Source organism: Hibiscus syriacus, unplaced genomic scaffold (assembly GCF_006381635.1).
Source record: "Hibiscus syriacus cultivar Baekdansim isolate YM2019G1 unplaced genomic scaffold, ASM638163v2 tig00111402_pilon, whole genome shotgun sequence".
NCBI classification, from domain to species: domain Eukaryota; kingdom Viridiplantae; phylum Streptophyta; class Magnoliopsida; order Malvales; family Malvaceae; genus Hibiscus; species Hibiscus syriacus.
The window spans coordinates 3,333,258-3,477,436 of NW_024063082.1; the positions used below are offsets into that span (position 1 = coordinate 3,333,258).

The window sequence follows — 144,179 nt, forward strand, 5'->3', positions numbered from 1 at the left end:
TCAGCTTCAGTTGTAGATAGTTCCACAACAGATTGAACAGTAGACTTCCAACAAATAGGACCTCTACCAAGAGTAAAAACTTACCCTTTCGTAGATCTTCTATTATCCAAGTCACCTGCATAGTCTGAATCCACATATCCTACAACCAAAGGATTATCTCGTTGACTACCAAAAACAATTCCATGTCCCACAGTACCCTTTAAGTACCGAAAGATCAACTTGACTGCTTCCCAATGTTGCTTACCAGGTTTAGACATGTACTTACAAACTTGACTAACAGCATGAGCTAAATCAGGACGAGTACATACCATTGCATACATCAAGCAGCCAACAGCATTAGAATACGGAACCTTTGCCATATCTTCAGCTTCCTTATCCGTCTTAGGGCACTGTTCTGATGAGAGCTTAAAGTGGTTAGCCAATGGAGTGCTAACTGGTTTTGCGCTGCTCATCGCAAACCTTTCTAGCATTTTTTTAACATAACCCCGTTGAGATAGTCACAGTTTCCTTGAGTCTCTGTCCCTGCAAATTTCCATTCCAAGAATTTTCTTTGCAGCACCTAAATCTTTCATATCAAATTCTTGACTCAATAAAGTTTTCAAACTGATAACATCCTCCATGTTCTTCGCAGCAATCAACATATCATCAACATACAGTAATAGAAAAATAAAAGAACCATCATCAAGGCTCTTAACATAGACACAACAATCATACTCACATCGGTTGTAGCCAATCTTGATTATATAGGAGTCAAACCGTTTATACCACTGTCTCGGAGACTGTTTCAACCCGTACAAAGATTTCTTCAATCTGCAAACTAAATGCTCATTTCCAGGTTGAGTGAAACCTTCAGGTTGCCGCATGTAGATCTGCTCCACTAAATCACCATGCCAAAAAGCAGTTTTAACATCCATCTGCTCTAAATGCAAATCCCAACTGGCCACCAATGCAAGTACTGCTCGGATTGAAGTGTGTCTGACCACAGGAGAAAAGATTTCATCATAATCAACTCCTTTCTGCTGTGAAAAACCCTTTGCTACCAAACGAGCCTTGAACTTCTCCCCCTCTTTTTCTGTTACTGCTGGTTTCTTCTTAAACACCCATTTGCAACCAATCGGCTTTTTACCCTCAGGAAGGGGAACCAACTCCCATGTACGATTGTGAATCAAAGACTCAATCTCCTCAACCATGGCTGCCATCCACTTGTCGTTTTCCTGACTAGTAACAGCATCATGAAAAGTAACCAGATCATCACTGCTAACAATAAGTGCAAAAGAGACCAAGTCTTCAAAACCCAATCTACTCGGAGGCTTTATATTCATCCGTCTCACCCTGTCTCTGGCGAGACTATAATCCTGCAAATCATCCGTAGTGGAACCACCAGAAGTCGGTTGAGACGTTTCTGGTTTCTCAACTGGAAACTGTTCGAAATCTACCACTGTCGTGTCTTTCTTCTGTTGCAACATGGATTGTTCATCAAAAACAACATCTCTACTGATCACAATTTTCTTCGCAACTGGATCCCAGAACTTGAATCCTTTGACACATTTCTTGTAACCCAGAAAAATACACTCATTCGATTTTGCATCAAGTTTGGATCTCTCATCAGCAGGTACATGCACATAAGCAGGACAACCAAAAATCCGTAAGTTATCAAAACTAACATCATGACCAGTCCATACCTCTTCTGCAACTTTCCCAGCCAATGATGCCCTTGGCTATCTGTTGATAAGATAACGCGCCATGTTAACAGCCTCAGCCCAGAAGTGTTTGGGAAGCCCCGCATTCAACCGCAAACATCTGGCTCTTTCATTCAACGACTTGTTCATCCGTTCCGCAACACCATTCTGTTGTGGTGTCTTGCGCACTGTAAAATGTCTATTAATCCCGTTGTCCTTACAAAAGTGTAAGAACTGTGAATCTGTGTACTCCGTACCATTGTCAGACCGCAAACACTTGATTTTTCGTCCTGTTTGGTTTTCTACCTCTCTTTTCCACAGCTTGAACTTCTCAAAAACTTCAGATTTCTGTTTCAAAAAATACACCCAAACTTTCCGTGAAAAATCATCAATAAAAGTAATATAATACCTAGATCCACCCAAAGACGATGTCGTGGAAGGCCCCCATACATCAGAATGCACATAATCAAGAATCCCTTGAGTTGTATGCTTCGCAGTCTTGAAATGGACTTTAGTATGTTTACCAAGAACACAATACTTGCAAAAATCGAGCTTACAGCTTTTGACACCATGCAACAGATTTCTTTTGTGTAATTCTGTCATACCACGTTCACTAAGATGAGCAAGACGCATATGCCACAGTTTTGTAGTATCATCACAGGATTCAACAGAATGAACTCCACCTGCAACGGTACTCCCTAACAATCTATAAATATTTCCTGCAGTCATCTTTCCTTTCATCATAGTCAAAGCACCTTTAACAATCCGAATGGTTTCTCTATCCTCATCAGCCTTAGGGATAAAACCATTCTTGTGCAAAGTGCCCAAAGAAATCAAATTCTTCTTCAAATCTGGGATATGTCGAACACCACTCAACGTCCGAACAGAGCCATCATACATCTTAATTCTGACATCACCAATACCAACAATATTGCAACATCGATCATCACCCAAATAAACAGAGCCAGAATTAACCGACCTGTATGTCGAAAACCATTTCCTATTTGGCATGATGTGATAAGAACATCCAGAATCAAGAATCCACGCATCCATCAATTGAGTCGTTGAAATAGAAAGCATATCACTCTCACTGCAATCAGAATTGTCATCCTCGACCACGTTCACAGACTTGGATGAAACATCACGCTTCTCATCAGTCTGCTTTTTCAACTTCGGACAGTCTCGCTTCATATGTCCCGCCTTCTTGCAATTGTAACAGTGAATTGTCTTTTTATCCCTAGATTTGGATCTGGAATTCCGCTTGCCAGACCCTGCCTTCTCTGGCTTCCGTCCACGGTCTCGATTACCATTGACATATAAGCTATCGGCTTGAGAGTTTTCCCCTGCATTCTGCTTTCGCTGGTTGTGAGCCAACAAGGCTGCAGTAATCTCCTCAACGTTGATAGTCTCTTTCCCATATGTAAGAGTAGTCACCATGTGTTCGTAAGAGGGAGGCAACGAACACAACAAAATCATCGCTCTGTCTTCATCCTCAATTTTTACATCAAGCCGAGCCAAATCAAAAACGATTTGATTGAAGACATTCACGTGTTGCGCCAAATCATGATCATCTTGCATCTTCAGCCCATACAGCCGCTGCTTTAGATACAGTTTTGTCGTTAAGGATTTGAACATAAACTGACTTTCCAACTTCCTCCAAATTTCGTCTGGAGACGATAGATGCATGACGTGATACATAACCTCGTCCGCCAAGCATAATCGTATGGTTCCTGCCGCTCGTTGTTGCAATTCTTCCCAATCTTCCTCCTCCATCGACGTCGGCTTTGTAGGTCGCAAAGCCTTCAGGATCCCCTGCTGCGCCAACAGATCCTTCACCCTCGTTTGCCATAATCCGAAGTTACCCAAACCATCGAATTTTGCAACTTCGAATTTTGCTCCTGACATCTGATACCAATTGTTGATAAATCGGGCAAAGTAAACGAAAGAATACAAGAATTTTAACGAGGTTCGGCAATGTGCTTACGTCCTCAGTGCCTAGGCGGCGCTAGAAAATTTTATTCAATGATAATAGGTTTAGGTTACATCTCTATTTATAATAGAAAACACTGGTATATAATTACAAAATTAACCCTATACCGTACCGTGGGGGCACATCCCCCGCACCCCAACCCACATAATCGTAACCCCCTCTACAAGACTTTCTTTGTAAGGACAGTTGATGTTTGCTGCGTTCGCTTCGCTCACTCCGCTCCATCCCCTGTCCTCTTTACCGGTATATTTATGAGTCATACCTTACAAGTACTCTCCCCCACAGACTTCCGACGTCACTAAAAAACTTTGCACTCCAAATTGAAAGTGGAACATCCTTAAGAGAGACCCAGACTTTAGTATGAACTCTGTTCTCGTAACCTTCCAAGAATTCTAACTCATTAAACCATAACCGAATCCATTCTTCTCTTTTTGACCATCATGCCCAACGATAAAAGTCATTATTAAATTGGATGATCAACAACAAATCATGCCAAATACTAACTTTCACATCTAGACCTTCAGCTCTAAAAGTCGTTTGGATAAAACTATCGTTATACTTATTTTTGCTTTTGCCAACCAAACAGAATTCTCTCCACTTCAATTCCTTCTTAGGGATAGAGAGGATCTTGTTAGCACCATCCGTTAATGAAGAAGATCCAGCTCCACTGTCATCAGTAACATTAACGTGAACAACAACTTCTGAACCTCTATATATACCTTCCTGAAAACAGTCGAAAATCCCACAAGACTTGCCCCCAGCATCCTTCACTCCTTCAATCACTTCTTTGAACGACCTAGCATCCCTAATAGATGGATTCCAAACCTTTTTAACATTGTTGTTAGAATCTGCCCTCAACCTTTTGCTACCAGGCGGTTTATCATGGAACACTATGATCTTGAAACCGTCCATGACCCTACCATCTGCTGTAAGAACAGCTCTATTTGCTTCCGATCTGCTACGGAACCTTACAAACACAAACGTTGAACCAAACGATTGTCTTTTTCGATTTCTATATGCAATGAACACGTCCAAAACATCACCATAGGCCTGAAACGTTGTCTTGAGAGTGGGGACGTGAATCCTCTTACTAACATTGTGAACGAATACCGTGAAACCAGTGACAACTTCACATTCTTATAATAGATTATACCAAAAAATTAAATTAAATTTATGAAAAATGATAAAAATACATAACGGAAATTATTTATACTAAAAATATTTAATAAGGTTTAGCGATTTTTTTTATTATAAACTATGCAATCACATGTTAAGACAGAAATTTGCTGCCACTATTGTCCTTACTCAAAGAGACACCAAACAGAAATCTAAGAGACCGATTCAATCTGTAGTAAAATCCAATTGAGTCACAACGCCAATCTGCTAGCATCAATGTCCTCGCTCAAAGAGACATCAAACACCCTTTAGAATGTAGCATTTTTTTTATCAGTGATAAGTTATTTTATTATTAATAATATAACCACAATAATGATGAGATACAAAGAACGAGAATTAAGCCTGAAATAAGACCCGATTCGATCAAACTCCTCATCGACAACACATTATGCTTAGAAGAACGACAATTACAAAAACACAAGAAGAAAAATAACATGGTGAAAAACGGATGCCTAACTTTAAACGGAGGCATTGTCTATAATCGTCAACACGGCCCCAAAAATAAAGTAATTGAAATATCGCAGGTATTGCTTGTAGTCAGATCATTTTGATCTCTAGTACCAGACATCGTTGTGCCAACAGTACATTTTTATATCGGCAAGGAAGAAAACAACGCACAACATCCACAGACTGAGACAACTCACGGTTTAAAAAGCAACATCGCTAGGAACCAAAATATACACACTTTAAGAATTCACCGTGATCAGGAAACAAGTTTCAAATCATAGTCCTAACAAAAAACTACAGCAGAAACAAAAAAATCTGATTCAAAAGGTTTAATTCATCAATTCAAATTGACATGCTCTATAGCCTTTTGCAAAAGCAAACGTGACTTCCGAAGGCCAAACTCGACACCACGTAATCTCATCGATTAGGAATCACTCAATTCCCTAACGTAAAATCCAAGTCCCACCCCAATTTCCAATAGAAAAACTTATGAAACCGTCGTAGCTTTGTGAGCCTCCTCACGTGATAGATATCCCTTAAAATAGCCTCCACCCGAAACAGATACCATCAAGATTAGAGAGAATTCAGACACTCCCTTACACACATTCCAATACCTAAAGCTTAAGAATGACTTTGAATTAATTCCACTAACACTAAGCAAAATTAAGATAATAACAATCACCAAAATATCCTCCAGCAGTAGACAAACCTTATATCATGTGCTTGCAAATTGAGTCTGACCGAGCAATCTGGAAAACCATATAAGCATCTATTATGCATACATAACTATGCTACGACGACTCTTAATGACGTTCAAAACACACACCCGTAAGTGACACTTACTAAATAATCATCTATCATACTCTATAGAATCCAAAAACAAAACCACCTAAATCCATAAAAGAACACATTCTATATCAAGCATAATACCTATATAAATCATAGACTTGTAATAAAACCGTAAAGTAAATCAGAAAAGCTGTAGGTGAAATGCCTCATGTTTTCATAGAATTACAAAACACAAAACTAAAATAATTCAAATACCTTTCAATTTATCCAAGTTCATTTAGACTATATATTCAATGGCATTCTCTTCATTTTCAATAACCCTTAAACCTACTCACTTACCAATTTCTAAAGCTTTCCTAGCCTCCTTCAATTCAACATCACCTCCTTTAGAAAGTAGCACTACCTAGAATGAAAACAAATTCCATTCAAGTAATGCCCCCTCCATAATACCAACTACATACATCATCACACCACCAAAAGATTAACTATTGTTGTCGTGCTCAACATTGGAAATTGCCTCTGAATTTCAACCTGATTCAGCATATGGGACTAACTTTCCCTTATTTATCTCCCCTGCAGAGCCCCAAACCATTCTAAACGACTCAAACTTCACCTAAAACGAAGGCACCACCTGGTCACCAAATCACGAAGTATGCAAGTAACTCCACAATAACCGCTGAAATGTAGTTCATTACTCAAACTTGTAGTAAAATCCATAAATCAAACTCATCATACACCCAGCAAGTCCCCACCTCTACAATAGGAGATTTCACATCACATATAATTAACAAAATTCTCTTCATAATACAAAATAAATAAACCATTCAATTAAAAGACTCGATGATAAATTTTCCTTCTTATAATTCGTGCGCTAATTATTGGGAAATAAAGAAATTTCAATAGAAAAACTTCATTTAGAAGTCAAAATCCCAAGCAAAAACACAGAACTATTAATTCATTACCTAATAGTTGGTTGGAGTAGAATCAAAGAAAATCCATTTTTTCTCTTCAAGGGCAATAAGGTCCAAAACAACGGGAATAACATAATACGTAAGAAATCAAAGGGAATATCATTCCCATCCTAAACCCAAAAACACGCGATTGTTGGTAATATTATATTACTCCTTGGTGGAAATCCTTTCAATTCAAACATAAGTATTAGATTCTAGAAAAGTTATTTCCTTCCGTAATTATCTTTTTCGCGGTCCAAACGACCCCTAACTTCACGTTAGACGACTGTTATGTCAACCAACTATGTTTTATTGGTTTTCTCTTTAAAAAATTGAATTAATTTTCTTAACTTGTCTAATTTTACTTTTTAAAATATTAGTAGCATTTTTACATCTAACGATAATTCGAAAAAAAATAGTTACGTTATTTCTCTATAATTATTATCTGATTCGCACCTGTATGATTAAAAACAGTAATCATGTTTTTATATAAAAAAATGTAATTAATGTATAATATTTTAGTTCGATAGAAATAATATATTAAATGTAAAAGAAAAAAATGAAAATAATTATTTAGTGATGTTTATAAGCATCGGTCGACATTACAAAGAACATCAAGTTCACACACAGTTCGTATCTGTAATCTTCCACAAGGGGCATAGTAAAGAAGAAAGAAATAAATTGTACGGTCGTCCAAAACTACATTTGAAATCATACTTTTTTGGCATTTGATTACTACAGATGAAACACCATGATCATGGTGGTGGCCTTCTTGGATTTGGCACATAACCGTAGCGTCGGGGGTAGTGGTATGGCGGCGGATGAGGCGGTGACCTCATAGGAGGGGCAGGGCTTTGCCACCTGCCAAAATTAAATGTAGGTGGTGGGGGTGCTCTTCGTCGAGGACCAAGCACCCTGGCCGAAACCACATGAAACTTATGAGAAAAGAAATGGGAAGAAAGAGCATCGAAGGAGGAGCTTTGCAGACTCGTCGTCAATGGCGGCAGAATATGAAATGAATAGTCCAAAAATGAGGAACAAAAGGAGAAAACATGTAGCATTCATGGTGGTAGTGGCTCAAAGGGCTAAAACTATATCAGACTACTGAGACTGAAAATATGAGAACAAATTTATACATGTAATTTGTGAAGCCAGCTGGTTCTAGGTGTGCTCCAAGTCAATGTCCATGGAAACTTCAACGAAAATGAGTTTCTTTGTTCCCCAAGTTATATCCTCTTTATCCATGTCCTAAAGTCGATTAGGAACACGAACCCAATGACCCCGATGGTAAAGGAATTATTGTTATTTCTTGAGGTCTCGAATTCGAACATCAAGAATATTATGGGTACGAGCGTTTAATGTCAAAAGATTGAGAGTTATCTTTAAACAAATACTACCTTATACTTACCTCAGATTTTAAAAAAATAATAATAATATAGTGAATTTTAAAAAAATAGTCAATTAGAAAGATAATGTAAACATATTCCAAATAAATTAACTAATTGAGTTTTAGGTTCAAACACACACACACACGAAGAGCAGTTTAATATATTAATATTTTTATAAATTGATTATTATAATTTTATTTATCTTATAAATAAATTTTTTAGTTAAATCTTATATTTATCACATATGGATATCATTGTAATATTACTTTTTAATATATATTTTTTATCAAATAAATATGTAAGTAATGAGAATTAAATGTATAATTATATCAATTTTTCATTGATTTGATGACATCATTTATATAATTAAGTGGTCTTATTCAAAAAATTAAAAGATTGATGGTCAAATTAGAATTTCCATAAAACTAAATGGTTATCCATGAATATTACCCAAAAATATTCCAAATTAATTAAGGGTAAACTATGTTTTTCATTGCTCAACTTTACCTAAATTCATATTTTTATCACTAGATTATAAAAATTTTAATTTTGATTAGTGAACTTTTAAATTTTTGTGGTTTGATCACTCTAATGATAACTTATCATATATTTTTAATTTAACGTTTGAGTGATCAAAATAAGAGTAATGTGAAAATTGAGTGATCAAATTAAAAAAAGAACAAAGTTTAATGATAAAAACAAAAACATATGCAAAATTGAATGATTAAAAAGTATATTTTACCCATTCATTAAATAAGAGAGTTTTAGGTGAAAATATATATTGATTTTTTGTTTTTGTTTTATAGTTCATATTAGAGTTTATGATTATCCTTCTCAACAATATCATTTAAAATGTTCCAATACAAACTCTCTCCTATCTAATCATTCAATGGTCTCAATAATAAAAGGGAATGGTATTCTTCTTAAAGGACTCGAATCTTAACATATACATATGCAAGTTGAGTATGTGTTGTCAAAGAATTAAAAAAATCTAAATAGATATTATCTTTTAATCATTTCAAACTATCCAAAAATATTATTAAATTTTTTTATGTCATAATAAATGTTTAGGGATTTTTAAAGTCTGAAGAAAAATAATCATATTTTCTATTCACTGCTCCATATCATTATTTAAATCCCTAGGGTAAATTATAAATTTTGAAAAACATAGATAATATTATGAATATATTTATTTAATTTTAAAAAATAATTCTACCATATATACTCAATTTAAAAGAATTTATATTTAAAAGTGAAAAACTCCAAAGATTAATGGGTGTGTTTTTGGGCTTTGGATGGATTAATGTTCAAGTATTTTGAGGATGCGGATCATGTTTTGTGTCACTGTAGAATATGTATGGCGAAGGGTGATCTGAGGTGAGCTGAGAGGTTGGGTGAGTTTGTTTATGAGGATTGAGTTGGACACAGCCTAGGTTCATTAGTTATGTTTGGTCGTACGAATTAATGCCATCTGATTTGCTGTTTATTGTTGGGTTTAGTGTGCTTTTGGATCCTGATTATGTGCAAAGAGAGGACTTAGTGATTCGATGTAACAAAGTAGCTCAAGAGTTTGTCAATGCCAATGTCCCAACTGCAGGTTCTATTTCCTTATTCACTAACACTCCATTGGTGTGGCTTTGGCCTAATGATAACATGGCGGTTGCAGGCTCTTGTTGCATAACTAGCTGCTATTTATGAATTTGAGATTAGGTTACAAAGATTTGGTACGTCTGTCGAGAGCAGCATGCTTGGCTGCATTAAGCCATAGTGCTTTCATTGGTGTAGCTGTATTCATGGAGCCTCCTCTGGAGCTGGCTGCTATTCTGTAAAAGGACCTACTTCTACTTGAGATTAGTTAGCTTCTAGTTCTTTTTTGTATCAGCAAACAATATTTGGTAATTATTATGAACATTTTTAAAATTATTATATCAGTGCAGAATAAATAGCAATAACAAAGTTTTGAATATAAAGTTAAAAAACAACAACAATAACTTGATTAACTTCAGCAATCTTATACGGAACATTTAAGAAGATAGATACAAAGAAAGGAATTAAACAGTGAGTCGACCATCAAACGATATATATAATGTACGTTGATGATGACGATACGATGGTGGTTAATACAAATTACGCACAGGGCGGCGGAGGAGGTGGATGATTGTTAGGAGGAGGAGCCAATTGATGAACAATAAAATTGCTTTTAGGTGGTGGTGGCGGCGGCCGTCGACGCCAACGCCGTGGATGGATCGCCCTTGCAGACACCGCATGGAACTCGTGAGACAAATAGCGGGAAGAGATGTCGTCGGAAGTGGAGGTTTGAACAGCTTTAGTCTCCATGTCTATGGCGTGAGAATTTGAAATTAATAATCCAAAAATAAAGAGGGAAATCATCCGCCATGGAATTGTATTCATGGTGCCTATAACTTGTGGGATTTTTCTTTTCTTTTTCAATCTTTAAAGGAGAGGAAAAAGAAAGGGCTAATTTTATATGCTGGAACTTGTGCGAGACAGCTGGTGGTTGGTAGGTGTGTTCCAAGTCAACGAATGAAAAGTCTTTAACTACTAGGTAAAATCAATTTTAATATTACATTTGACTTAAAAGTTATTTCATTTAATTTATAAATTATTTTTAAAAGTGTCTTTTAATAAACTTATAACTCAATTTATAATATTTATATTTTTTTTCTATATCGATTAATCGATTATATATATGTGGAAAGAAAACAGCATAGGGATACATTTTTTCCTTTGTCCGACCTTCTTTAAAGTCAATGAAATAACATTTTTCAAAATTAGTAGGGTTTTAGTTTCAAAATATATTTCCGTAAAGACCAGTAGATGTTCATACTGTGTAGTAAGTACTAAGCAAATGAGAGTTAAATAGGTCAAAATTTTCAACTTATAATTTTATGTGAATTTATATATATATAGAAAATGAATATTGAATTTGTATTTAAAAGGTTAAAATAGAGAATTGTAAATCTTAGATTCAATCGTTATTGTTGTCAATGATAAATGGTGACTCATGACTAAAGGTTGATAAATGGTGACTCATGACTAAAGGTTTTGATTGTATTTTAGGGTTGATGGAGATTTGCTTTTTAAAGGTAAAAATGAATGAAAGAATTCATGTTAAATTGATATTTTATCTAAATTTTAGAGATAAAATTAAAAATATATATTTTATTAATGTGTAATAGATTATCGAAGTAACAAGAATTAATGATTCAATAATTAAATTGTAATAAAATTAATAATGTAAGTGAACGAAATAATTTTTCTTTTTAAATTCAATGATTAAAATAAGACAACGGAAACAAAAGTGACTTCCAAGATAATTTACCCAGAAAAATTTCATAAAAAATCTGAATCACGATCTAACCCTCTTAAGTTAATAATTAGACATTTTACATGAATAAAACATCGAATATGAATATATGATCCACATATTATGTACAGGAGGATCTTTAAAATCATACGGAAACCAAAATTATTTTGTAATCAAGTAGAAAGAGACAGGACGATCCAAATCAAACATTTATTTCCAATGATTAAAAAGTATGCTACGGACATGGTCCTTGCGCCGGCGATGACGGCGGTGGAACCGGTGCGAGCATGGTTTTATGCTGACGAGGCATAGGTGGAGGTGGTGGCGATAATTCTACGACCTTGTGAAGCCATATCTGCAGGGAAGATGAAGCAGAAGGAACCCTTCGTGCTACGCTGAAACCAACCTGTGAAAGAAGCAATCCATGGATCAAAACCAAAGTAAGCCAGCGTTGAATATTGCAATTAATTTTCTGTTTCGTCATCTTGTTGAGAGCAGTTGTGTTGGATCAAAGCTCTATGCTCATTTATATGTGTGTGTATATATATATATTAATTGGGAGGAAATTTCTGTATGATTCATCAGATTGTAGAACTTGTCAACCTGTGTTTTTGCCATTGAATAGAAGAAAAAGATTGTATTGGAAAGGTTTAATTTGCTTTGTAATTTATTCCTTATCGTGTTAATTTTCTATATAATCTCGTGGGAAGAACATTGAGGATGACATGTAAGAGAAAACATGTTATTTAAAATATAAATATATTTGGGATAAATAGCATTATGGCTCTTTCTTCCCTTGCCGTACATTATGACTTTCAAGTCTTGGATTTAATCAATGTTTATTTTTTCGTATATATTTTTTAGAATGAATTTTACTTTAATATATCACTTAATTTCATTGGATAATATATCTTAAACAGCACAAACAAATTGACTTTAGTGGTTAAAAGACTCATTATTTTCCCTAGAGGTCACGGGTTCGGACACCGACAAGGTATGAGCGTTCATAATTATTTGATTAACGATTTATTTGATGAAATAAATAAATTTAGATTTTATATGCAAGTATCAACTTGTAAAATTTATTTAATTTTTTTCATTTTAAAAAATAATATATATTCAGAACTCTTCCATCAACAATATTATACAACTTGAGTGCTTCTATGAAGATTGGACTTATGCTATAATGCTAGGGTGTAAATTAGCTGCTCAGAGTTCAATTTGTGAAGGGAAAAAAGTACTCCCAATACTCTTGCATCAAATACATATCGTTTCTACAGTGTCAAGATAATAAATTACAATCATCCATGAAAGTTTTTTTTTTTTTTGGAAGTTACATCCATCCATGGAAGTTAAGCACATAAAATCAAGCCCTTTGAACCAGAAACATCCAAGGAGAATTTCATTGTACATACAAATGGAAAAAAATTAATGAAGAAAATGTATTATACAAGCTCCTTGCCCTAAAAACTATTTGAGAACTTGGAGATTCATGATGGCTTCAGCCCCCTTAACGCCGCAGCAAAAATCTAAACATATAAACATTGAGCAGTCACACGTTAGATGGTGCTATCTGAAGTTCAAATTGTTCCATTTGTTCAAATAGACAGGTTAAAAAAACTATGTTACTTGGACTGGGGTATGAGTGTCAGACATGTCCAACATGAGTATATTCAAAATGGAAAAAGAAAAAACCCAAGTTTTTTTATGTATAGAGTGGAGTAACATATTTTAACAGTTAAAAGTCAGAAATCTGATCGAAGCAAATGACTGCTTACCTTAGATGGGGCACCGGTGTCCTGTTTCAGACGCGCAGTAGGTTGACTGCGACTACTGCTTCCCTCTTCCTCAACATCGTCACTTTGCTTTGAGGCTGCATTTGCTTCTATGGATCCTTCCTTCAAGTTACCATTGGGTATTCTATAGTCGTCTATAAATATTGTCTGTGTTTCAGTTGATGTCGAATCATGTGTATTATTTGGTATGGTATTTGTACGAATATTTTGGTCCTTTGAAAACTGTATAGCGGCTGCACGTGCACCAGCTATTGCTGCACTGAGACTAGATGATTTCTTGATGGAAGATGCTTTTGAATTCAGAACGGATGCAGCAATTGATCCTGGCTTCAAGGAGAAAGGATCTCTCGGATTTGGCAACTGAAATTTTACTGGTGCGGGACTATCAACTGGGACAAGGCCTCTAACAGCAGCCTCATATATCTGTTACAAATATTTTGATCAATATCAATTCAAAGCAAATTGAGAGAGAGTGACATAAGGATAACTTCTTGCATGCCGTTACCTTTTTTTCCAGATTATAAACACGTTGGAAGCCCCGCATCTCGAATGGGACCAACAATTTCTACAAAAGAAAAATAAACCACAATACAATATCTAATTGAAAAGAAATGGATTAAAGAACAAATAGAATAGCAACTATCCATGTAAGTAAAACCTTTGGTTGTTCACAAAGCCAGCAAAAATCGGTTTGTCCTTCTAGCCTAACCTGGGAGCATGAAGAAGAAAAAAGAGAAGGAACAAAAATCAGTGAATCGGAATCATTGCATATTATGTTGAGTACCGAATAACATAAGAGTGAGAAAAGTTGCCCACCCCTTCAGGTAGGGCCTCCCATTGAACTAGTTCTTCACATGTCAAACAGCCAACCACTTCGACACACCCTATGCCAATACAATAATTAATCTAGATTAGAAAAAAGAATAAGAAAATGTGGCCATTCGGAATTTCAGTAATCTTTCTACATTTCAAAAACCAAACCCATAAAATCATTTTATCAATTTATGATGTATTAATCTGAGGAAATAATGCAAAAAGAAAACAAGCAATAAAGTAACATAAATATCAAAAGAGATCAAATGAGTATAAAAAGGACTAACCTAGCAGTCTAGAAACAGGGTAGTGTTCTGGAAATTTAATATCGGTAATTCCATTCACTGCATGAATTTCCCTATAGAAATCCTCCATTGCTTTGATTGTAGATTCATCTGGGACTTTACTGGCAGCATGTATCCAAAGGCGGCCTGGAACGATAATACACTATTTTACTTAAGAGGCAGCTTCATTTGGCAGAACATGAAAGAAAAGGCATACTAGCTAAAAATGCATCGAAACTATCATTTATCTAAAACAATATAGACATTCCCAATTTGGGGCTAATGCAATAACATTGAATCACAAAATATCTTGCTGGAGTCTTATAGAAATATTTCTCCAATCGGAACAGTCCGGTTCAACCAGGCATGAAAAAGCTTATTGCTATGAAAGCCTGAATATCTAATTATATTAAACTAAAGAAAATCAAAGTTGATTTATTACCCCTTTTAATTCACTGCCTCAGTGTCTCTTCCCAGTTTCATGTTATGGAGCCAATATCAACTTTAATTAGAAGTATCCCAAAAATGGAACATATGAACAAGTCAAAATAATCAAAATATATTGAAAGTCAGTAATTCTTTCTCAAGACCGTCATTATTGTGAGATTGAAAACATTCTGAAACTTAGAAAATAAAAAATTTGGACCTTCTTCTACTCCTAACAAGCATGATTTATATAAAAAGCAACAGAAAATAAATATAAGAACACCAAATTAAGTTACAATACAAAGCAGCATAAACAGTCGATAACACCAGAACTTTTCTTCATTGTTGAGTAAAGACTAGATATCAACCAACCCCATGACTTTAAATCCTATAAGAACTTATCATGGAGAAAATTATAACCACAAAGAGCATAAATTTGGTACTTTACCAAAATTTTACTAACATATTTTAGTTTTTTTCTCGAAAATAAAAGAACCCCATAAATATAACCCAATAATAAAATATGGGTATTCGGTTTATGCATCAATTTGAAAGCTTGATTTAAAAGCGGGTACCTTTAATTGGAGCAGGCCAAGATCTTCCTTCAATACGTTTGATCCCATAAACTAACAAAGAAGCCCATGGCTGATGCATCGTTAAACATGGATTCGTGTAGTTCCCCTCCTTTCTCGGCCCTCCTTTTCTCATTTTATTTTTATTTTCCTCTTTAGTACCGTTTGGTTGGTGAGAAACGCTGGTAAAATATGGGTTTCGGCAATAGGATGGAGGAGGAACTAGGGTGTTGTTTCTTATGAAGAAATATGTCACGTGACATTAGGGATTGCACGTGCAATTACATTGGGACATGCATGATTATATAGTCGAGACTAATATGACTTCCCTAAAATAAATTAATATATTCTATTATGCATGACTTGAGAATTAAATCCAGTGTAATGTCCGGATTAAATCCTATTAAAAAATCACTAGATCAAATCGAAAGTTTAGTATATTATTAACAAAAAATAATATTTAAGTTAAATTTTTAATAAAATCAAATTCATTTATATTATAAAAATATATTAATTATAATATAAATTTTAAAATAATATAAAAAAGTTTAACATTAATTATAGTATAATATATTAATTTTATATATATTATTTATATTTTATATTATAAAATTAAAAGATGAGATTTTTGTGTGTTTAAATATATTGTTTTACATATGTATTTAACTAATAAATATATTGATTTTGCCTGAGTTCTTTTTATTTAAGTGATTACAGTGTAGTATATATTAAGAATTTTTTAAATTTATTGATAATGTACACCCATCTTATAAATTAAGTGCTATAATTCAGAATTTCTAGGGAAAATGATCTTTCCTTTCATTACACTCCACATGATATATACAAATTATATTTTTGACATATATATTTTCATTAATCATTAAGTCAATCCAAGAGTTTAACTTCTTTTAATCTAAAATTTTTCCATTTATATTGTACTATTCATTTTAAACATTAATTTTATTTGAATTGAACTGACATTAGTTTATTAAAACTCAAATAAAAAACCGAACGATCCAACTCATTAGTAAACCTAGGTAGGACAGAACATTTGTGTGGGGCACATGGAATAGGTCTGTCATAGTAAAACGAAGAAGATCAAGATTCAATAACAATTTGTAAAAAAGACTGGTTGGTTCATGGAGGTTTAACCCCATGTGAAAAAGAAAGGGAAAAAGCACTGTTTTAACGGCATCAAAACACCGGATTCCGGTGAAAGCAAAGTAGCCGGAAGTTCTCTGGGTTTGGGGACCCTTGTCGTTAATATTTAAATTGACGACTCATTCATACTTTGGTTTTCACTGACAATTTCAAGCTCTTTTCATGTTAATCAACAATCTATTTAGCCATGTTCATCGCGATTCCGAAAATGAAATATTAACTTACTCAAAACTTGTTCTGCTGATAATCTCTTAAAAACATCTCTGCAAATCATCTTCCTCAACAAGTCCTTAACCTCACCCGAAACTGATCTGAAAACCCTACAAGGAAACCTTAAATTACCTCTCAAAACAGACTCAAAAATCATGACCCTCATGTCTCCCAACTCAAACATCGTCCAGATCCACGACGTCTCTGAATCCGAACACACCCTTCAACTCGTCCTCGACCTTTGTCAATCCTACACTCTTTACGACAAGATTTTACAGCCTCCACACTTGTCTGAACCCGAAGCTGCTTCGTACATTCAACAGCTTATGTCTGGTTTGGCTCATTGTCACAGGTTTGGGATCGTTCACAGAGATGTTAAACCCGACAATATTTTCTTTGACTTTAGAGGTAAATTAAAGATCGGGGATTTTGGTTCTGCAACATGGTTAGGAGAACTTGGAACGGTCGATGGATTGGTGGGGACACCTTATTAGGTTGCTCCTGAAATTGTAAGGGGGATCTTATAATGAGAAGGTTGATGTTTGGAGTGCTGGAGTGGTTTTGAACGTTATGTTGGCCGGTGTTCCGCCGTTTTATGGTGAGACGGCGGAGGATATTTTTGAGCGATTTTAATGTTAAAGCAAAATATTATTCTTTTTAAAGATTTCGAATTCAAGCAGTTGTAGTTACGAGATGTGTGCATATCAATAATTAAAAAATTCTGAACAAATACTTTTTAAATAAGTTATTCAAAATTAAAAAAAAATTACATATAAATATATTATAGATTATATTATAAAATATTAAAGATTACACTATGATATTTTATTTTGATTATTTTTTAAATAGGTGATTGAAAATAACAGTATTACTACCATAATTATCATTTATATTGTCTTGTTACTATATCTTACAGAAATTAGAAATATTATATAATCGGGAAAGGTATATAGTATCATAGTTTCTAATAAGGAAGATGTATGTAGTTTCATTATTTAAGGTTTGGCAATGTAATAACACCAAAAGTGCCATGTCACCTGTAACATCCTCAATACCGAGTTAGTGATTAAGTGTAAGATTTTAAAATTTCAGTGATCAAATTAAATAAATTGAAAAGTGAATGAATTAATTAAAAGATGTTGGTGTAGGATGAATTAATAAGTGAAGGAGAAGTAAAAGGGTCATTGAGCAAATAAAAGAATAAAATAATAATTTGGGATTCTTTTATAACCATGTGGAGCATGTGTGTTGGAAACAAAAGTTTCCAGAGATATTCTCATATTTATCTTCATCTTCTTTTCCCAAATGTGAAGCACCCAAGCCTAAGGTAAGTTTGATTTCTTTTGGTTAATCTTTCAAATTAAAGCATAGGTTTGATTCATGAAGCTTTAGGAAAGATGATAGAGATGAAAAAGATTATAGAAACTCAAAGATTGGTAAGTTATGAAGGATTAAAGATAGGAAGTGGATAAGTGAAATTTTGAATAAGGATGTATAAATGGATTTAGAAGTTGAATTTGACTTGTCATGGGTGTGAATAATAAGTTATAAGTGTTAGAATTAAGTTTGGATAACATGGAAAATTTGGTATCATTCTTAGCCTTAAGAATTTGGATGAAATATGTTATAGATTGAGTTTAGTAGCATAATAAGGATTTTATACATGAAAATTTGGATGAAGTATTGATGAATTTCGGGGGGGAGCTTATTTTGGACAGGTGCATCGATACACTATGAATGGGTACCGATGCACTAAGACCAATTTTAAAGGTGCATCGATGCATGCATTAAGGCAAACATTCGATGCATGAATATTTCAGAGTTATTTTGGGTATCGATGCACCCATAGTGCATCGGTACACTCCTAAAAGAAAAGCGAATTTTTGGTTCATTAAATTAGCCTAAGTTATTAATAGCAAGTTATAAGGTTTAGGCTTTTGATAATCGTCCCGAAAATTATGTTTATGTAGATGTCAAGCTTTAAGGAGTTCCGGAACAAGTGACAAGTAAGATCGATCGAGGAAAAGGCAAAGAGATATAGGTGAGTGCATATACATAGCATGAATATAATATTATATTCAGTTCTAGACTTGTGATAAGTCTAGATTCAATATTTTGATATATGATTACATTCCATATTATGATACATGACATGAATTCATATCATATGCATTATGTGACATGAATATGCAGGAAAAGTTATACGAGCTATGTGATAAAGGTATGGAAAATGACATGTCTATGTGATAAAGGTATGGAAATAATATGTCTACGCGATATAAACTATGTGAATTGTGAAAGCCCATGTTATGTAAATGAGACCTATAGGTATAGTTGGCATGCCAAGAGTAGAGGGTTTATGCAGTCCTTCGGGATAATTCTACATGGTCCTTCGGGACATATATGTATTCTTTGGAACATGTATGAGGTCTTTTGAGACACCTACTTGATCATTTGTATACGTATATGATTCTTAAGGAATTTCTATGTGGTCCTTATGGACAAATCTTATATGGTACTACAGTGCAATTCTACGCGGTCCTTCGGGACAAATTCTACGTAGCACTTCGGTGCAAATTTATACAAGCTGTGGTGACAACATTTGTGCACAACCTCACAGTACTCACATACCTCGGGTTCTCAGTATTGTATCATGGGCTAGTGAACTTATTATATGAATTCAAGATGGTTAATTGGATCAGGTTATAGGTAAGATACATGATTATGCAATTTACATGGTTGAATATATGATTTCATGATATTGCATTTCATTATGACATTTTCATTATAGTTTATTGTCATTATTATTATGCCTCACTAAATCTATGACTTAGCGTGAAGTGTTTTACACGTAGGTACCGAAAAGTAGAGAGATCCATCATAAACTCAGCAGAACAACTTATCTCCACTTGAAGGTCAGATCAGAAGTAGATTAGATAGTATGTCTTATTATGTGATAAATAGGTTGGCATGTAAACAAAGTCGGTAAATTAAGTATTTATGCTCTGATCGAGTTTTGTAATGTTTTAAACATATTTATGTAAATGTATAGTAATGAACGGTTAAATTTTTACAAGTTTTATGTACGTTTTACGAAAGTTACTGTAGCAGTGCATCGATACACAATTTGTATTCGATATTTTTATGCACTGTTCATGATATTGTTCATGGTACTGTTCATGGTACTATTCATACCGTATAGTATTGTTCATAAATATGTTTTTGCCTTAATTTTTTTTATAATGAAGCATAATTTTAATAGTATATTATTGTATTTTCTTAATATGAGTTCAAATGTTTTATTATTTTGTAAGAATAATATTTCAAAAAGTCAATGTGACATCTCGGACTCTTATCTAGATCGGGTACGTGTTGGGGTGTTACATCACCCCGCCCCCCACTAACCAACCCCTTTGTTAATTGCAATCTTAAAGATCTTTACTCATTTTCATTAGGTTTATGTCCCATTAATTAACTGTAAACTTCAATCACATTATATAATAATATTAATTATATATTTTTCAATCACAATTATTATTATTATTTTATTTAAATATCAATAAATTTATTATTTCAGGGTCATGTCCACTTCAAAGGTTTGTTTAGATTTCCCCAAACCTAAATGCATGATCTCTAGAGGCTTCTTCTTGTACGTTTCGAATTTTCTAGTTGTCGAAGAGTAGGAGATACTTATAATTATAGGCGAGTAAAATTCACCTTGACTCAAAAAGTTGATTTTTACAACTCGATTCGAAAAATTTTGACTCGAATTGACTTCAAGTTGTAATTTCTCGAAAAAATTTCAAATTCGAGTCAAGTTATAAAACAAAAATCATTTATATTTCTAATTAATTTAAAAAATGATATTATATTAAAAACTATATATTTCTTATTTTAAACTAGACCGTAGGCTAGGCTTGAATTACAAAGACTAAAAGTGCAAGATGTGTATAGTGAGATGTATAAATATGTATATATTATGCGGACACTCATTCATAGTACCTTATGGGTTCTTAATAGATATGTGCTCATTAGGATGCTTGTTGCTATTTTTTACAATGGTGTTTAATGGGTTTTGACGACAATTGGGGACATGTATTGGAGGGTTGAGTAACCACCACAAAGTTGATAGACTTGAGTCCAAAGTAGATTGAGGAAGTCGTCAAGTTGCAAAACAATTATAATGGTGATCAATTGAAAACATAATGAAGCACGATAGTATTCGTGACGACGACGCTAGGAAATTAAGGAGAAAAGATCTAGGTATAAAATGAATGATTTATAGATACAACTTGTGGGAATTAGATAAAAGTGTGTTAATGACGAGGTTGTCATTAGATCGAGTGGGGAGAGAACGTAGAGCTACAAAATGCAATAAGTGAAAATCATAGAAAATAGAGTTAATTGCATCATATGTCCCCAAACTACAATCCTTATATTAAATTGGTCTTTAAACTTTTGAATATTCCAATTTTATCACCAAACTATGAATCATTTCAAATTAGTCCTTAAACTTTTGAATATTTTAATTTCATTCTTAAACGACAACACTCTTTCTAAATTGGTCCCCAAACTTTTGAATATTCCAATTTCATCCCAAAATTCATCCAAATATATAATTATTTTCAACCATAGTTTAACCTAAAAATTATTTTTTTCAAACATATAATAAAATAAATTGACCTGACGATTTTATCAACAATGGATATGATTAGAATATACATATAGTTTGGGATGAAATTGGAATGTTCAAAAAGTTTGGAGTTCAATTTAGAATGAATGCCATATTTTTGGGATGAAATTGATATCTTCAAAAGTTTGAGGACTATTTTAGAATGATAATCGTAGTTTAGGGATAAAATTAAAATATTTAAAAGTTTAGAGACTAATCTAAGATAAAAAGCATACTTTGAGAACATGTAATGCAATTAACTCTAAAAAAATATCAACCCAAAAATATTGTGGTATCTTGATTTAATGTATTTAGATTCATATTATATTTATTGAGCTAACAAATGTATTTGGTAGTTGTGATTTTGTGTTTAGTATTGAAATTAATATTTCACTACTATAGTGGAAGAACTCAAGAATAAAAGTGGGAGTCTTTCATTCTTATCGATGATATTATAATTGTGTAATAGTTGGTAATATGGACCAAGTTTAGATAATATATCTATGAAGGACTGAGGGGACTTATAACATTCCAAACTACGGGTTAGTGACTAAATTGTAAAATTTTAGAATTTGGTGATTAAAGTGGAAAAGTTGAAGAGTTCAATGATTTATTGGAAAATATTTCCTGAGAGTTGTTAGTAATTATCAAATGAATTAAAGGGCAAAATGGTCATTTGACATAGAAATAGATAAGATAAGGATATATATGGGATAAGCTTGAGAGATTTCTCCAGAAATCTCTTTTCTTCTTCCTCTCCTCCCGTATCTCCAAGCTCAAAGGTGAGTATTCTATTTAGTTAATTTCTGGTTAAATTTAAGGTTGGGTTATGATTATTAGATGATAATTAAGCTTAGGGAAATCTTAATTTGTTCTAAAACAACAAGATGAAAGGTATATAAGAGATTTAAGAAAATGGATTTTTATAGGAATTTATGGAAAAGAGTTGATAAGTTGAATATGAAGCTAAATTTGACTTGTCATCATACTAATTAAGGAATATGAAGTGTTAGAATTGTATTTAGAACATATTGAAAATTGGGTATGATTCTTGAATTCTAGGTAGAGAAGTGGATTTTGAAGTTAAGGATGTATTGAATGAGTATTAATGAGTTCAAGTATGAGTATATGAGTTAAGTAGATCTAAATGAATGAAATAGGAAGTGTTTGAGCAGAAATGAGGTGATTTTCGTGCTCAAAATATAATTTCTGGTCATAGGGTATCGATACCCTATGAAGGGGTATCGTACCCCCTCTTGAACGAAAAATTACAGAATGTCAATATGGTATTGATACCCTATAGAGGGTATCGATACCCTCTATAGGGTATCGATACCCCCTGAAGATGAAAATTTTCATAATGTTATCTGGGTATCTATACCATAGACAAGGTATCTATATCATAGACAGGATATATATACCATAGGCAGGGTATCTATATCTCAGTTAGGGATGTATCGATACCTATTTTATACAAGAAATGAAATTGATATTTCCTTTAGTATAATAAATGGAAGCTTAGAGTATGCAATTGTATTACTGATATGTATAAATGTATAATTATGTAGATAGTGAACGTAACTTTGTTTCGCAACGATCGAGGGATTAGAAACGATCGAGAAATAGATAAGTTCTAGAATCGATTCAAATCAATCAAGGCTAAGGTGAGTGCAATTTAAATTGTACTTATGTGATTGATCAAACATTGGCTTGTGATGAGCCAATGATAGAGTTACTATGGTAAGAAGTAACTTATAAAATGTTATGTGATTACTATGTATGCATTAGTATATAAAAATGAATGTATGTTATTATATGTTACATGATTTACATACTTACGTGAAAATGCAACATATGATATATGTTTACACATACATGTGGTATGTGACAGAAGAGAAGGAACATGTGATTATGAGATCAATGATTACACGTACATGTGATACGTGACTGAAAAGAAAATATATGTGTTTATAAGAGAAATGATATGAATAAGTGATGTGAACTGTTATAAATGATAATGCCCATATTATATGATATGAGAGCTAGTGGTATAGTTGGCATGCCAAGAGTCGAGGGTTCTACGTGGTCCTTCGGAACGTATATGTATCCTTTGGAACATTTACAGGGTCTTTTGAGACATATTTGATCCATTGGAATATGTATATGGTTCTTAAGGAGTGGTCATTCGATACAAATATAGTACATAGGTCCTTCGGGACAAAATTTCATAGCCCCTAGTGGGACCTCATACGAGCTGTGGTGACAGCAATAGTGCACAACCTCAATGTACTCGAATACCTTGAGTTCTCAGTAATGTACATGGGCTTACAAAAAGGTATAAAAGTGTTTGCATTATTACATGTTATCATGCTATTATTATTTATATGGAATCATATGTGACATGATTGAATGAGTAGATGATATGTTCATATGGATATGAAATGCATTATTTTATGTATATGTTTTATATGCCTCACTAAGTTATCGACTTAGCGTGTGATTGTTTCACACGTAGGTTTGGAAAGCGAAAAGAGAAATAAAGAGGAACAAGATAGGTTAGTTCTCCTTACCGAAGATCAGATCAGAAATGTAGTTGGATTACATGTATTTTATTGTATAGAATTTAGTTGACATGTAATATAAAGGATTTGAATACAATATGCTCTGATAGAGTTTTATAATGTTTTAAATGTGTATATGTAAATGGAAATTTTATACGAATGAAAACTTAGATTTTATGCATCAATACACAATTTATATTCGAATTTTTTCACTGTTCACGATACTGTTCATTATTGTTCACGGTGTTGTATCGTATTTTACTGTTCACAAATACGTTTTTGACTTGAATTTTTATACTGAAACATAATTTGATAGAATATTGTGGTATTTTCTTAGAAAGAGTTCAAATGTTTTGATATTTTGTACGAATATCGTTTTTAAAAGTCAATGTGACATCTCGGACTCGTATTCGGGTCGGGTACGGGTTGGGGTGTTACATGACTTGAGTTGGACATGTTTAACATATCTGAATGTCCACATATCTGAATGCCCTCAAAGTGATCAGGTAAAAATGATCACTCCCACAAAATCAGATGAAAAAAAATTGGTGTCGGTGACAACAATAAATGATAAGTCCATGTTTTCACAGCAAACAGAAGAACCAGGTATTCTTAAGTCTAAGCCATCTGGCTTTCAAATGAATCAACAGTGTTTACAATTATAAAATTAAAAGGGTGATAGCAATGGAATTAAAAAAAGAGGAGTACGTTGAGAAAAGGAAAGTGTAAGGGTGGTCTTTTGGAAACTCGGGATCCTTGTGTACAAGGCCTAAGGTAGAGCTACAAAATCTTGAGGGTACAAACCCATGGGGCTGGATAAAAAATTGTCAAAAAATTCCATTTTTTGGGGTTCCTAAAGATCGCAAGGTAGAAGTAGCTTTGATGTACTTAATAGGTAAGGCTGAAATTTGGTTCAACGACTAAATCATGCAAAAACATCGTGTGCATTGGCACGAGTTTGAGATCAATCTTTGTCATCAATTCAATGAAAGGGCAAAAGCCTTTGAACCAAAATGGTTTGTCGAAGCTTGCAGATAGGCCAAACTCTATAAACTTTCGGTATAGTATAAAAACAGAAAACAAAATATAAATCTTAGAATCCCACCTTACCTAACTCAAGCAAATTTTTCCAAACCCTTACATTACCCAATTCCTCCAAAACCCCAATCAGGTTCCGCTAAACATAGACAATCTTGTGGAATACCGAAGGGTGAACCTATGTTTTAAGTTTGGGGACAAGTTCGCACCAAGACATCAATACAAAATTAGACATCTTAATTTGATGGAAGAAGAGGACCGTGAAGAATTTGACGAGGCTACACCAAAGGAATCAAATGAGACATTGGTTCAGGAAGAATAAAATTTGGAAATCTCCATGAATTCTCTTACTGGGAGCATTGGTCACAATACATTATGCATTCAAGGTTTGATTAAAAGGTCGACCACTCAACATTTTGATCAACAGTGCAAGTACACAGTTTCCTAACACTGAAGTGGGATAAAGCAGGAACTGAACTGGTCAACACACACCTTCTGGCCATTACAATAACCAACAAAGAGCAATTGTTCAGTTCAACCAAGTCTAATCAACTCTATTGGTCAATGTAGAGTCATTCTTTTAACCATGATTTCCGAGTCCTACGCCTAGCTAGTAGTGATATGGTGCTTGTGGTTGATTGGATACGCATGTTTAGTCTTATTTGGATGGACTTCAATGATATGACCCTCAGTTTCAAGAAATATGGGCAACAAATTGTCATACAAGAGCAACACAATTCCATGCTCCTTAACTCTAAGGATCCTGATTTGGTTGGCAAACTATATCTTTTGGCAGCAGAAAGGGTTGAATCTCAAATACCAATTGAGTTACAATCATTATTGGAGGAATACAATAATTAATATCTTCGAAGAACCCAAGAGATTGCCACCTCAGAGAACACATGACCACCCTATTAGTCTCAAACATGATGTTTCTCCAATTAATTTACGATCCTACCGTTTTGGTCACCATCAAAACGTCGAAGTGGAAAAGCAAATTAAGGAGATGTTATTAGCCTCAATTATTCAATCGAGCAAAAGCCTCCTTGGTTCGGTCCATCACTAATGAACGGTTTATATAACCATTATCTTAAAAATTTGTTCCTAATAAAATTTGTTATCAGCCTCAATGAACTTGGGGCATCACTAAGTGTATTTGTAATTGTCCCAACTCTTCAATCTATCACTACTTACACTAAATATCTGTTAGGTCACTATAAAACCTCTCGATCAAGATCGAGAGACAAAATACGACCTAAATAAAACCACATCACTCTCATTCATTTCCTCTCTACCTTTTCATGTAAACAAAATACGTAGAAATAATCCAATGATCGATCCATTTATACCTCTACTCTTAAATTAAAATGGGCAAACTGCTTACAACCATCACAATCTCAATAATATACAAATAAAGAATTCAATATTCAGAAAAGTAAAAAGTAGTATGTTATGATTGTTTAAAGATTAATTTTAAGTAAGTTATATTAAGTTAATGTCGGTATAATTTACATTTGAAAATAAATAATTTTAAAATTTTCATTTTCGATTAATATGTAAATTAAATTAGACTTAGATCTATAAAACTCGTCTTAACTCTTAAATCAGTAAAAGTTTGAACTAATCCTCTTTCAAAATAGGAGATTGATATTGTTGATGAATATGTTAAGATATGCATACACTTGGGAATAGGATCATGTGCCAACTGCGTGTGTAGTAATACACTATTTCTTTAAAAAAATTAAGATATTATTTAAAATGAAAAACAATATCATAACAATAAAATGGTAAAAAAATATTATTTAATTAATTATCATAATCAAAAATAACTAAAATAACATAAAAATAATTTTATAATTAAAAATTATCTTATTAATATCCCACTAAATTTATCAAAAATAAATAGACTGAAAAATAATGAACATCTATGAACTAAGGGACCAGCAACAAGACAATCTTGGATGATTTTTTTTTAAAAAAAAAATCCAAAAACAATACCAAATTTGTAAAAGAAAAATACAAAAACAATATTCGGAAATTATTATGACTTGCACTAAAAACGGAAAAAATAATGAAGCTAATATTACAATCTCATTTTGTCATGTGAATCAAAAGACGTTCGAGGTGGGACTCGAACCCACAATCTCCCGCTCCGGAGGCGAGCGCCTTATCCATTAGGCCACGCGAACACTTGACATGAACTAATTTTTATTTTTCCCATAGTTCATTAAGTGGGTGTTTGGTTCAAGTATTGTGGGATTCCCATAGGATGGGAATCTCACATTCCCATGTTTGGTTGGCCGGGAATCTCATTCCTGGTAATGTTTTATTACTAATAGTAGATTTTTTTGGGTATATTACCGGGAATGTCATTACCTCCCTTCCCTTAGGTATTGTAACATTACCGGCGTTTTGGACTAAAATGCCCTTAAATTTTTATTTTTTTCAAAAATATCATTCTTATGTCATTAAATAATAAAAATTCTACAAATGTTAAATTACAAATTTATCCTTAAATTATTTTAGATTTACAAAAAAATTCTATAATTAAAATTTTATATGAAGTTCATGGATTAAAATTTTTTTATCCTTTCATTAAACATTTTTTATATTTTTAATTTTGTAAAATAATTATATAAATATTATGAATTTAATTTTTTAAATAAAATATATAAATATTTTACAATTTGTAATATTATACAAATATATAATAAGGACAATTTGGTCAAATATACATTCTAATAATCTTTTATTCCTTTAACCAAACACGGTAATATTACATTCCTGCTAAACCAACCAAACACAAAATACAACTTTCTCAGTAATCCTATTCCCTGGTAATCTTTTATTCTCACTGGTAATCTTACATTCCGTGAACTAAACACACCCTAAGAGTATCTTTTAATAATTTTATCCCAATCAAGAAAATGATAATATGTATTACCATCATGTTCAATTAAAATGGAAATCAAATTTTTACTTTTTAAAAAATTGAACCTAATTATTAATTTTAGACATCCTAAAAATGAAAATTTTCATTTTTAATATGTATCATTATTTTATTAATTTAAATAAAACTATTAGAAATAATATATGAAATATTAATAAGAAAAGAAAATGAAATGAGAAAAAATCTACATTAATATCGTTGTTATTTTTTTAACGACTAATGATTGAAATAAAAATATAATATTCATAATAATTTTATAATTTATCTTATTATTTATTACCTATGCCACACAATTTTAAGGGGTCAAAAATAAAAGCTTTACAATATTGGATAGCCTTGTGCTTGCTACACAGTAACTATAGCTTTTCCGCATAATAATTTAATTATAAAAGAACGACGAAATAAAAAAGCTAGGGTTTAAAGAGCTTCGAATTCTGAGCTTTTCAATCGAAGATTCTACGGTTTATAATTTTGATACTTTCTGTTCAATTAAATCTTTCAAGGTAACAAAGAATCGTGAGCGAAAATGAGGATTATGATAAAAGGAGGTGTATGGAAGAACACGGAGGATGAGATATTGAAGGCGGCGGTTATGAAATATGGGAAGAACCAATGGGCTCGAATTTCTTCTTTGCTTGTTCGTAAATCTGCTAAGCAATGTAAAGCTCGCTGGTATGAGTGGCTCGATCCTTCCATTAAAAAGGTATTTTTTTTCTTTTCTTTTCCTTCTAAAGAATTTTAGTGTTTGTTCACCTGGATTTGTTTCCAATTGGAGTTTTACAATAAAAGATCGAATCAATTATAGGTATTTTAGCTTTTCAGTGTTTCGATTTATGAGTTGAAATTTTCCGTAGACACTATTATTATTAGGATTTTCTTCGGTTAGAGAAGTTAAGTTTCATTTAGATTGCTCTTTGATTTGATGCATTTGGTCAGAATAGCTAAGCTTAGTTTAAAGAAATATTCTTGTTGTTCCCTGGTTTTTTCTTTGCTGGTATGCAAACAGAAGCTAATGGTAAGTAAATAAACAAAAAAAAAATTGACTGAAAGCATCAAATGCTTAAAATGTGGTGTAATGCGCATTGGTTTATAATTTTATCATATAAAAATAAATTCACAAATTTCAACTCTTATTATTCATTTGCTTGTGTCAAATAAGCTTTTTACTTCTAAGAGCTTAAGAGGTGGTGAAAGTAAGAATTGACGGTGGTCTAATTATAGGGAATTGCAGCCATTTGTTACTCAAACTGCAAGTAGCTTTCTTGCTGAGAATTTATTGTTGTTTGTCTTTCTGTTGAATTATTAAGTTTAATTGAATTGTTTCTACTCGATTCCTTTTGATGAAGAAAACTAGTAGTAATAATTTTCATATTTATTTCTATAAAAGTAAGAGCTTTCAAGTGATCATTTGTGTTTTGGTGATGTATGTAGACTGAGTGGACTAGAGAAGAAGATGAGAAACTGCTTCATCTTGCTAAGCTCATGCCAACGCAATGGAGGACGATTGCCCCAATTGTTGGTCGGACACCTTCTCAGTGTCTTGAACGGTACGAGAAACTCCTTGATGCAGCTTGTGCTAGAGATGAAAATTATGAGCCAGGTGATGATCCCCGAAAATTGCGTCCCGGAGAGATTGACCCAAACCCTGAGTCAAAGCCTGCTCGTCCAGATCCTGTCGATATGGATGAGGATGAGAAGGAAATGCTTTCTGAAGCTCGTGCTCGATTAGCTAATACTAGGGGCAAGAAGGCGAAGAGGAAAGCCAGAGAGAAACAGCTTGAAGAGGCTAGGCGGCTTGCTTCTTTACAAAAAAGGAGGGAGCTTAAGGCTGCTGGAATTGATACAAGGCACCGAAAGAGGAAAAGGAAGGGAATTGACTATAATGCGGAAATTCCTTTTGAGAAGAGGCCTCCTCCGGGATTTTATGATGTTGCTGATGAAGATAGACCTATAGAGCAGCCTAAGTTCCCAACCACCATCGAAGAACTTGAGGGAAAAAGAAGAGTTGATATAGAAGCACAGTTAAGAAAGCAGGATATTGTGAAGAATAAAATTGCACAGAGGCAGGATACCCCATCAGCAGTATTGCAGGCCAACAAGCTGAATGATCCAGAAACAGTAAGGAAGAGATCAAAACTTATGCTACCATCACCTCAGATTTCTGATCATGAATTGGAGGAGATTGCAAAGATGGGATATGCGAGTGATCTTCTTGCAGGGAATGAGGAACTTGCTGAAGGGAGTGGTGCAACTCGTGCTCTTCTTGCAAATTATTCCCAGACACCACGTCCAGGAATGACACCTTTGCGGACCCCACAAAGAACACCTGTTGGAAAAGGTGATGCTATCATGATGGAAGCTGAAAATTTGGCTAGGCTGAGAGAGTCCCAGACGCCATTACTTGGCGGAGAAAACCCAGAGCTGCACCCTTCAGATTTCTCAGGGGTCACTCCTAAAACACAGATCCAAACACCAAATCCAATATTGACTCCTGCAGCAACTCCTGGAGCTGCAGGTCTTACTCCTAGAACTGGAATGACACCATCAAGGGATGGCTCTTCTTTTGGTTTGACTCCTAAAGGAACTCCCATGAGGGATGAGCTCCGCATAAATGAAGACATGGATCTATATGACTGTGCCAAACTTGAGCAGCGGAGACAGGCTGATCTAAGAAGGAACTTCAAAGCTGGACTTGGTAGTCTTCCACAGCCAAAAAATGAGTATCAAATAGTCATTCAACCACCCCCAGAAGATAACGAAGAACCAGAGGAGAAGATTGAAGAAGACATGTCTGATCGGATAGCTAGAGAAAGGGCCGAGGAAGAAGCACGGCAGCAAGCATTACTTAAGAAGAGATCAAAAGTGTTGCAGAGGGAGCTTCCGAGACCTCCTAGTACCTCTCTGGAACTAATTAGAGATTCTTTGATGAGAACTGATGGAGACAAAAGTTCTTTTGTTCCTCCTACTTCAATTGAGCAGGCGGATGAAATGATAAGAAAGGAGCTTCTGTCCTTGCTGGTACATGACAATGCTAAGTATCCACTTGATGAAAAGGCAAATAAAGTGAAGAAAAAAGCTGCCAAGCGTCCTGCAAATGGATCTATTCCCAATATTGAAGATTTTGAAGAAGAGGAAATGAAAGAGGTTTGCCATGTTTTTCACTGGTTATGTTGATGTCATTTCATGTTTTCATCAACTCATAGGTTATTATTAGCACCAATGGTTTCTTATCAATGAAAGAAAATTTCATTTTGGTGCCTGCTATAGAATTGTTCTGTTTGGTGATATAAAACATCTATCTCGAGTTTATTAATTAAGGATGCAAACAACCTAAAACCTCATACTATTAGTTGAAACTTGATTTTCATCTGGCTGCATCTTATAAATATTTTGGTGTCTGTAATTTTTGCAGTCTATATCTGTCATACTTCTTTCACCCCTAAGGTTAATTTGAATTACGTATGCTGAAAAACTACTACTTACACTTTCAGATTGAGGTCCCTCTCAGACTGTTCTTCAGATTTTTTTTCTTTCTTTTTGGGTCAAGATCTTCGACTTTTTAAATATCAGAGATGATATGTGAGCATAAATGAGCCCTGTTATGAACTCACCGACGACTTTATTTTTGTTGGCAGGCCAATTCCTTGATTAAGGAAGAGGCTGATGTTCTTTGTGTGGCAATGGGGCATGAAAATGAATCTCTTGATGATTTTGTGGAGGCACATAATACTTGCCTAAATGATCTCATGTACTTCCCTACTCGTAATGCTTATGGTCTATCAAGTGTTGCTGGAAATATGGAGAAACTTGCGGCCCTGCAGACTGAGTTTGAAAATGTGAAACAGAAGATGGATGCTGATAAGTCGAAGGCAGAAAGCATGGAGAAGAAGTACAACGTTCTCACACAGGGTTATGAGGTACATCATTAGATGCATGCTGATAAATTTCATTAATAATTTGTTTATACTTACATCATCTCGATTTTTATTGCAACTGTAGCATGTGAGTTATAGTTTCTATCATTCATTTTCTATTATTAGGTTTCATTTAGAAATTTCATACCACTTAGTAACATTAATGTAATCTTTTATACAGCATGTTTTCTTTGTGTAAGAACATGAAAACCTTTATGCCTTGATTTCTTTATACAGCATGTTTTCTTTATGTGTAAGAACATGAAAACCTTTATGCCTTGATATCTGTGTTTGGGAGTTTGCCTTTGGAATTATGTGGGTGTTGGATTGGGATAGGATGTGATTAAATCAAACAATTAGCATGTAAAGCTGTATCTGTATAAAGAGAAGTATCAGTTTCCATATTCATTTGATAGGTTGGAGTACTGAATATATACTTTATTAAAGTCATTTTAGTAGTTCATTTGAATTGTATGCACGCCATCTTTCTTGTTCTCATTCTGATGCTGACTAAGAATTAAATCATTTAACAACACACTTAATGGATGATAGTTGCTTCTGTCCAGATTATAGCAAATAAATTAGTGAACTCCAATCCAAAAACACAATATCATACTTTTAGTGATGGAACTTTGTTTGAAATTTCAATTCCTGTTGTGCTAAACAACCAAAATTTCAATGATCAGAAACGGGCAGCAACTCATTGGCGTCAGATTGAGTCAACCTATAAGCAGATGAATACTGCAGGAACAGAACTAGAGTGTTTTCAAGCTTTACAAAAGCAGGAGCAATTAGCAGCATCACACACAGGATAAATGGTCTCTGGGAGGAAGTCCAGAAGCAAAAGGAGCTCGAACAAACCTTACAAAGACGCTATGGGAATCTCATGGCCGAGTTAGAAAGGGTACAAAGTCTCATGAATGTATATAGAGCAGAAGCTGAAAAGCAAGAAGAGGCAGCTGAAAAGGATCGAGCACTTCAGTTGTCTGAGTCTGCGTCAAGCCAAGTTGATCTGCCAAGCTCAGGAATATCAGAGCCTGCACCATCCTCGGAGCATGTTGAATCTTCTCTTGATGGTCAACCAAGTGTGGAAGTTGATTCGAATGCTGATTCAGGGAAAGGACATGCTACTATGGATATGGAAACAGATGGAAGCAAGTCCGTAAATGTGCCTTCGGTTGTGAAAGACAAAGGCAATGATATCCCAAAGATGGACAATATGGTGACTAAGGTTGCTGTAAGTTCTGATGTTGCTACAGAATCTATAAATCCAGATTCAGTCCCTACCAAACAGGAAAGCATCCGAGAATCGCATGAAGCTGAAGGTTACACTGACCACACCGAGGTCGATAATTCTTGTGTCTTGGTTGGGGTTACTGCTGAAAAACAAACTGGGATGGAGGAATAGCTTTTCGAGCTCTGAACAAGTATCGATTTCATAGGACAATGAGAGACTAAAGTCATGAGACCCGTATATTCTTCTCTATTTTTCATAAATCACAACTACTACATGGATGATAGCCATGTTGTAGCCGGGCTTTTTATGTTGTATTTCTTTGCTCTTAGAAGGGACCTGAAAAAGAAATACCGGTAATGTGGATCATGTGATGATTACCTGGGAAAGGGTCTCTTTCTATATTTTTGGTGGAATCTTGAAGTATCATAGTTTCACATTCATGTTTATCTAGCTTCGTTTGAGTTTTTGACTTAAGGTCACCCCAAATCTCTTCTTTTCTTTTTAGCTAGATTTGATAAAATACATTTATATTTATTTATTTTATCCTATCATTTTTTAAATTTCTGAGAAGAGATTAGAAAGCAGTTCATATCCAATCGAGTCATAACCAATGTAGCCTGATGGCCACATAAGGGAGGAGTCAGAGTTTCACCACTTCGTCAAAAAAAATAAAGGTTTATTGATTTTATTACTTTTGTCGCCATTCAATTGGTATACCAAATTCGGTAGCAGCAGCCAGCCTTGTTATGACTGCTTACCCCTAAATCTAATTTCAAGAATACAACATTTACAATCCCACCATATTGGAAAAGTTTTGACTGCTTGACCCACCATTTTAGTCTTCATCATAAATAACCCTTCGTCCCTCCTTTGACCTTTCTTCTCAATCTCTCTGCGCACATAGTCTTCGTCAAACAATCCCCTTTCAGGTATGAATTTATATATATGTAGATATAATATGTGATTTATTACTGAAGAAACTACCTTCTTTCCAGAATGCAATTTTCGTGGCATGAATGATCGATCATGCATGCATGTTCTGACCATTACCATTCTAAGGTGCAGAAAGTATTCATAATGTTTTTTTCTGCCACAGTTTTCATATATAGATATATACACACACACACAAAGTTCATTATAAGACAGTATAGTTTCATACAGATCAGGTCCATAGTTCTGAATCACCATCTTCGTCGTGAATGCAGTTGTAATGTTGGTTTAGACGTGATTAATTTGATTATGTTTTGTTTAAAAGAAATGATATCATTTACTTTACCTATAGTTACAGTTATCATTTACTATATTACTTTTGTTTTAAATGAAGATTGTACGTGTAAAGAATTGAGTGAATCAGCAGGTAGTGTGGGGTTTGTTTGCTTTTCAGTCTGATGTTAATTTTTCGTTGGTTATAATGACTCAGCCATCCACATATGGATGTCTTTCTTTCGTTTACAGATAAATCATAAAAAAACAAAGAACTTGAATTCATCCCCTAATTAGGTGAAGAAATCAATTGCCAAACATCATGCAACTCCAAATTACTAGGAAAGCCGAAAGCAAACTATCTTCTTTCAAGGTTCCACCACTGAAAAAGATAAAAATGAGACTGGTCCGCTCATTCATGAATGTTTGTTGATTCTTTTCCCGAAACGAAACAACAAAGAAACAAACAAAAAGCCATAATTCCCTTCTCCTCCTTTTTTCTAATAATAAATTGTTAAAAAAGCCCGATAAAAAGGAATTTCACTCCTTGGTGTGTCTATATAAGTTCATGTTTCTCTTGTGATTCTCTTATAACCATTTTTTTCTTCTCATTTTTGTCGAAGGCTTTGGATGACAACAAGTGTAATTGGGTCAGTCACAAATTTTAAATTAATTAATTAATTTTTTGGGTTGCACATAATCTCTGCATACATGCATGCACAAATACTATAAAAATTAGGAAAAATTTCTAGGAGTATCCAAGTAGGGGTGCCTATATTTGCATGCAGGAAGTATAGTTAATTAAAAGTATGAAATTTTGTTCTTTGGTAAAGGTTATCATTTTTTTTGCAGAAAATAAGAAGCTGTTCAATTGTTTCTTTCAAGAAAATTTTCTGGAATTTTCAGTTTTCTGGGAAAAGGTGTTCGAAGGCAAAGAAGAAGTGGTTGAACTGGTAAAATATGGTTCTTTCTCTCTCTCTCTATCTCTGTGTAATATTGTTGAACGGTGTTTTTAGATTTCTTGAATTTTCTTTCTTTTTATTAATGGATGGATTTCTTGAATTTCCTTGAGATTAATTCAACATGTTGGCATGGTGTAAATTTCCATGTTAAATGGTTATGGAAGTGAAATATTAACAGTTGTAGGGGGGGAAAACAAATTTACTCTTGAATTGAGGGTAATCAGTGACATTCAGATTCTCATAATTTGGTTTGAATCTCTGATTTTTTAACTATGTTCCTGTTAACTCTAAATGTCTCACTCTAAAGGATGTTATTAAGGATCACTTTGCTTGGTCTAATTAACTGGAGTTATGAATATCAGATTGTTTTGGTTAATCTTCTTTATGGGGTAAATTTCAGCAACAATGGTGACCAGAACAGTCGATCTTCGATCTGATACTGTCACGAAACCTACCGAGGCAATGAGGGTTGCGATGGCAACTGCTGAAGTCGATGATGATGTCTTGGGTGCTGATCCGACTGCGGTCCAGTTAGAATCAGAGGTTGCAATGATCATGGGCAAAGAGGCTGGTTTATTCGTTCCATCAGGCACAATGGGCAACCTCATTAGTGTTCTTGTTCACTGTGATATAAGGGGAAGTGAGGTCATTCTTGGAGACAATTCTCATACCCATATTTATGAGAATGGTGGGATTTCAACCATTGGAGGTGTTCATCCAAGGCCGGTGAAGAACAGTGATGATGGAACTATGGACATCAATTCGATTGAAGCCGTCATAAGAGACCCAAGAGGAGATATTGTTTACCCGACTACGAGGCTGATTTGCTTGGAGAATTCACATGCAAAGTGAGATTTTGTTTCTTGTGAAGATACTATTTTTTATCCATTTTATTATTATTATTATTAATATTAATATTATTATTATCATTATTAATATTATTATTATTATTATTATTATTATTATTATTAGTATTTATTATTATTATTAATTATATATTATTATTATTATTATTATTTAACAAATAATTACAACTGGACCGGCCCAGTTACAAGCCAACTAGAACCGGTCCAGCCAACCAGAAACCCTAAAAGGTTTCAGCTAGGGTTTCTAAACCCTAGCCACACCCAGCCGCCTCTGATGGTTCCAGATCCCAGCCGCCGCCTCACTGCCAAGTGGTCCAATGGCCCACTGCCGACGCCTCCGCCGCTGCCACGTCCCGAATGGAGGATCTAGAAGATCAACGTCGGCCGTCCACACCAAGGCTACGGGGTGAGTCACCACTGGTAGTCCGGTGACTCACCGAAGCCCTCTCTTTGGACCGGTCCGATGACCGCACCGGTGGTGGCTATAAAAGCCACCACCCACCTGCGAAGAAAAAGAGAAGAGACAGAGACAGAGACAGAAACAGAAACCCAAAAAAAAAAACAGAGAAAGGAAAACAAACAAACTACCAACGATCTCAGTCAGCATCAACCACAGCAAGGAAAAAGAGAGAAGAAAGACAAAAGCTTACCCTGTCACCGGAGAGCCCCAACCGTCGCCGGATCTCACCAAAACTTCAAAAAGCCGAAGGTATTTTTTGTAGATTTGCTCTGATAGGGATTGTTTTAAGGGAAACAGTCATCGGAACCATCAATAAGATGGTCCGATCTATCTTTAGGAGTAAAAAATATTTTTTCCGGCCACCGGATGCGGTGGCCGGCGGCGAGGTCAACACCGGCGAACGGTTGTCGGCCGGTGTGCTTCTCTCAGTTTTAGAGAGAAGCGAGAGAATTCTGATTTCTCTCAGAGAAGAGAGAGAAAGGGAAGAAAGAAAATGAGGACTGGCCCTTCGGGCCAGCCGATTTTGGGCATTAAATAGCCCTTCCCAAACGACGTCGTTTTGGGGAGGGCTATTCGCGTAATTACGAAATAATTAAACCCCTTCCGCAGTCCTTCATAGTTGTAAATTTTATATTCTGGTCACTAAACTGAATTTATAAAAGTTTTAATTTAGTCTTCGAATTTTAACTTCTTTTATTTTAGTCCTTTTTATATATTAGGATAAATGACAAATTTAATCCTTTAATTTTAATAAATAATATTTTAATCCCTAGTTATATTTTAATTTATTTGAATCTAATATCCGAATTTTAGATGATTTTATTTTAATCACTAAATAAATAAAAATAAAAAAATAACATATTTAATCCCTATAGTTTTGATTAATTATAAATTAGATTTTTTAATTTTATTGTTACTGCAATTTAGTCATTTATTTTATATGTTTTAATTTATTTTATTGTTTTTAAATATATTGTTTAATAGAATTATTCTTTTATTATGTTAAATATTTTGATATATATCATAAATATATATATAATAAATATTAATTTTTAAACATTTATTTTTAATATCGAAGAAAAGGACAGTCTTAATACAACTGGATGTCCTATTCTGATGTTTTAAAATTAAACAATATTATTTAAATTATATTTATCAATATCAAAGAAAAGAGCTGTCTTAAGGCACCTAGAAGTTCTTTTTTGATATTTTTAAATAAATAAATATTTTTTATATAATTTTGAAATAATAGGATCATAAATTAAATATTTTTGAATTTTTAAATAATAGAGACAATTTATAATTAAAAAGTACCAATTTTGGGCGTTGTAGGGGTGCTAATCCTTCCCTAAACGTAACCGACCACGAATCCCTTTTTATTTTAAAAGAACGAATTTTTGGTTATAAAACGCAGATCAGTTCATCTTTTAAATATGGTTTTCTTAAAAACTATTTTAAAAGAAAATTTTTAGGTATTCGACCTACCTAATCTAAAAGGTCGATGGCGACTCACAAATTATTCTCAAAATTATTTATTAACATCAATTTCCCCGCCAATTTTAATATTTCGTGCCCGGACGAAAACCGGTTACGACAGCTTGGCGACTCTGCTGGGGACTGGTCAAACTTTTAAAATCAATTATAATTGTCTCTATTAATTAAAAATTAAAATTTATATATTTAATTTTTAATTCTCTCTTTTCAAAATTTTTATGTATTTATTATTTTATAATAATTATATGTTTTATTTGCAAGTATTTTATTTTATTAGTTTTTGTTATAGGTTTGAACATTTCTCCTCACACACAACACTTGCATTGCATTACATAAAGCTCTATAATTGAGTTGTCCCTTTTAAGTGGGAGTGAAAGCGACGTCTTCGTGAGAATTTATTCTCCGTGTCAGACCTAACAAGTAACTTTCGGGGTTCATATGCTCTCTGTCTTCGTGAGAATTTATTCTCCGTGTCAGGCATAGAGAAATGTATCCCCTCGAATTGAACTCGATTCACTTTAGTCTGTAATGGACTAGGATTGAGGGTTAGCAACCCAAGGGGGCACTAACAAGGACAATTCGGGTACCTTTACTCCTAGTTCTGAAACCTGCATATAAAAAAACCTTAGAAACTCTTCCAATCAGAAGTCATGCCGAAATTTTGTCCAAAATAGGTGTACACAGGAGAAATGAATTATGTCTTTCCTGTTAATTTATTTACATGTTTATTTAAATTATTTAGAAAAGCATGTTTAAATTAAATAAATGTTATTATCCTTTAAACTAACTTATTTTCTTTTTGTGTGTTCTTTATTTTTCTGTTTGCATAGCATCATACAGGATAAAAGACATTGATCCTTGTGTTAATAGTCTCATGGAAAACCTTCATCCATGGATAAAAGGGTTCAAGTCAAGTAATTCTAAACTCAGAAGTAAGACAGTGGGCTGAAGATTTACAAAGACAAGAAGGAGATAGTCTGCCAGATGATTATGTATCTGACTTAGCCAGTTATGCTTCAGTTTCACTAAAAAGAAATGATCTACAAGATTTGCGAGGTATTTGGGAAAGTTGGGATTCAAACAAAAAATTGCAGTTTTATCAGACTTACGGAGACATCCCATATTTGCTCTATGTTGAAGTTGATGATGAATTACTCAGAGCCCTAGTTCAATTCTGGAATCCAGGGTACAATTGCTTCACTTTCAATAAGGAGGACTTGGTCCCTACTATTGAAGAATATACAACTTTGTTACATCTTGAAGGTGCTTTGGAGAGTCGAATATATTCAAAGTCAATTAAAACTCAGCCCTTTCGAGTTAAATTAGCAAAGATTGCTGGGGTACGAGAAGAATGGGTAGCATCCCGTACAAAACAAAAAGGCGAAAGCGAAGGCATTGCTTGGACCAACATCAGAGAGCTTATTCAGAGTCATCCAGACGCTAAAGTACGATTCGATCTATTTGCTCTGGGTATATATGGTATGGTCATCTTTCCAAAAGCAGCATTGGGATATATTGAAGCTGCAGTAGTAGACTTGTTTGAACAACTGCCAAAGAAGATTAACCCTGTTTCTGCCATCCTAGCAGAGACCTTCAGATCGTTAAATGCTTGCAGAAGGCTAGGAGGTGGACGATTCTCAGGGTGTACCCAGTTGTTATATGTTTGGATCCGTAGTCATTTCTGGAGGACGGAAAAGGTTTCATACCGACGCTTCAATACGGATTACTCACCATTAAAAGAATTTCTAGAGCAGGAATGGCCGAAAGAAATTAAGAAAGAGATATGTGGATTAATGCCTTTCGAAATCTGCAAAGCAATGATGTTGTTTGGCGCGCCCCGTGGCAAATACAAAGGGAGTTCTGTTACAGATGTGGTGATTACAACTGGATAATGCTGCTCGGATTATGGGGAGGAATTGGATATGCTCCACTTCTGGTTATAAGACAATATGAAGGTCGTCAATTTGTACCTGTCACTGTTGGATTACAGTCATCTGAGTTCGCATTCCACAGCAAAAATTATAAAAGAAGCATCATGGAAGCCGTTACAGCTTGGAAAACAATTTTTTGTATTCGAGCTAAAGCAGCAAAGGAAATGCTAACTCCTGATTATGAAGAATGGAGATCCGTCAGAAAAAACGAAAATATTCCTCTACCAGATCAAAATGAGGATATTCCTATGGAAGATCGCATTAAGGTGGTTCCATCAGAGATTGAAATCTTGAGAGCTGAGTTTGAAGCAGAAAGAGATGGCTGGTCGAAAGAGTTAGAGCAAATGAAACAAGATAAAGCTATGTTGGGGGTTGACATTGACTTTCATTCATCACAATGTGCAATGTTGAGAAAAGATAAAGAAAAAGGTGAGGATGAATACAGAGCCTTACAGAAAGATTACCAGAAGTTATATAAATCTCGAAAGGCATCAGGACCCGGCCAATCGACGGTACAGATGACCAGAGAATTGAACATTGAGAAAAGACGAGTTGAAGATCTGAAAGGAAAGAATAGCCGTCTACTCAAAAGCCTGGAAAAAGGAAAGCAAAAAATGGAAGATTTCGAGGCTGACAGAAGAGAGCGAATTATAAAACACAAGGCTGAACACCGTGAGATCATGAATGAAATGCAAAGAGAAAGAGATCGAGCCAAAGATTTAGAAGAGATAAAGAATGACATCTTTGTTAAATTTGAAAGCGAGAAAAATATCATGTTCAAGGGATTTGAATCTGAAATGAACCAGTTGATTGCTGAACTTGAAGTCAGAGGCCAAAAGATGGAAGAATCTAATGTTGAAAAAGAAAAATGGGAGCTGGAAAAGAAAAATTTCAACACCAGACTTGAGGTAGAGCAGGAGGTGGCTAGCAATTGGATGCAAAGATGCAGAAACAAAGATGTTCAAATCCAGAAGCTTAATCAAAGAACGCAAGAAGCTCGAACAAAACTTGAAGAGGATTTGGATCAGTCTAGAAACAAAAACTCAGAGTTTAATGCTTACATTTTGCAACTGGAAGAATCATTGTTTCAAGAAAAGGTTCGTCTAGGACCTAATGATCTCAAAGAAAGTAATGAGGAAAATGCTTCACTGCGAAGACGCATTAGAGATCTTGAAAAAATTCTGCACAATTGTCAAGTCAGAATCACTGAGTTAGAGCAAACTCTTGAAGGAACAACTGAACGATGGCAAAAGTCAACTGAGTTCTATGTCGAAAGAAGTGAAGAAAGAAGCAATATGGTGTTCGAGGCCATGGTACAAATGAGCGAGGTTGCCAGATACGTTGGGGAACTAGCTGTTGAAGCCGAAATAATTGAGCATCACGTTGATCCAGTTTCCAAGTGTGGAAAGAAGGTGTCATGGTTAATGAAAGAAATTATAGAGCTTAATAGGAAAGCTATGCCTTATTTGTAGTTCTGAACTATTATAAAGAAACTTTTGTATGCCGATGAAAGTTGTTCTATGACAGTTAACCTTTTGGGATCAATGTTTTTTTTCATACATGCATTTTGCATACATTCATCATTCATTTCATAATTTCCGCTATGAATTATTATTTTATTTATTAAGTTAAAATTCATTAATTAAAATTTGAAAAAATAATATTAAAAGATTTTTTAATCGCAGTTACTCTGGCCAAAAGAGAAATATTACATCACTACGGTACTAGACAAGCCATTAAGAGAATTATGGAGGATAAAATACAGCGTATTGAGGAACAGCATCATAAAGAACAAGAAGAAATGAGAATGAAGTTGGAAAAAATTGAAGCCAGCATTGCAAATTCACAAGACAGTATGATGAAGAAGATAGAGGACATGTTTAAAAGGCAGGCTACCAGTGGAAAAATGCAAGAAAATCCTGTATCTTTTGATCAAGATCCTATGTATCCTCTAGGTTTTCCACCAGAATCAATTTATCACTCTGGTACTACCCCTATACAAATCAATGCTCGTACATCTGCATTACAAGAAGTCAAATCACATGAAGATCAACAAGTGGATCCGGCATCTTCAAGCAAAAATCCACTTATATCAGATGTGAAAATAGGGGATCTTAATACTGAGCATTTGATCCCAGATTTAAATGAGCTGAATGAGAAACAAAAAGTAAATGAAGAACTGACCAGACAGATCAAGAGCTTAGAAGAGCGAATGAAATCCGTGGAAATAACTGAATCATTCTATGGATTTGATGCTAGTGAGCTGAGTTTGGTTCCAGACTTAATCCTCCCTATCAAGTTCAAAGCTCCCGAATTTGATAAATATAACGGTACTACATGCCCTTCATCCCACATTACTATGTTTTGTCGAAGAATGGCAGGATATGTGAAAGACGAGAAATTGTTAATTCACTGCTTTCAGGATAGCTTGACAGGACCGGCTTTAAAATGGTATACTCAATTGACCAAAGCCAACATTAGATCCTGGAAAGATTTGGCTAAAGCATTTTTAGAGCAGTACCGCCATGTGACAGACATGGTCCCTGATAGATGGACTCTACAGAATTTGGAGAAAAAGAATAATGAAACATTCAGACAGTATGCCCAGAGATGGCGTGACACTGCGGCCCAAGTTCAACCACCTTTGTCAGAAAAAGAGGCCACAGTGATGTTTGTCCATACATTGAAGGCTCCTTATTTAAACCATCTAATGGGGAATGCAACAAGAAATTTTGCAGATTTGGTCATTTCTGGTGAATTAATTGAAAATGTATTGAAAAGTGGCAAGATTGAATCGAATGATGGGTCTAGTTCCAAAAGACCTACATACCGGAAAAAGGAGAATGAGGTCAACAATGCCAATTCTTACAGCAAAGATTCATCGAAAAGTGTTACAATAACCCAGCCAAGGGTTAAGAAAGAGGAAACAAACACTAATCGAGCAGAGTCCAGAGGATCTCGAAAGGAAAATGAAAGGTTGTCTTTTACACCTTTACCAGTACCATATGCAGAGATCTATGATTCGCTGTTAAAAGCAGATGTTATAAGGCCCTATCCTTTGGTTCCCATGCAACCACCATTCCCTCCTTGGTATGATACAAAGGCACACTGTATTTACCATGAAGGAATTACAGGACATTCTATTGAAAACTGTCTAGCTTTCAAAAGGGTGGTTCAAAATTTGATCAACACTGGGAAGTTGGAATTCAATACACCATCCGCATCAAGTCATCCATTGCCAAATCATGGAGATAAAAACGTGAATGCAATTCAGGAAGAGAACAGAAAGAAAGCAAAGACTGACATTTCTGAAATTAAATCTCCATTTGTTTGGATATTCCAACAGCTTTCTTTAGCCAGTATAATTCCACAACAATTCAGGCCAGAGCAGAGTGAAGGCAAGAATTATTGTGAATATCATCAGGAGAAAGGGCATAAAATCCAACTATGTCCTGAGTTTAGAAACTTGGTGCAAAAATTGATGAACAATAGAGAAATAGAATTCTTTGAAGAAGAACCCGGGAAAAAAGAAAATGATGTTTGCTCATCAGAGGATTCTAAACCAAATCAAAGAATAAATGATCCTGTGATCATTAATGTGAAATCATCCACGGTGATTCCGGCACCAATAAGGCCAAAAGTAGTTATTACCACTCCTCTACCATTTCCATACAAAGATACCCGCAGGGTACCTTGGAATTATACTACCAATGTTTCAATGGTAGGAGGATCTGTTTCTCTAGAAAAACAGAAGAGAAAAAACAAAGTCTGAGTACAACATCGGCATCTGAAGCAGTGAGCGAGGTCGGTTTCTTTACAAGAAGTGGGAGATGTTACTCTCCCGAAACATCCAATGCTTCAGAACAAGTGAAAGCAAAAGGAAAAGCTGTGGCAATACCTCAGAAGGTATTTGAAGATGAATCCCTTCCAGCATTCAATGAGCCTGTGACAGAAAAGCAAGCTCAAGAATTTTTGAAGTTTTTGAAACATAGTGAGTATAGTGTGGTTGAACAACTACACAAACAACAGGCGAGAATTTCTATTCTTGATCTTTTGATGAATTCAGAAGCGCATAGGAATGCTTTGATGAAAATCCTCAATCAGACATTTATCCCCGAAGATATATCCCTCAATAAACTTGACAGAATTGTGGGACATATAGCCGCCGACAATTACATAACCTTCACAGATGATGAAATACCAGAAGGCGGAATGGGGTCAGTAAAAGCTTTAAACATCACGACACATTGTCATGGTCATGTGTTGCCAGGAGTATTGATTGACAATGGGTCTGCTCTCAATTTGATGCCTCTAGTAACACTTCAAAGAATGCCTCTGGATCAATCACACATGAAGAGTTATCAGAATGTGGTACGAGCATTTGATGGTACTCAAAAAGAAGTGCTTGGGAAAATGGAAATACCGTTGTTAATCGGCCCAGTCGTGTACAATATTGATTTTGTGGTGATGGACATCCACCCCACATATAATTGTCTATTAGGGAGGCCATGGATTCATTCAGCAGGAGCCGTTCCTTCTTCATTACATCAGAAATTGAAATTTGTTGTTGATGGACAACTCATATGCGTCAGTGCTGAAGAAGAAATCATTGCGTCTGTAACAAGCGATGTTCCATATATCGACACCAATGATGAAGCTCTTGAATGCTCTTTTCGAGCTCTTGAATTTGTAAATACAACCTTTGTTGCAGAAGGAAGCAAAATTCCATATCCCAGACTGTCTGATTGCACCAAGATGACGGTACAACAAACTTTAGGCATCGGAGCTAAAGCTGGGAGAGGTCTAGGAAAGAATCTTCAAGGGATTTCAGTTCCTATCAGTATAAAGATGAAAAAAGACCGTTTTGGGCTGGGGTTTAAGCCAAATTTTCAGCAAAAGAACAAAGAGATGAAAAGAAGATGTGAAGACAGAAAGGCAAAATTGAAAGGAGGAGAAATCCTTTGGAAACACATGTCTTTCCCCCAGTTAAGGACAACATTCAGATCAGGGGGAACAATTAATGTGGAACAGCAACTTGTTGAAGCCTTTAAAGAAGAAAAGTTGATGAAAGACCAAGACATAGTTGAAGAAGCTATGAATGGATTATTTATCAACATGATCGCGAATAACAACAAGACTGGCAAGTATTTGGATATGATTCGACCATGCCTTCCTGGAGAAACACTCACCAATTGGATCGCTGAAGATCTTCCTATAGTTTTTAATATTAATGCAGAGTAATATTCAGAACTAATCTTTATGTTTAGCTCAAAAATATGAAAACCTTTTGTTATCTTGTAAAAAGAAATTATGTTAAATATAAGGAACTTTCTTTAAAATTTTCAGATGGCAATCATTCTTTACATTTTCTTACATCTTTACATTTATTTATTTTCATAAATTTACTATATTCTTTCGGAAATGTTCCGACTTAAATTTGCAGGTGTCACCGTGTTAATAGCATGTTTATTCCTAAATTTAATCCAGTGATAAATTTAGAGCAGCCTATATGTCTGGAAGAAATCAATGGTTGTGAAGATGAACTAGAATGTGATGTTCCTACTGAATTATTAAGATTGGTAGAAAAAGAAGACAAACAAATTCTACCCCACAAAGAAGAGGTTGAGACTATGAATTTGGGAACAGATGAAGAAATAAAAGAGGTGAAAATTGGTACCACTCTGACAGTCCAGATAAAGCAAGAATTGATAAATCTCCTTCAAGAGTTCAAAGATATCTTTGCATGGTCTTATCAAGATATGCCTGGTTTGAGCACAGATATAGTGATACACAAGCTTCCAATCAATCCAGAATATAAATCGATTCAACAAAAGCTCAGAAGAATGAGGCCAGAAATGTTGTTGCAAATCAAAGAAGAAGTGATGAAACAAATCAATGCAGGTTTTCTACAGGCATCTAAATACCCAGAATGGGTAGCCAACATTGTTCCCGTACCGAAGAAAAATGGGAAAGTTCGAATGTGCGTGGATTACAGAGATCTTAACAAAGCTAGTCCGAAAGACAGTTTTCCATTACCACACATAGACACATTGGTGGACAATACTGCAGGGCATGCATGGTTTTCATTTATGGATGGTTTTTCAGGATATAATCAGATAAAAATGAATCCTGAAGACATGGAGAAAACAACATTTATAACCATGTGGGGCACATTCTGTTATAAAGTGATGCCATTTGGATTGAAGAATGCAGGGGCAACATATCAAAGAGCCATGGTAACTTTGTTTCATGACATGATGCACAAAGAGATTGAAGTATATGTAGATGACATGATTGCCAAATCCAAAACGGAAGAAGAAGAACATATTCAAAATCTGAGGAAGCTTTTCCAGAGATTGAGGAAATATCAATTAAAGCTCAACCCCGCTAAATGCACTTTTGGGGTAACTTCCGGAAAACTTTTGGGATTTGTGGTCAGCAAAAAAGGAATCGAGATTGATCCAGATAAAGTAAAAGCAATTCAAGATCTTCCACCACCCAATACAAAAAAAGAAGTTCGAGGCTTTTTGGGGAGATTAAATTATATATCTCGGTTCATTTCTCAATTGACTGACAAATGTGATCCAGTGTTCAAATTACTTCGAAAGAACAATCCTGAAGTCTGGAATGAAGAATGTCAAGAAACTTTGGATATTATTAAGAAATATTTATCCAATGCCCCAATTTTAGTATCACCAATGCCTGATAGACCATTAATTCTCTACTTGACGGTCTTAGAAAATTCGATGGGATGTGTACTAGGACAGCATGATGAATCAGGAAAGAAAGAAAAAGCTATTTATTATCTGAGCAAGAAATTTACTGATTGTGAAGTTCGATATCCATCAATACAAAAATTATGTTGTGCTTTGGTGTGGACTACTCGAAGACTCAGACAATATATGTTATACCATACTACTTGGTTGATATCAAAACTTGATCCTTTAAAGTTCTTAATGGAATCACCAGCTTTGACAGGCAGAATGGCTAGATGGCAGATGTTATTATCTGAATTTGATATTGTATATGTCAACCAAAAAGCGATAAAAGGAAGTGTCATAGCTGATTTCCTGGCCAGTCGTGTATCAAATGATTATCAGCCTTTGAACTTCAATTTTCCTGATGAAGATTTGTTATGCGTATCCATGAATGAAGAAGTCAAAACAAATGATGAATTTGCATGTTGGAAGCTTTACTTTGACGGAGCATCTAATGCTTTGGGACGAGGAATTGGGGCAGTGTTAATTTCTCCAGAAAATGTTTATTATCCATTTACAAGTAGACTGGAGTTCTTTTGTACCAATAATATGGCGGAATATGAAGCTTGTGTCATGGGATTGAAAGCAGCTATCGAAAGAAAAATCAAATCTCTCAAGATATATAGAGATTCATCGTTAGTGGTGTATCAATTACGAGGAGAATGGGAAACGAAAGATCCCAAATTATTGGAATACCGAAATTTTACACTCGAATTAGTGAAAGAATTTGAGAGAGTTACCTTCAATTATCTCCCTCGAGAAGAAAATCAAATGGCAGATGCTTTGGCTACATTAGCTGCTATGTTTCAGGCAACTAAGAAGGTTGATATGATGCCAATCAAAATGCAAGTATATGAAATTCCTGCACATTGTTATAGTGTAGAAGAAGAGGTAGATGGTAAACCATGGTATCATGATATCCTGCAATATATCAAAAATCAAAGTTATCCACCAAATGCATCAGAAATTGATAAAAGAACCTTGAGAAGAATGGCTGCTGGATATTTTCTTGATGGAAAGATTATGTATAGAAGAAGCAGTGATCAAATGCTGTTGAGATGTTTAAATACCAGTGAAGCTCGAAATGTCATTGAAGAAGTACACAATGGAATATGTGGAACACATGCAAATGGTCTTTCTATGGCCAGAAAAATAATGAGATATGGATATTATTGGGCTACCATGTACACAAATTGCATTGATTATGCTAGGAAATGTCATAAATGCCAGATATATGCAGACAAGATTCATGTACCCCCATCTCCTCTACATGTAATGACAGCACCTTGGCCATTTTCTATGTGGGGAATAGATGTCATTGGGGCAATCACACCAAAAGCATCAAATGGACATTGCTTCATCCTTGTGGCAATTGATTATTTTACCAAATGGGTTGAAGCTGCTTCATACACTAATATTAAGAGGTCCACAGTCTGCAAGTTCATAAAGAAAGAGATAGTTTGCCGATATGGCCTACCAGAGAGGATCATTACAGATAATGCTCTGAACCTGAACAACAAAATGATGACCGAACTTTGTACACAGTTTAAGATCAAACATGCAAATTCAGTGGCATATCGTCCAAAGATGAATGGGGCAGTTGAAGCAGCAAATAAGAACATCAAGAGAATCATTACAAAGACTACTGAAACTTACAAAGATTGGCACGAGAAGTTACCTTTTGCTCTATATGCATACCGAACTACTGTTCGAACATCTACTGGGGCAACACCGTTTTCTTTAGTCTACGGGATGGAAGCAGTCTTACCAATTGAAGTTGAGATTCCATCGCTTCGAATATTGAGAGAAACAAAATTGGATGAATCTGAATGGATCCAAGCTAGAGTTGATCAATTGAACCTTATTGAGGAGAAAAGATTGAAAGCTATTTGCCATGGACAGATGTATCAAAAACGGATGATGAAGTCTCATGATAAGAAAGTACATCCAAGAGAATTCCAAGAGGGTGATCTAGTACTAAAAAAGATCTTGCCTATACATAAAGATTTCCGTGGGAAATGGATGCCTAATTGGGAAGGGCCATACGTTGTAAAAAAGGCCTTTTCCGGAGGAGCATTGATCTTGGCAGAAATGGATGGAAAAATTCTGAAAAATCCAATAAACTCAGATTCTATCAAGAAATATTATGCTTGAAGAAAAGAAAGAAAAAAAAGAAAGAAAGAAAGAAAGAAAAAAAAAGAAAAAAAAAAAAGAAAAAAAAGAAAAAAAGAGGGTCAAGGTGAAAACCCGCAAAGGGCATCTTGTAACCAAAGGAAGGATTTGAGTTGAAAACCTGAAAAGGCGGCTCAAATACAGGTTGATATTAGGCATCTGGCAATTGAACTCTCTTAAGATTTTAATAGTTTGGAAGAAGCTTCACATCTACAAGCATTTTGACAACGTTTGAGATCTTCCAGACAAAGGCTTACATCATTACTCTAAGTTGTGTCAACTTGATTAATTTAGAAATACTTATGCTTGTAATTTGTTGAGACATTTGAATTTTATTCTTATGATTGCCAGAACTTTGAATATAATTCTATCTAATTCAAGTTCAATTTATTTGAGATTCAATTTATTTTTGGAAATTCAATTTATTCTTTTCTATTGAATTAACATAATTTTGAAATAATTTAAAGATTTCTGAATATCACTTTATGTTAATACTTTTGAATACATGGAATACAAAGTAAGCAAATCATCACTAGCTTAAAGCCATGAACATCAAGATTGTTACAAGTGGTGCTACCGACAACGAGGTCGAATCCGCCAATTTTACTCATCAATTGCTCCAACCGATCACCATTCAGTTCTTGCACATCTGTTTTCAAGGATATACTAAAACAGTAGAAGATGATCTTTGCATTATTGATTCCAGCAAAAAGAAACAAGACATTGATATCACTGGGAAACATGTTTCTATACAGATCCTTATATATGGTTTTTAAGGAAACCTAGAAGCATTTCCACCTCATCAGGTTCAAGTGGAGTAACTTTATTCCTTCCAACCCATACTAGATTCCATTTTCAGCACTCATCAAGAACATACTTCTGGACACTCGAAGGTGGCTCATTGTCATAAGCTTCAGAAGCCTTACAGACCCTTTCTGTCAATTCGGCACTTCCTGAACATGTTTATAAACAATTCAACCTTTTATATGTGCTCAATAGCATCTTCTGGAAGTGTTCTTTGAGTTATCTGATCTGGTTGGACAGAACATAGCATCTTCTGGAAGTGTTCTTTGAGTTATCTGATCTGGTTGGACAGAACATAGCATCTTCTGGAAGTGTTCTTTGAGTTATCTGATCTGGTTGGACAGAACATAGCATCTTCTGGAAGTGTTCTTTGAGTTATCTGATCTGGTTGGATAGAACATAGCATCTTCTGGAGGTGTTCTTTGAGTTATCTGATCTTGTTGGACAGAACATAGCATCTTCTGGAAGTGTTCTTTGAGTTATCTGATCTGGTTGGACAGAACATAGCATCTTCTGGAAGTGTTGTTTGAGTTATCTGATCTGGTTGGACAGAACATAGCATCTTCTGGAAGTGTTCTTTGAGTTATCTGATCTGGTTGGACAGAACATAGCATCTTCTGGAGGTGTTCTTTGAGTTATCTGATCTTGTTGGACAGAACATAGCATCTTCTGGAAGTGTTCTTTGAGTTATCTGATCTGGTTGGACAGAACATAGCATCTTCTGGAAGTGTTCTTTGAGTTATCTGATCTGGTTGGACAGAACATAGCATCTTCTGGAAGTGTTCTTTGAGTTATCTGATCTGGTTAGACAGAATAGCATCTTCTGGAAGTGTTTCTTTGAGTTATCTGATCTGATTAGACAGAATAGCATCTTCTGGAAGTGTTCTTTGAGTTATCTGATCTGGTTTGGTAAGAACTACAGAACCAATCATTAGAATTAAAAGATGAACTACATGATCGTCTTCATTAAGAAGTTTCTTTTCAAGCTTCTTTTGCTTATTCCTTTCCCAAAAATCATAGCACGAGTTTCGCCTTTGCTTGTAACTGGGATTATCATATGATTGCTTCCCACCTTTTTCCGGAAGAAAGCTATTTGAAGTTTCAACTTCTGAGAATCACATTTTTGTCAAGAATAACATTTTATCAGAATCAGAATTCAGAATTTCTCGGTATTAGAAGAACTATTGATATATGTGAAATCATCCTGAAAGGTTACTTCATAATCAGATGAGTTGTTATCAGAATCAACATGTTGTCTGAATGCAAGCTTTTCAAAAGCCTATACTATTGAGTTTTATTCTCAAGAGGTTTTGTGATATTATATCTACATCTACATTTGTCAAAAATGATAGATTCTTTGATGTGAAGAAGACAGATATATTAGGTTTTTATAATTGAAGAAATACTCAATTCACCAATCTGAAATCAAATAACTCAACATTCATGCATCATATTTAGGCATTTGCAAAAATAGATGTATTTTCATTCATTTTCATTTATGTGGAATTTTTAACAGAAATTTCAAAGATTTTAGCAAAGATTTCAAATTCATTTGATGGATCAACAGTTCCAGAGAAGGTTCATAATGAGAAGAACTCATCTGAAGAAGGAAGAAGAAATTCATAATGAGAAGAATTTGTTCAACCTTTTACTTGAATCCGTCACTTGATGGATCAACTTTTCCAGAGAAAGTTCATAATGAGAAGAACTCATCTGAAGAAAGAAGAAGAAGTTCATAATGAGAAGAACTTGTTCAACTTTTTGCTTGAATTCATCACTTGATGGATCAACATTTCCAGAGAAAGTTCATAATGAGAAGAACTCATCTGAAGAAGGAAGAAGAAGTTCATAATGAGAAGAACTTGTTCAACTTTTTGCTTGAATTCATCACTTGATGGATCAACATTTCCAGAGAAAGTTCATAATGAGAAGAACTCATCTGAAGAAGGAAGAAGAAGTTCATAATGAGAAGAACTTGTTCAACCTTTTGCCTGAATCCATCATTTGGTGGATCATCTTTTCCAGAGAAAGTTCATAATGAGAAGAACTCATCTGAAGAAGGAAGAAGAAGTTCATAATGAGAAGAACTCATCTGAAGAAGGAAGAAGAAGTTCATAATGAGAAGAATTTGTTCAACCTTTTACCTGAACCCATCATTTGGTGGATCATCTTTTCCAGAGAAAGTTCATAATGAGAAGAACTCATCTGAAGAAGGAAGAAGAAGTTCATAATGAGAAGAACTTGTTCAACTTTTTGTTTAAATTCATCATTTGATGGATCAACATGGCCAGGTAAAGTTCATAATGAGAAGAACTCATCTGAAGAAGGAAGAGAAAGTTCATAATGAGAAGAACTCATCAAGAGCTTATTCAACCTTTTGAATGACTCTATCACAGAAAAGAGGTCATCATCATCCCCAGCAGAGAGTTCATAATAAGAAGAACTTATTTGGAGAGAGAGAAGAATTTACTCAATATCTCCATTATAATCAAAGTAAAGTCAAATGGATAAAAAATTTTATTATCTTTTCATCTTTGCCCTATTCTTGTTAACACAAGAATGAGCAAAGAGGGGCAGCTGAAGATACTATTTTTTATCCATTTATTATTATTATTATTAATATTAATATTATTATTATCATTATTAATATATTATTATTATTATTTATTATTATTATTAGTATTTATTATTATTATTAATATATTATTATTATTATTATTATTTAACAAATAATTACAACTGGACCGGCCCAGTTACAAGCCAACTAGAACCGGTCCAGCCAACCAGAAACCCTAAAAGGTTTCAGCTAGGGTTTCTAAACCCTAGCCACACCCAGCCGCCTCTGATGGTTCCAGATCCCAGCCGCCGCCTCACTGCCAAGTGGTCCAATGGCCCACTGCCGACGCCTCCGCCGCTGCCACGTCCCGAATGGAGGATCTAGAAGATCAACGTCGGCCGTCCACCCAAGGCTACGGGGTGAGTCACCACTGGTAGTCCGGTGACTCACCGAAGCCCTCTCTTTGGACCGGTCCGATGACCGCACCGGTGGTGGCTATAAAAGCCACCACCCACCTGCGAAGAAAAAGAGAAGAGACAGAGACAGACAGAAACAGAAACCCAAAAAAAAACAGAGAAGGAAAACAAACAAACTACCAACGATCTCAGTCAGCATCACAGCAAGGAAAAAGAGAGAAGAAAGACAAAAGCTTACCCTGTCACCGGAGAGCCCCAACCGTCGCCGGATCTCACCAAAACTTCAAAAAGCCGAAGGTATTTTTTGTAGATTTGCTCTGATAGGGATTGTTTTAAGGGAAACAGTCATCGGAACCATCAATAAGATGGTCCGATCTATCTTTAGGAGTAAAAAATATTTTTTCCGGCCACCGGATGCGGTGGCCGGCGGCGAGGTCAACACCGGCGAACGGTTGTCGGCCGGTGTGCTTCTCTCAGTTTTAGAGAGAAGCGAGAGAATTCTGATTTCTCTCAGAGAAGAGAGAGAAAGGGAAGAAAGAAAATGAGGACTGGCCCTTCGGGCCAGCCGATTTTGGGCATTAAATAGCCCTTCCCAAACGACGTCGTTTTGGGGAGGGCTATTCGCGTAATTACGAAATAATTAAACCCCTTCCGCAGTCCTTCATAGTTGTAAATTTTATATTCTGGTCACTAAACTGAATTTATAAAAGTTTTAATTTAGTCTTCGAATTTTAACTTCTTTTATTTTAGTCCTTTTTATATATTTAGGATAAATGACAAATTTAATCCTTTAATTTTAATAAATAATATTTTAATCCCTAGCTTATATTTTTAATTTATTTGAATCTAATATCCGAATTTTAGATGATTTTATTTTAATCACTAAATAAATAAAAATAAAAAAATAACATATTTAATCCCTATAGTTTTGATTAATTATAAATTAGATTTTTTAATTTTATTGTTACTGCAATTTAGTCATTTATTTTATATGTTTTAATTTATTTTATTGTTTTTAAATATATTGTTTTAATAGAATTATTCTTTTATTATATTGTTAAATATTTTGATATATATTCATAAATATATATATAATAAATATTAATTTTTAAACATTTATTTTTAATATCGAAGAAAAGGACAGTCTTAATACAACTGGATGTCCTATTCTGATGTTTTAAAATTAAACAATATTATTTAAATTAATATTTATCAATATCAAAGAAAAGAGCTGTCTTAAGGCACCTAGAAGTTCTTTTTTGATATTTTTAAATAAATAAATATTTTTTATATATAATTTTGAAATAATAGGATCATAAATTAAATATATTTTTGAATTTTTAAATAATAGAGACAATTTATAATTAAAAAGTACCAATTTTGGGCGTTGTAGGGGTGCTAATCCTTCCCTAAACGTAACCGACCACGAATCCCTTTTTATTATTAAAAAGAACGAATTTTTGGTTATAAAACGCAGATCAGTTCATCTTTTAAATATGGTTTTCTTAAAAACTATTTTAAAAGAAAATTTTTAGGTATTCGACCTACCTAATCTAAAAGGTCGATGGCGACTCACAAATTATTCTCAAAATTATTTATTAACATCAATTTCCCCGCCAATTTTAATATTTCGTGCCCGGACGAAAACCGGTTACGACATCTTGTTTATGAAATTCTTTTAAATTTGATTTGTTTGGACAATGATAAACATGAGCATTTAGGGGAATTCACCAGCCTCACATTGTCATACTTGAGATGTGTTACTCTGACTATTTTTTTTAAGTTCGACATCAGATATCTGTGTCCAATGCGAATCCAGGCGTAAGAATGGAGATATGACCCTCCGAGGTCTCTCCAAATACATTTGCAAGATACGACCACGTATCTGGATATGCATCAGAAATTGGTACTTTTAGAAAAGTTAAGACTCAAAGCAACATGAAAGGTGACTACTGCATTGGCACTAAATTAGAAGAATGAGGATATATATATATATATATATATATATATATATATATATATATATATATATATATATATATATATATATATATAGTAACCCTGTGTTTTTCCTTTACTCAATCCATGCAGCACCGGGGGGAGATGTTTGTCTGTGGAATACACAGACAAAGTTGGTGAGCTAGCTAAGAAGCATGGTTTGAAGCTTCATATTGATGGAGCTCGAATTTTCAATGCATCTGTGGTGAGTAACTCATTTTTATATTTGCAGTCTTACTCGGTGTCTGTTACAAATGTGTCCGATACAGGAATGTTCAATTTATTTTTCAAGTTATTTCATATATTTGGTGTAATATCCCAAAATTGGGGTTAGTGACTAAAATGGAATTTTAGTAAACTTTGTGCTCAATTTTGAAACAAGTTAAAAGTTCAAGGACTTAAATAGAAAAATTTCAATGTTATATTAAATGGTAATTGTGGAAATTTTGAAGGGTATAATAATAATTTCATAAGAAAGATTTTTATTTCTCTTTTATATAGGAGATGACACGTGGAAATGGAAGAAAGAAAATAGAAAAGTCTGGAGACTTTGGTTCAACCTTTTTCTTCTTCTCTTCTCGTAAGCTCCATGGCAAAGGTAAGTTAGTTCCAAGTTGATTAATTCTTTTGTTTTAAAGTTGGTTTTGATTCTTAGAGTGATGGAAAAGATTAAGGAAAGCTTAAGATGGATTAAAACTCAAAGATTATCAAGTTATGAGAGATTGAAAATAAAAGGTTTCAAATTGAAATCTTGGAAAAGAGTTAGTAATTGAAGTTGGAGGTTAAATTTGACTTGTCAGAGGGTTAGTTAAGAAGTTAGAGGTGATAGAATTGAATTAAGAACACATGGAAAATTTGATGAAATTCTTTTATTCAAGAATTATGGTGAACTATAAGGGATAGTGAAGTGTTATAATGTTATGAGAAGGTTTACATATGTATAGATAAGTTTTATGGTATAAGGAGGGGTTAATAAGTAGAATTTGACGACAAAGTAAGAATTTTCGGGCTCAAAATTGAATTTATGGGTTGTGTGCATCGATGCACTCTCAAATAAATGAACATCGAATGCAATTAGTGCATCGATGCATAAGGAATGCATCGATGCACCCCCTTAAAATGAAAACATCGAAGGTGATTTGTGTATCGATGCATGGGTAGTGCATCGATGCACATGTTAAAGAATGCATCGATATACTGTAGAATATATCGATGCACTTCAAGGAGAAAATAGAATTATACCTTTCTTTTGGTCTAAGAAATGATAGATTAGAATATATTAATTGGATATTGATATGTATCAATGTATGATTATATATATATCAAGCACGAACAAGTTTCGGAACGATTATCAAGTTAAGATTCGATCGAAAGAAAGGAAATCATAAAAGTGGATTGGAACTTAGTGAGGCCAAGGTGAGTAGGGATGGCAACTCAACCCGAATCCGACGGGTTCCGACCCGACCCGATCGGGTCGGATTTTTTTAAAAAAATTTCGGGTTCGGGTCGGGTCGGGTTTTTTTTAAATGTACTGTTCGGGTCGGGTCGGGTCGGGTTTAGGGTGAAAAAAATCTGACCCGACCCGAAAAATATATATAGTTTTATCCTATATATTTAGGGATAATTACAATAATGTCCCTCCATATATAATTTTTTTCAATTAAGTCACTGTTTTCATTGAATAAATTTTTTTTTATTATTATTTCGGGTCGGGTCGGGTCGGGTTTCTAAGTCATATATTCGGGTCGGGTCGGGTCTGGTGAAACCTTAATTTCATCGGGTCGGGTCACGGGTGAAAAACCCTTTCTTCTCGGGTCGGGTGGCCCAAAAACCCGACCCGACCCGACCCATTGCCATCCCTAAAGGTGAGTGCATATTAGTTAGTTTATGGTGCTAAATGGAAACAATACTTGCGACAAGTCTATTTCCTATATTAAAATGCATGAATATATAATTATACGTATATGAATGACATGAATTGTATGTATGCATGATTATATGTGTTAACATGCTTTTGAATGTAATGATATGAGAAGTATGTGCTATGTGATGTATATATATGAACATATGTGAAACTGAACTATGTGACTGCATGAGAAAGATATGAGCCATATGACATGATATATGTGAACGTGAGAAAACAAAGTATAAGATACGAGCTATGTGATCCTATGAGAATATGAAAAGAAGCTATGTGACTACATATATATGTGAAAGAATCTATGAGCTTATATGACATGTAATATGAAAGCTTATATGTGAAATGATATAAGTGAAAATGCCCATGTTATATGATACGAGAGCTATAGGTATAGTTGGCATGTCAAGAGTCGAGGGTCTACGCGGTCCTTCGGGACATACAGTGATCCTTCGGGATATTTCATAGTGGCCCTTCGGGACAAATTTCATAGCCCCTAGTGGGACCACATACGAGTTGTGGTGACAGCATAGTGCACAACCTCAATAGACTCACATATCTACAGTTCTCACATATGTACCTGGGCTAACAAAGAGATAACAATAAATATACATATATTACATGTAAATTATATGTTTTTGTGTGATATGAATTGTATTATATGATATATGATATGATATGTATATTGCTTGATTAATTGAATCATATGTGGCTTAAAAGAATGAATGTATGAGTATATGATTATAAGACATAAATGATAAGAATATGGATAGTGTAATAAGGTTAGTAATGGAAATAGTGTGAGATATGTATGTGTATATTACATTGTATGTAATGTTAAATTGTTTTGGTATGACATCATGAGATGATGTGTTCATGCATGTTTAAATAATTAGAGTTCTTTTATAAATGTAATGCCTCACTAAGTCATAGACTTAGCGTGTGAATGTTTCACATGTAGGTTACAGAAGTGAGAAGAGTAAAGAGCAATGTGGAGCAAGACAGGTCAGTTCTCCTTACCGAATGTCAGATCAGAAGAAAGGTGAATAATATGTATTTTATTATATAAAGTTCTAGTTGGCATGTATTCAAAATAATATATTGTATAAGCTCTGAATAGTTCTGTAAATATTTTGAATAAGTTATATGTTATAAAAAAATTTAAATTACTCGCTATTTTATACAAGTAAATATTTTGAAAAGTCAATGTGACACCTAGGACTCGGATACGGGTTGGGGGTGTTACATTTGGAGGATCCACGTATCTCCGTACCATTGTCCAAACAATGTTTAAACGCATACAAGAAAATGAAGAATCTGGGCAGCATGACTAGCCTTATATTGTTGTTGTATTCTCATGTTTAAATGTATACAGAAAACTATCATTTATCATGGTATCTAACTAAAGTATTAGTCTGTCAGGCACTCGGAGTTCCTGTAAACAGACTCGTACAAGCTGCAGATTCCGTCTCGGTATGCTCCTTATGTTATCATGGTTTGCTTATTTAAGCTTCTTCATCTTTTCAATGTTCTTATTAATTGTTGTTTCAGTTGTTATCCTATACTTCATCGTAATTTACAGTCGTTTTCCAAAATTACAACTTCAATCTGAATAGTGTTTGATCTTATAAATAATGGATTTAGATCTCCCCTCTGGCCCACTTCTTTTCATTGCATTTGTATGCTATAGGTATGTTTATCGAAAGGTTTGGGTGCTCCAGTTGGATCAGTCATTGTTGGATCCAAAAGCTTTATCAACAAGGTAAAATCTGAAATTTTGCAGCTAAAAACCTCTGCAACATATAAAAAATTGTCTTTGAACTGCATTTCCATCACCTTTTTCTTAAGCTAGAAGACGTCGAAAGACCTTAGGCGGTGGGACGAGCAGCTTGGTTTCATCTGTGCTGCTGCTTTTGTTGCTCTGAAAGAGAATATTGCAAAGCTTGAAGGTGATCACAAGAAGGCTAAGATGTTAGCAGGTAAATTATGGTTTAAGTATATGCTACTCTGATTCTTTATTTTACATAAAATATTCGTTTCCGACACCTATATCAGACATCAAATTAAATGCATCGACTTCATACTGGTTTTTATTGTTTCAGAGGGGCTATGGAAACGAATATCGTGAGTATGCTTGTTTTAGAATTTACAGAACAATGTTCTCTTTGGCTTTGCATTTCCGGATTTGAGGTTTTACATACTTGCAAACAACTCGGGTTTGGTTCAGTCGTGATTGAATCAAGCAAGTTGAGTTTCAAGTCTTGAATTTCAATTAGAATGCAAGTTCGAGCTTATCTTGGCTCGATTATATACCCCTAGTTGCGATTCGATCTATCAAGTGAAGTGTAAAATAAGTGTCCGCCCTATTTTTATTTACTTGTTGCTTCCTTGCTCACCAAGAAATAGTGGAAAACTGAATGAAAAATTGCATCAGAAAACTGCGGAGAATTTACTTTTACCAGCAGGTAAAAGCAAAACAAAAGTTTTTTACAATCACCTTTGCTTATATTCTTCATATTACTGTATTTCACCAGATACACTTTGACATAGTGGAGGAAACGAAAATCACAGCAGAGAAACTATACAAGAACTTAGAGGAACATGGTGTAGTTGTGATGCCAGAAGGCCCATACAGGTCAGCATGCTTATGTTGTTCCAAATCTTCGTTTTTCTTTTACGTATGCACGTCCAATATCTGAATAACGATCATAGACAGCACGAACTGATGCGGTTTCTTTCCATGTTATATTAAGGATGAGAATCGTCCTCCACCACCAAATATCAACAAGTGATGTGCAGTACACTTTGTCCTGCTTTCAGGTAATCAACATCGTCCCTGTTCCGAACCCGGCATATAAGGCTCGATTAGATTCCAAACATTTGCAACTACTTTTACCAAATATCGTCCTTGTTTCTTGCTTGTTGATCTATGTAATATTTTACTCATTATTCCTTGTTTGAATATTTTGCAGCAAGCATTCCATGGAGTGCAAGAAGAAAATGGCTACCAAGTCTGAAATTGGTACGAATCTTGAAAGATCAGTTCAGAGGCAGTGACCAAAAATCTCAGATAATATATGATTTTGACCAATTTTTTTTGGATTTGCGAAAATGACCAACAAAATCGCAATGCGATCTCTAATTCGCATTGCGATCTCCACTATCGTAAATTCGCGTTGCGATAGTTGGAAATCGCGTTGCGATAGTTGAAAATCGCACGATTTTTCATTTCGCGTTGCGATAGTCTACAGTTGTCGTTGCGATTTTCCAAATTCGTTGCGATAGTTAAAAAAAAGATTTTGTTTTTTAAGAATTTTCTCTAAAAAGATAGTATCCGCGCGGACGTGTCGAAGACACGTATTACCACGACCACGACCACGACCACTGCAGACTATCGCAACGCGAAATGGAAAATCGCAACGCGATTTTCAACTATCGCAACGCGATTTTCAACTATCGCAACGCGAAATGGAAAATCGTAACGCAAATTTCAACTATCGCAATGCGAAATGAAAAATCGCAACGCGATTTTCAACTATCGCAACGCGAAATGAAAAAACGCAACGCGATTTTCAACTATCGCAATGCGAAATGCAACGTGAATTTGCGATAGTGGAGATCGCAATGCGAATTAGAGATCGCATTGCGATTTTGTTGGTCATTTTCGTAAATCTAAAAAAAGTTGGTTAAAATCGTATATTATCTAGGATTTTTGGTCACTGAGGTTATTTTCTCTAAATAATATGTAGACCACATTAATATTAAGCCTTTAAGATTCCATCATTCTCTCTTCCTACCTATAAGCCGTGTTATTCCCTTGGCAAATAAAGTTTAGTTTTCTTTGTATGTTATTAAATTTTCTCTTCATCTTACACATAATATTCTACTTTAATAAAAATTGAAGAGAGCTCTTCAACTCTCAGAAAAGCCCTTCTTAAGGGCTAACCCTACAAGCCTTTAGGGGAGGGGTCATGAACAAAGAGGGATGTGGTACAAGATTGTGAACTTAGCTATTAAGTTCGGTGCTTTTAGCCTTTTGAAATTGAAATGAAAGTTTACGGGAAAAATATTTCTTCAAATTAGAAAAACATAAATGACCATGATTTATTTGATAAATATCTAAATTAATTAAAAATAAAATCTTGATTAGAGAAAGAATGTAAGTGGGAAACAGCCCTTGGGTTACTATCCACTGCATCTTCACTGCCAAACTTGTCCTACTTTTGGGAAAACGGTTTATTTACTATTTGTTAACCATTGGGTCTTCCACTTACTGAACCCTTCCCCGTATCTTTTCACCCAGGCAGATTTGCTGCGGTAGGGTTCTTGATATCAAATTTTCTTTAGTTTTTGGTTTCAGTTCATCTTGCCCGTCTCTTTCTTACTTTATCAATAATGTTCTAAAAATTCACGAGATGAAAATCTGGTCATTTCATCCCTTCAAACCCTATTTCCAGACCCCAGATTCTTACAGTCTTTCATCCATTTCTTTCCGGTAAGCCTCTTCAAACTGAAACAAGTCTAAAAAAGGAAAGAGAAAAGGCAACCTTTTTTTGGTTTCTCTCTCTTTCAATTTCTTGTTATCTTCGTAAGTTCTGTCGTGGAAGCCATGCAGAATCTTGCATTTCATCATTTCTTGAGCTATCGTAGTTTGTATACCTCAACTGAAAAAGCTTTGAAACTGTTCTTCTCTTTCTAATTATCCACCTTCAATTCATCCCGTTCAGTGTTTTCTTTTTCAATAAGAATATATATAGAAGACGAGTGAAACCCTAAAACAAAGATAACACCCATCAGCAAAATAATGGACTTGGTTTCCCCACAAAGCAATCCAAACAACTTTCCAAGCCCGATCTTGGGCTTAAACCTCGTAGCAAACAGCACCGAAACGCCTATTTCTACCACTGCATCGACCACCCGGAGTCGCTATGAGAACCAGAAGCGCAGGGATTGGAACACTTTTTGTCAATACCTGAGGAACCATAGGCCACCATTGTCGGTTTCAAAGTGTAGTGGTGCTCATGTTCTGAAGTTTCTTAGGTACCTCGATCAATTTGGGAAGATCAAGGTTCATAACCAGACATGTCCTTTCTTTGGTCTCCCCAACCCACCAGCTCCTTGCTCTTGTCCTCTTAGACAAGCCTGGGGTAGCCTCGATGCACTCATCGGTCGACTCCGAGATGCTTATGAGGAACATGGAGGTAAACCAGAAGGGAGCCCTTTTGGAGCCCGAGCAGCGAGGATCTTCTTAAGGGAAGTGAGGGATTTCCAGGCCAAAGCTAGAGGTGTTAGCTATGAGAAGAAAAGAAAGAGACCGATGCAAAAGGTGGAGCCACCACCACCATTAACTGCTGACGCCCCTGCTGCAAGTTAATAATTACACTCAACAAACTCGGACAATATATGTTGATTATATATTAGTGACAATTTTCACTATAAACATCTTTGTTAGTGAAAATTTTATGTACTTTTTTTTTCATGTTTGGAGTGTACTAAGTTAAGTAGGTACTCTTTCTTTTAGGGGAATTTTTTTCTCTATAGGGTTGATGCTAATGGAGAATTTCCCCCCTTTCTGCAGAAAGTAGTATATAAAATTGGAAGAAGAATAGGCCATAGGGTCATTCTGCAATCAACAGATGTTTTTATGGGTTTTATTTCCATAAGCTATTTCTGCTGTCTACTATGGTATTTCAATGGTTTATTTGATTAATCTTTTATAATATATAATGTGTATTGGCCAATGCCCATGATACTGGCAGATATTGATGTAATGATATCTATGTGGTTTGATATATAAACATAGCATTTCTCTAAATCCTCTCTTGCTGCCATTAATCAGGCATTTCCATATGCTTTAACTAAATAATAATATCTATAAAATTTATCCAATAAAAAAGTGTTTATGTTGAAAGACGGCATCGGGAAGAGGAGAATATAGGGTGACTATTTTATCGAGTAGAGATAAAATATTTTAAATTAATAGAGTTAATGAGTCTTGTATTATTATTTAAATTTTATTTGAGATTTTTCGAATCTAATGTGTATATAAAATTTGAGTTGAATATGGTTGAAATGTTTCAATTTAAACAAAATCCTTTTACTATATAATATATACATATATATATTTTCACATGTATAAGTAATATTTATAATGTTATTTAATAAATTAAATATTATATAAGTTTATCAAATATATTTATAATATTATTTTTAAAAGAAAGAATTTTGAAGAACAAATATTTATGAGTACAAAGGAAAACTGATTAGAATTATTAATTTGTAAAAAAGAAAATTAGAATCAAATGATCAAATTGAATAAAATATAAAGTTAAAATATTAAATTACAAGAAAAAGAAATTTGTTGCTTAAAAATTTGAAGTTACTTAGTTATTCTATAGTGTTAAAGGAACATACGATTCAAATTTGATTAAAAATAGATTTAAAACGAAAGAGAAATTAATGAAACGAGAAAATCATGTAAAATTTAAAGACTAAATATAAAAAAAAATCTCTTTTTTTCAATTTAGACTTTTTTTATCCTGCAAAAATTAAAGACAAAATAAAAGTCTAATTTCATTATATATTTTTTAAAGTTTTAACTTTTAATATATAGAGGTTCAAAGTTTTACATAATTTTAGGATTGTTTGATGAATGAAAATAGATGATTGAGATTAACGGTAAGAAATAAGAAGATTTTCATCAAAAAAAATAAGAAATTAATTTCATCTTTCTTTTTCCATAAACTCATATAAAACTAAAAATATTTTACTGTTTGCTAACTTTCTATACATACAAGTGTTTCCTAACACTCTCTGTATATATTGAGCGTGAGAATCTTAGCTATAATTATAAAGAAGTCATATTAATATGTATATGAGTTTCAATAAGCCATTTTTACGGGTTTTTTTGTGTTATAAAACATATATATTATTGGAAATGAACATACAGAGTCCTTACTGCACAGCACCGGCCAAAAATTGGTTCATAAAAACATATATGGATGCTCCCAATGGCAACATCGTATCAGTGTAGCACAGAACTTGGCAATGCCTTTTCAAACAATCTGGGGCTCATACCCATTTATTTTAGTTTTATTTATAAACCTACGCTTGCATTTGTTTTTTCTTGCAGATTTTGTTGAAATAACATGTTTGTATTACAATCTTGGTATATATTTGTAGGCTTTTTTCTACGTATTCTTACTTCTTATACCGAAACAAAAACGGCAAACAAAATGCATGCTTCCAGTTGCTTTTGCAGTGCATGAACGTTGTTCTTGAGCTATGATTGTTACATTTAATGGTGCCTACAAAAAGAATAAGAAAAAGAGTCTGCAAAGGCTACCTTGGACGCACAATCCCCTACTAAACAAAAGAACACGAGTGTCCGTACAACTAAATCCCCCGCAATCTACGGTGAATGGTGCATTGGTTGACACGTCAAGCCGCGTGGCCAATTAGACACCATGTGGGAAATGGAGCAGTAAGTTTGGGCTTGTGCACCGTGTTCCTCTTTCTCGGTTGTGGTCAAGCGGTTTGATCTCATCCGTCGGATGCTGCTGTCCGTACAACATAATTGTCGTTTCTAGTTTTTCTTCCTTTCCTTGCCTTCTTAGGGAGTCGCCTCGCCTACTTTTGCCATTTAGGGTGACACCTATTTCGTTTCTAGTATGGGAAAATGTTGGATTGGATTTTTCTCAAGTAACGCAAATATGAGATAATTTCTTCCTCAAGTAACATTAATTTGAATTTCATGTTGTAAATTTACATTTAGTAAATTTTATGATTATTCATTATATAATTAAAGAAATCTTAAGATTAGTAATTGGTAGCAGTGTGTATGAATAAATAATAATAGGATGTTGCATTCTTATCGACCATTCTAATGTCTCAAATTTAAGATTGACACTATGTTAACTTTGGCGAAAGAATAGTAGCATTAGTCTTCAATGTGAATATAATGTTCTTTTTGTAAATATAATTAAGGATAATTATGAATTAGATTAGATCAAAATTTTAGTTAATTTGATTCTAACTTAACTACTTAAGTAGTATACTTTTTCTATCAAATTCAATTAGAATGAAATTTAGAAAGGATTTATCCATCCCAAAAGGCCAAACTTGATATGATTTTTTAAAATTAAAGTTCGATTTCGATTGGATCTGAAACAAATTTTTTATTATTATTTGATAAAATAGAAAGATAATTGAAAAAATATAAAGAGATATATTATAATAATATTTTTTATATAATAGTTTGTTTTATTTTTTTCTCTTTATTTTATAATTTATAAATTTTGACACATTAATCATTTCTTAAGGAGTAAATGCAGCAGCCTACAATAGAAAATAAATAAATAAATCTTATAAAGTTAAAAAGGTTTCTCACCAATATCAAATATTCAGTTAGCATGAGCTTTGTTTACATGACATTGTATTGACGACGTTGAGTATGGATCGGTGTAAAACAGGAAACTAACTAAAGTATGGTTATCAATCTTCTTTGGCTCTAAAGAATGAAAGATGTGTATGCAGTGCTTGAAAGCAGGATGTGGATATTTACAGAAACCAAAAAACAAGAGGGGAAATGGGTTATACCGGACTTGATCTCATATCTGCATGACCGAAGAATTTTGATCATCAACGACGACTTTGAATCTCTTCGTTCAGGAGTTGAACCATCAGGTCCACATCCATTGGTGGTCTTTTGTCACTTAAAATACTACAAAGTGAAAGTAGTTCTTCAGAGTTGGCCTTCTTGAATAGGTCTCTGAGTAGAGTGTCAACTCCACCAAGCAAGCAGTTTTTCCCAACAGCTTCTGCATTTTGTTCCCCGGCTATTCTCTCCAAGTTCTCACCATTACCACGGGGCTGAAAATGTTGTAAAATCTGCACTCGAGGCCGTGAGTAAGGACGAGAATCCCAATACTCCGTGCAAACTCGATTTAGGTCTATTGCCTCAATTGCCTAGATTATATGTAAACCACATAAAAGATGAGTTTACTTCTTTTAGAGTAAAGCATTTACCATGAAATAAAGTTGTAAAGCCATAAAAAGACTACGAGGGGAGAAAACAGTGAAATAAACTAGTTGGCTTACTTTTACTAATCAAGTGGAAAGGAAACAGCTTTTGACTTCGATATTAAAAATCGTCAATATTCCAGACTGTACACATGAGATGGGATGACTTGTTTAATCTTTCTATAACAAAGATTCTAGAAACTAGTGAATAACTTCGAAAACCAAACTAGAATAGTGGTAGGGTTCGTGTAGATGAAATTGAACCAAACATGAACTCACCACAGAAAGAATCGCTAAAATATTATACCAAGTCATTTACCTGAACAATTTCTGGTGAAGAAAAACCAAACATCTCTAAGCCATCAAGGCTTCCAGGAGGCTGCAATGGTGGGAGGTTGGTCCTTCCCACTCTATGCTGCTTCGTGAGCTCATGATTCACTTTCTCCCTCACCATCTCCCAGCATCTGGAAGCCGAAACATGAATGAATACTTCAGAGGAAAAATTCTCCATAGAAACCTGAAATCCAATCAGCGGTTAAGCCAAGCATGCTTAAAAACCCGTATATTCCTGATAATTATTAGCTTATTTCGATGGTAATAAACACCAAATTTTATCTTAATGATCAAATAAAGGTAAAATGCATAGCTGCTTTTCTCTTCAAACATAATCAGATTAACATCGCAGACATAATTTAATGTTTAGCGACAGAGATAAATCTATCCATATCTACTATGAATTTTTTTAATACGACTGCGAACTGTGAAAACATAGATGGTACTATAAATTTTTAAATTACCATGAACAGAGGTCCATCCCTCCCTGCATCCAGAATTTCTGAGACATAGTATGCCATATTTGTTGGATCCAGAACACTTATATACCTAACGCGACTCTTAAATCCTGCATTAATTAGAATAGGATTAAATATAAGTAGTTGGCCTTACTTAGCATACTGACATGCATCAGCCTTAATAGACCGCAAATGCAACTTACCTTTAGGGAAAATGGCCTGGCTGTTACACCATAGCTTCCCACAGAGAACAACTCCGAATTTCAGAGGCTCAACATTACAGTTGATTCTACGCACTACCTTGGCAATTCGAGGGCCTTTCTGCCGAAAATTTCTACCCAGAATATTTTGTGAGCAAGATGGCCCTCCTACATTACTTCTTGCATTGTCAACTGAATTTGAGACAATGGCTCCTATATTCTCATGTTTTTCCTTAATAGCTTTTTCACTGCCCAACGGCAGCAGTTTCTGATGGTTGCTTTCAACAGTCACCGGATTTTTCTTGCTATCATCCATCTCCGTAGTATTAGAAGAATTCTGAACAATCCCACCAGACTCTGCAGCGCCAGAGTCTAAAGAACAATAAATATTCGGGTTATTAGATCCTAGTGACGCGATGCCTTTTCCCGTATGCTCATCTTTCCCTTGACAATATTGAGATGAACTATTCCTTTGTAAAACAGGGGAACTGGCATCCCTCTGATTCATAACAGCAGTATCAATTTGAGGGGTAGTTAAGATAAGCTCATTCTTGTATGAATATGGGCTCATTTTTTCAACAGATCTCGTTGGGACTTCTGACTGCTTAGCGGCAGGTTGTTCTTTTGTTCTTTCTAAAACTGGTTTCTTTGGTTCATCATCTTCATCATCACTAAGAATAATAACATTACCATCTACTGGAGCTGCAGGTTTTTTCACTCTACTTTCCACGGCAGTTTGGAAACCTGTCATGCTTAAGTTTGAAGCACAAAGAACCAAATCCTCTTTCTTAAACTTGAGTTTTGGATCATTTGGTAGTAATGCAGCCTCTGATAGATTATTTCTTTGCAGCAATGGAATCTGATTAGACATCAGAGCTAAAATTAAGGGCTCCTCTTTCAGCATTCCTCCTGGCAAATCTTTGAAGGAACTTGCCAATGGTTTTGACCGAATCTCTTTAGGTATTACTTCCAGGGCATGTGATATTCTACCACCCATTATATTTTCTTTGGAGACATAAGAACTCAGAGCCAGTCCAAGGTCTAGTCTTGCCCACCTATAGATTGCACTTAGTTTTCCTTCCAATGCCTCAACAAGGATATTTAATTCATTTATGTCGTAGCGAAAGAGGAAAACTTTGGCACCCCTAGCACATGAGCAGAGTTGCTTTGCATGATTGAGACAGGCATATCTATCAGGAGAACAATGACAACCTGCTGCAGAAAGATGCAAATCAAAAAAACATATACTGCATTCTCTCTCACTCGTAGCATCAAACTTGTTGTCCATTTTCACAGCCTGAGAGGAACTGCAAAGCAATTCCCTTGTTAGGAGTTCCATCTCGACACGTGCCTGTGGACAATAAAAGTTAACAAAGTTGATCAAAACCAACGCTAGGTACAATAAGCATTGCATGTATATGCTAATGAGTTTACTGTATAAATATTATCATAAAGATAAATATGACAGGACTTCAGCAAACATGGATTCGATTTCAGAATTTGAATCGACTATAATCAATTACTAGATAAAATTAATTAATAACAATAAATCCAAATCAAGTGAAAATTGAAAATGTTTTATACAAATTGAATTTACATATTGCATAATGGGTTTTTGTGTCTATATGTAAATATACAATTCTCCAGAGTTTGGACCAATCTAAAACCATGTGATAATTTTATCAAAAACGTTAGATGTGAATTGGAGGCTCAATTCCGACTTAAGAATCAAACCACACCAGCTATAGACTTTGAACCTACTAAATAAGAATTCATAAAATCCCACCATTAAATCAGCACAAAGACAAATTTAAATAAAAGGCATAATACTTACCTTGAGAGTTTTAGCTAAGACTCCATCCTTTCCGCACACATCTTTCCATCTCAAGTTATCAGAAGTATACTTTTTAAGTAAATTGAGTTCCGATTGAGCTTTGATTGCTTCCCTTGCTGCTCCAAGCAATAGTTTGTCATGTGAGATGGAGGTTTTTCTTCTCTGTTCACGGTATAGCTCAATAGCAATCTGTCCATGGGGCAACCAATCAATGGGAGCTACATTTACTGCCTCCGCACAATTGAAACCTAAGTTGAAACCTGCATGATATGCTCTAGGAAAAGTCAGAACAAACTCTCCAGCATTCTGAACACATCGATAGACTGGTACTCCTTCAGAGTTTAGTATGGAAGGGGACAACTGAGTGACCTGCATGTAAAAGTGACATTACGGACATAATTAGTATCATGCAGTATGGAAGGGGACAACAGAGTGACCTGCATGATAAAGTATATGTTTCATCTATAAATGCAATCTTCTATACTATGTAACCAGGAACAGTTATCATAAAGCATTCCCTACACATTTTGCACGGTGATTGTTTACATATTTTTATGCATTTACACCATCGTTTCCTTTTAAGTAATCTAACAGGGATTGTAAACCAAAGAAAGCATCCTAACTCTCTCACATATCCCAAACTAGAAATACACTAGAGCCAGTATATGCACTCTCAGTATTTATAGCATCTAAAACTAGTTCAGGTTGAAAATCCCTCATGTTAGAACCAGAACCTGGCTCAAATATTCATGGGGTACTGAATAAATATCCTTCATGGTAGAACAAAATCACAGAACTGATTAAAAATCCTTCATGGTAGGACAAAATCACAGATCCGCCATTTCAAGAAACCAGAAAATGGTACATCAAAGTAACAAAAAAAATCTCCCAATAAAGAGCTATTATAATTTTGTTTTACCACTTAAGCAAGAGTATCTTTTTTCCTTTTGATACATTTGAGTTTGCAGTCCAAAATGACATGCTCCTAAACAGGGACAAAGTCAACCTTAGCTATAATTACAAATGCAAACACCATGTTATACAACTTTTAAGCTCACCAGTTTGTGGAGCAAGTCAGGTTGTTCGTCAAAAAGGTCAGGCAAATGCTTTCTCATAGCAGCCTCCAGTTTAGAAGCATCCTTTCCTGGGACACCATACCAAATTTTTGGAGCACCCAAATGCATGTAATTCAGTGAGTATAGGTGGTGGTCTTCAACATGCTGGTCGCATCCATATAAAGAAATGAAAAAAAAGGTAATTAGCAATCACAGGCATCCTTAAGTCATCCTTTGATTGTAAATAGCTGCCTAAAATAAAAGTGCATGTATAATATGTAATGGCCTTAAATGTATTAAACGTGCAAGTTCAAAAGAACTATTTCTCCGCCAACACCCAAAAACATAACTTTCTGTCTGCAGAATTTTGCAGTGGCCAAAGTGGCTTAAAATTTCACACCATTTTGGCAACAAATGCATGCACATTTTCACATCAGCACTATAATTCAACCTGGATCTGATCACTTTAAAGCATGCCAACTTCTTATTATGCCATATTACATGCACATGATCTATATTTGAGAACATCTTGGGGTAAAAAGTCAAAAACAAAATAAACAGACATGAATTCCCTTGTTCACAAGTTCGTAATGCAAAATTATCAAAGAAAATATTGAAGTCAATGGTTCAACTGATGCCAAGGGAAAAGAGGTTTATAGACCTAGAAGTCTTACCCAACAAAAGGAGGAAAAGCACATTCCTACATACAACCAAGGAACTAGAACACCAGAAATGTCACTGCTTTCATAAGAGAGGACAGATCCAGAAAGTCTGGGAAAGTTATTTAAGTTCCAGCCTGATTTTATGTATTTTTCTTCGGAGGCAAGTCCATCTTGATTTAGCTTCTTAGGAAACCCACTGCCAAAAGCCGCAGTTTCCAGATCAGCCCCATATAAGACCTTAAAAAGAAAACGAACGTAAGAATTAGCAAAACCTCTTTGTAACTGTAAACTGTTTAAAAGGAAAGAAAGAATACGGCAGACCAAAAAGGAAATTAGATCTGGCCTAGTCATAGATTAGAAAAATAATTCTGTTGATGAAAAGCTTTTTGGAAAGTAAAAATATCAGAATAAATTTATTTGAAATGACAATGTTTTTCCTTTGTCAACTTAAACCTGCACTGATTTTGTCCATCAGCTTCTCATTGTGACTCTTTCTAAAATCTCTTCAATTAGATGCTTCAATTCTTAGCCCGCAAAAATTTATTTTCAATGTTTCAGAAGCCAAAAGAAAAGTTTTATCCCAACCATAGCTTCCTGGAGTAGGAAAGCAGCTCCAACAGCTATGTAAATCAGGCACAAAATAAATTAATCAAAGGAGTGGTGATTTATTTTTCCAAACAAGTTTTACCTCTATTTCCTCAGTCGCTTTCTCCACTATCCGCCAGTATTCACCCTCAATATTCTGAACTGAAGGCTCGTGGTGATCTGGAAGAATGCTTATTTTACCTTCTATATTTACATCATTTTCCTTCTGCATGAAGTACAGGGCCTTGAAATCATCTGCATACTTTTGAAATTTATCCAGAGTAAACCCAGGGCCAGCTTCAAAACCAAACTCCTCCACTTCACAAAATACACCATCAGCGGACCCAGAGATATTTCCACTACCTGACCCACAATCTACAACCATTCTCATGCATCTTCTCCTTTTAACTTTTGACATTTTTCTCATCGAATTGCGATTCTGAAGCTTATCAACCCTCTGCACACGAGTAGCAAATCTAGAATTCTCCCACATATTCTTTTCTTTAAGAGGACAAGGAGGCTTCCAAGAAGATGGAGGAACAATGCGGCAAATTCCATATTGTTCTGCTCTTGGTCGTATACTTGCTATATACTTCAAAGTATCTTCAAACTCCTGGAGAAACAATATAAAACCAGTTAAGGTAAGTTAATTATTTAAAGTGGAACTTCAAAATTTACAAGTAACAAGTATGGCAGGCAAAATAAGATATTCAAACAATTCAAAATACTGCAATCAGCATTAAATACCTCTTCTGTTGGGTAGAACACAGGTACATCCTCAAGATTTGGCCTACATGCCTCTTCTGGACGCCACCTTGCAGTTACCTGTTTCAACACTTCACATATCAATGAAATAATAAAATAATATTTGAAGACACCGGTTAACAAAGTAAACAGCATATCAATTATACAGTCAGGATAGTCCATGAATTAACTAACTATCGCTTTAAACTACACTATAATATAAATTAACCATTATGGCATCCTGCCAAAAACTTAACTACAAGGGACTTCTGAGTCATTACATACATATAAGATGTTGCTGCTAGAGAATTATAAACATAATAGCACAGAGAAATAATTAGATGTCAATAGAGGAGCTGTGCTGCCTGAGGCAAATTATGAAAGATGTAGGAAACGAGGAAATTGCAAAAGAAATTGGCAATCTAACCTTTTGGCAATCATTACAGTCTGAACAGCCACGGATAACACCTTTAGGAAGATTAAGTCTCAATCTTAGATTCTGCAAAATGAATGGCATAGATGAAATTACCAAGATGCAGCATTCTCAAAAAGGAAGAGCATACTGTTTTGCCAAAATTTCCAAAATCAGCATCTTTTAAATTTAACCAAACAGGACAAAATTTTCAATAAAGAGGATAAAAAAGGAAAAGAACACAAAAGAAACAACTTATCGAGGCTTTAAGAAACTAACTTGATCAAGCTCTCCATGATCAGCATCGTTGCCTGAATTGTTATCATATCCACCATAGTTTATCCAAGGTCTGCGCCTCATAGTCCTTGTAACCTTTGTACTTTCATCATTGGCCAACCTGGTTTCCTTCTGAACTGGACTGGCATCAGAGGTACTAGCAGAGGCTGAGCAACAAATCACATTAGCACCCTCATGTTTCCTACTGTCCAGTTCTCCACTCTTTAAGGTAAACGATACACGAGACTCAAAGCCTGGTGGAACTGGCAGAATATCATCAGTCTCTTCTTTAGCACAAACTCTAATAAGTTCTGTCCCCATCTGTAGTTCTCTACTGCTACACAAGCCAATGGATAACACTTCAAACACTAAATTCTGTACAAGTAATAGAAAACAGATGAATATGAAAGAGGCCTACCTTAAAAACTAGAGAATCAATTCAGAAGCCCAATTCAGGATACCTAATTTGACTGAACGGCTATAAAAGGAATATTTATCTGCACAGAAATGAAAAAATAAATAGAAAATCATAATACAAAAACTTCATTTCCATTCAAAATAAAGCCATGAACATAAATGTAAAAACTGAAGTAATGTTACAATAGATTTAAGGTTTTAACCAGAACACCACAATTTAGCACTTAGATGGAGAATAAATTAGGATAAGTATGTTCCAGCATCTAGTTAGTTCTTCTGGCAATTCCTATGATACTTGATAAGTCATTTTTGACTCATCCTCAGCAGAAGAGCGAGAGAAAGAGATCGCATAAGAAAAATTCAAAAGATTGATGTTTTAGCATTAATAATATAAGGATGTTAGGGAAGGCTGTTATTTTTTAGTCTCTAATAAAGCCTAGGATGTGATTTTATTTCTTTCTTAGATTTTGTCGTGCTTTTGTTCCAGTTGATTTATTTCCTCTCTAAAATAGGCTTTCTATTAATATCATAAGATTGGTTAAGCATAATTTTTATTATAGAAAAATTGTAAAGAAAAAACCCTAAAGAAATCCAGGTCTCTCTCTAATGAGTCCTAAGATTTCAATGTCCCTTTGATGAGCTGAACTATCAACCCCAAACACAGTTGTAACAAAGGATCAATGCTAAAGCATGTTGCTGATTCTAACATTTTTGAAGCATTATTAATCATATTGCTTCATCTCATGCATAAGCAAACCTAAATCCTGAATCATGCCACATATAAAAGTTGAACCCTAAAGTACAAATATTTGATTTATCTCATGCATAAATCAATCCCTAAATCCTACAATCATGTAACAGATTATAGCTGAAAAGCAAAACAAATATAATTCTGCAACTAAACCGCCTGAAGTCATTAAATAGTCATAACATGCATTCGATGAAACTCCTGCCCAAACTACTATTATAGCCTAATTTGTTGAACCAACAAGATGAATCCCTTGACCCTTCTCATTCTCGATTGAGTTGATTCAAAATCCAAAACTGGCAATGCAGTTGAAAGTGATTTAGTAACCTTAAAAATCACTATCCCTTATATTAATAGCATTATGATCAAATTATCAACATATTGTTTCTAGAAAGTTCATAAAACAAGAAAATATCACCATTGCAGACCCTTCTGGGATCAGCTAAGTTCGTCCAACAAAACAATCAAACATAACATTTAGGAATTTAAATACAACATATATAATTGAACATCAAATCCAGCAATATTCTTTTTAGAATTTTTTTAATTTGAGACCTAAATAAATTCATGTATTACTTTCATCACAAATAAGTCAGATTAAATCATCCTAAACCCTAAAGTATCACTACCAACTTATTTGATTGAGAAAATTTTCAGAACACAATCAATCATTAAACAATAAAAGCTCAAAATAAAAATTCAGTTTCCTCTTTCATTATCACCAGGTAAAAAAAATACGCAAAAAACAATTGAGTTTACATCGTGTTGATCCGAAATATTTCTGCAATTTGGCTTTAGTTAGAGCAGCTCTGAAAACTCCTTGTGAATACACCAGAAATCTTTCCAGGTTTGAAATCACAAAAAATTAAAATAAAATTATAAAATGGAAAAAAAATTAAATGCAGATTCCGATTCTAGACAGATCTTAACCTAACCCTAACCCTAAAACTCCAAATTGAACAATAGGAAAAGGAAAAGGCACCAAATTCAACAGGAAATCCAATGCTATTTTTATGATTATAAAAATAACAATATATTTTTTTGTTCTTCTAAAATTGGTGTTTTTCAAGATTACCCCACAAATCAAAATAATACCTTGAGAAAAAGAAAAATCAAAGCTAATAACAATTCCAAGATAGAAGGGAGATGGTAAGGGACTAATTCATCAATTCTGAAAATAACATAATTTCATCCAAGTTAAAAAGGTAAAAAATTTAGTGTACCTTTTTCCGTTTTTAGCAATGGCCTAATAAATTTGTTCTGCATTTATGTTTGTTGGAGCAATTGACAGCATTTGGATTACGTGGTAAATATATATTTGCTTAATGTAAACAAAATTATCCAAACAATACATTTTTTTCTTAAATTGACTTTTATTTTTTTTCGATCAATTAAATTTCTAACATTATAAAATTATTATTTTAAGTGTCTGGGACATAAAAATTATTATAAAATATTATTACTTATCATGTGTCACATTTATATTTTTTTAAAATATTTTTAAAAAATAAAAATATTATTTTAAAAATCATTTTTATTAGAAAACCAGTGCCCCGTCGACTGCACATTGCCTCCCCAGCATTGAATCCCCTATGAATGCATAGCCTTCCTCACCCTGTTGAATTCTCATGAACTCACAATGCTAGATCGCGTTAAATCCTCATGAATAACTGGTGTCAAGTTGCCGGAAAAATCCTTATTCATGTGATTTTAAATTTAATGTTAGAGTTTAGGGGTTTATGTATTTAGGGATTTGAGATAATGATAAAGATGATGGTCGGGTAACGGGTGGACAACGATATGTGGGTGGACAACGATATGTGGGCGGCCGTTCATGACGGAGGCGTGACTGGCAACAGTCGACGAAGGCTAGAAATGAGATGGAATTTAAAAGTTTTGGGGACTTTTTAAGATTTTTTAAAGATTTATATATATATATATAATTATATTTTTTAATTTAATTTTTTTTAAATTATCTGAATGTGACATATGTCACTTAATAAAAAAATTTAATAGCCGTTACGGTCAATGCATTTAAAGTGATAACGTTTGTAATGATAGACGCTTTGATTGACCAAAAAAATTGACACTAATTTTAAAAAAATGATATAGTTTGAGTACTTATTTTTATATTAAAGATATATATTTTAACACATAAGTGCAATATTTTAATTGAATAAATACCATAAATTAAGTAACATTGATTCAATTAATTTTAAATAATTATTTTTTATTTTTGAAAGACCATTCACAGTCTCTTAATAAAATAAAGGATAAATAATCTACTTGGTATCTTATTTGTTCTCTTTTTTATTGTCATCTAAATTTTTGTAAAATAATATATAACATTATATTTCGCTTTAATTATGATCATTGAAAATTAAAAATTAATATAAAGATGACATTATTTAATATAATAATAATTTTTATCTTTAAACTTGTATATTTTATCAATTTAATCTAAAATTTATAAATTTAATCATCATCTTAAATAGTTGAATCAAATCTTTAAAAAAAATTATTCTTTTTCTTCCTCCTCTACAATAGTTTCTCGACTATTCATCTTTTTTAGATAATCAATAATTTATCAAACAATTTTATTGAATTCTTTTGAATTTAAAATTTTAGAATTGAATAGTAAATTAGAAAAATAATTAGAAAAAACTCTATACAAATAAAATTGATTGAGCAAATACTATAAACATATTACCTTGTAATATATAATTAAATGAATTCCATAGAAAAAATAGATCACAATTGATTAGAGAAACTCATTGTTATAATATCTTATTGCCACTATCATTTCAACAAAGAAACACATCAACTTATGACATTTAAACTCATTTTAGTATGTTCCATCAATGAATATATCAGCATTACATACTTGAGAGAAACAGAGCATCCCCATATTTAGCACCTCATATATCATTGAGGGTCACTACTATTCTCTACCAACATTAAACTATTACATTGTCCAAATTTGGCTTTGTTGATTTTGATTTTTCATTAGCTTGACGCCCACCATTGTAACTTATCTACAACATAATAATAATATGAATGTAAATTTAATCTTAAATAAAAATAATAATTTATTTGAATAATTAACATATAGAAGAATTGGTAACAAAGTCATATGATATAAAGCTCGCATAAGAGAACAGATAACTTTTCGTAAACATTAAGACTTCAAATGTAACTTTTCACACTACAGGAAGAGAATGTTGGTACACAAGTACTAAAATTATCAAAGTTGTTATGATGAAATACTCCTTTTATTCTTTGTTGTTGTTTTTTTTTTAATAATTACAACTAAATTTTATTAATAAAAATATGAAAATAATCATAATTACAACACACTAAGGGAATCATAATTAGAATGCATCTAGAATAAATAAAAAAAATGAGAACAATAGTTACCAAAAAAACTTATACAAAAATAAAAAACATTAAACTCAAAGTTACGAAGAAAAATAAATAATTGTCTTGAGAATGACCACCAACATCAATATTCATTGTCTATGTCGAGCAAAATACTTTTGTGAAGTGATAAATGAGTGGTAAGCGAACCAAACTATTTGACAGATTGCTTCGTTACACAATTCTAATTATATCGGCAAAGCAACATTTTATCAAAGAGGGAATCTGACTATACATGACTACTGATAAACAATCATAAAATAAATGTTGTGAGAGTCTTGTGTGAACACCAAAACGACCACAAATGTATGCAAAAAACGTACAAAAAGTCATAAGGATTGTGTCACAGTAGTAGAGAAAACACATGCCACAAGAGCATAGAAAAATATGTCACAATAATAAAGATTCTTATTCAAAATTGAAAATAAAACTCAAGGAAAAAGGAAAATGAATGACATAATATGAAAAAGTAAGATAACTAATAATCATTGACAATCGACAATAAACATTAAGATTGATATTGTTATCGACTAAACAAAAAATGAAGAAAAAATTAAAAGAGCCACAAAATATTAAGAGAAAACCTAAGTTGAAAAAAATACAGCTTATTTTGAGAAAATTTTTAAGGAGGTCTTCCCATATTTATGGAAGCAACTCATAATTTCAGTTTATATTATGCCTATGGCACAATGGATTAAATAATTTAAAAATGAAACTTCTTACTAAACTAGGCAATGAAAACTCACAATAATAATAAGCTGATAAATAGGAGCAATGGTTGTAGAGAGATAATAAAAGGAAATGGAACTTTGTGAGGTAGAGATGTATTTATCTACTGCTTCAAGTGGGATTCAGGATTTGTTTCGGGAAAAAAATGTGTTTTCTCATATAAAAATAGTGGTGGAAGGTTTAGGAGGTAATTGGTGGTCGACGTGACCATAAATGACGGTAACAAAAAATATGTTTTATAAAAAAAGTGAGGCGTTTTTGAGACTATACAGTAAAGGACGACAAGAAGATCAACAATGGTGACAGCACAAAGTAACGACGTGAATGTTAAATAGTGGATGGTTTAATTTTACTTTCAAAAAATAAGAAAATCGAGTCAGGTTCTCATATGATTTTTAGGTTTATTGTTCCGTTCATGCTTTTCATAAGTCGTTTGCCGGTTAGGCTCATTAATAAAGGTTTTTTCGATTTAATTTTATGACTAAATTGATAGAATAATAAAATATTAATGATTAATTTTTAAAATTTAAATCAAATTAAAAATTAAATTTATTATTATGGAAATTTTTATTAGCTTCAACATCATTACTCGTTAAATTGTTATCATAATAAATTTATTAATTTTTTAAGTCAGATGATTATTTTATATAAAACTAAAATACTAGGGGACCCAAGAGTGTATTTCACCTTAAATCTATCTTCATTCTTGAAGATTGTAGTTTAACCTTAATTTTATGGGGCTCATTGTACCCAGACTTGGCCCGTCCTCGAAAATCTGATAAAATCGTCCCTGTCCTTTCCCATTCACTTAACGGCAACGTTTTACCTGCAAGAACTCCAAAATCCAGAACTTTCTTAAAATCATTGTTTGTTACGGGCTACTACTCCCCCGAGAAATCCAGAAAATTCCCTCCACGTTATCGTTAGCTAGTACCGTCTTCCTTCTACCCAAACAAACGCCCGGCCCCCTAATTCCGCCATCTGAATCATGTCGATCCCACCGTCTTCAGCCCCAACTCATTCCTCATCCTCTTCTCAATTCACCTACCAAACGACAGCGAACCCAGTCGTATTTCCCTTTGCCGTTTCATCTCCAGCAACAGGCCCAACCTTATGTCCCATCGCCCCAGCCCATTCCAGTCGCTCCCGTCTCCGGTGTGTATTCCCTCCCTCAATACCATCAGGTCAGATGAACACTAAATTATAAATAAAACTTTTTATTCAGATGAACACTAAATTATAAATAAAACTTTTTATTTGGAAATTATATATTCATGAAGTTTAGGGATCATGTCGTGTTTAATTTTGTTTCTTCCTCCTGATTCTAGAGGAACGTGATTTTTTTTCTGTTAACTGAGAATTATAGTTTAAAACACGAAAAATTGTGTTGTAGGAATTAGAAAACGAAAATTTAACAAAAGAATTAGATACATAATTCTAATTTGCAATCACTACACTTGATTAGTGTTGATTTTAGCTATTTTCGCATTTTGAATAATGTAAATCCAAACATTTGTTGGTTTAAATTTGTCCTTTAATTTTATTATAGAGCCGTGAGTTAAAACTTCAAATACACACTTCTTTTCCGTAACTTGTTGCTGTATATTTGAACAGGCCCAACAGTTATTTCAAAGGGATGCTCAGATAGTTACCCCTGAAGCACTTGAAAGTGTAAAGACCGCACTTGCAAGCAGTGAGATTGAGCACAAAGCTGAAACCAAAAAGAAAGCAATCCCTCGTAAAGCTGCTGGTCAACCATGGGAGGATCCAACACTTGCGGAATGGCCTGAAAGTATGAACTATTTTATTGTCATATTTATTTCTTTTTGGAAGTTGGAAATCTTGTGTTTTTTTCCCGCTAGTGCCTTGTTTTCTTCTAGTTCTGATGTTTTTACTTTTGTTTTTGTTCCTCAGATGACTTTCGCCTATTTTGTGGTGATCTGGGTAATGAGGTGAACGATGATGTGCTTTCAAAAGCATTTTCACGATTTCCTTCGTTTAACATGGCAAGAGTAAGTTTCCAAATTACAAGAGTTTGTATGTTTTTCTTTTGTATACCTTTTCCCCCTGGGGGTATAAACTCTTTTCATTTCATGTTCAGATTTTTGTATGAAACGCACTGGACAGCTGTATGTTTGTGTTTAAGGTAGGCTTTGCCTTAAAATTGGCTTTCTGCAAATTAATGGATAATGTTTAGTTTTCTCGTTAATCCTGTCTAAATTTTAGAGACCAATATTGAATGTTGATTGCTGGAAACTTATCTATTGGATATGGTGTATTGAACTGTACTTGTAGAGTAGCTTGAGTTAGAGCAATCTCAATCAATTTCAAACATGTGCAAGTAAGTTCAGCCAACCTATTTCTTAATCAGTAATGCTTCACCACATTTTGTTTACTGGTTCTGAATTTACTACTGTACCCCCTAGTTAGTCCAAATATATGTTTTATAGAAAATGTTTAGCATTTCTGTATCAAATAAATTCTCTTATCCGATATTCACCTTTGAGTCTTAGCAACACGGTGTGGTACATTTCCCTTGTCAATCTACGTGTGAACTAGGTTGGCAGTTCTTTAGCAAGTTGGCATCACAGATATATTATGGGGTCTTAACTCTGTTAAATTGACTACCAATTGGAATCAGATTTGTTTATTATGCTCATTTTCTTCTGGCATTATGATATGAAGTTTTGGCACATGATGTTTTAATGATTTAAATGTATTTTGGGTTTATTTGTTTAATAGTCAGTCTGTCAGCCACTACATTGGCATTATATTTTGTTTTTTCAGTGTTCTTTATGGCATGCCTGTTTGCATGTTTGTGGTTCGCATGCTGCCATTCCACCTTTGTCCTAAAAATAGACTCAATGATGTACTAATGAATTCCTTTAAGATGATTTGATAACAAAGAATTTTTGTATGCTAACATTATTTGCTTACCAGGTTGTTAGAGACAAACGGACAGGCAAAACAAAGGGCTATGGGTTTGTTAGCTTTGCTAACCCTTCTGACCTCGCAGCTGCACTTAAGGAGATGAATGGTGAGTACTTGTATAACCTTGGCCAATCTTGGACATCTTCTGATTTTGTACAATTAGGCCATGCATTTTGCCGATGATGTCTTGCAGGTAAATATGTTGGAAACAGACCAATCAAACTTCGTAAGAGTAACTGGAAGGAGAGGATAGATTATGAAGCCCTTGAAAGACAAAAGGTATATATATATATTAGTTCTTTTTTTTTGGTTGACTGTTTTTTTTTATTTCAATCATTTCTTGCCATTTCCTAGTTCTGATAAATTCCATTGCAGAACCATAACCACAAAAAGCCAAAACTACTAAAGAAAGGGATATTACACAAGTGAGTAGCTGACCAAGCCATTTGCCTTCCATTTCTTGGATCAGAATGACCACTGATTGACTCTGTACGATTGCTTTTCTGCTAACATCTGTTACCTCTCCTAAGTAGGGTAGGATATCGACAAACTTTATTTTTCGAGAATGGAGTATACAAGCATCAAAAAGCTTAATTTCTGCATCAAATTTCTTGTTTCTTTTATTTCCCCGTCGTTTCTGTTGATATTGTGTTTGTAGCAGTACTTTTCATGAGAAATATGAGCATGGTGTTGGTCATACTCTTTACTTGGAAAAAAATGATAAATACTGTATTTATTTTAACTTCATCATCCATTATTCATCATTGTAAATTGGGTGTGTGACCCAGACCTTATATTTGATTTTGTTGCTAGAACCCGATCTGAAGTATAATTTAGTTGGTCCATAAAATTTAATTAGTAAATGTTTATTAAATTAATATTTACAATTTTTTGTCTCATTAATATTTAAATTAGAAAATAATTTCAAATTAATATCTGATTCTTTCGGGATAATTTAACCTTCATTACTTAAATATGTTTTGCTTTCGATAACGTAAAATCACTATCCCATCAAATGTTATACAAAATTAACTTCTCATTTTGATAAGAAAAGTAAGATATATAATTATAATTATAATATAGTATAATTCAGATGAAATATTTGTATAATTTAATATAATCTTGTTAAAAGTATTTTCAAGAATCTACAAGAACCTAGCCGTTCTCCCCCTGCCCCTTGGTTGCTTTTTTTTAAAAAAGAGTTTATACTTTTTTTATATAGATTAGATCGATCTTTCTTATTTGATTTTGTTTAACCGAGGATAACATTGATTTTTATGTTGGTTGTCGATCGTTGGTTCTCTTTCTTTCTTTTTTAATTTTTAGTTTTTCAATAAAAATAATTTTGTCTTTGTGATATGTTTATCTATATCTTTATGATACGTTTTTCTCTGTCTTTGTGGTATATTTTTTGTCTTCTTTTTCGGTCGTTTGGTCGTTTTTTACTCTCGAGATTGGATTAGACGATGTTACGACTGATTAAGATAGTGTTTGTTTGTAATCCAATTGAACTTTTATGCTTTGAACCCTCAAATTGAATTTATATATGCGATTTTGCAATCGTGTATAGCTTCTCAAGACACTCGGTTTTGATTTGCAGTGTTTGGTGGTCTCTTAATCCCCTCTTGTGGTTTATTTGCCGATGCAGTCAGATTTGTTTGTATATGTTTTTGTTCTAGTTTTTTTTTTGTTGGGTTTTTTACATTTTCCATGTATGTCCTTATATGATCGAAAATGGTTAGTTTCAATGTTATATGAAAAATTTTAAATTATGTATTTTGTTTACGATAATAGTTGTAAACTCTTATTATAATTTTGGATATTCACTGTTTACTAAGACTAGCGGCTTCTATTTAATATAATATTGTTAAATATTAAATAAAATAGTTATATAATTTAGTATAATTATAACTTTAGTTTTTAAAATTTATATATATTATTGATTTAATTTTAATTTTGATATAATTTAATAAATTTTTATTTTTTGTATTTATTTTTATTAATTGAATCTATATTTTTCTTAAATTGTTTATTTTTTCTGAAAAATATTATATGATTATTCTATATAATAATAGTTTAATAATAATTTCTTCTTGTTGTGGAATGCATTTGTCTAATTGTTGCTTTGATTTTATTGTACTTTGTTTGACAATACTAAAAAAAATTGATAGAATTTTTAAATATAAAAGATCAAATTTATTAAATTATTTTAAGTGAAACTAAATTGATATAATATATAAATTTTTAAGATTAAAATTATTATTATATCAATCATATTAGAAGTATGTTTCAACTTTAGTGATAAAGTAACATGTTCATAATAATATTAAATAAATAAATTGTAAATTCTAGAAAACAGTGACCTATTTATATTCAAATTAATAATATTTTATTTACCAAAAAAATAATAATTTTAATTAAATAGATAAAAATTAATATAATATTTAAAAAATAAATTATTTGATAATAAATACTCATAAACATTTATCGTTTGATTGATGCTCTTTTGTTATCTTAAACGGTCTAGAGGTGCTTAAACGTAATTTCGATGCTAACCGAACCCTAGTTAATTGACGTGACTCCTCCAATCTCATCAGCAGTACTAAACAATCGTGAAACCTTTGCCCTTTCCATGTCCTAGAAAACGTCACCGAAGATTAACTCCTTTTTGGTCAATTCCTAGTTCAAGTTAAGGCTTTGAATTAGTATTCTGGTAAGGCTCTTTGTTCTTTCTTTCGTTGGTTTGGATGCTATGAAGGTGAAATGGTGAATGGCTTGAATTACAGGAAATGAGTTGTTGAATTTGAAGCTCTTGGGATTAGTTTCTCTTATGCGAATTTATCTAATGCAAATGGTTTCTGGTTTTTGAATTATGTGAATTGGGTTCTTGATGGAGTGCTTTAATAAGCCGTCTTCTTCGCTTCATTGTGTATTCTGTACTTTGAACAAAGTAAACATTCTGGTTTCTTTTGTTCCTTAGCTTAGATGCCCTAAATGGATAATTTGAGACTTGGAACCTAGGGACTTCGTTTTCCATTGCCATTTTTTGGCAGCAGGCTTTAGCTGTTTTAGCTTTAGGACATGACAGTGTAGGGTTTTGCATTATCTATTCATGATTTGCTAATTCTTATTGTTCATATATGTATCTACCATGCAATTCATGGGGTTTTCTCTTTTGGTATAGGAGTTATGGTTTTGATGTTGCTTGCTTCTACTGTTGCAGGTTTGATGTTTGTTCTCTATTTGACGAGCTGAGCAAGTGTGAAAATTACTTGCCAGGCATTTAAAGTTTAGCCTAAAATCATGAGATTTGGAGATTAAGGATTTGTTTGTTTGTGCGGCGAATTGCTCGTAGTTGAGTTCTTTAAGTCATAAGTGCAGTGTTTTTTTCAACATATCGTCTTTAATTAAGTGATCAGAAAATGGGATTCACAATTGTCCTTCACAACTCGCCAGCTGAGATTTTCCGTTTTCATGGCGTGCAGTGGGGTTCGACACAACCTGGTTCGGGTTGTAGCTCCATGAACTGCTCAATAGTAAAAGTATCTACTTCTCGTTTAACTTGTTCGAACCAATGTAGTCATAGAATTCTCGCTTGCCTGCCATGGAAGGTCGATAATGGTTCTGAAAGAGAGGCAGTATCTTTAGTGTGCAGAGGACTGCAGAGAAGTGTTTGTATTGACACAGATGAATTTGATCAAGATGAATGTCTGAGCTCGGAAGATTCGAATGTGAGTGCTAAGAGAAAATTCAAAGAGCAAATAAATTCGAAAAAGCTTATGAATCCCTTGACATCTGCCTTAGATGGACCTTTTGTTAGAAATGACGAGGAAATGAACAATGATATTCTTGAAAAGTTCTGCAGCATCGGGAAACTAAATGATGCGACACGGCTGATAGAAATTATGGCGCGTCAGAATCAAATTCCCCATTTCCCTTCTTGCATAAACTTAATAAGGGGATTTGTAAAAGTAAATGAGCTTGATAAAGCCGAAAAAGTTCTTCAGATTATGATAATGTCTGGTGGGATCCCTGATAATATTACATATAACATGATGGTTCGTGGTCTTTGTAAGAGAGGACGGATACGATCTGCTATTGACCTTTTGGAAAACATGAGCTTAAGTGGTTGCCCTCCAGATGTGATTACATACAATACAATAATCCGCTGCATGTTTGATAATGGGATTTTCGATCAGGCGGTCGGGTTTTGGAAGGATCAGTTGAGAAAGGGTTGCCCTCCATATCTAATCACCTACACAATTCTCATTGAGCTAGTCTGCAAGCATTGTGGAACTGCTCGGGCAATGGAAGTATTACATGATATGGCGATTGAAGGATGTTATCCCGACATTGTGACCTACAATTCACTTGTTAATTTAACTTGTAAGCAGGGGAAGTACGATGACGCTGCTTTAGTCATTTACAACATTATATCTCATGGCCTGGAGTTCAATGCTGTAACATACAATACCCTTATCCACTCTCTCTGTAATCACGGGTGTTGGGATGAAGTTGATGAGATACTTGCAATCATGAAGGAAACTTCGCATCATCCGACTGTTGTTACTTACAATATGTTGATCAATGGTTTGTGTAAATTTGGACTTTTGGACCGTGCCATCACCTTCTTTGATCAAATGGTTTCTCAAAACTGTTCCCCGGACATTGTTACTTATAATACACTGCTTGGTGCTCTTTCTAAAGAAGGAATGGCAGAAGAGGCTCTTCAGTTACTTCAAATTTTGAGCGGGAGCAGCTGTTCCCCTGGTTTGATATCTTATAACACTGTGATTGACGGATTTACTAGAACCGGCGATATGGAGAAAGCAATGAGATTATATGATCGGATGTTAGAAGAAGGGATCAGTCCCGATGACATAACTCATCGTTGCTTGCTTTGGGGATTTTGCAGGTCGAATCAAGTAGAGGGTGCTGTAGGGATACTGAAGGTGATGGCAGAACTGAAACACAGGGTTGGAATCAGTGGTTATAAAATGGTAATACTTGAATTGTGTAGAATCGATAAGGTGGATTTGGCGATACAAGTGCTGGAAATGATGGTCTCAACTCGTATTAAACCAGACGAGTATTCGACTATAATCAACGGTATATCCAATGCTGGAATGAAACAAAAAGCTAACAAGTTGCATCAGAAGATGACGGAGTGGGAAGTTTTCAGAGAAAGGAAACCATGGAGTTAGAAGGCTTGGTTTCTATGGATTTTGATAGCCAATACTTTTGGCTTAAGAGTTTTTCCAATGCCCTTCTGTTTTAATTGAATCTCTTCCATTAGCTTGTACTGATTTTTGCTTTTTGTACACTGCTTTTAGATTTAATCCGGAATTAGATTGAGCTTTTATTTGTCTGACGCGAGTATATTTAATTTTATTTCTTAAAACCTTTTCACATATTTGGATTTTTGGAGTGGGATGAGGTTTTAGGTTTTAGGTTTTAGGTCTTAGTTAAGTTAGGATGTCTTGAATGGATCGTAATAGTATAATGAATTTATTTAATATTTGATGTGAATTACATTGCCTTGTTTGAGGGCCTCAGGAAGGTTTTTTAAAATATATTTGTGATATTTTCGTATCAGACATATGAGCATAATACAACTGAAATTAAATTCATGCTACGATCATTTTAAAAATACAATATTTTTACTTTTATTAGACTAAAATTTCGTATAAATACAAACATATTTTTAATATTTATTGGATAGACTATAATTATATCGTATTTTTTTATACAACATTTAGAAAAGAATTAGCTAGAGGTTTGAAGATCTCGCAGCAACGTGGAATATAACTCCAATGGTGGCTCTAAGAAAATAGTAGCAACAATGGGGGCTCCTCGACTCAACACAGCCAACCTATTTGCAACTATATTCTGCTGACGACATATATGTGATACATTTGTGATCCACTCAAGTTCGAGCAGTTCATGGATTTTAGTGACCAGAGCACTCCCCACAAGCGCATCCGATGAAAAATTATAGATCTTCATAACCTCTAGATTATCGATTTCCAGTTCAATTTGTCGGATTCCTAGTCTCCAAGCATGCAACAAGAGATCATGCACACCCCACAGCTCAGCGGTAAGAATCGAACACCGTCCTAGACTACGCGTGAAACCAAAAATCCATTCTCCCTCAGAGTTGCGCAGAATACCTCATGCAGCCGCCATATTGTCACACGTTCTAACAACCCCATCCGAGTTTCCCTTAATCCAACCGGTGGGAGGTCGAGTCCAAGACAAGATACTTCTAGATATTGATGGACTAGAATTTTTGGTGCTAACATTAGCAGTTACAACTTCATCAACAAAGCGATCACAACGATAAATGAACTCCTCTCTTTCAATATAATTAGGATCAAAGAGAATACTACATCTTCGTTTCCAAAGGTGCCAACAGTAAACAGAGAAGCGAATATCCCAATTATCATTTATTCGCGCATACACTTCAATATCCCTTAAGTTACGTTCAATCCAAATCTTGTAAGGAATAGCCAAGAACTCATTAAGCTTCTCAATTTTGATAACCCTTACCCACATATTCCTAGCCATACTGCAATGACACATAATATGATCATCATCCTCCATAACAGCCCCACAAATCTTACAATCCACTAGGCTAGAAAGGTGCCGACGAGATCGTTCTGCATTAGTAAGAAGTCGATCATGGAATAATAACCAAAGAAAAACACGGATTCTTTGTAGGACTCCTAGCTTCCAAATCAAATTCCATAGAGAATGCTCATTACTATTGTCAAGGCATATGATATCATTATAAGTTGACTTTGTCATGAAATTCCTATTAGGCTCCCATCTCCACCCGGGTGTATCAGGACCCAAGTAATCTTGAGGTGGTTGGACAACAGCAATTCTTTGGAGTACATGTTCAGGGAGTAATGGAGAAAGCTTACCCTAATTCCATGAACCTGAAGGGAGAACCATATCACAAACCGAGGTGGGTCTTGGTGTACCTACTCCTTTATAGGATAATACAAGACGATTTTCAGTATCAAGCCAATGTTCATACCAAAAATTTGTATCTCTTCCATCCCGTATGTTCCAAGCTATATTATCGTACAACTCACTCCAAATGTATCTTAGTCCTTTCCACAAACGGGAGCCATTAGCATGACTTAATGAGATAGGAACAAGACTGTCCCATTTATACTTCCCACGAATAGTACGAACCCAAAGTTTCTCCGGATTTGATATCAATTGAAAACCCACCTTCATCAAGAAGGCCTTGCTTTGATTATGTAGGTTCTGAATACCCACACCTCCAAATTTTATTGGTTGTTGCATAGATTCCCATTTAACCAGAGGAATACCAATACCACCATTATTCGAGCCCCAAACAAATCTTCTAATAATTTTTTTCATTTTAACACACAAACCTTTCGGTAGCCAAGTTGATTGCATCACATAGACCGGGATAGCCTGAAGAGTAGCCTTAGCAAGTATTATACGACCTGCTAAGGTAAGACACTTCGCCACCCAACCTGAAAGGCGCTGAGTCAATCTATCAATGAGATAAGTTAGTGACTTTATTATGGAGTAACGGGACACCCATATACTTGCCAAGATCCTTTACCTCCTCAAAACCGAACCTTTGAGAAACAGCATGTCGAGTGCTTACTGGACAATTACTTGAAAAGAAAATATGAGTTTTAGCTGAGCTAATGCGATGTTCTGATTCATCACAAAACCTATCCAGAAAACCCTTGATCATCGAAACTTGATCCATCGACGCTTTAGCAAACAACACTAAATCGTCTGCGAAAAAGAGATGGGATACCCAGGGCCCTCATTTGAGAGATGAATCTCCTTCCAGTCTTCCGAAACTACTTTCGCCTTTATAACTTGAGATAGTCTCTCCATACATAAGACAAATAAATAAGGCGATAACGGATCACCTTGTCGAATACCTCTCGTAGGCTTAAAGGAATCCGTAAGATCCCCATTCTAGAGAATCTTTGTCGACACGAATCTAACACAACACATGATATGAGAAGTGCGTAACTCCGGTAGGCCAACTGCATGAAGAGTGCTCTCGATATAGTTTCATTCCAGGCGATCATAAGCCTTCTCTAAATCCACCTTGATTTCCATCCATCCTATTCTACCCGTCTTTTTTGTCATCGAATGAATAACCTCCTGGGCAAGAATAATGTTTTCTGTAATCTGGCGGCCTGGAACAAAACTAGCTTGATTTTCTTCCACCCATTTAGGAAAAAACGGTTTAAAACGACATACAATCAGTTTAGTGATAGTCTTATAAAGAACATTACACATACTAATAGGCCTGAACTGAGTAATTGAGACGAGATTATTAACCTTCGGGATCAACACCAATAGAGTCTGATTCACTCAATCGGCTAGATAGCCATCATTAAAAAAAACGATTGATAAATTGAAAAACCGACTCACTAATCGTGTTCCAATTTTTTTGAAAAAACTTTGCATGGATGTCATCCGCGCCCGGGGCTTTTAAAGGAGTCATACTAAAGATAACACTTCTAACCTCGTCCAATGAAATATCACGCAACAATGGCCGAAGAGTATCATCCCCATAACGAAAGAAATTGCACCTCCCAATTTCAGTATTAAACACCCTTCGCTCGCTCATAAATATATTTTGGAAAAAAGTAACTGCATGAGCTTTGAGGTGCACATGATCACTACACCAAGAACCATCAAGCAACTTCAACATACTAATTGTGTTGGGCTTCCGGCGATTAATAGTAGACGCGTGAAAAAATGAGGTATTTCTATCCTCATTCGCGATCCAAGTATTTCGAGCTTTTTGGTTCCACAAGCTCTCTTCTTGAGCGAGAACTATGTTCAACTCCTTTTTAAGCTTCATCTCTAGTTATAATAAAAAAGGTTCATTCGAATTATCCACCACTTTTTCAATTTCATGGATTCTAGCAAGCAACAAATTCTTACGCCTCCCAATATGCCCAAACACCTCCTTATTCCACTTGGTACTTTTAGCTTGGAAGTCAAGTATATTCTCGTAAATGTCTCTATCATTTCTCCAAGAATGCATCAATAAATTTGGGAAATCCGGATGATCACTCCAAGCATCAATGTATCGAAAAGGTCGATTATGAGAAGTCTCCTGTTGGTCCCCAAACTTAAGGAGAATGGATCGATGATCCGAATCCAATTTTTAGAGATGAAAGACTTCTGGATTTTCAAAATAATCATACCACTCAGTATTGCAAATACACCTATTCAACTGTTGGAAGTCAAGTATATTATCGTAAATGTCTCTATCATTTCTCCAAGAATGCATCAGTAAATTTGGGAAATCCGGATGATCACTCCAAGCATCAATGTATCGAAAAGATCGATTATGAGAAGTCTCATACTGGTCCCCAAACTTAAGAAGAATAGATCGATTATCTGAACCCAATTTTTGGAGATAAAAGACTTCTGAATTTTCAAAATAATCATATCACTCAGTATTGCAAATACACCTATTCAACCGTTGAGAAAGAGTTCTACGTTTTCAAGTGAACTTTAGACCCGAAACCCCCCATATCGATGAACCCTGTATCAAACTAATTGTAAATTATCCAGCGTATTTTAAGATCCGGTCTCGTGAACATAATACAAGGATTTGACTTTCTGGGCTATGGTCCTATGGAAGAAATATTTCGACATCCTGACTTTATTTACCTGTCTAAATATATTTTTATTTAAAATACTAAAACCAGTAAATTAAGTTCCATAAAATATATAAAGAAGTGGTATAAATAACATATCTAATAGTAAATGTAATCCTGACACGTGACGAAGGGGAAAATTGTAATTTCTCTTTTTTAATTTATCGAGAAAATTAATATTTCGTTTATCAATTTATTTATTTCCTCCTAAATGTTACTCAAATCTCTGCAATTTCTTAGCTAATCTCCCTCTTGAATCGCATCGATTTTTGTCTATTTCTCTCAAAATAAACTTTTTGTTTGAAAACAAATTTAAATCTCATTTTCTTTCGTTTTCTCTCCCCCCAATCACTCAATCGCTAACATCCAAGGGGAAAAAACGAAAAATAAGAAATATTATTGTGTAGCATGTTCTTTGATGAAGATCTAGGGTATCCAACCCTTTCTCAGCTCCAAACTGAAGTTTCTAAATTCTTATTTTTCTTATTAATTACTAAAGCTAATTTCCTAAGCTTAAATCTGCTGTGTTTTCAAAGGAATTAATTTTTGGAAGCTGATTTTCATTCGATCTGCGCGGAAAACTTTGGTTGAGCTGTGTTTTGGTTATGCAAAGAAAAGAAAATGGAGGCAGTTGTTGTCGGCGATTTAGCTTGTTTGGAAGTGGAGCTATTGCATCTCCAGGAGATGTCTCCTTTCACTCTCAAATCCTATCCTGAATTCACTCAAAAGCTTTTCGAGCACTGGCTTTCGCTTCCCGATGCTAACAAGCTGGTATACTCTTTGTTTTCTAATTTTGGATCTTCTTTGTGCTTGATTTGAATTATTTTGTTTTGATACTTGAATTGAAAATGATTGATTGTTATTGCCTTAACATTGTACTTGCTAGACCATTGCTAGGATTTATTTATTTTTGTTAAAAAATAATTGTTATGATGATTTGATGCATTATTCTGAGCCTGTTACATGTTTTCATTAGTTTGTTATGCGACATGTATCTGAATTCCGCATTACTAAGATATTTCTTATGATGAATTGAATTATTTTTGTTTTGATACTTGAATTGAAAATGATTTATTGGTATTGCCTTAACATTGATAGGTTATATAATGGTAAAATTTATTTATTTATTTTTATTAAAAGAATATTTCTTATGATGTTTTGAAGCATTATTTTGAGCCTGTTACATGTTTTAATTGGTTCATTATGCGAATATGTATCTGAATTCCACATTACTAAGATATTTTAATGGATTAAATCAATGCAGAAAGAATATGGTGATATCCGGTTGTTAATTTTCCTGCGGTCTTTGTTATTTAGTCTTATCCCACATTGGTTGAGTTTAGATTGCTCTGCAAGTCGATTTTAAGTTGGAGCCTTTATCATCTTAACAATATCCATTAATTGCTATTGTCTAATCTTTGATGATTAAGCAATGTTTTGGTTTTAAATATGGTATTTTGAAACAGAGAATATGGAATTCGTGTAATTTATTAAATAGTCCTCTAAGCCTACGTGTGCGCTGTTGTTTACTTCTTGCTGCTTTGCTAGGTGACATCATTGGTTAATGATGCAAAGGCGGGTAATCCCTTGAATGTTCCTGGAAATGCTTCCAGTGGAGGGTCTCCCTCAAGCCATTCTTTACCTTCCATGTTTCCTGCTGGCAGTGGTCCTCCCCTTTCACCAAGAAGTACATCAGGTTCCCCTCGTATAACAAAACAAAGGCCTGGTCCTTCAAACTTGGGTTCCCCGCTGAAAGTAGTTAGCGAACCTTTGAAAGAATTTATACCTCAGGTTTGGACTTCTATAATTGATGATTTTTTTCTTTCACCGTTGCTGTCCTTGCTTGTGTTTTATGTCCTGTATTTTCATTTCTATCCTGAAGTTACGATAACTTATCAAGTTGGTACTTGAAATTGCCTCCAGTTTTACTTTAAAAACGGTTGTCAACCTCTGAATGATCTAAAAGAACAATATATGTCTCAAATCAGTCTGTTCTTTGCTGGCCACCCAGATGGACTGCAGCTGCGAGGTAAGAAACATGCGTAATTCGCTTTGTCTGATATTTCTGTAACTCATTTGATATTCATGTTTTACTTTCTAAAATTTTCAGAATTCAAACTTGTGACCAAGGAAGTATGCAAGCTGCCTTCATTTTTCTCCACATCAATTTTCAAAAAAATTGATGTTGATGGCACTGGTTTGGTTACAAGGTAGGCTTCCTTGTTCATGGAAGTGAACTTTTATATTTGCATCTTAGATCCATCACATTCTTTGAAACTGTTAGAGAAAAAAAATTGAGAGTTTTATGTTTGGATTCCTTTTTCTGTGGTGAAATGCTCAACTGTACTGGGCCTTTTTGGAGAACAATGTGTTATAACTTTAAATTGCTAATTTAGAATCTGGCTCCTAATCTGTTACTGTTTCTCATTGTAGTTGCTTTGCAGCTGTGATCTGATTTAGTTCAGTTTAGATAGTAGCCTTTTTTTCTGATTTTTACTTTAATCTGTTTGCAGAGATGCGTTTGTGGATTATTGGGTCAATGGAAACATGTTGGCAAAGGATATAGCAACCCAAGTTTATGACATACTAAAGAAACCAGATCTCAAATACCTTGCTCAGGTCTTTATACAGTTTTGACGCAGTTTAAAATCAACTGCAATATTGGTCATTCTCTAATTGTCCTTGTTCAAAGTTAACTTCTTCTATGCTTTTTCAATCTGTCAGGAGGACTTCAAACCTCTACTCCAAGAACTATTGGCAACTCATCCAGGGTTGGAATTCTTACAGAGTACACCTGAGTTTCAGGACAGATATGGTTTGTTTTTCATCCGTTTGATTCCTTTTGACTGTTTTCTCTCATTGCAGTTGGATACTTTGGATGCTATGATCTTTTTACTCTTCATAAACTCCTCCTTTTACAATATCTAAGGAATTTTACTGTGTATCGAGTTGTTCCCAGATTGATTCCTTCATTAAATGCTGGAACCACTATCCTGTAAATGCATCTATTTTCACGTGAATTTCTGTGAATACTGTTAATTATGTTTCTCTGATGAAGTAGTTTTGTACCTAATATGTTTGATAATGTAGAATGCTATGTTAAAAGTTATTGATAAAATCATGATAGCATATTAAAAAAGGTAAGACTACAAACTTATCCTTTGGTTAGCAAGTGCTGAAATTTGCACATATCTCAAGCAGAAATAAAAGGTGCATAGAAAACAGGATTGACATTCTTGTTTAGTTTGTCGGCCGCCTTTACTAAGAATGATTGGCGATTTAGCTCTCATTTTAGTCCCTGGTCTGAATGGCTTAGCTTCCATTTTCTTAAATTCCTATTTTTTAGGATGATGAATTTGATCAAGAAATTCTTATAATAACACCAATCTTTTTAGTTTGATGTGAAGTAAATATATGTTTCATATGATCATATTAGAATCACTGATTGTTGACAAATTGATGACTGTATGAATCAGTTTGAAATAGGAAATTGTGTATAATTGTGCGACTGAAGGAAACTAAAATATATTACATCAGTTGTTGCATTACAGCATATTGATACTCTCTGTTAAAATGTAAGGGTCTCATTCTATATGTTGTTTACTACTTAAACACTAACATAAACCTCGATCTCTGTGTATTTCAGTTGTTTGATAGTCTATTGTCCCTATTTCTTCCAAATATTAATATTACTTTTGTTGCACATGGCCAGCTGAAACTGTTATATACAGAATATATATTACTACATAAATAGATCTGGGAATGGTCGACTCACTCTTAGAGAGTTGAAACGTGGGAACTTGATTGATGCCATGCTACATGCTGATGAGGAAGAGGACATTAATAAAGTTTTGAGGTAAGGATTTGGCTGAAACTCCTAGAATGCATAGAGTATGAAACTGGCTTTCATTTTTCTTTCAAATTCCAAAAGCTCATGTGTAAGGTCATATAATTGCTTTTTGGTACATGTATCTTCTCCTCATCTTTCAAAGCGATTATCACCATATGTGCAGGTACTTTTCGTATGAACATTTTTATGTAATCTACTGCAAGTTTTGGGAGCTGGATACAGATCATGATTTCTTGATTGACAAAGAGAACCTCATCAGATATGGTAACCATGCGCTTACCTACCGAATTGTCGATAGAATATTCTCTCAGGTTTGTCTAAGTCTGATGATATTTCTGTTCCTTGGTCACGTTCTACCTGGACAAATAAGTTTTTTGTTTAATTAAACTTTGCCTGTTTCACTATTCTCTTTTATGTTTTTTGTTTCATTGATTTGTTAATTATTTTTTCTGAATTTTGAACTTTCACTCACGTAATGCTTCCATATCATCGTAGGTTCCAAGAAAGTTTACAAGTAAGGTTGAAGGAAAGATGGGCTATGAAGATTTTGTTTACTTCATCCTTGCAGAGGAGGACAAGTCATCTGAGCCTAGTCTTGAGTATTGGTATTATTTGTGCTCTTTCTCTATAGACTTGGGGGTATTATAGTGAATTTTATGCACCAAGTATCATTTTGAAAGCATGTCTCTTTAGTGTTGAAGTAAACACACCTATATTTTATATGAACTCACTTGTTTGAAAAAGTGCCCCCAAAATTTGATTTTTTTTTTTTTTTGCATTTCTTACCTAGAAATTTTGAAAGATCTGTCAGAAAAGCTAATAAAGGATGCAAAAGATTCATTAGTAGCTTTGGAAATACTTGCCTTAATATTTTCTGTCCCTGCTACTAAAGGGTGAAAAATAATTTGAGGTGGTGGAGGTTCCTAATGATCAAGTTAAGATCAAATTTCTGAGTAAATTCAATTCTTGGCTGGTTTTCCTGATGTTGTATAATTCTAAATCACGTTTTCACGCCTTTGTTCTCTCTTAAGGAATACTCAAACATAGTTTCGCAGGGCAAGAATTATGCTATTACTGGCTAGTAATTGGGACATTTAAATTTGTAGGTTCAAGTGCATAGATTTGGATGGCAATGGAGTTCTAACTCGTAATGAAATGCAATTCTTTTACGAGGAGCAGTTGCACCGAATGGAATGCATGGCACAGGAGCCTGTACTATTTGAGGACATCTTATGTCAGATAATTGACATGATTAAACCGGAGGTTTGCCATTTTATCGTTGCTCTCTTTTCATCTACTTGGCTGCTTAGTATATGTCTGTCTGTTGGAATGAATCATAATCCTTGTATATTAAAAGTTCCTCTTGTAATTTCAAAAAGATTGGTTTTCAATTGTCTAGAGATCAGTTTGTCTATTAAATTTCCTCTGGAAGCAGGTTATTCATGGCTGCTTTATAATTATACCATTTAGTGCAATTTAAGGCTCTAAGAATTATACCATGACCAGCCTTTTACCATATGCTGGTTTGGTTTTTAGGAGCTATGTTTCCATTGAATGTTCTTTTCATATACACTGCTAATGATGATGGACCATTTTAACATGTTCGACCTTTGAAACTTTTACTGTTTGCAGAATGAGAGCTATGTCATGCTGCGTGACCTGAAAGGTTCTAAACTTTCTGGAAGTGTTTTCAATATCCTTTTCAATCTTAACAAATTCATGGCCTTTGAATCTCGCGATCCATTCCTCATTCGTCAGGTAACTGTCTCAGACACTTCCAGCTTTTTTAAACTTTTAATTGCAACTTTCGGATAACATCCTCATTTATGTTTGGAACAAACCAGGAGCGTGAGAATCCTACATTGACAGAATGGGACCGTTTTGCACATCGAGAATATATTAGGCTTTCAATGGAAGATGACATTGAAGATGCCTCTAATGGAAGTGCAGAAGTTTGGGATGAATCACTGGAGGCTCCCTTCTGAGTTGATCGGGTAAGCGTGTTGAATTCATCCCCTGTTGAATCACTTGTTTATGTCAGGTCCTAGTAGATGCATGAGATTGAAGAATAAAGCTAAAATGAAAGCAAAGCATTTATAACCAAACAACCCGAACCTCATGCAAACTTGTTATAAATGAACGTTAACCTATATCAATACATTTTTCTTTCTCATGATCTAATTGTCTATAAACAGGTGCTCAGAGAAGGGCTCAACACACTTCTATGCTGGGCACCAGAAAGAGTATTGTTGCATCAAATCAATGAAGGAGCTTACACCGGGTCTCATTGGAGGAGTTTAGGTTGTACTCTTGACGCACCAGTGGCGGATTTTCAGGTCTTTGCATATGCATGGTTCAATTAAACATGATGAATCACGCAAGTGGTGGCTGACTTTATATATGCACTTCCTGCATCGATGAGTTCTTTTGCTGTGAGGTAATGATTAAAATCCAGTTTTAAAACAGTTCTGAACGATGATTATTACCCTATCCACTCTTAAATTCTAAGATACAATCCAAGTCCGTCTGATCCTCTGTCGTTTCCTGGTTGCTTCATTTCATGCTTTAAATGCTATAATTGAGCGTAGCAATTTTGGTTTGGATTGGATCATGGTCTTCGAGCAATTCAGATTTAGTTGTTTTCCCTTTTCATTTTCATTTTAATTTAGGGTTCTTTACTAGTTAGTTGTGCTATTATGAACATAGGTTAAGCATTTGGCTTATTTATCTGTGAAATTCAAAATTTATGTTGTTTGTTATTGAATAAAGAGGTGGGAGGCTGTAATAGAAGTGCAATATCTGAAGTCATTGAATTAAGCAATAACATCTTTTACAAAAGTGAAAAATAATTCAATTTACCATTGAATGGATTCTTAATATATATTTAGAAAACGAAACATTATTTGATTTATGATCAAGGGAGTAAAATAAAAGAAAAATGTATTTAATAATATTTTAATAATTAAGAAAAAAAATGAAACATGTAATAGATTCTCAATAAATTGAATTACTCTTAATTTAGTTGATAATCTTTGTTATAGGAATTTTGATTTGTTGATAATCTTTGTTAAGGAATTTTTGCATATGATATTTTCTTAATTTAGTGTTTTATTTGATTATTTTTCTACATTATATATTCATATCATTTGAAATAGAGAGTAAAAAATATATGATCAATATAACATAGCGTTTTCCATAAGCTGTATCTTAACCGCATAAATCTAAATGTGGCCACAAATTGTCCACCTAAACTACAAGAACGGGAAATATAAGAATGAATGTGGCTTATAAGAATGCTTAAATAATTTTCAAATTAGGACAAACAATTTGCGTGTGAGATGTCTTCATTTGTTGAATCATTAGGTTCTATTCAAAAGAAAATAATGATTGAAAAATGATGAGTTTGGATTTTGTGGGGGGGGGGGGGAGAATCTCAACAATAAAAATCTCACATCAAATCATAACAATATTAGAAACATTGACCAAAATCAAGTATGTTCATATCATAATATTTGATAATTCCAAGCCAAACCAAGTCACATCTTCTAATTTGTCTTTAAGCCAAGTACACAACCAAAATTAAAAAATATATATATATATTAATTTAAAATTATCATATGAATATAGATTGACAATTGAGGTTATTTTTATTAAATATTATTATTTTAATTTTTAATTTCAATCACTAATTTATATTCATCCAAATATCTTAAATTATTATAAAATATTCAGAAGTATTATACTAATATATATATGACCCATAATCAAGTATAAATAAATGAAATAAAAGTTGTCCACGTGTATATATATATATATATTAGTATTGAACATCTCTTACCTTGTTCATCCTGTCTTTTCTATATATTTTCAGATTCTGTCTTCTTTATCATGGTTGTGCGACCTTACTCTTTAACTATAATTATAGTACCAAAGTATCAGATTTTAGTAGTTAGGATTCTTGACCCATAAATGTCTTATAGATGAATGAAATATATAGGAGTTGGGAGTCGGCACCAACTGCATATAATTATAAGTTGCTTTGTGAGATGTGAAGTAGAAGGTCAGTTGCCGTCATAATTATATCAATGGTGTGACAGTTGTCAGTGTACCCTTAACACACTTCACCCATACAATTCTGAAAATGACCTTCCACTCCTGTATTGGTTTTTGGGGATTTGTGATTATATATTTAACACAAGGTTCTAAACCTTGAGGTCGTGGGATCAAGTCCCACGGAGGGCATTTCATAATTTGGAGGTCTCCTACGGAAGCTGCTCTCAACCTGGTGTTGGGGGCAGCCTACTATCTTACCTCCCCCTTACCCCATACATATGGGAAAAAAGGGACAGCCATTTTTTTTTATATTTAACACAAAATATTCACCTTGGAACCAATTATCACACAGCTAAAATCGGGCCCTAATGTATATATAAACCATACAAAAGGTTGACTTCAGGCTTTAAGTCATTACAAATATTAAATATAAATATATAAACGATTTTGGTGATTAAAAAATATTTTATTAAACTTTTTAAGTTTAAATAATTATGTATGTAAGATGTGTGTGCGTTGTCAATAACTAAAAGATATTTTAAATATAGAATGACTTACGAATAATTTTATCCTAAAGGGATAAATTTAATTATAAAATTTTAGGGAAAAAATAAATAATAAGATAAAATATATAAATAGATACAAATGCATAAACTACCATACCTATATGCTTTCATTCTTAAAAAGGAAAATTAAATAATTAAAAAGCAAAAGGGAACAAGATTGTAAAGTATCTTGCGACTTTTTTATGAGAAATCACAGACTACATGGGAAAACGGGGGACCAAATACAGTATTTAAGGGCAAAGCATGTGCTTGTCAAGCTAAAGAAAGCACCTCGCCAACACATGTATACATATATACATGTGTTCATTGATACGCTTTCGTTTAAGTCTTAACTCGTATCACGTAGTTTTTCCAATTAAATATTAAATTTTTTAATATGGTAAGGTTGGGTTTATTTAAAGAATTAATAAAATTTCTTTGAATTGTCCTTCCTCGATCGCTTTCCCTTTTTTATGCTATTCGATCTTATATCTATTTCTGTTCTATTGTAGTTTATGTTTGTTTACATGATGTCATCATTTCTTACCGTAATTTTTCTTTTGAGTAATCTATAGTGAATAGAAAATAATATATTTTCAAAATCTTACTTTGTTATTAACAATACACACCCTACAGACATAGTAAATCGAATATGAAATCTCTAAGGAAAAATAACACTTCATTGTATCATTAAGATTCATTTTACAAGACAATATCTATTTATAATCTTTTTAACTTTTGATATTTTTTCTTTTATAATATTTTTGATCAAAGGTTGAATACTTTTATTTGTTCATTCTAATTGTTATGAATTTATAAACTTACAATATTATGAATATTTATGTAAATTAGGTTAGAAAATTATAAAACACTTTCTCTTATCCTTTACAATTCTTCATTGTTTAAGGAAACATGATAAGTGTTGGATCATGCTTGAACGATAGAGTGGTTTGAGTTTTGATAATTCCAAATCATTCTACACACTTCTTGATTATAACTTTTGCAATAAGCCAAGTTACATGGAGTACTTGGACTTACCATTGCCTGGAGATTATTGCATTAATGAATTTATCCATTCCCATGACATATCATTTCATACTTGGTTATTTTTTTTAATATCTTATTATGACATTTCGAATTGAAATAGAGCAATTCACAAGTTAAATTAGATAATTCGATTTGTGAACTTTATTTTCATGTTTAATAATTTAATTAGACAATTCAAATAAATTTAAGTATATCTTATTATTAGATAATAAATATTAATTAAAGTCGGTTGGATTGAATCGATGTACAAGTTCCTATTATTTTCTTTCAATTCTCAGATAAGGTTTCCTTGTTTTTAAAGAAACTTTACTCGAAAGATTTTAGGTAGCTGAAATTTGTACTATGATCTATTACTTTTCACTTTGAGGAGACAAATTAAGACACTAATTATTACTAAATAAGATTCTATATTTAATAAAGCAAAAATATTTATTGCTATTAAGTTATGCTATTGGTTAGTTAAAGAGCATTATTAATCTCTTCATTTATGAAAAAATCTAAAATGTATAATTATAAATTAGTTACAAATCTAAATATAATTTAATTAAAATAAAATATTTATAAAACATTGGGTTTTATAATCTTATTTTAATTATAATTATATCAAATATTAATTTGAAAAATTTATAAACCCTAATTTATTTTTATAGATTTGAAGTCAGCGCCAATATCATATTTTACCGTCGATTTTGTCTTTGTCGTTCATCGATGTTGAAAGATGATATAGGTGGCGATGGCGACGGCTGCAATAACACCAACGGCGACGACTGTATGAAAATAAATTAGGGTTTATAAATTTCCTAAATTAATATTTGATCTAATTATAATTAAAATAAAAGTATAAAACTAATGTTAAATAAATATTTTATTTTAATTAAACTACATTTTAATTTTTAAATAATTTATAATTATACGTTTAGTACTTTATAATTTAACATTTTATAAATTGATTTAATAATGCTCATCATTAACCGTGTTCATCAATACTCGTCGAACATGGAAGCATCATCCTTAATTTATGCATTTAGTGGCTAAGTTAGAGTACCTTTTATATTCATAATTTAGTTAAATAGAATTATTAGTTTAAATTTGTTTATTATTAAAAATTTAAAAAAACACTTTAACAATTATCGAGGCTTTCCTTAAAAAAATAGAACCTACGAAATTTTGTTTTAATGTTGAAGTATTGAAAACTTTAAAATGTTATATTTGAATTTTATTATGGGTTAAACTCATCAAATGACTGTAGTGGTAAATTGAAATATTATTTTTCCTAGAGGTTATGAATTTGAATCGTTGCATCGGTAAAATGTATTTACTGTCAATTGGTTAAAAATTTTATCAACGTGTAATACCATATAAATCGCCCAGATTATTTAATTTTTGGTTACGTGTGCTATAATTGTGAGTTTAATGATAACTTCAATTGCTTAAAAATATATTATAATTACTTTAAATAAAAAACATTTTATTAACAGATGATTTTATAAATTGACTCAAATATTAATTGATAATTAAGATAAGATTTATTGTAATTATAATGGCCAAAGGATTTTCACAATTAAATTTATTTAGATAAAAAAAATTATTATGGGATAATGATTATTGATTAATGAATTTGCTTTCTCCGTAGGATGTCTTTATTTTTTATGATCTATATAATTATTGAAATCTATGTTGTACATATAATTTTATAAGAGGTTGAAAGAGTGATTTGAGATATATTGAATTGTCGAGAATCACATTCGATCTCATCTTTTATTCATAATCTATTTCATGTGTCAGAAACACTTCGTTTACCTTTTTTTCTTTAACAAATTTCTAATAAGCGATATCATAAATTATGATTCGATTTATAGGATTTATATCAAGTTTTCTGTTGTGAGTTTTATTAACAATAACAAAGACATACAAATGGAATTTTATTGTAACGATTCTATAATTGTAAGCGAAATAATTGTCAAATTCATTAGACTATACTTATAAATATTTAATTAAATAATTTTAAATTTTAAATAATATATTAATTAACCTACTAAGAAATCGTTAATCATCCTCTTTAAATTTATAATAAAATAATATATCTGACATGTACGATATATTAATTGTATAAAAAAACTAAGTTCACAAGTACAATTTTAAGTAATCTGTTTTAATGAGTTCATTAAAACTATTTTGGTTGTTATTATCCAAAGATATGTGTTATCCAAATTCAATATATTCGTTATTAGGATCATAATTTTTCTGTTTTTGAATAGAATTCATCGTCTGAAAATATTTACAATAAAAATTTATAATTATCATCGTAAACTAAATATATAATTTAAATATTTTTCTATAAGATTGAAACTAACAACTTTATATCATACAATGACCATACATGGAAAATGTTAAAAACTCAATGAAAAGACTCGAACAAAAATAAATACAAATAAATCCAATTGCATCGACAAACGAACCACAAAAAGATAATAAACTATTAAAAGATCACCGTAAATCGCAAATCAACGAGCGTCTTGAGAAATTATCAATAAACGCAAGATAGCGTATCCAAATTCAATCTACGGGTCAATAGTAGGAAAGATCAACATAATTACAAATAAATGATATATTGATTAGTTGTAGCGTCATCAAATCTAACTATAAGAAAATATAAAATAAAAAGAACGATCAAACAATTAATAAAAAAGACAAAAAGGTGTCACAAAGATATAAGAAAACATGTCACAAAAATAAAAAAATAAATATCACAAAAATAAAATTATTCTTATTAAAAAATATTAAAAAAAAAACCGACCATCAATAATCAATATTCAAATTAATATCACCATCGATTAAACAAAGTAAAAAAGTTAGTATAATATATAGAAATCAACACAAACCTTAAAGAAAAATAAATATCACAAGATTAAATTAGTTATTGATAATTGATTGTATTTTAGTTTTTGTTTTTTTAACGCTTTTAAATTTAATTTTTGTTTTGATTTACAGCATCTATGAATTACTGTAGTGTTTAGTCCCGGCAAAATTACTGCTGTGGATGTGAGCACTAGTAATTTCGCACCGCTCGGCTAAAGGTATGAAACAAAGTCAAATTCTTTAGAGAGTCCGCGCAGATTGCATTTCCGATGGATTTAGTCCTTTTACAATGATTTGATAATTTATAATCCTTTACTTTTTTAATAGAATTAGAGATATATTTTACACATTTTAAAAAGAAAATGTGTATAATACTTATAAATATATAATTTTATATTATCATATAATCAATTGAGTCTTATTTCAATTGAAGAATACATATATTTTAATTTATAATTTTTAAAGATTTGAATAATTTAGATATTTTATATAACAATATTAATTCATCGAATGTAAATTATATTTTTATATAATTAAATTTTTAATTCACCTATTGCATTGAAAATAAATTTATATTCAGATAACATACTTTTTTTATTAATCTGGAGGGATTTTAAAATAGTATATGAAAAACTTTTAATTATTTGACAATAAAAGATCAAATACTATTGGAGATGACATGTTCGAACCCAAAATAAATCTATAGAGATAACAACTATCTCTTCAACCAAATCACTTGATTTATGCCCGATAACATACTTTGTAAACATAAAAAATCTGAAAGGATCAAAGTATAATAAAAGGTTTAATCAACTAATAACAGATTAAATCCAGTAAAAAGACACGGGACCTTATGTAGAATTTCACCAAAGAGAAAACAGAAAAGAAAGGAGAAAATAGTTAAGCCAGTGGACCTGAAAATTTGCAGAGACGAAGGAGATGGATACATAGAAAACCAAAAAAAGATTACATTTCTAGAGAGAGAAACTTCATTAAAGAAAAAATCTGCGTGAGAGAGTAGAGATCTCTGTGTTAAGTAACGAGTTTGGAGGAGGGCTGAGCTCGACTCGTGCTGTGGAGGCCAGTCACTGTTTCAAAGATTAAGATCGTGATCCCTCGATCGGGTATCTTGAAATTGACGTTAACCGTTCGATTTAATCCCCCCTCTCTCTATCGCTCTTTAAAGCTTCAACTTTTAACTGTTGTTTTTGTGAAAATGAAAGACCTAATTGATCGGTTTGCCTAGCGGATCTTTGTTTGAATGCTGCTTTGCTTCCTCAGGTTTGTTTTTGCCTTCCTTTTTGTGTATATTTTGCTTCTTTTTTTGGCAGCTTAGATAATGAACGAAAAAAATTGGAGAAGACAGGAAAAACAAATGAATATTTTGCTATTGTTTTAAAAAAAATGTTAAATAATTTAGTTTAAAACAGTTAAAACATTGATGTCTGATTGTTTTATTTTGTAAATTTATTACTTGTTTTTTTATGGGGGAGAAAAAGGCTAACTTTTAATTGTTTTATGTAAATTTTACTTATTGGAGTTCATTGTTTTGGGGGTTACATTTACAGATTTTATCTCTGTGGGAGCTTTAACTTCGTGTAAATGCAACTAACGCTAGCAAAAATGGAAGGCGTTTGGGAAATTGCGAAGCAATTAAAGCATTGCCGAGCTTTTTATTAGCTTCGATTTAATTTCATAGTAGTTAGTTTTGAAGTTGTATGGTGAAGCCTAAAAGCCCTAATCTTGGCAGTTTCGGAACCTTCGGAAAATTTGAGATGGAGTTTTTCTGTTAAATTTTATGTTTTTAGTGTTAGGTTTATGATGGAGGTAATCATAGCTTAAGGATTAGAAACTGAAAGACAGAGTATAGTACCATGGAGGATCTTTCCAAGTATGCCCATAGTCCTGTCCATTTAGCTGTTGCCCAACGTGACTATGCTGGGCTTAGGCGCATTATGTCGACTCTCCCTCAGCTTGCCAAGGCTGGCGACGTTAATACTGAAGCTGAATCTCTTGAGGCTGAGCTTCAGGCTGATGCTGTCTCAGCAGTCATAGATCGTCGTGATGTCCCAGGTAGGGAGACTCCACTGCATTTAGCAGTGCGTTTGCGAGATCCAATCCCAGCTGAGATTTTAATGGCGGCTGGAGCAGATTGGAGTCTTCAAAATGAGCATGGTTGGAGTGCTTTGCAAGAAGCAGTATGCACAAGGGAAGAGGCAATTGCTATGATCATTGCCCGACACTACCAGCCACTTGCTTGGGCTAAGTGGTGTCGTAGACTTCCCAGAATTGTTGCATCAGCAGCTCGTATCCGTGACTTTTACATGGAGATAACTTTTCATTTTGAAAGTTCTGTTATTCCATTTATTGGCCGCATTGCACCATCAGACACTTACCGCATTTGGAAGCGAGGTTCAAATCTCCGTGCCGATATGACACTTGCTGGATTTGATGGGTTCCGTATTCAAAGATCAGACCAAACATTCCTGTTTCTAGGGGAAGGCTATACTTCAGTGGATGAGAATCTCTTTCTTCCTCCAGGCTCTTTGATTGTTCTTTCTCATAAGGAAAAAGAAGTTACAAATGCTTTGGAGGGGGCCGGTCAACAACCAACAGAATCAGAGGTTGCTCATGAAGTAGCATTAATGTCTCAAACTAATATGTATAGGCCTGGTATTGATGTTACTCAGGCTGAGCTTGTTCCTAATTTGAATTGGAGGCGACAAGAGAAAAGTGTGATGGTTGGGAACTGGAAGGCTAAAGTGCATGATATGCTTCATGTGACAGTGAGTGTGAAGTCAAGGAGGGTTCCGGGTGCAATGACTGATGAAGAGCTTTTTTCTGTAGATGATGAAGAAAGGATGGCAAATGGCAATGAGAATGATGCGTATGATGATTTATTAACAGCTGAAGAACGGATGCAGCTGGATTCGGCACTTCGTATGGGAAATCCAGATGGCCTTTGTGATGATGATGTGAATGGAGTCTCTGACTGCCAAGAAAATGGTTCAGGAGGTTCCCATGAAATTTGTGAATCAAACAATGTTGCTAAGGATAAGAAGAGTTGGTTTGGCTGGAATAAGAAAGGCTCAAAGAATAGTGATAGTCCCGAGGATTCAAAGATTTTAAAGTTCTCGAAATTGGCCCCTGAAGGTAGCAATCAGAGGCAAGTTGATAGACACAAATCACTTTCAGAAATTTCAAAGGAAGATGTTGATGGCAAGAAGGGTAAAGATAAAGGCAGCAAGAAGAAGAAGAAGGGGGGCCCTAGTGATGCTAAACACGAGAGTGAGTACAAAAAGGGCTTAAGACCTGTTTTGTGGTTAACACCCGATTTCCCTTTAAAGACAGAGGAACTTCTGCCTTTACTTGACATATTAGCCAACAAGGTCAAGGCTATAAGAAGACTGAGAGAGCTTTTGACAACTAAACTGCCCTTGGGTACATTTCCTGTAAAGGTAATTAAAGATATATACTTAAGCTAATTATTTGGTTTTATGGTCGAAATATGGTTTAGGTTTTAATTGTATGCATAAACCATGCTTTATTTCTAACGCCAATGCATTTTTTTCATCCGGACCACCCGCTTCACATAAATCTCTCTTCCTTTGGTCAGCTACTATCATGCTTTCTGAACATTTGTTATCAGGCTGTTTGCTGCAAAATATCTTTCTCAAGTCCTGGTATTTTAAGTTCTTAATGATTGATATTGATCTCATTTTTGCCTTTTCCAGGTTGCCATACCGATTGTTCCAACTATTCGGGTCCTTGTCACTTTCACGAAATTTGAGGAGCTTCAACCTATGGAGGAGTTCTCAACCCCTCTTTCCAGCCCTGCCCATTTCCAGGATTCCAAGTCAAGAGAGTCAGAGGGTTTAACATCATGGATTTCATGGATGAGAGGGACTCATGCTGGTCAGCCAAGTGATAGCGACAGTCATCGGTATAAGGAAGAGATTGATCCTTTCCACATACCCTCCCATTATACCTGGGTCGATGCGAATGAGAAAAAACGTCGAATGAAAGCCAAAAAAGCGAAAAGCAAGAAGCACAAGAGGCGTGCAGCAGCAGCAGTAAAAGGTGGGGACGGGAGTCAGCAGGTGAATGAAGAGGTGGAAGAATAATTTTACATGATCATTGTTATTTCGCCCCCCTTCAATGGCATCAGCCGCTGAAAAAGGTAAGGCAACTCCCTGTACCCCTCTGACATTTGGAATTTCATTTTCAGAATGATTGGTAGATCACTGTGATGTCTTGTGTCGTTGTATTGTTGTGTGATGTGGAATGGGGAGGGACATAATCTGCTCATTTGATTTCTTTAAATAGCTTTGTTTTAAATTCTAAATTTTCTTGGACATGAAAATCTTTGTATGCAAGTCATTGATCATCATTCATCAAGGTGTTTTTTTTTTGGTTATGTGATTTGTGATAATATTCATGTCATTATTAGTGGCAATAGCACAACTAATTTTCTTCCTCGTTCTTCTGCTTTTGCATTTCTGAATATTCGATCACTGCTGCTTTGGTCATCTTCCTCCGACTCATTATTGGACACTTCTCTCTCAGCCTGCCCTGAAATTTCTTCTTCCATTTGGCGTCAGTATTCATCAAACTGGTTAAATACTTTGATGCAAATGAAATTGGAAATTTTAGAGTTGTTAGTCATTCATGTTAGAGTATCTATCTAATAGTATATTAAAAAATGCTTACACAACCACCCAGTTATTACAAACAACAAAGCAATCACCACCAAACCATAAATATATATTCCGACCTTAGAGAAGGGGATGCCTCTTTTGCTGCTGCAGTTTATTCTTCCTGGAAAAGCATGGATTTTGGTTTCAGACTTCATTGAACTTAATACATTTACATAGAGAACAAAGAAGAAGAAGAAATGCAAAGTTTAGAGAGGAAATAAAGAGTCAAATATGTGTTGTTTAGAAAGAAAAAAAAACCTAATAAACTAGGAATTACCGAATTCAGCGCACAACTTATGTGAGCAACAAAGGGTACTTGGCATTCTGTGCAGTAATAGGCATGGCCTTTTGGATCTCTTTCCTTTCCGCAAATATCACAATAATATTAGCTCGACTCATCTTCGATAAAACTGGCCTTAAGAGTGAAAAGATGGCCGTGGAATTTGGATTTCACTGAATGTGGATAAGCACATGCAACAAGGAACTTAACATCACATTCCATACAAAAACATGCCGGACTTCCTTCGAACCATCCTCTGCACTTGCAAAATCTTTGTTCCTTGTATTTGTAGTCGATCCTCTCACCAAAATAATAGAGACCGTGAATGTGGGACTCGGATTTCAGAACATGCTCCAAGGATTTAGCACAACAAGCATGACACTGGGAACAACTATAGCTGACAGATTTATAGAATACTTGTTTGCAGACACAAGTTCGCCAGCTCTTGGGAAGCGGGTGTGGTGGATGGGATCGGAGTATTTAATGGACTCTCTGTCGGAGAAGTTCAGCCTATGGTTTTTGTTAAAAACACAACTTGGATTGTTTATCCATCACCTTTAGCCTTCGGATCTTACATTTATTTCTAAACACCCCATGGAGATAGTGATATAGTTTGGTATAATAATAATTTTAACTCCTAAAACTTGTACATTTAAAAGGATTATTTTGTAGTTTTAAAGGCCGAACTTACACCAAAAATCACTTGGTCTAGTTGAATGAGACACTAGATCTCTTAAGAAAATGTTAGGAACTGACATTTGTGAATGGAGCAAACTACTGCCTAACAAATTGCACATAAACTAGTCTAGGAAATTGGTAAGATACCTCAAGAGTCTTTCATGAATTAAACACTTGGTTCTATTACATTTTATAATACCCCTTTCATTTGCTTCCAAAAAATTTTCATGATAAAGACCCAAAACTTTCCAGCCTTACAAACTATTACTATTCTCCAAATTGAGGCTGCCTTATATATTATTTTTCGGTTCAATTCAACTTGTTGTGACATTAAGACACATTGAATTCTAATTGGGCAGCCGTTTTGAGCCAACCCCACATCATAAATAGTAGTAACAAATAGTGTCAATTTGTAAGGAGATACACACTTGGGGTTTGTGCAATGAATATTGTAAAATACTAGGACCGACACATTCATGGATTCAAAATTGTTCGAGTGAAGACCAACTTAAAATTGAGATATATTATCAAATAAATCCCTTCCCTACCACGTTTGTTCTAGGCTTTTAATAATATCATGCCCATTAACTTTCTAATTTTTTCAATATAAAAACGAATACTAATTTATCATCATCCAAGGGATAAAAAATGCCAAAGGAGGTCTAAATTGAAAAGAAACAAAATTCAATGGCTTTTCGTGGAACCTAAAAGCGGCGATTGAAGCCTCGGTTAAATCCAAAATTTTAGAGACAGCTTTTGTATGTGGCGCGATATTATTGGAGGAGTGTATAGACAACGAATGAAGAAGACGTAGCTTATAATTTCTTTCAAAACAGCTTTGGCAACGGTATTCTATACTTTGAAAAAGATTACATGGACCTTTACGGGTAGTTCTGCGGTGCGGCGCCTAAAAAACGGCTAATATACGGCGTGACCGGTTAAACAAGTGACCGGTTAAAATTTATACCGATTATGTTATATTATTTAACTGGAAATATTATAAAGTACAATAACATACTAGGTAGCGCTTATATAATGTAATAGGTAGTGCTTATATTTACCTAATTTATAAGTAAACCGGTATATTTATACCGGTTATATTGCAAATTTACCTATTTTATTATAATATGTTGAAAGTGTCCATAATTTTTATAAAAAGGATCGATACTTCTTTTAAAGTTATGTAATTTATGTTTCAATTTTTTGAATAGTGTTTCATGTTTTCCACCTACAATATTAATTTAATAATTTCATTTGCACAAAAAATTATTTGATTATTTGATATTTTATAAAATATTATTTAGAATTTTTAATTTAACAACATTAAATATATATCGTAACGTAAAAAATAAATCATTAGACGCCTATAATTACTAAATTAAAATCTTAAAACTCACTCAAAAGATAACCTTAAATTAATGTTTTCCACAGTGAAAAAAGTATGGACACTTTTATAAAAAGGATAGACACTTTACAATATAACCACTACCTATTACATTATATAAACGATACATATTACATTATATAAGCGCTACCTATTACATCATATTTTTACCTATTATATTTAAAGTGTCCATACTTTTTATAAAAAGGATCGATACTTCTTTTAAAGTTATGTAATTTATGTTTCAATTTTTTTTAATAGTGTTTCATGTTTTCCACCTACAATATTAATTTAATAATTTCATTTGCACAAAAAATTATTTGATTATTTGATATTTTATAAAATATTATTTAGAATTTTTAATTTAACAACATTAAATATATATCGTAACGTAAAAAATAAATCATTAGACGCCTATAATTACTAAATTAAAATCTTAAAACTCACTCAAAAGATAACCTTAAATTAATGTTTTCCACAGTGAAAAAAGTATGGACACTTTTATAAAAAGGATAGACACTTTACAATATAACCACTACCTATTACATTATATAAACGATACCTATTACATTATATAAGCGCTACCTATTACATCATATTTTTACCTATTATATTGAAAGTGTCCATACCTTTTATAAAAAGGATCGATACTTCTTTTAAAGTTATGTAATTTATGTTTCAATTTTTTTTAATAGTGTTTCATGTTTTCCACCTACAAATTTAATAATTTCATTTGCACAAAAAATTATTTGATTATTTGATATTTTATAAAATATTATTTAGAAATTTTAATTTAACAACATTAACCAAAGATAATAATAAATATGTAATATATATGTTTATTGTTTTTAATTTAATAATAATATACAACATCAACACATTCCAAGCTATAAATTACAAGCTAAGGACACTTGAAGAAGCAAGAGAACAACTATCCAAGCAATCAAAAACGAGAAAATCCCAACATGATAACAACTGAACATATCATATCAATGTTCAAAATCAAGTTGTAGATTTTGATTTCCTTTTGCTTGGCATCATATGAGATTTGAATTTTGATTTCCTTTTGCTTGGCACCATATGAGCTTTGGATTTTGATGAGCATCGGAAGTATTTCAGACTTATGATTTGGGTGGTACTCAGAAGCATTTCGGACTTAGATTTTAGTTGCTATTTGTTTACCACCCAGATCATACGCCCGAAACGTTTCTGACGCTTTAAAGTTGACCAAAAAATACAATGGTCTGGATTTCCCTCGCGTTTAAACGTTAGAAAAAAACAATGGAAATTAGGAATAATCAATGATAACATGCATATTGGCTTGGGCTAATATTTATAGTGGAGCCGAAATATATATAATTCAAACTCAAATTGAAATTTAAATTCAAACTCCAATTACATATGAAATGAATTTGAAATGCGTTGTTAAATTGAACATGAAAATTGCATAATTGATTCATACTGTTCAAGTATCATGCTTTATGAACCATCAAGCTAAAAGACAATATTGATTGAGTTCAAAGCTGAGTTGTGAGTTGATGGAGTTGTCACACTTGTCACATGGTTGGAATAAAGTAATTTGATGTAATAATTTTATTTGCACAAAAAATTATTTGATTGTTTTGATATTTTATAAAATAATATTTAGAATTTTTAATTTAATAATAATATATATCGTAACGTAAAAAATAAATCATTAGACGCCTATAATTACTAAATTAATATCTTAAAACTCACTCAAAAGATAACCTTAAATTAATGTTTTCCACAGTGAAAAAAGTATGGACACTTTTATAAAAAGGATAGACACTTTACAATATAACCACCACCTATTACATTATATAAACGATACCTATTACATTATATACTTGTAGTTATTGTACATACCTAAATATGTACTGCGAATTTAATGTTGTACCCACCCTTTAACTACCACTACCAATGCCACATCATAGTGAAAGCAGCACGACTGAAACATATTCAAAATGAACCTTTGCTTACATCTCCATCAACTCCTGGAGCACTGAACTTGCACAACAAAATTTTTGCCATGGATAATACTGATGTAGACAATGTTAAGCCAACCGAGGAATGCCATGAAGTACATAATGTTGATGAATCTGACAGATTGGTTGGTCAGCTCTTCTGTTCACGTGATCAAGCTTGGCACTTTTACAAGGGATTCGCACGGGAACATGGGTTTAGTGCACGTAAGGGAACAACACGGCTTGACGTGGAAGGGGATGTGAAGACACAAGAATTTTGTTGTTCCAAAGAAGGGTTTCGAGTATCAAAAGTCAATACTGTTGATCGCCAACGTGCTCATACGCCAGTCACAAGAACAAGATGTAAGGCTAGAGTCGTAGTTACAGCAACAAATACAAACGATCAGTGGGTTATAAGTAAGTCTGATCAGAAACATAATCATGCATTGTGCACATCTGCTATGACACCATTTATGCGTTCTAATAGAGCTGTAAGTAAGGCTGATATCGATGAGGCAACAACATTGAAAGAGGTCGGTGTTGGCACGTCACAAGTAATGAACTATTTAACGCAGCAGGCAGGGGGCTATCATAATGTTGGATTTACACATAAAGACCTCTACAATGCACTTCAAAGAGGTAAAGCAAAGGAAATCGTCGATGGGGATGTGAATGCGCTTATTGCCTACTTTGATTATAAGAAACATGATGATCCCGGGTTTTTTATGACATACTCGGTAGACGAATCGGGGGCATTGTATAATCTTATTTGGTCGGATTCTACATCGAGATCGGATTACACATGCTTCGGTGATGTAATTGCGTTCGACACAACGTACAAAGATAATTTGTATGGTCGACCAATTATGCCTATTGTTGGTGTCAATCATCACCATAACACAATTGTGTTTGCCACTGCCATAATCGCTGACGAGACGTCTCAATCTTTCGAGTGGGTGCTACAGAATTTTTTAGAAGCCATGATGAATAAATCACCTATTTCTGTTGTAACCGATGGGGATAGGGCAATGCAGAGGGCTATCAAATCTGTTATCCCTTATGCTAAGCACAGATTATGTTCTTGGCATCTTTCTCGCAATGCACAAGCTAACATTGGTGACCCAAAGTTTATAGCAGCATTCTCAAAATGCATGGCTTCCTGGTGGACAACCAAGGAATTTGATATTCAATGGCGTTCGATTGTTTCAGAATTCAACGTCCACAAGCATCCATGGGTGATTGAGAAGGGAAATACACGACACTTATGGGCACAAGCATATCTAACCGGTCATTTCTTTGCCAATATTCGCTCAACACAAAGGTGTGAGTCTATGAATGCTTCACTAGCTATTGCACTGAAACACAAGAAGACATATTTAGATGTTGTTCGTGCAATTGAAGATGGAATTAGTAGAATGCGTATGAACGAGTTGAAAGCGGATTACTTAAGTTCCCATACTAAGCCCTTCCAGATCACAAAACTGGTCGACCTTGAAAGCCATGCCGCTGCGATTTTTACCCGCGAATCTTTTCGTCTGTTCCAAGATGAACTTATACGGGAGACATTGTACCGGATTGAGGCAGAGATTAAGTCCTTATTAGATGAATGTCAACATTATATTTTGTCAAAGTACGCAGAAAAAAATAGGAAATTTGAAATTAGTTTTGATTCTCGTACGAAAACTCTAATTTGCTCCTGCAAAAAATTCGAGACCGTTGGACTTCCGTGTCGCCATCAACTTCACATTTTGAAGCAATTGGACTACACATATTTGCCCGGGACTTTGATTCAAAGTAGGTGGACTAATGATACGAAGGCTTCTGCACCCAGCTATGTTGATTTGAATGTGTCTCCAGAAGTGATGCAAATGGCAAGGTTCGCTGCTCTACGTTCAACGTCAAGTAGGTTATGCTACATTGCATCAAAGACAGACGAGTCTTTCAAAACCGCAAGAGATGAGATGAACAAACTAATAGAAGAATTAGAAAACTCGTTTGGTTTGAATCATTCAGTCAACCAGAGCATTGTAGTAAACAATGTTCGTGACCCTCAACGAAAACAACGCAAGCGAAAAGAAGTGCCGAAGAACAAGGTCGAGAAGAAAATTAGGCGATGTGGGTATTGCAACGGTGAGGGGCATAACAAACTAACATGTCCTCAAGTCAAGCTCAGTTTGAGTACAAGCACACAGCCTACATCAACTGATTTTTTCGAAGACGGAATGAAATGACAACGATCTCCATATAATATATCGTAAGTATCAACATGACTCCTATTGTATGTACATATAAATATTTTGAATGAAGGAAGAAAAACCGCGTTACTTAAAATTACCGACACTTTTTAAATGGTATCGACACATTTTAGGTTGTAGACATATTCGCGCATAAAACCGGTATATTTATACCGGTTATATTACAAAATTATCTATTACATTATAATTATGGGTTCCGATGTGTAAATGTAGACACTTTTTTAAATCGTATCGACACATTTTTCTTCCAATATGGACATAAAGTACCGACACAATATTAAAAAGTGTCGATATAGGTTGTAGACCTATTCGCTCATACAACCGGTATATTTATACCTGTTATATTACAAAATTATCTATTACATTATAATTATGGGTTCCGATGTGTAAATGTCGACACTTTTTTAAATCGTATCGACACATTTTTCTTCCAATATGGACATAAAGTACCGACACAATATTAAAAAGTGTCGATATAGGTTGTAGACCTATTCGCTCATACAACCGGTATATTTATACCTGTTATATTACAAAATTATCTATTACATTATAATTATGGGTTCCGATGTGTAAATGTCGACACTTTTTTAAATCGTATCGACACATTTTTCTTCCAATATGGACATAAAGTACCGACACAATATTAAAAAGTGTCGATATAGGTTGTAGACCTATTCGCTCATACAACCGGTATATTTATACCGGTTATATTGCAAATTTACCTATTTTATTATAATTATGGGTTCCGATGTGTAAATGTCGACACTTTTTTAAATCGTATCGACACATTTTTCTTCCAATATGGACATAAAGTACCGACACAATATTAAAAAGTGTCGATATAGGTTGTAGACCTATTCGCGCATAAAACCGGTATATTTATACCGGTTATATTGCAAATTTACCTATTTTATTATAATATGTTGAAAGTGTCCATACTTTTTATAAAAAAGATCGATACTTTTTTTAAAGATATGTAATTTATGTTTCAATATTTTTTAAGTATGTTTCATGTTTTTCACCTACAATATTAATTTAATAATTTCATTTGTACAAAAAATTAGTTGATTGTTTTGATATTTTATAAAATAATATTAAGAATTTTTAATTTAATAATAATATATACCGTAACGTAAAAAATAAATCATTAGACGCCTATAATTACTAAATTAATATCTTAAAACTCACTCAAAAGATAACCTTAAATTAATGTTTTCCACAGTGGAAAAAGTATAGACACTTTTATAAAAAGGATAGATACTTTACAATATATTAAAAAAGTATAGACACTCAAATGTATATGTACACATAGAAGCAAATATGGAATAATTAATGAAAATATACACACCATTTCATCACACCAAAATATAAATACACAAGAATGTTTAAATAATGTACCGACAAACAAAATTAATCCGATGGAAAAGGGTTGTTTCTAACGAAGTCCGGAACATTAGAGGCCTTCAACAAATTTTCCAAATACTCTCGTATGTTTCCGCCTTTTTCTGAGGACATACATAAATAATTTCAATTATCAAACTAATGAGGTGCAATTTTACTAACAATAAATTAAATTCGCATAAGCATGAAAAAATTTGTGTCATACCTAGAGCTTTGTCGTTCGAATGGGAAGCAGCGTCAAAGGTATGTGGACATATGTAATTGTATTTCTATATAAACACATAAGTTGTTTGGATCATCAATGTCTGAACACCTGTTCAACTGGAAAAACATATTGCATAAATGCAACTTACCGGATTATAAATCATTTTTTCCGCTGAATCATCGACCAAAAGTGTATTTAGCTCGTTAAAATCTGGACACGCGTTCCAAACATCATTGAGATCTTTACAGTAGGTAACAGAATCGTATGTTTTGCATTTTTTTTGATCCTGTTCACAAACAGTCGAACATAAATATGTAGGAATCATAGACAACGAAAAGTCAGCAAACTGTAATGACATTCATCTTACCCACACGAATAGAAAATGCTCGGAAAATACAGGTAGTTTCTCAAGTACACGGTCGACGTTATGCCTGAGATTGTAATCAAGTTTGAATGTTAACATTCAAATGTATAAATCACGATTTTGACTACAGTAATTCAATTGCCTCAAACATTTTCTAACCTCCTCTTTGAAGACCAAAGGGCAACAACAAAATTGTCGACACAAAATTGCATAAATTCAAATAATCCTCTTCTGAGGACAACATCTACAACATGAAGAAAATGAGATTAAAGTTCTACGCTTATATGTTAAAATAATGTATACAAAAGAATAGAATTCAAACCTGCCGGCAGTCTTGGGATGTAGGCAAGGACACCATTGAGATCAAAAATTAAAAGTTTTCTTGAAGGCGGCGTTGCAGACACGATATACTTGTTTGGATCATCATCTTCATCATCATCATCGTCATCATCTTCATCGCCAGCTTCATCGTCATCATCATCGTCATCTTCATCGTCAACTTCACCTTCTGCGACCGCTTGGTTGTCCACATCTGTTAAAAGAAAATAAAATAAAGTTCAGAACGTGTAAATGTTAAGAAACATAGATAATGAATTACCTAACTCGTTTGATGTCGTTGACGTAATTCGTTACGCAATATGGAGACTTCACGTTGCAATGATGAAATATCGGATCGCATTCCACTCACAAGGGAATCAATATGCTCCCGAAAACTGACCATGTATTCCATCACGGTCTTAATTGTGACATCCTCTGCAACTGGAGCTTCTTCCATCATTGCGTCTCCACTTGGTTGCTCTTCTTCATGGCCAACGAGGTCCATTTCCTCCCTCTCTTGATCTAATCCGACCTCCTTGACACGCTTCCAACCGAGTTTTTCAACAAAATCATATCCCGCTTTTTTAATAAATACCATGTCAAACTTGCGGGTTAATCGAACAGGGGCGTCATGCGAAAAATCAACTTCCTTCTTCTTCAACAGATGGGTGATGACACATCCATATGGTAGTGTAGTTGAAATTGTTGCTCCCTTTGTGACCATATATACAATTGTATTAAATATGAGTTTTGCAATGTTTGGAGCCGTTTTGGATTTATACTTTGCTATCCACCAATAATCGCTGTCTCGAAGCGTTGAATGTTTTCCCCCACTAGGCCGGATATACCATGTGAGCATTTTGTGAAACACTCTCGACTCTACATCGAGGTGAATTGGGCTATTTCTAGTAACCCGTTTAATTGTAGACCAATCTACACCATTTTCATCTGAATCCCCTGTATTCGCTACACCTAAACCCTCCGAAATAGTTTCTGGAGATATATATATATCCTTCCCCATGACATGTGTATTAATTCCTATTATATTAGTCTTATTAGGCTCGTGCTGTAAGGAAGCATTGTTGTAGAAGACTCTAACTAGGTTGGGATAATATCTTGGTTCTACACCAAGGAATTCAAGCCAACCCCAAGATGTAAATGTGGATTTAAAACTAAATGCATATTTATCATCAAACAAGAAACCCAGGTCAATGACACGTTCGGGACGAATCTTCCTTACTTTAAAACTCGTCTGCCATCTTTGTTTCTCCATGTCGGATCTAAAGTTCAGAGTTCGAAGGACCTGATTTCCTCAGAAGAATCGTTTGTTACAGAAGGAGGTGGTTGAGAAGAACTGGGTTGAGAAGAGCTTTGAGAAAGACCTCGCTTCTGACGCTGACGTTTTGGAGCCATTTTGGTTGGATGCTACCCCTATTACAATGGAACACAAACACATTCAGGATAAAAACTCCAATATAGAAATCAATCAAACCCATAAAATATCGATAAATTTACCTGAATATCTGGTCGTCACTTATGATAACGGTAGAAGAAAGAGGAAGATCTGCCTGCTTGCCTTTATGTTTAGGGTTTCTCGATTAAGAGTACTATATATCGTAAACGGTGGAAAACACTTGATATTTAAATTAGTATCGACACAAACTATATTAGTGTCGACACATTATTTAGACATATTCTCACATAAAACCGGTATAATTGTACCGGTTAGATTGAAAAATTACATATTACATTATACTTTTGGGTTCGATGATTTTGGGATCGACACTTTTTATATATGGATCGACACTTTATGGGTGCACCCTGTTTTCCATTCATTCTGGAAAAAAAATATCGACACAAACTATATTAGTGTCGACACATTATTTAGACATATTCTCACATAAAACCGGTATAATTGTACCGGTTAGATTGAAAAATTACATATTACATTATACTTTTGGGTTCAATGATTTTGGGATCGACACTTTTTATATATGGATCGACACTTTATGGTGCACCCTGTTTTCCATTCATTCTGGAAAAAAAAATCGACACAAACTATATTAGTGTCGACACATTATTTAGACATATTCTCACATAAAACCGGTATAATTGTACCGGTTAGATTGAAAAATTACATATTACATTATACTTTTGGGTTCAATGATTTTGGGATCGACACTTTTTATATATGGATCGACACTTTATGGGTGCACCCTGTTTTCCATTCATTCTGGAAAAAAAATATCGACACAAACTATATTAGTGTCGACACATTATTTAGACATATTCTCACATAAAACCGGTATAATTGTACCGGTTATATTGAAAAATTACATATTACATTATACTTTTGGGTTCGATGATTTTGGGATCGACACTTTTTATATATGGATCGACACTTTATGGATGCACCCTGTTTTCCATTCATTCTGGAAAAAAAAATATCGACACAAACTATATTAGTGTCGACACATTATTTAGACATATTCTCACATAAAACCGGTATAATTGTACCGGTTAGATTGAAAAATTACATATTACATTATACTTTTGGGTTCGATGATTTGGGATCGACACTTTTTATATATGGATCGACACTTTATGGGTGCACCCTGTTTTCCATTCATTCTGGAAAAAAAATATCGACACAAACTATATTAGTGTCGACACATTATTTAGACATATTCTCACATAAAACCGGTATAACTGTACCGGTTAGATTGAAAAATTACATATTACATTATACTTTTGGGTTCGATGATTTTGGGATCGACACTTTTTATATATGGATCGACACTTTATGGTGCACCCTGTTTTCCATTCATTCTGGAAAAAAAATATCGACACAAACTATATTAGTGTCGACACATTATTTAGACATATTCTCACATAAAACCGGTATAATTGTACCGGTTAGATTGAAAAATTACATATTACATTATACTTTTGGGTTCGATGATTTTGGGATCGACACTTTTTATATATGGATCGACACTTTATGGGTGCACCCTGTTTTCCATTCATTCTGGAAAAAAATATCGACACAAACTATATTAGTATCGACACATTATTTAGACATATTCTCACATAAAACCGGTATAATTGTACCGGTTAGATTGAAAAATTACATATTACATTATACTTTTGGGTTCGATGATTTTGGGATCGACACTTTTATATATGGATCGACACTTTATGGGTGCACCCTGTTTTCCATTCATTCTGGAAAAAAAAATATCGACACAAACTATATTAGTGTCGACACATTATTTAGACATATTCTCACATAAAACCGGTATAATTGTACCGGTTAGATTGAAAAATTACATATTATATTATACTTTTGGGTTCGATGATTTGGGATCGACACTTTTTATATATGGATCGACACTTTATGGGTGCACCCTGTTTTCCATTCATTCTGGAAAAAAAATATCGACACAAACTATATTAGTGTCGACACATTATTTAGACATATTCTCACATAAAACCGGTATAATTGTACCGGTTAGATTGAAAAATTACATCCTTTTGGCCATAACGTAAATTTGCCTTTTAATTCCAAGTATCAACATGACCCTTAATGTGTATAAGAAACATGTACAACAACATACTGCTAAATTTTCTCATCTCATTCATAATTATATTCACATACGAAAATATAAATCGTATACAAAATTATAATCTTATACAAAATTAACCTACATTTACATCATTGCATTCTTTTGTTATTCTTATGTAATATTGCAGCTTTTGTTATCTCCTGTCTTCGTTCATTTTGATTGTGGCTTACGAGATCGTTTAATACTCGCGATCGATCCCAGTCTCCAACAACCTATATTCAAATTGTCAGAACGTTAAGTATTGTCAACTACAGCATTCAATATACGACTTTTAACAATTTTACCACAAACGATTTTTTCTATCGACTTACAAAATCACCAGTTGCCCCTGTAGAACCGATCGATTCCATCCACATCATCACATACATGCCGCAGTCATATCTGTTACAAAATTTGAAAACCACACATGTCAATTATGATGAATACTGCATAAATTAAGCTTTCTATTTGTGATAACATCTCATACCCATTCAATTGCTTATTCTTCTTATGCTCCACAAATTTGAAATTTTTCAAGGGATACTTTCCTAGAGATCCACAGGACTCAACCCAAATGTGTTTCTTATTATAAGAATCTAATATTTTAATCTGCATTAAAATAGAAGAAGTTATGCACCAAAAAAATTATGCATTATAATTTACATAATGTCCTTTCATACATACATACATACCAATCTCTTAGCATCATTCACTCTCTGTTTAGCTGCTTCAGTTGTAAACATACTATCATATATTGTTACAACATGATCTACCATATCCAACACCAACAGATACCAATGTGAATTATGGTAGTTTATTGTGATCATGATCTGCAACAAATTTCACACCCAATTTGACAAAATTCAACATTCTATATCCGAAAACATCATTTGCAATTGGTATGGTGTCTTACCTTCTCACAGTCGGTGAATTTCACATAGTTATCCAATATGACACCCCAGAAGGTAGAAATACCCTCAACACTTTCTTTGTTGTTGGCTTCCAACGCCTGTTGCTGTAATTACGCAACAAACATTATTAATTTACCGTCTATAACACTACTTTTCAATATTTATTAATTTAACTCACCACTAAGAGGTATGAAAGGTAGCCAATCCTCCGGAGTGACTTTTGAGAATCGTAGCATATGGTCCAGGCGAGCAAATCGATAACCTAACAAAATTAATTACACAATCAGAACATATTCAATAAGTTTTAACATTTTCTACTTTCTACTTACCACACCGCCAACCCATTCCGTAGGCTTAACGTTGCAACGTCGTATACAGTAGCGAATTGATTTCCCATTGATATTACAAATATCTGTATGAATCATTAGGATTAATATGTTGTCATGAAATATTTAATATCACTCACAAAACAATATATTTCACTTACCCCGATTCTAACTCGCTATTCCATAAATAATCACAAATTGCAGCTTCGATGTCATCAATTCCGCTTGGAATATCCGCTTTTTCAACCTACAATTTTGCATACAAATTTTTGTCACAACAACATAATAAAAATCAAATTAAGTATTCTTTTATTAAACTTACCTTCTGCTTCTTCTTCTGGGGTGCAGGACATTCCGAATCCAAAACTGCTGCTATAACACTCTCGGTGTATAAATGACATCGACTTCCTTCCTCCTCATTTCTTCCATCTCTTCTTCTTCCTCCCCTCTTTTCTTCTTCATATTTTTTCAGTTCATCGTACTTTTTTTCTACATAGCTCTTCATCTCTTTTATTTCACCCTTCAATTGAGCTCCTTCATCCGAGTATTTATCAACCACCCCCTTCACCCCCGTAAGTTCACTCCTCAAATCCACAACCTCCTTCACCACTCCCTCAAATTTTTCTCCCGTCACCATCTTAATATCACCCCTTAACACCCAACTTCTTTCACCACTTCACCCCTCAACACTCTACTTCTTTCACCACTCCATCTATTTTTCCTTCCACTACCCCCTTATGCCTCTCGAGTGTATCTTCGACTCTCTCGAGTTTCTCTACGACTTGATCAAGTTTCTCTTCGACTCTTGATTGTCTTTGCATGATTTCAAATGGATTTTTTGATATCAGCCAATTCAGACATCAAAATGTCGAAGTTACTCTGTTTTGCTTCACCGTCGTCCCACTCACCGTCATCCCCCAATACAACCATCCCTCCTTTCTTCTCCTCTGCCTCCACTGCCTCCTCTACATCCTTGAAAAATAACCTTCAAAATTAAATTACAATAGTAAGACATTGATTATATTCTTAATATTATTTAATTACATTTATTACCATTTCTTGCTTATTCCCTCTATCCAACTTCAACTTCACCATCACTCTAACCACCTCTCCTTCCCCATGCACGGATGCGTGCCACTCCGGTTCTTTCATAAGCCGGCACTGCCTCACAGCCCGACCAAAATCGAACAGTGCAACCTGCATTTATAATAAAATTTATATTTTTATATAAAACACAAAAAAGTGATTCAACTCATTTACCTCTAAGATTGCTATGCACCCTTTGAGGTATCTCTGGCTGCCCTTTTTAAAGGTGATGATTGATTCAATCAATCTCGAATGGATATATTCAGCCCAATTGAATTCACCCTTCAAGCCTTCATCGCAAATGAGCTTCATATATTCCTTGTTCGTTGACGTATCACCCGTTGGACAAAGAAATATCCCGACAAGGTACAATAGAACTCGGGCCTTCAGCTCATCCCCCCAGTAAGATCCACTTTTGATATCCTCTTCAACTTCAGCATATGTCACCTTATGATTCAAACCATATTTGGAGGCAAGTGCTTTCCAGTTCTTACTCCTACAGACTTCTATAACACTTTTGCCTTTATTTTGTACCCCCAATACGGCTGCAGCAGTCGATACCCCCAGAGGGAATGAATAATCACCATACTTAGCCATACATTGACTGACGTCAAATTGTGCCATCAAGGATCGACACAATTTCCTCCGAATAGGTCGATCCCTTACTCCGATCAACGATCCAAAAACCTATTTCTCCCAGCACATTCAACTGACCCTTCTCCTTAAGGTGTTTAATTAATAAATTAACCCTTTTAATGCTGCATCTTGTCGACACTTCCTACATTTTTTAACAATATATAATGTTATAGTTCTTATATATTTTGTATCAACGTATTTACAAGTTTAATGAATACCTTATTTTCATGTGCTTTCCTCCGTTCTTTGTATTCTTTACTATCATTCCTTGACTGTGTGATGTAAGGTTCCTTTTCAGCATCACTCATTGAATTCCATTTGGACCTCACATCTTTTTTCACCTAATATTAAACATAAACGTTTCTTAATCAATACATTAACACTAAATACTAATACTACTCAATGTCAATTTCATTTTACATACCGAACCGCTCTGTGTGCCATCTCCCTTCATCCTTTTGCATTCGGCCATACTGTTAACATTTAAAATTTGTAATCAATTTAAAGTTTATCGATACTTTAATCCAATTACCATTTCAACAATAATAACAAAAAGACATTGATACTTACTAGAAGTACATATATCCACCATTTGGTTGCTTTCGAGTCTCGGCCTCAATTTCAAAGTCATCTGCTCGACCAACAATTTTCCAACCCATTGACTCCATTTTTCCTTCATATATCAGTTTACGCAAATCAAATTATTTTGTTACATACACTTTTCAATATACAAATATAGATAACTACTCTTGTGGTAAAACGGTTTTCTTCAAAAGAATTTGAATGGCCACACCAAAATGTGTCGGCACATTTATACAACCTATAATATCATTTTCTACCTATAATATTTAATAAAAGTATCGACATTTATATTTTTCCTTGAATATCTATTTCTACCTGCAATCGGTCCCAAATGCTTCCTTACTCCAAAACCCCAAACAACACATAAAAAATCCTATCGCGATTACTGTAATAATTAAAAATTAGGGTTTCGACAACATACTTTTCGATTCGACTGCAGCAACAAACAAACAAACTTCGCTTTAGAAACGCCTTCTGAAATGCAGCAACAATTACTCTTCGATTTCAAAAACTCGTCCGTTCTATCTTTTTTCAGAGGATATTTTCCTTTATATTTTCATCGGATATGTTATTTATATTTAATCGATACAAATACAAAAGTGTCGATACTTTTATGTCAGGTGTCGATACTTTCGAAAGGATAATTACCTATTTCTTTGAAAGTGTCGATAATTTATTACACGTACTTACGAAAGTATCGACACTTTCAATATATCCGGTATCATTTTACCGGTTTTATCATTTTGATACCGGTTTTATCATATTTTTACCTGTTATATTGTTGTGGATCGATATATTTTTTTAAAGTATCGACACATTATAGGCGCTATAACTGCTTCTCTTTTAAATTCACAAAGTGTCGATCCTTATATAACGTATCGACACTTTTAAATTTACCGGTTTTATCATTTTGTTACCGGTTTTATCATATTTTTACCTGGTATATCGTTTTGGATCGATATATTTTTTAAAAGTATCGACACTTTTTAGGATTTATAACTGCTTTTAAAGTTATGTAATTTATGTTTCAATTTATTTAATAGTGTTTCATGTTTTCCACCTACAATATTAATTTAATAATTTAATTTACACAAAATTTTATTTGATTGTTTTGATATTTTATAAAATATTATTTAGAATTTAAATTTAACAATATTAACCAAATATAATAATAAATATGTTTTCAACAGTGAAATAAGTATGAATACTTTTATAAAAATGATATATACTTTTTTGAAAGTTATGTATTTATGTTTCAATTTTTTTTAATAGTGTTTCATGTTTTCCACCTACAATATTAATTTAATAATTTCATTTACACAAAAAATTATTTGATTGTTTTGATATTTTATAAAATATTATTTAGATTTTAAATTTAACAATATTAACTAAATATAATAATAAATATATTTTCACAGTGAAATAAGTATGGACACTTTTATAAAAAGGATAGATAATTTACAATATAATAGGTAAAAATATGACAAAACCAGATTCATTATGACAAAACCGGTAAAATTTACTTGATATGTTAAAAGTATGGACACTTTTATAAAAAGGATAGATACTTACCGATAACCAAAGTTTACCGGTTACCAAATTTTTTAATAGTTTTTCATATTTTCTACCTAAAACATTATTAGTTGTCAACATAATAGGTACCGCTAAACCGAATTTATTAAATACATTTTAATGTATCCGGTAATACTGTATATTAACCGTATATTAACCCGCCTTTCCTGAGACATTCCCGACCTTTACGCGATTTGAGGGGCGTGAACTTTACAATTTTTAATCTCATTTTTAAATAAAAAAATTTTAACTAGTGATGCATGTCACCACGTGATGAGGAAAAAAAAAGATTAATGGGTAAATTAGAGTCTTCCAACATTTTAGTGATCATGAATTTAATTTACCCTAAAACATAAAACTTAAAATTATAAAAGAATACAAGTAAAGAAATATAATTGCTCATTTTCTTACTTTTCAAGCAACACCTCATATTATCCATTCATGGCTATAACCTTTTATTTACGATGGCTGAAATATTATTTGTCTCATCAATAATAATTTTTAATTATTTTTAAATTAAACCTTACACTCTATAAAAAAAAATTAAATATATAATTTAACACATTGAATCGAATATTAATTTAGGCAAATTTCAAGCTTCAAATCCAATCCATATTTTTAATATTTTCTAAAAGAAACCCAAAATTTTCATATTAAATTGATTGATTGAATATCACAAGTACAATATTTGTAAACATCCCTAATAAACACACTAATAATTGCTCTTTAAGTCATATGTTGAGAGCATGGATTATTCATAAGAAGAGAACAAAAGTCAAAGTTCGTAGGAGAAGAAAAAAAGAAAACCATGAAAATAAAGAAGCGAATCAAGAGAACAACAAAGTTTGATTATACATAAGAACACAAATCAAAATTATTAAACAAAGAGAGTGTGGAGTACACTCATTGAAGTGAAAGTTGGAATATTTTCATCTCAATTTTTTTTTTGTTTTTTGAAAATCAATGTTGGGTGTCCTGAGCTGAATAGTTTAAAAGCAAGGCAAACTAACCCAAAACAGAAAGATCAAAGAACACCTATAGTAATATTCATCGTCATCTTCAATTTTTCCAACACAAACAGAGCAAGTTGAAACTTCGTCCCACTAAATTTTTCTTCCAATAAAAAAGCCCGCCTTTAATTGTTCTGTACTTTCTTTTTGAGGGTTTCTTTGAAAAGAAAGTTGAAAAAAGTGGTTGGGGAAGTAAACTCCGGGTTTGGAAGATTTAAAGATATGTCGGGGTGTGAATGCTTTTGTTGGCATAATAAACACACTGATGAATATGATGAGTTCTTTCCTTTACCTCTATCCCAGCCTTTTTCTTTGCCTTCTCCAATTCCAGATTGGCCTTCAGGTATTTATCCTTCGATTTTTTTTTCTAGTTTAGAAATTGCGTTTCTTTATAATTATTTGTTTAACTATGGAGTATGAATGATGATTATGATTTATGAAGATTTTTTACCTGATTATTTAGACAATAATACACAGTTCATGGGGGGAGGGGAGAATTTTATGTTATTATGTATATCGAGTCATTCTGGTTGATTATAGCTATGGTAATTTTGGAGTTTGGACACAATAGATATATTACTATATATAGTAACTCTAAAATGCTGTTAAGGCGTTGGTTTAACAAAATCCTCAATGATTGACCTTTTAAAAACGAGACTCGTTGACAAACTGTCTATCCCATCCTGCTTAGCTCACCTGTTTTTCGTGTAAGATGAAGCAATTCCTTAAAAACATGTCTGATGGGGTTGTTTTTGAACCTTATAACCTCTCATCTCTTTTCTTTTCGATGTGTGATTAATACATTCTACCATGTTCGTATCCGGGTAGCATAGATGATAGTGTCCTTACAAACGTCATGACAATATATATGTCAACTCGATTTTTTGTAATGTACTATCATTTTTTCAGGTCAAGGATTTGCTACTGGAAAAGTAGATCTGGGAGATTTAGAAGTGGTTAAAATCACCAAGTTTGAGAGTGTTTGGACCTGCTATTTGTTGCGTGGTAAAGCTAAAGGTGTCACATTTTATAAACATGTGGGGATTCGTGATGGATTTTTCTGTCTCGGTTATTACTGTCAGCCAAATGACCAGCCCCTTAGAGGGTACGTTCTTGTGGCTCGTGAAAGGGTAGCTTCGACTCCAGGAGTTTGCCGTGACCATGACTCGGATTCGGGCTTGCCAGCACTGAGGAAACCTGTCAACTACACGTTGATTTGGAGTTCAGATTCACTTCGCTACTGTTGTGGTTTATTCTGGCTGCCAAACGCTCCGGTGGGTTACAAAGCAATGGGAATTTTGGTTACCGACACGCCGGAGGAGCCTGATGATGAGGAAGTTAGATGTGTTCGAGATGATCTTACAGAGACCTGTGAAATTAAATATGCCATATTTTCCACTGGTGCAGATCAATTCCAGGTTTGGAACATAAGACCATGCAAAAGAGGAATGTTTTGCAAAGGTGTTTCGGTTGGGACATTCTTCTGCAGTACCTACTTTGTTTCGGAATTGGAGATTGTTTGCTTGAAGAATCTGGATCCCACACTACATGCAATGCTGAATTTAAACCAGATTCATGCTCTTATCAAGCACTACGGTGCAAGAGTTTACTTTCATCCTGATGAAGACTATTTGCCCTCATCGGTGCAATGGTTTTTCAAGAACGGTGCACTTCTATGTGAAAATGGCAAGCTTAAGGGTGAACCGATTGATTTTTGGGGCTCAAACTTACCTTGTGGAGGGACAAATGATGGTGAATTTTGAATTTTGGATAGCTTTGCCAGGAGATGATAGTGCAGGAAATAATGTTAAAAAAGGAAACTTAGAGAGTGCAGAGCTATATGTTCATGTAAAGCCAGCATCTGGTAGAACATTTACAGATATTGTAATGTGGATATTTTGTCCTTTCAATGGACCGGCCAACCTTAAGATCGGGTTAATGAACATACAGATGAACAAACTCGGGCAACATGTAAGCGACTGGGAACACTTCACTCTCAGGATAAGCAACTTCACTGGAGAACTGTGGCAGGTTTACTTCTCACAGCATAGCGGATGTGAGTGGGTGAATGCTTTCGACTTGGAATATAGTGAAGGAAATAAGCCAATTGTTTACTCATCTAGAGATGGACATGCTAGTTTTCCACATCCCGGAACGTACCTTCAAGGGTCGGTTAAACTTGGTATAGGGATTAGGAACGATGCTGCCCGAAGCAAGTATTCTGTGGACTCAAGCACCAAGTACCAGATTATTGCAGCCGAGTATCTTGGAGATGGAGTAGTTACAGAACCATGTTGGTTGGATTACATGAGAGAATGGGGTCCAACTATAGTATATGATTCGCGTTCTGAACTAGATCGGATAATTAATTTGCTCCCGTTTTTTGTTCGACTGTCGGAGGAGAACATCTTTGACGTGTTTCCGACAGAGCTTTATGGCGAGGAGGGGCCAACGGGACCAAAGGAAAAGGATAATTGGGGAGGAGATGAAATATGGTAATCATACTAAGCATGGATATGTTCCCTGTTTTCGAGTGTATAGTCATGCTAAGCATGGATGTGGTATGTTCAAGGACATCCACAAGGCGGCCGAAATAGTCATCGGATTTCTTCTTCCAGAACAAAAGGATTGCATTGCTGCTCATGTGTAATTTGGTTTCTAAACAGCAAAAGTCATACATCTTGCAGAGATACTCCCCTTCTCGATCGGCATGTTGATAAAAGAAGTCGCAAGCTGTATAAATACTCTGCAGTTCCCATTCATTGGGATTGATTCTTAAATATAGTGCTTATGCTTGTAGCTCCTATACTAGTGCTCGTGCTTGTGCTTGTGCTTGTGCTTGTGCTTGAGAGTCTAAAGTTAATATAAGATTAAAAAATGGTATAAACTAGTTGCAACCGAAAATTTTAATTAAAAATATAACTTTTAGGTTGGATCGAGTAATATTTAAAGTTGAAATAAAAAATATTATATTATTTATAACATTTTTTGTTGTAATCTAAAGAATTATAAATTGTATAATTTTTTTCCGGTTGTAAGTCATAAACCACTTGTAATATATTTTTTTTCAATTACAAATAAAATAACATTTTAAATTAAAAGTCACTTTTAAATTAATTTTAAATTAAACTTTCGTATTTCACACTACCAAGATTCCTTTAAATTTATCCTAAAAATTTGGAAAGAAAAAAGTCAAAAGCTCTGCAGTTGTTTGTTACTGTTGTGTTTTGATAATAATACATATTTACATTTGACAAATTTTATGTATAAGACGAAGAAAAATCTTATTTTGAGTTTTAATGGAGTGGTATAAATAAGCCATGCATGATTGATTTACAATATAAGAACAGGAATTTATTTTCAGCTATTGGAGGAAGTGGTGTTAATAGAATAGAATAATATCCACGTAGTTGCTGTTTTCCTCTTTTATTTACCAACAAAAGTTTGCAAATTGAATAAAACGACATCGCAAATTGAATAAAACGAAGAATAGTCTTCTTCTTCTTCTAGTTCACAGTTCCTCGTGTTTATCGACCTTTTGTCAAAAAAAAAAGAAGTTTAATTTTTTCTCGAGAAAATCCGGATATTTTTCTCGAGAAAATTGAGTAATATGAAATTACAAAAACTCTCGATTCTGTTACTGGTCCTTTTGATTATTCAATCAAAGGCGGTGTTGGGGATTCAAGATCAATCTACATCGAAACAAGCTTACGCGACGCTGCTTTACGGAGATGAGTTCCTTTTAGGGGTCCGGGTTTTAGGGAAATCGATAAGGGACACTGGATCAACTAAAGACATGGTCGTTTTGGTCTCCGATGGTGTCTCTGATTATGCTAAGAAGCTTCTAAAGGTAAAATTAGGCAACCCTTTTACTTCTCTGTTTGTTTCCTGAGAAAATTACTAGCTCTATAATCAGTGATCAGTTAGCTTACTGAGAAAGATTAGGCAAGTATATTGCAATTATTGTGGTTTAAGAAAGTGAAGTCTTAAGATTTGAAATATCTTTTAACTATGTTATCTTTCTTTTTCTTTTTGCTTTGGTGGATAATTGAGCAGGCTGATGGGTGGATAGTGGAGATGATAAGTTTATTGGCAAATCCGAATCAAGTTCGGCCAAAGAGATTTTGGGGTGTTTACACCAAATTGAAAATTTTTAATATGACTAACTACGAGAAAGGTAAATCCTTTTCGATTTATTTATAGTTCATCTTTGTCGATTACAGAAAATGTATGGTGTAGGCTTGTAGCTGAAGGATGAAAATAGTGGGCTTAGCTTAAATTTGATGTACCGCCAGTGCAAAACTTTTACACCACGAATGACCATATCACTAACGAGAAAATTTTAAATTATCAAGTCCATGGAACTAAGGATGTATAAGTTTTTTATTGATACTTCTAATTGTATGCCTGTTTAAAAGTTTGCTCGGTAATTAGGTTGCAACTTGGAGAATACTTACCTATATATGCTTACTCGATTGTTCATGTCCTATTTTTTATTTTTTCCCAGGTAAAAGCGAGAACTAAAATATAGGTTTTCTATAATTCTCATGATAAGAATTTTCTTTTTTACATCTTTTATGAGCTGGATAGAATCTAGTTTTCGGATATTATGTATTTTAGTTGTTATCACCTTTTCTCTTCAGCCATTCTTCTTTTCAGAGTACATTATTCTTTCTACCTCGATGTTTCTTCTGGTGATTTGCTTTGTTTCACACTTGGAATTTGCTTGTGTAGTTGTATATCTTGATGCAGATACTATAGTAGTCAAAAGCATTGAAGATATCTTTAAATGTGAGAAATTCTGTGCAAATTTGAAGCATTCCGAGAGGCTGAATTCAGGAGTCCTGGTGGTGGAACCATCTGAAGCTATTTTCAATGACATGATGAGCAAAGTCAATACTTTGCCTTCTTATACTGGAGGAGATCAGGGTTTTCTGAATTCTTATTACTCTGATTTCCCAAATGCCCATGTTTTTGACCCTAATATACCTGAGGAGGTATTGAAATCCCGTCCTGCTCCTAAGATGGAACGACTCTCTACTTTATACAATGCGGATGTTGGTCTTTATGTGCTTGCCAACAAGGTATTACTACATAAATTTACATGAACATTATGCTTTAAACTTTATATCGTGCTGCTGTATCATTGTCAGTTTTGTTTCACGTCCTATATCCTTATGTTTCTATCATAGCAAGAACAAAGTATAGTCTCACACTCTCACCAGTAAAATTGTATTTGAAATCTTTTCATTGTTTTGAATTCTCATTTTCTTCATGACGTTGAGTCGTTGACAGACTTTTGTATGCTTCCTCTTGTTTTGAGAACATGAGGATTTGTTTCAATTCTTTTCTTTGTTTGTCGGGATGTTCTTTTTCTCACTATACCATGATGAAACTTATGCCAAAGCCAAAATAAGAGACAAAATTCTGGATTTGCTTATTATATTGTTATTTTCTGGTTAAGTATCCTTATCATTTTTTTTCTTTTTTGTATTATTTTTGCAGTGGATGGTAGATGAGAGTGAACTTCGTGTAATTCACTATACCCTCGGTCCCCTTAAACCTTGGGATTGGTGGACATCTTGGCTCTTAAAACCGGTTGATGTATGGCAGGTAATATTGAACTCCTTCAGAAATGTACATGAAAAGAAATGATATATTTCCGATTTTTGCTTTAACTAGGACAAATGTCAATATAATCTGTTTGCTGATGCTGCAGAATATTAGGGAACAGCTTGATGAATCCCTTCCTGGAACTGGAGGAGGCAAAAATCCAAATGATGAGCTTATAGTCAAATTCCTTTTCCTCTTACCTTTCTGTGCTTTACTTTTTTGTTTCTATCGTTCTTTCCATCAGGTTAGTGGCATCAATTATTATGCTTTCTTGAAATTCATGCCTAGATGATCGCTTTCCTGTTCCAAAACCGTATTACTTTTTGTTCCAGACTGCGGGCTCGCTTTGCAGAACTCCATTATGCAATCAAATCAGATACCTTTACCACATACTTGGGTCCAGTGGAACCGTTGCTTACACTAGTGTTTCTCCATCTACTACAGTTAACCCAAACAGTCAAGTTAGTTTCCTCTATTTACTTTTATGGTGAACTCTCTGTTTTTTCTACTGAAATAGATGTAAACTTGCTGTTGGCGTGGTTTTATCCAGTTTTCTAACGGTGCACAGACGAAGGTGCCTGCGTACTTGGGTGGAGTTTCAGTTTTTGTATGTTTTATGACTGCTTTGGTGTCCCTTGGAATTTCAATTTCAATTGTGCCTCGACAAGTGATGCCATGGACTGGTTTGCTCTTGATGTATGAGTGGACATTCACAATTTTCTTTCTTTTGTTCGGAGCTTTTCTTCATTTGATTTATCAGTGGGGGAAAACAGCAACTCAGTCGGGATCAGTTGCTTCTCGTACTGATTCTTTCGATTCAGATTCTAGAAAAGGTTTATTTACTTGGCAGAGATGCATAAATCATGTCTGATCTTGATTATTGATCTAGCATTTGTTGACAATTTTCATACATTCATTACAGGTTATCAACGGCAGCCATCATCGTCCTGTGATATGGTTACTTGGTTTTACGGGTTGGGGATGGCTTTCTTGGCTATCGCAGCCCCATCCTTACCATTTATTTTCGGGATCACCGCTCTGTTCCCAAGGTAATTTCTACCGAGATAATCTTGTTTTCTTCCGCGTGTTTAAAAGAAAACAATTTTCAAGTCCAGTTGGACATTGGAGGAAACCAAAAATGGATGACAATAAGTTGTCAAAGATTGCTGGCTTTATTTCTTATTTGCTTGCAATGTATAGACGTTTGAAAATCCTCATTATTAGTCTTGAAGCAGTCTTACTAATTTTCATGGTCCGTGTATATTTTCGCACCAGGTTGGGTCTGATGGTTGTCGGAGGGCTTGTATTAGCGTCGTTCATGACATATGCTTCGGAACATCTAGCAATTAGGTCATTTTTGAAAGGTCTTGAAGACCGAAACACCACTCGTTCGAGGAGTGCATGTTTCTCGTGTTGAAAGAAAGCTTGAAAATGGTTGTAGTACTTACCAGCAAGCAGTGCAGGCTTCCTTCAAATTTGTGTTTTGTTTGACATTTAATCACATAAGTTCTTTTATTTTTAATTATTTGCCTTCAAATGTAATTTTTGTTCCGTTAGATTTTTATTTTTGTTAATTTGTTGCATCGATATAATACTCAGTTTCGAATATAATAACTCTTTACTTTTCACATATTAATATTTTTCAATAATACAAAAAATTAAAATGACAAGTAGGCAATCCACCCAAGAAAGAGAGGCAAGTCCACGAGCAAATATTTTATATCATTAATTTTTGCCACTATCCATTTGAAACTATATAGGATTAAGTGGGGGTAATCTTTTTAAAAAGAGAAAATCGTCTCAGTGACTAAAAATGCCTTATAATATACGATTTTAACCAACTTTTTTTGGATTTGTCAAAATGACCAACAAAATTGCAATGCGATCTCTAATTCGCAACGCGATTTTCAGTATCGCAAATTCGCGTTGCATTTCGCGTTGCAATAGTTGAAAATCGTGTTGCGATAGTCTACAGTGTCGTTGCGATAGTCTACAGTGTCGTTGCGATTTTCCATTTCGCGTTGCAATAGTCTACAGTGTCGTTGCGATTTTCCATTTCGCGTTGCGATAGTTGAAAATTGCGTTGCGATAGTGTACAGTGTCATTGCGATTTTCCATTTCGCGTTGCGATAGTTGAAAATTGCGTTGCGATAGTGTACAGTGTCATTGCGATTTTCCATCTCGCATTGCGATAGTGTACAGTGTCGTTGCGATTTTCCATTTCGCGTTGCGATAGTCTACAGTGTCGTTGCGATTTTCCAAATTCGTCGCGATAGTCTATAGTAAATTAAAAAAGGATTTTGTTTCTTAAGAATTTTCTCTAAAAAGATAGTGTCCGCGCGGACGTGTCGAATACACGTACTACCACGACCACGACCACGACCCGACCCGAGACGGCGGCGGCGGCGGCGCGCGAGAGTCCCCCTTGTTCTCTTTCACTCAACAAGGAAATGGGAAATTCAAGCCTTAAATACACTTCCCAATAGTGTTTCCAATACTATGTGGGAGTGAGCATTACTCAACACTTCAAAGAAAATATAGCAATTTTTGTAACATGTTTCCCACTTAATCCACATATCTAAAACATTTTATCATTTTATCAAGAGAATTAAAAGAGTTGTAGATATCTACATTTCAATTCAAACTTATACATATAGTTTTAATATGATAAAATGTTTTAATATTTTTAGATATGGATTAAGTAGGAAACATGCTATAAAAATTACTATATTTTCTTTGAAGTGTTGAGTAATGCTCAATCCCACATAGTATTGGAAACACTATATGGAAGTGTATTTAAGGCTTGGATATCCCATTTCCTTGTTGAGTGAAAGAGAACAAGGGGGACTCTCGCGCGCCGCCGTCGCCGCCGTCTCGTCTCGTGGTCGTGGTCGTGGTAATACGTGTCTTCGACACGTCCTTTTATTATAAGGCATTTTTGGTCACTGAGGCGATTTTCTCTATTAAAAAAGCAATAAAATTTAAAGATGATAATTTATGTTTTGTATTTTTATTTTTAATATAAATGTTTATAAAAAAGTTAAATATATCAAAATCTTAAATGCTAATAAGATATGTGTATTACAATGTCATATTATCACATATAAATTACAATGGGTGATTTAAAAAAAACATTAAGAATAATTTTAAAAGCTGAAGTTATTGATGACAAAAATAAGGATAGTTAAATGGTATGTACGTAGGGATGGCAAGTGGGTACAATTTTGTGGATTCCGTACCGCACCCGCTCCAATTGGGGCGGGGATGGGTATAATTTTAGTGGGTAGTGGGCGGGTGTGGATTTAGAAAGTGGTACTCGTCGCGGGTAGTGGGCGGGTAATGGGTTTGAGACCTTACCCACCCCGCATCCGCACCGCATCCACCCGATCCTCATCCGCCCGCACCGCATCCACCCACCCCACATCCGCCCGCCCAACTAAATATCCATTAAATTTTGGACCATTATGAATTTAGGTGTAATTTTAAGATACTAATTTATAAATCCTAATATTGTATAAGATATAACTTGTAATTTAACCAAATATTAGGGATAAGTTTATGCATAAATTTTTTTCTTTCAAACCTCTTGTCTTCACTCTCCAGCTTATTCAGGTATCTTTTTTCCCTTTTTACTTGAAATTTAATTTTTGTAAGAGTCAATTCCGTAGTCATTTCGTTTTAAGCTCCTTTGCATTTCGTTTTAAGAGTTTAATTTTTATTTGCTCGTACTGATTTTTAATTATTTTTTAGATTCATCTTAATATTTGTTTTAAGCTTAATTTCTTAATGTTCTACAAATCAGTATCTTGTGACTGAGCACCCACGTTTTTTGCTAACAGAGTCAGATCGTTGCTTCTCAAATCTCTATTTTTAACGCCACTGAATAGAATTAAGTGTTTCACTTGTGCTTCTCAAACCTCCATTTTTAACGCCATTGAAACTGACTTTTTCAAATTCAAATTTCAACCGAATATATTGCAATATTGGTGTTTTATTATGGTGTTTTATGAGAATGATGATTGTAATACTGGAGTATCAGATGTCACAAGTATTGCTTGAAATTTTAGAATGTTGTGCCAAAGAACAAAAACATTATGTGTTTGTCATTTATGTTTCTAGACTTTAATTATGTCTTTTATTATGATGTTTTATGTACTTTAAGATCTATATTAACACTTAACTCAGATAATCATTGGTTTATTTTATTATGTTTATTAATAGATGTGTTTGTTTTATGTTTGTTGCTTATGTATAACTTAAGTTTGTTGTCAGGCGGGTCTAGGCGGGTACGTCTCCAGTGGGTAGTGGGTGTGGGGATGGATTTGAGAATGTACCCGCGTGGGCAGGTGTGGATTTGAAAATTTTTACCCATCATGGGTGGTGGGCGGGTGGTAGATTGAAAAATATTAGGTGGGTATGGGGATGGGGGAGTGGGTATCCGCACCCGACCCGCCCGTTTGCCATCCCTATATGTACGGCCTTTTATTTTTTTAATTTAAGAATAAGGGTAAATTACACTACTAGTCACTAAACTTTAAGGTGTGTATCAATTTAACATTGAACTTCAAAATGATTCAATTTAGCATTGGACTTTATTTTTGCATCTCAATTAGGACACTTGACCATTAAATTTGAAATACTATGATGATGTGATAGTTTCATTGTTTATCACAATCATGGTGTTTTTAATTTATTTTCAACCACAGTAAAAAAAATATTTTATGATAATTTTTTTACCGTCAACCTAGATATCAATGAACTAGACTCATCATCTTCTACAATTTTCTTCGATTTAGATTTTCTTATGAATTTTTTAAAACTAGTGAAATAAAAAAAAACATCATTTTTTAGGTTTGTGAGCTTTCTTAACTTTTGGGGTTTGAGGTATTTATTCAAAAATTTGAATGTTCAAAAGTATTATTTAAAAAAGATGAATAACATACCTCGAAACTAGTCCCATCAAACGATTTTTTAGGGAGATTTGAGCATTAGAACGTTATCATTAGATGCATTTTCATCAATTTTAAGTGAATTTTGTAAATAACCAATCTAAGGCGAAGAAAGATGAGTTAAATGCTTGATATTGATCTTATCACGAACGAAAACTAATGATGGGTGACAATGAAAGGTGTTGGCAAATTTTTATATGAGAATAGGAAAGAAATGACCACGTAATCAAGTTGCTAACGATTTAACAACTCGTGTCCTAATTAAAAAGTATACTAAAATCCAATACTAAAATTGAAGTGTTTTAAAGTTCGGTACTAAACTTGACACATCCTAAATTTTGTGAGTAATAGTGTAATTTAGCATAAAAATAAAAAATATAAATATTCTTATTATTATATTTTAAAGCTTTAGTTATTACAGTGAGAGAGTTGGTGGCCAATTAACTGTGTTATCGAATATAATAATAATTTAAGTAAATATAGATGCATTATATTATATTTGTTTATGTTTATTATATTATTTGTATATTTATTAATCATATACCCGTTCATTTTATATTATACTTAAAATTACGAAATTAAAAAAAAACCGTTATAGGGATCTGAATCTTCTATAATATTAATGGAATGTAGTTGAACTAATCCACCATTAATTGTTAAAAATAAAAAATAAAAATTAATTTTTTTTTGTATTAATTAACTTTTGCATCCAAGTATTGGATGAGTCATTAACGAATATAAAATTGTTAATTGATGGATGATTAATCATTTTCTTAACTTAAATTTCCTCCTTTTTTTCAGTTACGTGTCATTTTCAATAATCAAGACACGTGGCAACTAAACAACTTTAATTATGAAATAAAATGGAGTTTTTGATGAATCATCATCCTTATCTTAAAGTTAAAGCTCACTACAACTACTCTAATAATTATATTTGTCTGACCTAAATATAACACAAATTTTTGTCGACTTAAAACAACACAGGTTTTTTTGTTTTAAGTTATTTTATTGATATAAAAATTTTTTATATATAAAATTGATTAAAAAAATTAAAATATTATCTTACAGTATAAATTAAAGTTATTTTTAGTATATACTGTTAAAATTATTAAAAGTTCGGAGATAATATATATTTAATTGTGTTTAAATTTATATATATATATATATATATATATATATATATATATTTTAAATAGTTTTATATGGTTATAATGTAATATTTGTTTAAATTTTCTTTTAATGTATTGATAACACATATACGGTATACCTTGCGGGTACAATTATATATATAATTCATATCATAATCATATTTAACTAAATATTATATAAAAAATAAAAATATACATCAAGCATACATTTGTAAAACTGTTTAAACAAAAAATTTGATAGGATGTAAATATAAAATTAACTACTTTTACGTCAGTATGAAATCAGTTTTTCAAAATTCAGATTCGAAATTTATAAAAGACATTATTAAAAAGTAGTGGTGAATGTGTATGGATCATAAATCGTACGTTAAGAATATTAAAATAACGATTGTTCAAATATGACAATACACAATCGTACCAATGTTCACGTAAATATATATATAAAACTGGAAATGATATAAAAGCAATTATAATACTGTGATTACAACATGGAAATTGATATTATAAATAGTTGGTCTTTAAATACAGATTTAACGGAAGTTCTGGATGTGGAATCCGAATCATTTACAGTATATAATCAGAATTTCCAGCGATGGTTCATATAATTAATTCTATTAATTAAGATTATAATCAGATGATATCACTACAACAAAACTGTACATTTGTGGCGTTTTATTTTACCTATAGCGGTGATTTTAAGCGCCGCAAAAAACACATGCGGCGCTATGACAAACGCCGCAAAAAGCGCCGCTGCAAATAGCGTCGCTAAAGTTCGTGGCGTTTGGTAACAAAAAACGCCGCAATAGGTAACGATATATAGCGGCGTTTTTCCAACAAATGCCGCAATAGGTGTTGATATTTGGCGGCATTTTTCCAACAAACGCCGCAATAGGTGTTGAGATTTAGCGACGTTTTTCCCACAAACACCGCAATAGGTCTTGAGATTTAGCGACGTTTTTCCCACAAACACCGCAAAAGATATGGTATATAACGGCGTTTTTTAGAACAAACGCCGCAAAATGTCATATCTATAGCGGCGTTTTAAGATACAAACGCCGCTAATTACCTCTTTATAGCTAAAAGAAATTGATTTTGCAAATTAAAACTAATTTGTCAAATGTTGTTTTCTACTTTTTTATTACCCAAATTTAACTTGTAGCATTTTCCAATAAACTTGACATCCATAACAACAAACTTAAAATCCATAACAAGAAAAATGAAATCCATAATAATAAATCAAAGTTTACATTAACGTAAAATATAATATAGTTCAACATTATTAACTATAATAAACAATAATATCTAAGATATTTTGTTTCTAATCTTACACATTCTTCAAAACTCTTCGTCACAATGAGGCACTTCAATTCAAAGAGATAAATCTAGTTTATATGGGAAAACAATGATGCAGAGCTAGTATCGTCCTGTCATTTCTTGCACAGATATTTTGCTTCATGAGGTCTTACTCCAATTGGCATGCCACTTGAAAAGGCCCCATCCATAGCAATGCAAACCCGATCTCTAGTTTCATTTCCAAATAAATCATCAGTTTATATGAAAATCCATATATCTTACGTTAAAAAAGTTAACAACACATTTCTGCATGGTCAGTCCCAGCAGTCAACAACTCTATGGCATGGGCAACCTTCATGATGATAAGCAAAATATAGAGATAGATCTTAATAATTGTCCAGAAACATCCAAGCTTGAATTTCATGATAACTTCTAACAGCTTATCGGACCAAACATATTTTAAATCAATAGCACTCAGAAAAAGGCTCCAAAACTGCATTCCTAACAAACAAAAATATATAAAGATGGAAATATGACAGCTTACCAAGGACCAAATCCTTTCAAGCATTCTGCTAAAACAACCTGAGAACAGACAAAAGCACAATCTAACTTAAAGATAAGGAAGCAAAAAGAGAATTTAACGGAGATTGTAAATTAATATTTTATCCCCATTTGTCACCTCAGTATTTTCCCCAAGAATTTTAATTATAAGCCCCATCAACTTATGTGCAGAGGCCATTGGTTTCAATTGAATGCTTTTCTGTGCCAAACTGTACATGCTTTCTAACCCCTAACAGAAGAAAATAAATAAACGAGATATGTAATACAAGGAAAGTACATACCACTGTGAATGGCCTGATGTATAACAAGTGAGAAATATACAATTCTATCCAATGGCATGTTGCAGAACAGAGACTATTAGCATTACCCAACATTATTTATAACATACTTCTCAAACCCTGATGAGTCTACTAGTGAGCACACTGAAACCAGAACACCTTCAGAAAAGTGAATAGGTGAAAAGCTTGACGGATGGAAATGCAAAGACTATATGGAACTACTTAGTTGAAACAACCAAAAATAGAACTAGCATAATAACAACAATCGTTTCCAAGTTAAAACACATTTTAGTCAAATAACTGAACAAAGACTTGCACGAACCTCTTAACTATTAAAATGTTTCAATGAAACTAAAGGTAAATAGAGCTACATCTTATGCTAAAAACTTGGGAACGTAAACTACGATGGAAAAGAGAGACTAGGGTCGACCAAAGACTAGAAGCAATGAAGATTAAAGATTAAAAACAAACCTGAGCAGATGCCCCGCCAAGTTCAATTATTCCAATAGTATGCTGAGGATTACCTCCAAGAGTACCAAAGACATAGTTTGCAACAACCCAAGCATACACTCCCTCATCAGAGCCTAAACCAATCAAAACATCCAAAACTTAGCTTCAAAATATGGGTCAGAAACTACAACCATATGGACTGTAAAAATTCCAGCTTGATACTACAAGAGCCGATTCAACGAGCAATTATACTACCTGAATCCGATTAGCATTTCTAGGCCTGTTCATACAACATGTAAGCTTCCAACTCCAAGTATACTACCTTTTACTACTTACCCACTGCTTTCCCATTCTGAATAATATCAAAATTTTCCCCACATTGTCTCAATAAAATAACTCAAAGCAAAGCACATTATATTACCTGTAATAACCGAAGCCTAGACGTCGCGAAACTTAAAACCGGACACCCTAAGCACCTTCCTGCACTGCTCCAAAATCCTCTCCTGCACCTCATCGTTCAACAATCTCAACCCCGCCGTCGCCATTAACCTAATCTCCGTCTCTCCCCATTGGCTTTCCGGAACCTTACTTCTCCCGAACTCCAAAAGCTCTTTCAACAAATTCGCAGCTCCTTCCAGATCCTCAGAGTACGCCGACAATCCCGGATTGACCTTCAAGCTCTCCAATCATTCTTTAAAATCGAAAACCGGGTTTCTGTCTCCGTCAATGTTGTACCTAAACACGTGAATCCTCGTCCTCGTGCTTCCCCCATCGATTATGATGCTGTACTTGACGGAATCCTTGGACGAGAAAAAGAATATGTAAACAAAAACAAACAACGCAATGGATATGGCGATTGAAACCGCGATGAAAGAAGGGAATGGCTTGGTTTGACGAGGATTTCGGGATAAGAGAGCAGTGGATCGGGAATTGGATCGGATTTGGAGCTTAATCGGGTCCATATTTTGGTAGCTGGTGTCGATTTGGATGTGGATTTGGTTTCGGGCATACGCTGGAGAAGGAGCATATGATTATTAACACTGCGCAAACTCAGTTCTCTTGCAATAAAAACAAAATTGAAAATTTAATAGAAATTGCATAAAAGAAAGGGATATAATGGAAAGAATCATGAAACTTTTTAGGATTATTTTCCCTTCGAAATGGGGATGAACCTGTAGAGGGAGAGAGCATGTTTGAGCCCTCTCTCTCCGATCTGAAAATTCCTTCTGATGTTTTTTTTTTAGTTTTTGTTTTTGTGTCTGTGTTTCAACACCTTTTACGCCTTGCAGGAGCAGGGAAACATCTTCTGTTCGGGCAAAATATGGGCCCAACATTAATTATGTCTAAAATGACCCTAGTCTTATTTTAATATTAAGGCCCAAACCCATCGTAGTATGATACTGTTCTATTGAGTCTCTTGGGAACGTAAACTACGCTATAAAAATTACTTCTTTCCACAACCCATAAATCAAAGTTTCGAGTAAAATACAGGGAATTATAAGGGGGAAAAGAGAATCTGCATGCAAGATCGACCAAAGACGTGAATGGTGGGTCTGGTCCAAGGAATGTGATTGTCGAGGTAACTGAAGAATTCCCATGAGACATCGTATGCTAAAAACTTGGGAATGTAAACTACACTGCTTCCGTTTCCAAGATCAACAATTTGGGCCTTTTTACCATAGTCGTTAGGGTTAGGGTTAGGGTTCGTTTTTAACTTAAAATCCATCAAACTCGTTGAAGCAGGTAGTCTTTAAACAGCAGAAATCTGGTAAAGCAGAAGCAGTGTAGTTTAAAGGACGTGACACTTAAAATTTGTAAACTTGCGGCGTTTGTAAACACAAACGCCACTATAGTACAAGTGTATAGCGGCATTTGAATAAAAATGCCACTAAAGTACGAGTCTTTAACGGCGTTTGTATAAAAATGTCAATAAAGTACGAGTCTTTAGTGGCGTTTGTATAAAAATGCCACTAAATTATGAGTCTTTAGTGACGTTTGTAAACACAAACGCCACTATAGTACAAGTGTATAACGGCGTTTGAATAAAAATGCCACTAAAGTACGTGTCTTTAGCAGAGTTTGTATAAAAAACACCACTAAAGTATGAGTCTTTAGCGGCGTTTGTATAAAAACGCCCCTAATTATGAGTCTTTAGCGGCGTTTGTAAACACAAACGCCACTATAGTACATGTGTATAACGGCGTTTGTATAAAAACGCCACTAAAGTATAATTCTATAGCGGCGTTTGTATAAAAATGCCACTAAATTACGAGTCTTTAGCGGCGTTTGTATAAAAACGCCACTAAAGTACTACTCTTTTGCGGCGTTTGTTGAAAAAATGCCACTATCGATGAACCTATTGTGGTGTTTTTATAAAAACACTGCTAAAGCTACCATTTTGTGGCGTTTTCTATGTAAACGCCGCTATATGTTTAAAATTAGTGGCGTTTACTCCTAAAACGCCGCTGTAGAACAATTTTGCTGTAGTGTATATATACATATATATGTGTGTGTGTGTTTGATGAATGCAGATAATAAGAACAATCAAAAGTAATTAATGTCTTAGCAATTCTCAAAGTTTTCTCTTGCATGTGTTGGGGCAGCCAAGAATTCAGAAAAAAGCAAAAATAAAGAGTTTGGTTCCTAGAAGACGTAGCCTTGGAATCTTACATGAAGCCATGATTCCACATCTTATTCATTTTCTCAGCAGCCAAACATGATAAACCAAAAAGAAAATAGAAAACGAAAGAGGATATAAAGCCAAACATTAGACTTGCCTAGGAGGTTGTTAATATTCCCTTAAAGTCGTCGTCTTCAACATCATCTTCTTCTTCATATATATTAATCTGCAAATTTAAAAGCTTTGTTAAACGTGGATTGAACTTGGCCTTGAAACGATCTTCTTCCTCTCAGTTTTCCAAGTAATTCCACAGTCATCGTTGCCTTCTCCTTGATCCAACACCCCCACCCAAAAAACGAAGAAGTTGAGAAGAAGATATCAGAATTCAGGCGTTCATTAAAGAAAAGGAAGAGAATATCCAAGACTGAAAGACGATTTATATCGATATTATAGAACGAAAAGGCATTTATTTAATGTAAAACTATTTTTTTTTATAGAATGGAGTTAGTTTTATTAAAAAAAATATTTATAAATTACAATAAAGATTTATAATAATAACACTAAACTAAGCATTTAATTAAGATATTTTTTATAATCATTGACATAAGGATCATAAAATGAAAATGTTAAAAAATATAATAAAAAATTTGAAAAAAATATATATGAATAGATTTAATCGCTGTAAACAAACTACAATAGATTATCAGATTACTAAAAAAACTATCAATAAATTTTAAATCAGAGTTGAGCGATTTAAGAAAACTATCAATGAACGTAAATCACATATCTAAATCTGATTCGATGGTCCAAAATATGAAATATCAACATGATAACAAACGTCATCTTGATTAGTCATGTCAACATCATATCCAACCGTGATAAAAATAAATGTAAATAATGACCAAAGGAATGAAAACATGTGAAAATACAACGAAAAATGTGTTATAAAGACAAAGAGAAACATGTAATAAACACATAATTATTAAAAATTTAAAAATAAACAAAAGAAAACAAATATACAATATAAAAAATAAAAGAAAAATAAGAAAATATCAACGGCTGCAATCATTACTAAAACTTAATATATAAAAAGTGTCTAAATTATACATCCTTTTCTGTTTAAGTGCCTAATTTTTTCTCAATCAAATAGATTTCTAATGTTTCTAATATTACCATTTTAGATGTCTATA

General features: G+C 33.8%; 6 protein-coding genes, 1 non-coding gene and 7 pseudogenes across 9 annotated transcripts; 10 read left to right on the forward strand and 4 right to left on the reverse strand.

Moving 5' to 3' along the window:
* Nucleotides 1-2,062: 2,062 nt before the first annotated feature.
* Nucleotides 2,063-15,922, reverse strand: LOC120161651. 2 transcript variants are annotated; one of them, XR_005519494.1, is made up of 9 exons: nucleotides 15,900-15,922; nucleotides 15,642-15,860; nucleotides 14,644-14,787; nucleotides 14,360-14,427; nucleotides 14,202-14,252; nucleotides 14,049-14,108; nucleotides 13,526-13,966; nucleotides 13,181-13,276; nucleotides 2,063-2,078 (listed from the first exon to the last, which is right to left on the reverse strand). XR_005519494.1 is itself a non-coding variant. In XM_039171867.1 (8 exons), the coding sequence occupies exons 2-8, from the start codon at nucleotides 15,772-15,774 to the stop codon at nucleotides 13,238-13,240; spliced, it is 936 nt and encodes a 311-aa protein (XP_039027798.1). In that variant the 5' UTR covers nucleotides 15,775-15,860; nucleotides 15,900-15,922; the 3' UTR covers nucleotides 13,071-13,237. The 2 variants fall into 2 exon arrangements, 1 of the variants encoding a protein (XP_039027798.1); XM_039171867.1 differs by lacking the exon at nucleotides 2,063-2,078 and having other exon boundaries at nucleotides 13,071-13,276.
* Nucleotides 15,923-16,777: 855 nt separating this feature from the next.
* LOC120162449 lies at nucleotides 16,778-17,642 on the forward strand (annotated as a pseudogene).
* A 9,754-nt stretch (nucleotides 17,643-27,396) lies between these two features.
* TRNAR-CCG lies at nucleotides 27,397-27,469 on the reverse strand. The gene has a single exon. It is a non-coding gene; the product is annotated as a tRNA-Arg (tRNA).
* A 1,146-nt stretch (nucleotides 27,470-28,615) lies between these two features.
* On the forward strand, nucleotides 28,616-33,826 carry LOC120161836 (annotated as a pseudogene).
* A 1,285-nt stretch (nucleotides 33,827-35,111) lies between these two features.
* LOC120161645 lies at nucleotides 35,112-59,972 on the forward strand (annotated as a pseudogene).
* Nucleotides 59,973-61,686: 1,714 nt separating this feature from the next.
* Nucleotides 61,687-62,294, forward strand: LOC120162450 (protein LIGHT-DEPENDENT SHORT HYPOCOTYLS 2-like). The gene has a single exon (XM_039172600.1). The coding sequence runs from the start codon at nucleotides 61,725-61,727 to the stop codon at nucleotides 62,292-62,294; it is 570 nt and encodes a 189-aa protein (XP_039028531.1). The 5' UTR covers nucleotides 61,687-61,724.
* Nucleotides 62,295-65,239: 2,945 nt separating this feature from the next.
* LOC120162460 (putative lysine-specific demethylase JMJ16) lies at nucleotides 65,240-74,919 on the reverse strand. 2 transcript variants are annotated; one of them, XM_039172605.1, is made up of 13 exons: nucleotides 74,889-74,919; nucleotides 72,919-72,997; nucleotides 72,504-72,834; nucleotides 72,240-72,311; nucleotides 71,816-71,893; nucleotides 71,172-71,681; nucleotides 70,496-70,720; nucleotides 69,825-69,986; nucleotides 68,767-69,135; nucleotides 66,936-68,283; nucleotides 66,739-66,842; nucleotides 66,261-66,458; nucleotides 65,240-65,887 (listed from the first exon to the last, which is right to left on the reverse strand). In XM_039172605.1, the coding sequence occupies exons 3-13, from the start codon at nucleotides 72,819-72,821 to the stop codon at nucleotides 65,561-65,563; spliced, it is 3,711 nt and encodes a 1,236-aa protein (XP_039028536.1). In that variant the 5' UTR covers nucleotides 72,822-72,834; nucleotides 72,919-72,997; nucleotides 74,889-74,919; the 3' UTR covers nucleotides 65,240-65,560. The 2 variants fall into 2 exon arrangements, with proteins under 2 accessions (XP_039028536.1, XP_039028535.1); XM_039172604.1 differs by having other exon boundaries at nucleotides 72,504-72,837.
* A 3,793-nt stretch (nucleotides 74,920-78,712) lies between these two features.
* Nucleotides 78,713-81,459, forward strand: LOC120161817 (annotated as a pseudogene).
* Nucleotides 81,460-83,346: 1,887 nt separating this feature from the next.
* On the forward strand, nucleotides 83,347-85,964 carry LOC120162445 (pentatricopeptide repeat-containing protein At1g08610-like). Its single transcript, XM_039172595.1, has 3 exons — nucleotides 83,347-83,455; nucleotides 83,966-84,113; nucleotides 84,157-85,964. The coding sequence occupies exon 3, from the start codon at nucleotides 84,165-84,167 to the stop codon at nucleotides 85,944-85,946; it is 1,782 nt and encodes a 593-aa protein (XP_039028526.1). The 5' UTR covers nucleotides 83,347-83,455; nucleotides 83,966-84,113; nucleotides 84,157-84,164; the 3' UTR covers nucleotides 85,947-85,964.
* A 4,694-nt stretch (nucleotides 85,965-90,658) lies between these two features.
* LOC120162532 lies at nucleotides 90,659-97,037 on the forward strand (annotated as a pseudogene).
* A 6,662-nt stretch (nucleotides 97,038-103,699) lies between these two features.
* On the forward strand, nucleotides 103,700-107,176 carry LOC120162189. Its single transcript, XM_039172364.1, has 3 exons — nucleotides 103,700-104,063; nucleotides 104,351-106,240; nucleotides 106,517-107,176. The coding sequence occupies exons 2-3, from the start codon at nucleotides 104,657-104,659 to the stop codon at nucleotides 106,904-106,906; spliced, it is 1,974 nt and encodes a 657-aa protein (XP_039028295.1). The 5' UTR covers nucleotides 103,700-104,063; nucleotides 104,351-104,656; the 3' UTR covers nucleotides 106,907-107,176.
* A 19,123-nt stretch (nucleotides 107,177-126,299) lies between these two features.
* Nucleotides 126,300-137,002, forward strand: LOC120162451 (annotated as a pseudogene).
* Nucleotides 129,630-133,212, forward strand: LOC120162281 (inositol phosphorylceramide glucuronosyltransferase 1-like). The gene is made up of 9 exons (XM_039172452.1): nucleotides 129,630-129,927; nucleotides 130,134-130,254; nucleotides 130,812-131,161; nucleotides 131,583-131,690; nucleotides 131,797-131,934; nucleotides 132,023-132,151; nucleotides 132,241-132,523; nucleotides 132,613-132,739; nucleotides 132,966-133,212. The coding sequence occupies exons 1-9, from the start codon at nucleotides 129,688-129,690 to the stop codon at nucleotides 133,105-133,107; spliced, it is 1,638 nt and encodes a 545-aa protein (XP_039028383.1). The 5' UTR covers nucleotides 129,630-129,687; the 3' UTR covers nucleotides 133,108-133,212.
* Nucleotides 137,003-139,126: 2,124 nt separating the features above from the next.
* On the reverse strand, nucleotides 139,127-141,397 carry LOC120162452 (annotated as a pseudogene).
* Between the last annotated feature and the right edge of the window lie 2,782 nt (nucleotides 141,398-144,179).

Coding starts and splice junctions, on each gene's coding strand:
- LOC120161651 (XM_039171867.1), bottom strand. CDS start 15,774: ATGAGAAAAGGAGGGCCGAGAAAGGAGGGGAACTACACGAATCCATGT. Junction 14,788..15,641: donor TTGGCCTGCTCCAATTAAAG/GTACCCGCTTTT, acceptor TTATCGTTCCAG/GCCGCCTTTGGATACATGCT. Junction 13,967..14,048: donor TTTATAATCTGGAAAAAAAG/GTAACGGCATGC, acceptor TATTTGTAACAG/ATATATGAGGCTGCTGTTAG.
- LOC120162450 (XM_039172600.1), top strand. CDS start 61,725: ATGGACTTGGTTTCCCCACAAAGCAATCCAAACAACTTTCCAAGCCCG.
- LOC120162460 (XM_039172605.1), bottom strand. CDS start 72,821: ATGGGGACAGAACTTATTAGAGTTTGTGCTAAAGAAGAGACTGATGAT. Junction 72,312..72,503: donor ATCATGGAGAGCTTGATCAA/GTTAGTTTCTTA, acceptor TTCATTTTGCAG/AATCTAAGATTGAGACTTAA. Junction 69,136..69,824: donor CTGACTTGCTCCACAAACTG/GTGAGCTTAAAA, acceptor TTTTACATGCAG/GTCACTCAGTTGTCCCCTTC.
- LOC120162445 (XM_039172595.1), top strand. CDS start 84,165: ATGGGATTCACAATTGTCCTTCACAACTCGCCAGCTGAGATTTTCCGT.
- LOC120162189 (XM_039172364.1), top strand. CDS start 104,657: ATGGAGGATCTTTCCAAGTATGCCCATAGTCCTGTCCATTTAGCTGTT. Junction 106,241..106,516: donor TGGGTACATTTCCTGTAAAG/GTAATTAAAGAT, acceptor TGCCTTTTCCAG/GTTGCCATACCGATTGTTCC.
- LOC120162281 (XM_039172452.1), top strand. CDS start 129,688: ATGAAATTACAAAAACTCTCGATTCTGTTACTGGTCCTTTTGATTATT. Junction 132,152..132,240: donor CAGTTAACCCAAACAGTCAA/GTTAGTTTCCTC, acceptor GGTTTTATCCAG/TTTTCTAACGGTGCACAGAC. Junction 132,524..132,612: donor CGATTCAGATTCTAGAAAAG/GTTTATTTACTT, acceptor CATTCATTACAG/GTTATCAACGGCAGCCATCA.